The 140,112-nt window shown below is 50.0% G+C and overlaps 6 protein-coding genes and 1 long non-coding RNA gene across 10 annotated transcripts; 4 read left to right on the forward strand and 3 right to left on the reverse strand.

Moving 5' to 3' along the window:
* The first annotated feature begins 7,460 nt into the window (after positions 1-7,460).
* FCGBP (Fc gamma binding protein) lies at positions 7,461-47,580 on the forward strand. The gene is made up of 20 exons (XM_047078051.1): positions 7,461-7,515; positions 8,774-10,021; positions 12,090-12,436; positions 16,239-16,809; positions 18,900-19,504; positions 21,681-22,248; positions 26,274-26,866; positions 29,138-29,729; positions 29,870-30,069; positions 31,437-31,578; positions 32,846-33,183; positions 34,187-34,760; positions 35,120-35,736; positions 36,167-36,710; positions 37,732-38,303; positions 38,625-39,198; positions 40,154-40,353; positions 43,320-43,703; positions 46,921-47,189; positions 47,314-47,580. The coding sequence occupies exons 1-20, from the start codon at positions 7,461-7,463 to the stop codon at positions 47,321-47,323; spliced, it is 9,003 nt and encodes a 3,000-aa protein (XP_046934007.1). The 3' UTR covers positions 47,324-47,580.
* On the reverse strand, positions 47,183-51,319 carry LOC124511125 (uncharacterized). Of its 2 annotated transcripts, XR_006961827.1 has the most exons (4): positions 51,032-51,319; positions 49,935-50,080; positions 49,590-49,705; positions 47,183-47,277 (listed from the first exon to the last, which is right to left on the reverse strand). It is a non-coding gene; the product is annotated as an uncharacterized LOC124511125 (long non-coding RNA). The 2 variants fall into 2 exon arrangements; XR_006961826.1 differs by having other exon boundaries at positions 49,935-51,319.
* A 197-nt stretch (positions 51,320-51,516) lies between these two features.
* On the forward strand, positions 51,517-62,234 carry FBL (fibrillarin). The gene is made up of 9 exons (XM_047078053.1): positions 51,517-51,609; positions 56,717-56,869; positions 56,976-57,077; positions 57,166-57,260; positions 58,406-58,576; positions 59,296-59,428; positions 60,743-60,855; positions 61,875-62,020; positions 62,131-62,234. The coding sequence occupies exons 1-9, from the start codon at positions 51,600-51,602 to the stop codon at positions 62,153-62,155; spliced, it is 948 nt and encodes a 315-aa protein (XP_046934009.1). The 5' UTR covers positions 51,517-51,599; the 3' UTR covers positions 62,156-62,234.
* A 301-nt stretch (positions 62,235-62,535) lies between these two features.
* Positions 62,536-70,849, forward strand: DYRK1B (dual specificity tyrosine phosphorylation regulated kinase 1B). Of its 3 annotated transcripts, XM_047078055.1 has the most exons (12): positions 62,536-62,675; positions 64,716-64,879; positions 65,918-66,037; positions 66,125-66,313; positions 66,478-66,625; positions 67,489-67,775; positions 68,519-68,665; positions 68,752-68,892; positions 69,201-69,236; positions 69,321-69,516; positions 69,909-70,015; positions 70,110-70,849. In XM_047078055.1, the coding sequence occupies exons 2-12, from the start codon at positions 64,817-64,819 to the stop codon at positions 70,479-70,481; spliced, it is 1,806 nt and encodes a 601-aa protein (XP_046934011.1). In that variant the 5' UTR covers positions 62,536-62,675; positions 64,716-64,816; the 3' UTR covers positions 70,482-70,849. The 3 variants fall into 3 exon arrangements, with proteins under 3 accessions (XP_046934011.1, XP_046934010.1, XP_046934012.1); XM_047078054.1 differs by having other exon boundaries at positions 69,201-69,516; XM_047078056.1 differs by lacking the exon at positions 69,201-69,236.
* Positions 70,850-107,718: 36,869 nt separating this feature from the next.
* LEUTX (leucine twenty homeobox) lies at positions 107,719-125,688 on the reverse strand. Its single transcript, XM_047079106.1, has 4 exons — positions 125,680-125,688; positions 123,368-123,560; positions 108,890-109,041; positions 107,719-108,165 (listed from the first exon to the last, which is right to left on the reverse strand). The coding sequence occupies exons 1-4, from the start codon at positions 125,686-125,688 to the stop codon at positions 107,719-107,721; spliced, it is 801 nt and encodes a 266-aa protein (XP_046935062.1).
* Positions 125,689-132,007: 6,319 nt separating this feature from the next.
* LOC124510788 (ferritin light chain-like) lies at positions 132,008-132,535 on the reverse strand. Its single transcript, XM_047077433.1, has one exon. The coding sequence runs from the start codon at positions 132,533-132,535 to the stop codon at positions 132,008-132,010; it is 528 nt and encodes a 175-aa protein (XP_046933389.1).
* Positions 132,536-133,147: 612 nt separating this feature from the next.
* LOC124511584 (EP300-interacting inhibitor of differentiation 2-like) lies at positions 133,148-133,711 on the forward strand. The gene has a single exon (XM_047078932.1). It carries the CDS (start codon positions 133,148-133,150, stop codon positions 133,709-133,711), a length of 564 nt encoding a protein of 187 aa, XP_046934888.1.
* The last annotated feature ends 6,401 nt before the right edge of the window (positions 133,712-140,112 follow it).

Consider the following 140,112-nt stretch of genomic DNA (forward strand, 5'->3'; position numbering starts at 1 on the left):
CTCCCCTGTTCATGCTCTGTCTCTCTCTGTCCCAAAAATAAATAAAAACGTTGAAAAAAAAATTTTTTAAAAAAGGAAGAAAAAAAAAATTAAAAAAAAAATAAAAAATAAAAATTAGAAAAGAAAATCCTCTTGGAAACTTCCTTTATCCATTCCCACCCCCAACTTAGAAGTATATAATCCATCGTTCCTCACAACCTCAGTGCAGCTCTTTCTGCCCACGGGTCCTGTCCCTGTGCTTTAATAAAACCACCTTTTTGCACCAAAAACATCTCAAGAATTCTTTCTTGGCCGTCGGCTTTGAACCCCAAAACGGCAAACCACATCATTTTGGTGCCTGAACATGCGGCCTGAGTCTTCTCATCTGGACTCCGAGCCTCGGTGCAAACTTGGCAAGTAATTCCTCTTCTCTTTCTTTACTTTCATTTCAGAGGCTTTTTGAGGAGTATGGTCTTATTGGAACACTTTCTTGTCGATGGCTCAGGCTTCAATCCTCTAGCCTGCAGCTGCTCTATGAGGAGGAGAAAGCCTGCCTTTTGGCTGGAAGTTAGCACCCTGAGAAGAATGTTAAACAAGACCCAGAAACTTGATGCCCTCTCTTTCTTCCTGTCCTTATACAAAGTTGTCTTTCTTGGGCACAGGACAGCCACTTAGGTCACCAGGGCAGCTGCCAATCTTAAGACTCCCATGTGATGTTTCCTCCTTATTGGTCTAATGTGATCTGCTCCACATCTCTGGTCTAGCTGCTTCTGGCCCCAAGGCAGCTGAAACCAGTATCTGATTGAATTAAAATCTAACCAGGGACCATTTTTTCCTAGGGAAGTAGGCTGTAAAAACTCCATGTGCTGGAATGTCGTTTAGATCATGATGGATTTCTATCTTTACTGTTTTCCATCAATGTCCCCTATTAACTACTTAAATTACAACATTGAGTAATTTCCCCTTGTAAAAGTTTCCTAGTGTTTTCCATGGGTTAAAAATGGCGTGTTCTTCACAGCCTTCATAGCACCGGCACGAAGTCCACCGGCATCACCAGCACCTATTTGTAGCCCAGGATGATGGGGAAGCAGTGGGGTTGGGGGGGTGGATGCTGGCAGGGCAGTGATTACAGTGATTTCACTCAAGGGCCATCTCTTGGTGGCTTTGACACTAGGAGAACCTCTGACATATCCTGTGTGGGATGCCACCTGGGAGTCGGTGGTGGGGGGCGGGGAGGGTGATTTTCTTGGTAATGGACCCTCTCTACTTTTCTAGGAGCATGGGATCTTCTTCAGTTCCCAAGGACTCTCCATTGGGATGCCTTTTAACCCACTGGAAACAATTCAGGCTGCAAAATGTCAGGGGGAAAAAAAAGAGTGGTCTTCTGTAACATTGCATGATGTCAGTACTCCTTAGGAGACAAGGGAAAATGGCCCATTAATGGGACATTAAGATTCAGTAGGATCTATCAGATCTCTTCTGCAGGAAATGGGGCAAATGGACTGAGGTACCCTGTTTCCAGGTCTCCGTGGCACTAAATCAGGACCTTGACCTAAGGACCTCTTACAGACTGTGTTTGGCCACTAACCAGGCTAATAACCCCCCTCCCAACATTTTGGTTGATGATTATATAAATAGGGCTCCTCCTAATTAACCCAGGTTATTGGAGTAAACACAGGCTATAGAACTTATCAGACCCAGATTAATGGCTATGATAATTGTAATCAATTGTCTCTGGTTAGTCAACCTCAGGATGGAGCAGCTGTCAAAACTCCTTTTGTTTCAGGGAAGTTCCCGGTCTTCTCTGGCTCTACATGGACTGCCCATTTCTACTTATCGGTGAGAAAAAAACAAGCGTCTGCTCCTCTGTCCAAACTGATGAGCTTCAGAGCCAGGAGCCTCTCTCTCTGTCTTCGGGGCTTTTGCCCACCTCCAGCTGTCTGGCAGCAGCTCACCTCTTCTGCCTCCTCCTTTCCTTCCTGTTTCTGCACCACCTTGGGTGCGGCCTGCATAACTGGCTCCTGGCACCACTGTCTCCTCCTTCCACCCTCTCTGTCAGGGAGCAAAGAGCACCCCTCCGGACTTACACCACCCACTTCAGATTTCCCCACTAGTGCCCCAGCTAAAAATTTGACAATGGGGAACAAATTGGTTGTGTTTTAAGTGGACCCAGATGGAGCATATTTGGTTTTTTAATTTAATTTTATTTATTTATTTTGAGAGAGAGAGAGAGAGAGAGAGAGAGCAAGGGAGGGACAGACAGAGTGACAGAGAGAGAATCCCAAACAGACTCTGCACTGCCAGCATGGAGCCTGACATAGGGCTCAAACCCACGAGCCATGAGTTCATCCTGAGCCAAAATCAGGAGTTGGACCCTCAACCAACTGAGCCACCCAAGTGCTCCCATATTCAGTATTTAAACTAATTTAAGTTTCTTAGTTTAATTAAGATAGACATGTCTTTAGAGTTATCAGCATTAGGGGCGCCTGGGTGGCTCAGTCAGTTAAGCTGCCGACTTCGGCTCGGGTCATGATCTCGCAGTCTGTGAGTTCGAGCCCCGCGTCAGGCTCTGTGCTGACAGCTCAGAGCCTGGAGCCTGTTTCAGATTCTGTGTCTCCCTCTCTCTGACCCTCCCCCGTTCATGCTCTGTCTCTCTCTGTCTCAAAAATAAATAAACGTTAAAAAAAATTTAGAGTTATCAGCATTAATATAAAACTTTTATATACTACCAAGGATGACTAAAGGTCAAATAAGCCCGTGTTAGCAAAAAGAAGATTTCAACTGGTGGTTACTTTTGTCTGCCTCCAAGTTTTCATGGGTAATTGTTAAGATAGCTTTCAAAGTCTCTGGTAACCCGAAACTTTAAAATTTTGCTTGGAGATGGCAAATTGGATTGAATTCATTGGGCATCTAAGTATTTTCTAAATAAGGTAAGATACTGAAGCATTGATTACTGAATGTGAGGTTTATCTGCTTTTGGTTTCCTATTGCAGATAAGCTGAGGATTACTTGGGTCTTTTGGTAAATATGCTTTGCACTTTACTGAAAGAATTGAACTATGGAAAAACGTGTTTTTAAAACTGTGAAATGTATTTGGGGCACCTGGGTGGCTCAGTTGGTTAAGCATCCGACTTTGGCTCAGGTCGTGATTTCACAGTTTGTGGGTTCAAGCGCTGCATCAGGCTCTGTGCTGACAGCTCAGAGCTCGGAGCCTGCTTCAGATTCTGTGTCTGTGTCTCTCTCTCTCTGTCTGCCCCTCCCCCACTCACGCTCTGTCTCTCTCTCTCTCTCTCTCTCTCAAAAATAAACATTAATAAAATAAAATAAAATTGTGAAATGTATTTATAAATTTCAGATCTAAAGAAGTCTGATATAACAGTTCACAATTGGTTACTACTTAGTTTTCACTGGAGACTATGGTTTTTAGGAGTTAAAACTTGGCTAAATTGTAATTAAGACTGGTGGGAATAAGGGTAGCAACTCTCTATGTAGGAAAGCAGGAGATATACAAGAAAGATCTAAGGAAGGGGAATACGTTGTGTTGAGGAAAAGGAAAGTAATTTTGTCCTAAAACGAGACTGGTTGTTTGGAGAGAAAAGGCCTAAGTCAAAATCTGAATGAAAAAGTTGTGGAAGGTTTATGAAGGGAAAGCTTCCAAAAAGAATTTTATATGCAGTCAGGACTAGGATTGAAATGAATGATTTTAAAAGTACACTGGTAGGGGCACCTGGGTGGCTCAGTCAGTTGAGTGTCCATCTGACTCTTGATTTCGACTCAGGTCATGATCTCATGGTTCATGGGATTGAGTCGGGCTTCCTGCTGAGTGTGGAGCCTGCTTAAGATTCTCTCTCTCTCTGTCTCTCTCTCTCTCTCTCTCTCTCTCTCCTCTCTCTCAAAATTAAATAAATAAACATTCCTTAAAAAAGAAGCGGTGACTTCCAGTTCCAGACAAGATGGCAGAGACTTATTTCTCCATACCCCTCTCCAAGTACAAGACAACTATGGCATCGTCTGATGTGCTGTTCAATGTAGATGACAGAAGTACTTAACACAATTATATTTTTTTAAGCGAAGGAGGTAAATGGATAGACATAGAAGTAAAGTTTCAGTACTTCAGTCCAAGTGGTAAAATATTGATGCTAGACTTATGTGATACATTATGTATTCATATTGTAATTCCTAGATCAAATGGTAAGAAAACTGTCCAAAGGAATGCACTCATAAAGAATATAAATCAAAATGGAATTCTAAAAAAAAATGCTCATGTAATCCACAGGAATGTAAAAGCAAAAAGCCAGAGGGATGAGAAACAGAGGGAACAAATGGAAAATGAATAATAAGATGTCAAACTTAAGCCCAAGCATCAATAGTTACTTTAGATGTAAGTTATCCAAATTACGCAAAATCAAAAACAGAGATTGGTAGAGTGAATTTAAAAACCACGATTCAACTGTAATCTGTCCCCAAAAAACTCACTTGAAATATAACAATATTGGCAGGTTACAGGTAAAAAGGATGGGAAAAGATGTGCTGTGCAAACAAGAACTCTAAAAAGCCAAAAGTTACTACATTAAAATCAAATTAAGTAGACTTCAGAGCAAAAAAAAATTGCTAAGAACAAGGAGGGGAATTACAGGGAAGGATCGTTCCACCAAAGAGACATATGCAATTATAATAATAATTAACGTAATAAAATAACAAAATAATAAATCTGAATTTAGCTGCAGAGAGTAAATTCTCTCTAGCTGTGCCCTTTCTGTAAAGCCCAGGCAACCAGAGGGTTTCAAGGGTCTCTAGTGGTCTTATTAGTGCAAACCTGCCCCCTGAAAATCCTGGAGCAGGGAGAGGCCAGAAGGCTCAGATTCAAACACCCATTTGGGCTCTGAATGAGGATTGGGGGTGTGGGGAGGGATGGATGTGTTTCTCTGACCATAAGGAAGGGTCCCCACAAGTTATCTCCAGGGGTTTTCCAAGAATAGATAAGGGGTTCTGAGAATAGACGTGATACGGAGTAAACCACAGTTTGTGTTGTACCACACCCCCCCCCCACACACACACCCCTTGGGTCCTGAAAGAAGTGAGAAGAAGGTCCCAGTAGGTGTCAAATCCAAAATATTAAATCGTGAGGTTCCCCACTACCACCCCATTTCTAAGGGACTCTGACTATGAAGGGCAGCAATGGATTTTGAGGGGACAAAGCCTCCTCTCTGGGTCAAACTAGGGGAGACCTCAAGGCTTAGAGGAGATTGGGAGGCATGGTCACTGGTGAAATTTGAAGTGGGGTTTGCGAGCCAATGGCAAAAAAGACTTCTTGAAGACATCTTTGGTGCAAAAAGGTGATTTCATTAAAGCACGGGGACAGGACCCGTGGGCAGAAAGAGCTGCACTGGGGTTGTGAGGAGTGACTAATTATATACTTTCAAGTTTGTGGAGGGAGAGGAGGTATAGATAACATGGGTCTCCAAGGAATTTCTGGATGCTGAAAGCAGGGTCTCACAGGACCCTAAAGATTTAGCTATTGTCAAAATAAGGTTGCTTTTAGTTTTCAGGGAAGTGTAAAAACGGAGACATTAAGGCAGCCATAAACGTCTGGGGGACCGTTATACGCTGGGGGTCTCTGACACCTATCAATGGGCTGCAGGCTGAATTTTTCTTGTCTTTGTTTCCCTCATCAGTCGCCCCCAAGGCTCACCCTAATTCTCTGCTCCCTCGCCCACCCCCAGACCCCACAGGGACCCAGGCACTGCTCCCCTCAAAGCTCCTACTCCCATGAGCCCCCCGCCCCCCACCTGTTTCTTGACATCCCTGGCTCTCATCCAGTCCCCTGTTTACTCACTTCATTTTCCTGGTTGACTTTGGGTGCCGTTCAACTCCAAGCCTTTATCTCTCCCTCTGGGAACCTGCCCTTCGTGGGGAATGCCAGAGCCCTCACCCACCCTGGCCACCCAAGGCCCAGGCTTTGGTGATAAGAGAGGAGGAGTCCTGGGGGCAGCAGCTGCTGGGGTGTCGTCCGAGAGGGCTCCCAGGCCTTGCAGCTGCTGTTTCCAGGGGAGACTCCCCAGCAAACAATGAGTCTTGATGTTGGGAGGAGGGGAGCAAGACCTGGGCATGGCCAGCTCCTCCGGAGGAACAGACCCCATCTCAGAAAGCCCACACCACCTCTCAGCGGCCCCTTCTTCTGCTCCCCATGTGCAACGTAGGCCCCCATTTCCCATCCCAGGTAGATCCTGGGGTGATGGGGAGCATAGAGTTCCCCAAAGCCTGTTCAGCCAGTCCCTTCTCAGGGCAAAACGACCTCCCAGAAAACAAATAATTCTCCAGGAAGTAGAACCCAGTGTCTGCGTGGAACCAGGAAACAGAGACCTCCATCCTTCTTCACACACAGCTCCCAGCTCCCCAGTTCCCACCCCACTCTTCCCAGGGGGAACCCCACCAGAAGAACCTGCCTCCCACCCTACAGTCCTCGAGAGTGTACAGAGTGCTGTCTGGGAGATAAGCCCAGTGAGGCTAGTTTTGATGTTCCCATTTTGCAGACAATGTACCTAGGAGGCCCTGCTAACCTGGGGGTGGAGGTACCCACCAGCCTGGGTCAGGTGCCCAAATTCCTGCCCACCCCAGACACCTGTCCCCACCCCCCGAAGCACGGCCTGGATGCAGGATGTGGATGGCTGGGGCCCAGGAATCAGCTTGCGGGACTAGGGAGCAGCCAGAACCCGGATGTAGGTCCTTTGCTCTTGTTCCTGGCAGGAGGGAAAGGAAGAAATCCAACCATCGGCCCAGCAAACAAGATCAAATACCACCTTCCGCCCCTACTCCCCACCCCCCTTCCCCGGAGACCCAGGCCTTCAGCACCCTGCTCCCCAGCTGTTTCCCTCAGGGACACCACCCTTCCAGTTCTGAAGTTTCCAGCCGGTTCCCAGGCCACAGCCACCAGCTGTTCTCACACCCCTCTCAGGACCCAGGTGTCCGAGCTGGCCCTCCACCCTTTCCAGGCCTTCAGGGTCCCCATTCCACCTGGCTCTGGGATCACCAGCCTCCTCCAGGAAGTTGACACCATCTTCCTGGCAGATGGCCCAGGGTGTGGCCCAAGGAGGCAAGAAACTCTGCTATATAGCCCAGCCCAGGGGCTAGCCCCACAGCTCCAGGGACCTGCAGGTGAGATAGGCTGGGGTCCCCTTTAGAAGTGGGACATCATGTCCCCTACTCTGGCCCCTGGCTCCAGGCTTCCTCACCCCAACCCCAGACCACTGGACACCCAACTCCCCATCCTTGCCCTGTTCTGCCCTCTCCCCACCCCCAACCAGATCCACTGAACATCTGAGTCCCCTTGGACTGGCCCTTGGATCCAACCTGCCTCAGCCTTCCTGGTGCCCAGGTAGCCCCTGTCCTGAAACTGGGCCCTTCTGTCCTCTCCAGAACAGCGTCCAGCCAGTGGGGCCAGACTAGCCTCCTATGACCCCCTCTCTTTCCTCACTGCAGACATGGGGTCCCTGCTGAGCTGGTGGACGCTCTGGACCGGAGCAACCCTCCTGTGGGGTAAGTCGGGCAGAGATCCCATCGATGTCCTTGTTCTGGTCTGGGGCACGCTGCCTGCCGGGGTCAGCACCCTCCATCCGTATGCCCTCCATGAGCCTATCTCCCAATGCCACCCCAGGCTAGCCAAGATGGAGAGAGGTCCCGTGGGTTCTACAGAGAAATGTGGAATTTGCCCATTGTCTCTCTGTCCCAGAAGGAAGCAAAGAAAAAACGCGGTCCCCAAATTTAAGTATGTGAGAACTACCACTTTCTCTGTTTTCTGTAACTCAACCAACGTTTTGACTCTGAGCCTCATTCTGCGGAGGTGATGGTAATTTTTACTAAAGTCATTCTTGGAGGGCTTAGTGCCCGATTCCCCAGGGTTATGCCCAGGACCTAGAGTCTCAGGTAAAGCCAGGGTACTGGGGAAAAGATGGGAATCAGTCAGCATCTGCCTAAGTTACTTTTGAAGCCTTCATTATCCCTGATTCTCTGGCCCCGTGAGACATTGGGACATCCTTCCAGCTCTCCTTATTCAACAGACAATCCTTCTATAACCCCTATACTCTCTCCAAGACTCTGTAGATCTCCTCCCCCTCTTTCTCCCTGCTCTCCCTTCTCTTCCCAGCCCTGGAGAATCTTCCTAGTTAGGGGTGTTGGAAAGCACCCACTCCTCTCTATTTCTAGGAGACACATTGTCCTCACTTCCATAATCTTCTTCCCTTTATCCCCTTTACTCACCCCCAAGTTTTATTAAGACAGAAATCAAACAGGCACCTGAATCCAGGCAGTTTGAGCCCCACAGTACTTAAACCAATTTGAAAATTTTTCATGGAAATTCAAAGAGCCAGCTTCTCTTGAAAAAATGGTAAGATCTGGCATAAAAAGAAAAGAAAAGAAAAGCCCATAAACCATCATAATAACAGGCTGAAACCAGTAGCAACGCCGCGCTTTCCTTGGTATATGAATGCTTTGGTTTGCACACTCACCAGCCAGATTGTTTCCCACATTCACATTGTCCGCCTGGCCTCATCAGCCTTGGAGTTTGAGATCCCCTTTGAAAGTGTTCAGGCTTTTAGGAAACCAAAGCCAGAAAGGCCGGTAGGTGAATAAGGAGAAAGGAAAGAGAGAAGGCCGGGGGTGGGGGGGGGGGGGAGAGGGGGGTGGCGGTGTGGAATGCTCCAGTCACTATTTCAATATCTAGGCACAGTGCAAACGGTTACTTGTCCGCTGGGGAGGATTGGATAAGCAGACCCATAACTCATTCTCTCCCCCTCAGGGTTGACCCAGGGGGTGTCAGTGGACCCCCAGGACCCCAGGGAGGTGGAATTCCTCGCAGCCTTCCTACAGAACTATGTGCCCGGGTACAGCCGCGCCTATCTCCAACTCCTCCTCTCCAGTCTGTCGGACAGCCCTGCCTCAGTCTCCATTCTCAGTCAGGCAGACGGCACCTCCCAGAAGGTCACGGTGAAGCCCGGCCGGTCGGTCACGGTCAACATCAGCGCCAAAGCCGAGATGGTCGGCAGTAACACCTTCCAAAGCGCGGTGGTGATCCGCTCGGACCGCGCGATCTCCGCACAGGCCGTAAACACTAAGCCCAACACGGCAGAGCTGACGCGGCTGTGGCCCGTCCGCGCTCTGGGCACCGAGTATTTTGTGGTCACGCCTCCCGGCGTCTCCTCCAGGCATGTTAAGGAGTTCGCTGTGGTGGCTGGGGCAGCGGGAGCCTCGGTCAGCGTTCAGCTGGAGGGGGCAGTGACATTCCAGAGCAAGTTCTACGCAGCGGGCAGTGTCCTGAGCCTGACTCTGAAGCCCTACCAGGTGGCCCAGGTGCAGGGCACAGCTGAATTGTCGGGCTCAAAGATCACGGCCAGGAGCCCCGTGGCTGTGTTCTCTGGCCACAGCTGTGCCCAGAGACACACCAACTGCAACCACGTGGTGGAGCAGCTGCTGCCCACGTCCGCCTGGGGCACCCGCTACGTGGTGCCCACCCTGTCCTCCCAGAGCCGCTACGATCTGGTCTACGTCGTGGCCAGCCAGACCACGAGGCTGACCTACCAGCAGGGGGGCACCACTGGCTCCCGCGGGCTCCGGGCAGGTGATGTGGCCGAGTTTGAGGTCCGGCCATCCCTGCCCCTCTACCTGTCCGCAGATGTGGGCATCCAGGTCCTGCAGTTTGGCACAGGTGCCGTGAGGGATGGAGTCACCTATGACCCCCACCTGGCTTTGATCCCAGACATGGCGGCCTACTGCCCTGCCTACGTGGTGAAGAGCATGCCAGGCACTAAGGGCGTGGCAGTGGTGGTGGCCCGGACGAAGGCTGTTAACGAGCTGACCATGGAGGGACGCAGGCTGGGGGCCGATCTCTCGTGGACAGCTGTGCCAGGCAGTGAGTTCTCGTTCGCCGAAGTGGACCTCGGCACGACTGACAGGACCCACGTGATTGAGGCCACTACCGACTTTGGGCTGCTCACCTTCGGGCTGGCCCCCGCCATCAGCTACGGGACAGCAGGTGTCTGCGGTCGAAGTGAGTGATGGGAAATGAGGCTGGGGCCCCTTTGCGGGCTCTCTTACCTCCTCCCTTTTCCCACCCACCTGCTCCCCTGTGGATTCCTGGCTCCGCTGGGCTGTCCCCACCTCACCTCCATCCTCTGCCATCCTTCCCTTCCCTAAGGCTTCCCAGCTCCTCCCTCTCCTACCAGGAACTGCTAAATATTTAGCGACCAGTAAGATCCAAGGTCCCAACCAGTCAGAAGAGATGCTGGTGCCGGCCAGACCACTGCAGCAGGGTCTTAGAAGCCACCATGGTGTCCGGGGGCTTAGAGATAGGGTCCTAGGGAAGAGCCAAGGTGCCTGGAGGGAGGGATCTGTGTGTGTGTGTGGGGGGAGAGATAGAGTGCAAGAAGGGGAGGGGCAGAGAGAGAGGGAGACAGAGAATCCCAAGCAGGGTCCGCACTGTCAGCACAGAGCCCGATGCCGGGCTCGAATTCACAAACCCTGAGATCATGACCTGAGGCTGAAATCAGAAGCCCGGTACTTAACCGTCTGAGCCACCCAGGCACCCCAGAAATATTTTGATATTTTAGCAACTATACCAATTGCTAACTACACCTCCCCCACTTCCTATAGGAATGTTTATACCCCAGCTCAAGAGGTCTGGAAGTATAATAATAACAATGGCTACCGTGTTGGAGGGAGTTACCTCTCAATATACCAGAGACCATTCTAGGTGCCTTGCATGTATTAACATAGTTAATCTTTAGGACCCGGCCCTACGTGTAACCTTAGGCTCAGCGCATGGAGGAACGGCCCCCACACAGTACAGTGTGGTGTCTGAGGTCACACATGCTAAACTCAGACTTCCCAGGTTCAAATCCCACCTCTGCTTGTGTGACCTTGGGCGTGTGACCTCACCTCTGTGGGCCTCAGTTTCCACGTCTGTAAAACAGGGGTAATAACTGTCACAGGACTGTAGTGAGGGGGTTATAAGTTAACATTTGTAAAGTTCTTAGGGGGTATCTAGTAAGTTATTATGAGCGGACAGAAAACAAGAAATTTTGAAGACAGGGAGGCAGGGAAGAGCTATTTCTTCCTGTGTGGACCCCCTGCCTCAAGCTAGGACCCTGGACATTAGGATTCCCTGCACTGGCAAAAATGCCCCCTCAGACCCTGGGCACGGAAGTCCCTCAACTTTAAAGAGTCACTTTGGGCTTGAATAGTAGAAATGGGGAAGGGGTGGGTGATTAATCATAACAAGGAACACTCAGTTAACGCCGGGGCCAACCCCTACTTATGTTGTAGCTTATTTGAGCCTGGCAACACCCTCCTTCCCAAACATCCCCGTGAAGAACGTACTGTTATCATTCCCTTGTTACAAATGAGGAGCCTGAGGCACAGAGAGTTTAAAATTACTCAACCAGTGCCCGCACATATCGTTGGTGGAACCAGGATTCTAACATGGGCAGCCAGATCCCTAGTCATTTCTGTTGTGATGAACAGTCTGTCTTCCTTTAAAAAAAAAAAAAAAAACAACTCTTTAGGGGGCACCTGGACGGCTCAATCGGTTAAGCGTCCGACTTCCGCTCAGGTCATGATCTCATAGTTTGTGAGTTCGAGCTCTATGTCAGGCTCTGTGCCGACAGCCCAGAGCCTGGAGCCTGCTTTGGATTGTCTCCTGTTCTCTCTGCCCCTCCCCCGCTCACACTCTGTCTCCGTCTCTTTCTCTCAAAAATAAACATTAAAAACAATTTTTTAATTAAAAAAATAAAGATGCCTTAGCCTTCTGACCTGAGTGGGGGATGCACGGGAGGGGGAAATGGGGACAGAAAACCCACCAATTAACCTTTCCATGATGATCCTTCTCCACTACCTTCCAGTTCCTCTGGGCTGAGCTGTGTCAAACCAGGGGATCAGAATACATGGGGTTGGGTCATCCCTGGGCGCCTCTCTCCCTGTAAGATTCCAGACCTCAGTTTCCCCACTTCTAAAATGGGTAGTCGTGGGCCCACTGCCCAAACTCCCCACAGCAGGAGAGCTCCACGGTTCCCACCTGCTAGGATACTCCTGACTCTTTCTCTGCCGCCCCCCGCCCCCAGCCGTGCTGCCCCAGGAGCCCTCCTGCCAAGATGTGCAGTGCACTCCTCAGCAGCAGTGCCAGGTGGTGGACGGGCAGGCCCAGTGTGTGGCGGTCCCCACGGCCACCTGCCGCGCCCAGGGTGACCCGCACTACACCACCTTCGACGGCCGTCGCTACGACATGATGGGCACGTGCCTGTACACCATGGTGGAGCTGTGCAGCGAGGACCAGAGCCTGCCCGCTTTCAGCGTGGAAGCCAAGAACGAGCACCGAGGCAGCCGCCGCGTCTCTTATGTGGGCCTGGTCACCGTGCGCGCCTACAGCCACTCAGTGTCGGTGGTCCGCGGGGAGGTTGGCTTCGTCCGAGTGAGTACCCAGAAGCTTCAGATTGAATACCTGTGAGCCTCCAGTCAGAAGGAGGAGGCAAAGGCTGGGGCGGAGGGTGTGGAGACGGGGGGGGGGGGGGGGGGGAGTTTGAAAATCTGTGGCCGAGTGTTAAATCCCCTTTGTCCAGCAATTCTACTTGTAGAAAATTAAAGGATACTCAGAAATATGGTTTAGAAAAAAAAAAGTCTATGCCAATGTCGCTTGTAATAGCAACAGGAAAAAAAAAAAGGCTACAAAATGTCCAACAATGGGGAATTTCTTAAGCGACTAACACTAAATTTAGTGAGCACCTATTATATCCTGGATTTGTTTCTTAGTGATTTCCTTTAATGAATGCACTGAGTGCTCACAGTGATCTGTGGGGGTAGGCATTTTTTTTTGAGAGAGAGAGAGAGTGAGAGAGAGAGAGCACTCATGAGCATGAGCAGGGGAGGGGCAGAGAGAGAGAGGGAGAGGGAGAGAAAGAATCCCAAACAGGCTCCATGCCCGGCGCCGAGCCGGACCACAGGGCTCTACCCCACCATCCTGGGATCACGGCCTGAGCCAAAATCAAGAGTCAGACGCTCAACCGACTGGAGCCACCGAGATGCCCCCCACATTATTATTATTATTAACACTTCTAGACAAGGAAACTGAGGTCCAGGGAGATGACAGACTTCCCAAGGGCTCAGATGCAGTCTGGCTTCTGAGTCATTATGCTTAGCCTCTTCACCATTCTGCCTTATACAATATTTTTACACTGTTGTGTTCACTTTTGATACCAAATATGCACGTAATAAAATCCATAAATCTCAAGTCACGGAGTTTTGACAAATGTGCAATGCACACCTCCATTAACAAACAGAATATTTTCATCATTCTGGAACATTCTCTCATTCCCCTTCGCAAACAATTCAACCCACCCCCAGAGGCAACCACAGTTCTGATTTTTTCCCCCCACCATGGATTAGTTTTGCCTGTTCAAGAACTTGCGTGTGTGTGTTTAAGAAATTCACATGAATGAAATCACACAGGTAAGAAGACTTTTGTGTAAAACCTCTTTTGCTCTGCACAATATTTGCGAGTTTCTTCCATGATGCTGCGATTAATTTTTTGTTAATAGGTAAAGCATTCACGTAGCTCAGAACAAACGGCTTGTTGCGAAAGGTCTGGCTTTTTTTTTTTTAATTTTTTAATGTTTATTTACTTTTTGAGAGAGAGATAAAGAGAGACAGAGTGTGAGTGGGGGAGGGGCAGAGAGAAGGAGACAGAATCTGAAGCAGAGCCTGAGGCCGGGCTCAAACTCACAGACTGAGAGATCATGACCTGAGCTGAAGTCAGATGCTTAACTGACTGAACCATCCAGGTGCCCCAGCTCCCTTTCTTTCTTTCTTTCTTTCTTTCTTTCTTTCTTTCTTTCTTTCTTTCTTTCCTTCCTTCCTTCCTTCCTTCCTTCCTTCTTTCTTTCTTTCTTTCTTTCTTTCTTTCTTTCTTTCTTTCTATGTTTATTTATTTATTTTTGAGAGAGAGAGAGAGAGAGAGAGAGAGAGAGAATCCCAAGCAGGCTCCAGGCTGTCAGAGCAGAGCCCTACATGGGGCTCAAACCCATGAACTATGAGATCATGACCTGAGCCGAAATCAAGAGTCATCAGATGCTTAACCGACTGAGGCACCCAGGTGGCCCTAGGTCTGGCTTTCATTCCCATCTTCATCTGCTTTGCCCCTGCTCCCCATAGGTAGCTAGTTTTACTGATTTCCTGAGGGTTCACCTAGGGTTCCTTTATGACAATGCAAGCAATGTAAACAATACGTTCTTACCTTTCCCCTTTCTTAGCAAAGAACACTGTACCATCTGCTCTGTTCTGCACTTTGCTGTGCATGAGTGGTGCCTTTTAGAGCTGTTTCCATATCAGCATAAAGGGAGCCTCTGCGCTCTCTCTCTTTTACATCTGCACGGTTCTCCATTGGATGGATGCCTCCTCATTCATTCAACTCAACCCCCCACGGATGGATGCTTTTTTCACGATGGCAAACAGCACAGCACTGAATAGTCTGGTACCTCCCTCGTTTTGCGAGTGTGCCGGTGATTCTGTGAGATGAATAAGTAAGCAGATTCAAGTAGGTGTGCTCCAGATCTAGAGGGATTGAGCACAAGCGCAGAGGGAGTTCAAATTCCTGAATTTACGTGAGGAATTGTGCACATGCTGGGCAGTTTTTCAGAGAGAGAGGGCCTATTCCATTGGTCAGATCCTTACAGAGGTCAGTGACTTGACAGAAGTTTAGAGCTCCTGATAGAATCATGATAGGAGCCCTGGCGTGGCTCAGTCGGTGAAGCGTCTGACTCTGGATTTCAGCTCAGGTTATGATCTCTTGATCTTGAGATCAAGCCCCGAGTCAGGCTGCGTGCTGATCATGGAGCCTGCTTGGGATTCTCTCTCTTCTTCTCTCTCTGCCCCTCCCCTGCCCACACTCTCTCTCTCTCTCCCAAAATAACAAATTAAAAAATAAACATTAGGGGCACCTGGGTGGCTTAGTCAGTTAAGCGTCCAACTTGATCTCGGCTCAGGTCATGATCTTGCAGTTCATAGGATCAAACCCCACGTCGGGCTCACAATGTGTTATCACAATGACCGTGCAGAGCCTGCTTGCAATCCTCTCTTTCCCTCTCTCTGCCCCTTCCCTACTTGTGCTCTAAATAAATAAATAAATAAACAAACAAACTAAAAAAAAAAGGGTTTTTTTTAAGAAAAGAATCATGATAGGATGTCCCCAAAACATTGCTAGGAGAAATGAGGGCTTCATAAAATGGGGACTTCAACATGGCCTCATTATTTAAAAGGAAAAAAATTACATAAATTAAAAGGTAGAAAAAAACCCTGGCAGGCAGGTGTGTCCACAGCAATATGAGTGATTTCCCTCTCCCGATTTTTGTAAGTTTTCTGTAATGAACAAATATTACTTGTATCATTGAAAAATGGAGGTGACTAGGTTCCCTGGGCTGAGAGCTTGTAAGTGTCTCAGTCACGGCTGCGTCCACAGCACTGCCCATGGACGCAGACACACAGGAGGGCTCACGGAGGCCTTGCTGACCCACTGACCAAATGAAGATCTATCTTACCTTTGGACCTTTCTCCTGCAGTCTCCCTCTGCCTCTTATTCCTTTTTTTTTTTTTTTTTCATACCCCATCCTCCTGACTAAGACAAGCATATGGGAAGAAGGAATTAAGAAGAAACACGCAGAAAGAGGAAACTGGGCCCAAGGGACCGAGAAACACACTCCTCATCTCCTGGCCAGACTCTCTCTCCGCTTAGGATATTTGCGAAGGAATCCCCTTCCCCTTGTCTCCGTGGCTCTCCCTCACTGATCCTTTACAGCTCAGCTCAGCCCAGCCCAGCTCAGCTCAGCTGTCCCTGCCTCCCCTGACCTGCAAGATTGGGTCTGGCTCTTCTTCTAGACTCCCACAGCCTCTTGCGCGTCCACCATCCCAGTCCTGATCACCCTGATCTGTCGCTCTGATCTCGTGACAGTTCTGTCTCCCTCATTGGACTGGGAGCCCCACGAGAGCAGGCTCTGGGTTGTCTCAGTGATCTCCCGGCCAGGACCAGGCATAGAGGGAGTGCCCAGTGAATGGTCATTTAATGCAGCAGTGCCTTCACATCCCGAGCACTTGCGGTCCTACCAGGCACCGTTCTAAGCAGCAGGAGGAAGGAATCCCAGCTGGAGCAGGGGAAGCGAGAGAGAGGGTGGAAGGGGCGAGGGCCGGACCACAGGGGATCTGACCACCCACCCCTCCCCCCACAGATCGACAACCAGCGCTCACGCCTGCCCGTATCCCTGGCCGAGGGTCGCCTGCGCGTGTACCAGAGTGGGACGCGGGCCGTGGTGGAGCTGGACTTCGGGCTGGTGGTCACCTACGACTGGGACTGCCAGCTGGCCCTGAGCCTGCCAGAGCGCTTCCGAGACCAGGTGTGCGGACTGTGTGGCAACTACAACAGCGACCCCACCGATGACTTCCTCACGCCCGACTCGGAGCTGGCGCCGGACGCCGTGGAGTTCGCCAACAGCTGGAAGCTGGACGACGGGGACTACCTGTGTGACGACGGCTGCCAGAACAACTGTCCCTCGTGCACCCCGGGCCAGGCCCAGCACTACGAGGGCAACCGGCTCTGCGGCATGCTGACCCAGGCCGACGGCCCCTTTGCTGCCTGCCACAGCGCACTGCCGCCCCGGCCCTTCCTGGAGGAGTGTGTGTATGACCTGTGTGTGCTCAACGGGGACCGGTCCAGCCTGTGCCGTAGCCTCAGCGCCTACGCCCAGGCCTGTCTGGAGCACGGCATCTCTGTCGGCGACTGGAGGTCACCAGCCAACTGTCGTGAGTGATGCCCCGGGGCGGACTGGGAGCACGTGGTGGGAAGGCAGGGGTCTCTTTGCATCTGTTCAATGTCTGAGCACTTCGTGTGGTTCAGCCTGAAGCCGGACCATGCCAGGAACACAGGGATGGCCGAGATGGCCACACGGTGCCCGCGGTGAGCCCGAGGTTGGGGCAGACACATCACTAGCCGGTGACAGTCCCAAGCGGTCCCTGTTGGGCTCGGGGAGGCACAGGCAGAGTGGCCAGGGCCAGCACAGGGGAATTCCAGGGTGGGCACGGGAGACCAGGAAAGCTTCTCAACTCAGCCTGGCAGGGTCAAGGAGAATTTCCCAGAGGAAGGGATGCCTGATTGGAAGCCTGTGGGAGGAACTCAACTAGGCAGATAAAGGGGGAGCAGGAAGTGGGTTTGGGAATGAGAGAGGGGCATGTGCGGAAGTCGGCATGAGACGTAGTCCTCAGAGTCCCGAAGCAGAAATGTGAACATCTCTTCATTTGCATTCCTTTCGAGGCTCCCCGATGCCCTCTGGGTAAAGTCCGGGCGTCCATCCACTTAATGATTCATTCACTCACTCATTTACTCAACGGGCATTCCCTGAGCCCCTCTGTGGCCCCATCCCTCCTCTGGCAATGGGCACAGTGGGGGCCAGCACACACCTGTCCCTGCCCTTGGGAGGCTCCCAAGGAATTTTTCTGGAGACAGAAAGTCTAGTGTGCAGGGAAGGGGAGGTGCCCAGACCCAGGCCTAGGGCTTGAGACAGAGACTCCGAAGGAGGAGCAAGTCTGGGGGAGACACTGTGGCCATGTGGGGTTTGTCGTGGTCACTCCTATATGTCCTCACTGCCCAGTAAATGCCCACCCTCCCGAGCTCCCCAATGCCTGGTGCAGAGGAGGAACCAGTGAGTTCTTTGACCCATGCATTCATTTCTGAATGAGCGGGCATCTCCTGTGGACCAGACCCTGTCCTTTGTGCTCTGGGATTGAGGCAGATCAGATCCCTGCTCTCAGAGTTCATATTCCAGTGGGGGAGACAGACAGTAAGCAGTAAACTATGGAACGTCTTCAAAGAGCAAAAGAAATGACATTTGTGTAAGAAGAGGAAACGGGAGGCTCACGACGAGGGTGCTCAGGGAAGGCCTTTCTGAACAGGTGACATCATTGCTGAGAGCAGCAAAGGGCAATAGAGTGAGCTGAGTAACAATGATGCTGTGGGGTGTCTCTGCATAGGTTAACTTATTTACCCTTCACCACCCTGTGAGGTCGGTGCTATTATCATCTCATTTTACTGATGGGGAAACTGAGGCAGGGAGCAAATGGAGTCATTGGTCCACAATCACACAGCTTAGGAAGGGAAGACTGGGATTTGAACCCAGGCTATCCGGGCTCCAGCAGCTTTCTCTTAACCACATGCTGCACTGCCTTCGGAGGAAAGGCCAGTACAGGCATCAGAAACAGCCAGCCAGTGCAAAGGCCCTGAGGTGGGAGCGTGAAGACCTGTAAGGAAGCCTCTGTGGCTGGGACAGAATGAGCCAAAGGGAGAGGGAGAGGAGATGAGGAGGGAGGTGATGGGCGCAGGTGATGGGGAGCTTCATTGGCCAGCAGGAGGACTCTAGCCTTCCCCCTGAGATGGCACCACAAGGGGGCTCTGAGCGGGAGAGGGACGTCACAGGCATTCACAGGGTCCCTCTGGCTGTCTGTGAGAAGCAGCCTGTGGGGTAGCATGGGGGCCGGGGGAGACCAGGCAGAAGGTTGCTTGGAAGGGACTGGACCAGGGTAGGGGGTGGTGAGAGCAGGGGGCAGATTCTAGACAGATTTTTGAATATGGAGCTCACAGGACTTCCTGACAGATTGGTTGTCGGTGAATGAAGAGGGAAAAGAGTCAACTGTGTCTCTGAGGTTTGGGGTCCCAGCACCTGGAGGGATGGAAGTGCCATGCGGAGCTCTGGGGAAGGAGCAGAATGTGGGGAGGGAAGTCCCGTAGAGCGCTTTGGGCGGGGCGCCCCACCAGGAAACGAAGCCGCCAATGCATCAATGCAACACCCTTGCGCTGGCCTGACGCATCCTCCCCCGTCTCCGTCTCCGTCTCCCCGCAGCCCTGTCCTGTCCCCCCAACAGCCGCTATGAGCGGTGCGGCCCCGCCTGCCCGGCCACCTGCAACTCCGAGGCGACGCCGTCCAACTGTTCCGGGCGCCCGTGCGTGGAGGGCTGCGTGTGCCTCCCGGGCTTCGTGGCCAGCGGTGGCGGCTGCGTAGCGGCCTCCTCATGCGGCTGCATCTTCCAGGGCCGCCCGCTCGCCCCGGGCCAGCAGATATGGGCGGATGAGCTGTGCCGGCGGCGCTGTACTTGCGACGGCGCCACCCAGCAGGTGCGCTGCAGCGACACACAGGGCTGCCCGGCGGGCGAGCGCTGCCGCGTCCAGGACGGCCTCCTGGGTTGCTACCCCGACCGCTTCGGGAGCTGCCAGGCTTCCGGGGACCCGCACTACGTGAGCTTCGACGGCCGGCGCTTCGACTTCATGGGCACCTGCAACTACCTGCTGGCCGGCTCGTGCAGCCAGGCCGCGGGGCTGCCCGCCTTCCGGGTGCTGGTGGAAAACGAGCACCGGGGCAGCCAGACCGTGAGCTACACGCGTGCCGTGCGCGTGGAGGCCCGCGGAGTGAAGGTGGCGGTGCGCCGGGAGTACCCGGGGAAAGTGCTGGTGAGCGACGGGGGGGGGGGGGGGGGTCGGGGTGGTTGGGAGGCGGGCAGGAAATCCCCCTTCAGGAGTGGGGCTCTGAACCCCCGGTAGGGCTGGGGATCTGTTAAAACATCGTGTGGCCAGTGGTTAAGTCCTGGGCCCCCGAGCCAGGCGGTGCTGCCTCTCCTTGGCTGTGTGACTGTGTCTCCAAATGACTGTCTCCAGGTTTTGTCTTAGTTTTGTCTTCTGTCAGCGTGTCCACCACGCAGCAGAAGTAAGAACCAGTGATTTTCTCTTTAAAAAAAAAAAAAAAGAAGAAGATAAAAGTCGAGAGGTGGGGTTGTAAGATTCACAACTCTAGTAAATAATCATTGAACAGTTTTAGACAGTGGCCTGCGCCCTGGAGAGGAGGATGAATTGGAAATGGATGGAAAACTGAAAGAAATTTCCATGTGGCAGGCACCACCCCTAAACCCTTTATAGGCCTTAAGTCATAGTCCTCAGAACGGCCTTGCATTAAAGGAAGTTTTGCTCATAAAGCCGAGTGTTTGGCATAGAGAAACTTCTGGATAAACAAATGATTGCTATTTATGTTCCCACCTCTCTGAGTCTGGAATAATAATAGCCAATATATGACATTACCCCTAGGTGTTAAATGCTTGACATATAGTAACTCATTGAATCTCTACAACAACTCTGTGAAATAGCTGGATGAGAAAACTGAGGCACGGAAAGGCTAAGTCATCTATTCAAGGTCACAGAGCTAATAAGTCACAGCGCCACAATTTGTAACCAGGCTGTTTGGCTCCAGAGACCATACTCTTAACCACTACATCCTACTGCTGCTCTTGAGGAAAGGGATGGAACAGATAGGGACAAAAGTAGATGAAAGAGTACTCCAGGTAGAAGGAACAGTGAGTGCAAAGGCCCTGAGGCAGGAACAAACATGAGGGGTAGAGGAACAGCCTGGAGGTCCGTGGGGCTGGAATGGGGGCAGGGGGATGATGTAGGGGACAGCTGCAGTAGAGGTCTTGATTTAAAACAAAACCTGAAGGACAAGGAAGAGTGAAGAGTGGTGGTTCCGAGGAGGAGGGAGCAGCAGGTGCAAAGGTTGAGGCTGGACAGATTTTGAAGACTCAGGAGAACAGTGTGGAGCCAGTGTGGCTGCACCGGAGAGCGAGGCTGGAGAGACAGGGCAGAGAGGGTGGTAGGAGATGAGGTCAGAAAAGTGGGAACAAGCAGGGCCTGGTGGGAGAGGGGTTCTGTTTTAAGCCGAGACGTAAAGGGTGATGGGGAGGCAACCAGGCGGAGAATGGGGGCGGGCAAGAGGGTAGGAATGTCGCAAGGAGAAGGTACAGCAAAGGCCCTGAAGCTGGGCTGAGCTTGCTGACTTCAGGAGATCAAAATGGCTTCGTGGCTGCCGTCGCAGGCGTGGGGAACGGGGCAGTACTGGAGAAGAGATTGGAGAGTAGTGAGGCTCAGGTCACCTGGGGCCTTTTAAGCCACCGTAAGGGATTTGGATCAAAGCTAACACCTAACAGATGAAGTAGCGTTGGCCAAGGAAAGAGTCCTGGGGGGGGGGGTATCTAGGAGGAGGCAAGTGCGAAGGCCATGAGGTGACAGCGCACTTGATGTGTTCAGGGAGACAGCAAGGAGGCTGAGTGCGCAATGTGGTAGGTGATGCGGGTACAAAGGTGGACAGAGCCAAGGTTAAACGAGACCTTGTAGGGAAGGGGCTTGGATTTGCGCCGTCCGAAGGCTGCAGGACACGCAGCCAGGAGAGAAGTGGTCAGTGATGTTCTCTGCCAAGCGAAAAGACCCTGAAGTTGGACTAAATTGAGACAAGTGGAGGAATGGCAAGAAAGCCAGTGTGCCTGGAACATACTGAGTGGGACGGAGGGAGGGAGTAGGAGGCAGGAAGATCAGGGAGGTAATGAGGAGACAGATCCTGTAGGCTCTTGAAGGCCGTGGGTTAGGGATTTGGATTTGAGCCGATAGTTGAAGGTTGAAGAGAGGTAGATGGTGTGCCAGACCAGAGGGATAGCAAGTGCAAGGGCCCTGAGGTGGAACGAAGCAGAACGTGCTCAAGAGAACAGCAAGGAGTTGAGAGTATTTGGAGCCAAGTGAAGTGAAGTGAAGGGTGGGACACAGAACCATGAATACCCTGACCCCGTGGACCTCCTTCATCTCCACCCAGGTGGATGGCGTCCTTCAGTACTTGCCCTTCCAGGCCGCAGATGGCCAGGTGCAGGTGTTCCGCCAGGGCCAAGATGCCGTTGTGCGCACAGACTTTGGCCTGACTGTCACCTACAACTGGAACAACCGTGTGATTGCCAAGGTTCCCGGCAGCTATGCTGGGGCCCTTTGCGGGCTCTGCGGGAACTTCAACGGGAACCCAGGTGATGATCTGGCCCTGCGCGGTGGAGGCCAAGCTGCCAACGCGCTGGCCTTCGGGAACAGCTGGCAGGAGGAGACGAGGCCAGGCTGTGGGGCAACCGAGCCGGGTGACTGTCCCAAGCTGGACTCCCTAGTGGCCCAGCAGCTGCAGAGCAAGAAGGAGTGTGGGATCCTTGCCGACCCTGAGGGGCCCTTCCGGGAGTGCCACAGCAAGCTGGATCCACAGGGCACTGTGCGTGACTGCGTCTACGACCGCTGCCTGCTGCCGGGCCAGTCTGGGCCATTGTGTGATGCACTGGCCACCTATGCTGCTGCATGCCAGGCTGCCGGGGCCACCGTGCACCCCTGGAGGAGTGAGGAACTTTGCCGTGAGTACCAGGAGTGACAACTGGGGGGGCTCAGCCTTGTAAAGAGTATTGGGGGGTCTCTAGGATACCTATAGATAGGATGATCTGTAAGTATCATTAATTCACGTAACTCTGACAAAAGTATTATGAGGTGGGGACTGTGGTGATACGCATTTAACAGATGAGGAAATAGAGGCTTAGAAAGAGTTAGTTACATGCCCAGGATCACGTACAGCTGGAAAGGCGCAGTTGCAGTAAATATTTGTAAGATGACCAAAAATATCTGGTAGCCCTGCATCTAATTCCCATATGGCAGCTGTCATTCAGAGATGAGTAGCAATGCTGCCTTTAGAAGAAGCCTGGTTCTGGTCCCCTCTCCAGTTTTTCTTGGTCACCATCTGGCCTACTTCACTCATTTACAATATCTGCCTGGATGGTACACATCACATCATCTGTTGAAATACACATGATAAATACATGAATGTTACATCATTTCTTTTTCTCCTTCAACTTATATTCATTCATTCATTCATTCATTCATTCAACAAATATTTGTTGAACACCTACTATATTCCAGGAACTGAAGATATAATGGGGGAGAAAACAGGAAAAAAAATTCTTGCTCTCCCAAAGTGACCATCTAATGGTTTTTAGTTCCAGAAGAATATACCTAATGTAATATACTTATATACGTGGAAGTCTCTTTTTTAAAAAAAAATGTCTTATTAATTTTGAGAGAGAGTGTGTGCATGTGCATGAGTGGGGGGTGGGTAGAGAAAGAGAGAGAAAGAGAGAGTCCCAAGCAGGCTTAGGGCTGTCAGCATAGAGTCCGACATGGGGCTCAATCTCATGAACCATGAGATCCTAACCTAAGCCAAAATCAAGAGTTGTATGCTTAGCCAACTGAGCCACTCAGGTGCCCCAGAAAGTCTCTTTTTATTTTTTTTTTAATGTTACTTTTGAGGGAGAGAGAGAGAAAGAGTGAGAGCAGGGGAAGGGCAGAGAGAGGGAGACCCAGAATCCAAAGCAGGCTCCAGGCTCTGAGCTGTCAGCACAGAGCCTGATGTGGGACCTGAACCCACAAACCGTGAGATCATGACCTGAGCCAAAGTCAGATGCTTAACTGACTGAGCCACCCAGGTGCTCCAGAAAGTCTCTTTTTAAATCATTGCATGGGTTAGTTTTTGCTGTGTAACAAACATCCCCAAAGCTAAAAGTGGATTACAACAAATATTTATTATTTCTCATGAGTCTGTGGGCTGGGCTATTCTCCTAATCTGGGCCAGCCTAGTTTATCACTGCAGTCCTACTGACAGTTCTATGGGGGCTGGAGGGTCTACAATGGCCTGATTTTACACAGCTGGCAGTTGTTAGGCTGGTTGGTTTGGGGGACCTCATCCAGGACAGCTTACCCCTGCTCCACTTGGTTTTATCTTCCAGCCAGCTAGCACAGACTTCTTCACACAGTGGTCTCAGTGTTCCAAAGAACAGCGAGAGTGGACAAGCCCCAGTAGGCAAGCACACTTCAGGCCTCTGCTTGGCGTCACATTTGCTGTTATCCCATTGGCCAAAACCAGCACCATGGCCAAGCCAAGAAGAAGGGGTGGCTGTCATCAGTCTGTCCCAATCCCCATCATACTTCTCTGCCACAAACATATATACGTGTGAACGACATTTCATTATTTTTAGAAATTTTAAGACCATCAGACTCTAAGTGTTAAAAAAAAAAGATAGAATGAGTTATCATTGCAAATATCATTAGTACACAACTAATAAAACATATAAAACACTAATATATTAATGTCTATATAAATATATTAAAACATAAAAATATTAAACATAAAAAACAATGTATTGGAAAGGCATCTCTTAGTGAGATGGATTCAGCTTTCCACCCAATAGTTCCCTTTATTTTTTTATTTTGCTGAAATATCTTATTTATTTTTATTTTTGTATTTTAAAAATTCTAAGATTTTATTTTTTAATAAATGGAAAGACATCACATGTTCATGGATTGGAAGATTTTAAAAAAATTCTAAGATTTTATTTTTAAGCAATCTCTACACTCAGTGTGGAGTTCAAACTTAAAACACTGAGACCAAGAGTCCTATGCTCTACCAACTGAGCCAGCCAGGCACCACTTGCTGAAATATTTTAAAGCAAATTCTAGACATATGAATTTTCCCATAAATACTTCAGTAAACATCTGCAACAGATAGCACTTTTTAAGAAACATGCCACAATGCCGTTATTACCAGTAATGAAAATAACACTAATTCCTTAACATCATCTAAAATTCAGCCTAGGTTCAAATTTCCCCAATTGTCTAAATAAAAACAAAAATTGTGGGTTTTTTTTTCAGTTTATTTGAATCTGGATCCAGACCAAATCTACACACTGCATTGGGTTGGTTTTTCTTTTTTTTAAAAATTTTTTTTTCAACGTTTATTTATTTTTGGGACAGAGAGAGACAGAGCATGAATGGGGGAGGGGCAGAGAGAGAGGGAGACACAGAATCGGAAACAGGCTCCAGGCTCCGAGCCATCAGCCCAGAGCCTGACGCGGGGCTCGAACTCACGGACTGTGAGATCGTGACCTGGCTGAAGTCGGACGCTTAACCGACTGCGCCACCCAGGCGCCCCAGGGTTGGTTTTTCTTACGTGATTAAAAAAATTTTTTTTTCTAATATTTATTTTTGAGAGAGAGAGAGAGAGACAGAGAGACAGAGCATGAGTGGGGTTTGGGGGCCAGAGCCCAATGTGGGGCTTGAACCCATGAGATCATGACCTGAACCAAAGTCAGACACTCAGCTGCCTGAGCCACCCAAGCGCCCCTTTCTTAAATCATTCGTATCCTATAATAGCTCTTTTCCATTTTCTGCCTACATATTATTATGAAGTCTTTCAAACGTATAGGAAGATTGAAAGAATTTTACAGTGAATACTCATACACTTACCAGCTAGATTCTATAGTTGACCATTTTACTGTACTTGCTTTATCATATATCTGTCCCTCTATCCATTTTGTTTGTACCATTTATCTATTGGGGGAAAAAAGTCATTTGTCCTGCAGAATTTCCTATTTTCTGAATTTGGCTAGTTGCTTCTTTGTAGTGTTATTTAACTTGTCCCTCTATTCCCTGATTCTCTTATAAGCTGGTTATGAGATCTAGAACAGTGCTGTCCAATAGACCTTTGGTGATGATGGAAGTGTTCTGTCCCTGAGCTGTCCTGTATGGTTGCCACCAGTCATGTATTGAGCACTTGAACTGGGGCTAGTGTGACCAAGGAACTGAATATTTTGTTTTGTTTTGTTTTTAATTTTAGAGAGAGAGAGAGAGCTCGTGCACAAGCTTGGGAGAGAGAGAGACAGACAGACAGACAGGGAGATCCCGATGCCGGGGTCAATTCCACCACCCTGGGATCATGACCTGAGCCGAAATCAAGAGTAGGACGCTCAACTTACTGAGCCACCCAGTTGCCCCAATCTTCTATTTTTTAAATTTTAATTAACTTACACTTAAATGGCCACAAGTGACTATCATATCAACACAGAGGCTTTATTTGGCTCAGTTTTAGTTTTTTTTATTTTGTTTCAAGGAAACCACCTGTCTTATAATTTGGAGTGACTGGAGTTTGGAGATAGGACTAGGAATTATTATTCTTTTTCTCTTCAAAACACGGGCCAAATATTTTAATTTGCTACTACTATATCTCTACTAGAGAAGGAAGAAGTCAAAACCACTGCATTCACGAGTACATTGCATAGATTAAACACACACTGTACCTGCACGTATGTGTTTAAAATATGTCATTGAAGACATTACAGATAACCACAAACCACAGTTAGTTTGGAGTTGAATCTTATTTATCAGGACCAGGTTAATTGTGATATCATCTGCCCCCCCAGGAAGATCATATCATAGATTATACAGAGGGTTCCTTGCAGCTGGCCGGCTTACGTGTGAGCGCGGGAGCATGCGTGTGCCTGCGTGTGCGTCACCAGGGAGCAGGGACCCTGGATGCTCACGGCTGCTCTCCCCACAGCTCTGAGCTGCCCGCCCCACAGCCACTACGAGGCATGTTCCCGTGGCTGCCCGCTGTCCTGTGGAGACCTCCCAGTGCCTGGGGGCTGCGGCTCCGACTGCCACGAAGGCTGTGTGTGTGATGAGGGCTTCGCACTCAGTGGTGAGTCCTGCGTGCCCCTGCCCTCGTGTGGCTGCATATACCAGGGCGCCTACCACCCGCCAGGCCAGACCTTCCACCCTGGCCCGGGGTGTGATTCCCTGTGCCGCTGCCAAGAGGGCGGCCTGGTGACCTGTGAGCCCTCCACCTGTGGCCCGCATGAGGCCTGCCAGCCGTCCGGTGGCATACTGGGCTGCGTGGCCGTGGGCTCTGCCACCTGCCAAGCATCGGGAGACCCCCATTACACCACCTTCGACGGCCGCCGCTTCGACTTCATGGGCACCTGCGTGTACGTGCTGGCTCGGACCTGCGGGACCCGGCCGGGCCTGGAGTCGTTTGCCGTCCTGCAGGAGAATGTGGCCTGGGGCAATGGGAGAGTCAGCGTGACCAGGGTGATCACTGTCCAGGTGGCTAACTTCACCCTACGGCTGGAGCAAAATCAGTGGAAGGTCACGGTAAGAGCAGGGGCGGATCATGAAGGGGAGGGGTTCTGGGGTAGAGGGCGCTGGGTGGGTGGGACATGGGCAGCACTCGGTCCAGGGGCGGCGCTCACATCTGGGAGTGGATGTGGAAGGCACAGGGTTCCCGAGGAGAGGAGGTGCCGGTCAGAGCCCTGAGTGGGGAGCCAAGGAGCGAGGAGGCTTTGGGGACCTGGGACCTGCTCCCACGTGGCTCTGTTTCCCCCTCTGTCTGCTGCTTAGTCTCTCCTCTCCCTGCCTCTGACTGTCCCCTCTGAGCATCTCTCCCACCCCCTCTTCCCTTCCCCTGCACCTTCTCTGTTCCTGCCCTAGCCACCTCCCTGGTATCCTGGCCAGCGACATGATGCAATCAGAGGCTGGGCAAGTTCAGGGATGGGAAAGGTTCAAGGACACAGGACAATCTGGGGGTGACCCCCTCACCCCTCGCCAACCACCACAACAACAATAACAGTAGCTACGGTTTTTACTCCGCTGATCCCTGACTTTGTTGGCCGCTGAACACTTCACATCCACGGTGTCATTTCATCCTTGCTGCCAGAAGTACCATGATTTGCTTTATTCTTTAGAAGGGGAGGTCCCATCATTGGCCCAAAGTCCACCAGCAAAGACACAACTCGAATCCAGGACAGCACGCCAGGAGACTGCACGCTGGACCTTGGGCAACAACATGGTGCTTCTCTGACTGAGAAGCACTTGGTCTCCTATGGAAGCTGGAGGGATTCCATGCTGCCCCCCCCCCGCCCCGCTGCCCCCGAGATCTCACTAAAAGGCAGGCACATGACCCTTGTGCTCATGCAGTATGGACAATGAGGATGCTGAAAAATAGCTGACTTTTTCAGGTGCCCATATGCACTGGCCGTGCATTAGATGCTTTAATCGAGTCCCTGAGGTAGCACAGGCTCCTAGGATAGCACCTGACATATAGTTGGCTGTGAATACACATGAGTGATTGGTGTTATTTGCATCTCACTGAATCCCCCAGCTTCTCCTTGAGGTGGAAACTATTATTATACCCACTTTACAGATGAGAAAACTGAGGCACAGAATAGGTCACTTGTCCTTAACTGCTCCCTGTCCCTGCTTGGGAAGTATGGCAGGTGACTATGTTTTTGGGAGCCTCAGACAGGATTGTGTCTTCTGCCTCCTCCTCTGGTTCCTTATACTTCCAAAAGAATCCGATGCTCATCATGTCTGTATTAAGGAAGGATGAGCAAGCATGTTAATCAGGGGTGGATTTATGAGGTTCTGTTGGTGCCCAGCAGCCTTCAGTTAAAGCCACTGGTTCTTGGCTCGGGGGTCTGATGTTCATTTCCCATTAGCCTAATGTTCCACCCACTGATGCTTAAAGCAAAAAGCCTCAGCACCCACTTACTTGTCAAAATAAAATCTTCCGACCGTAGCTCGTCACAGTAGCAGATGCTCCCAGAACACCCATTCTGTGCCAGAATTTGTAAAGTACAAATATCAATTTATCTAATCCCCACAGCAACCCTCTGGACCCCACTCTGTAGATAAGGAAGCAGAAACCCAGCGAGGGGTCCTCACCTGCACAAAGTTACAGAAAGAGTAAAGGGCAGAGCTGTGTTGGAACCCAGGCCAGTGGCTCTGGAGTCCATTGCTGCGTTCTTGATCAGTAAGTGGTGAATTTAGGGGTAGCTGGTGAGCATGTTACTCCTTCAAGACCTGTACGAGCTTCCCCTGTGGCTGCTGTAACAAGTGACCACAAGCATGGTGGCTTAGAACAACGGAAATGTGTTTTCTCACTGTTGTGGAGGCCTGAAGTCCAAATTCAAGGTATTGGCAAGGCTCTAGAGGAGGATCCTTCCTTGCCTCTTCCGGCTTCTGGAGGTCCCAGGTGCTCCTTGGCTCACAGCCACCTTCCCTGTCTTTGTCTCCACGTGGCCTCTCCTCTCTATCTCCTCTTCTGGTTCTTATTATATAAGGAAACTCATCACTGGACGTAGGGCCCACCCTAATCCAGGATGATCCTGAGATCATGACCCTAAGTACATCTGCAAAGACTCTTATTCCAAATGAGGTCATATTCAGGGCTTCTGGGGGGGCATATCCTTTGGAGACCACCACTCCACCCACTACAAAGACTCGACCATGCTCCCCATTTTACAAATATGGAAACTAAGGCCCAGAGAGGTGAGGTCACACGGATCTCCAGTGTCAGGCAGGGGCTCGACGAGGGTCTGCCCTCTCAAAGTGTGCCCCTGACGCGTGGACTATCCCGCCTCCCAGGTGAACGGTGTGGACATGAGGTTTCCCGTGACGCTGGCCCAGGGCCGGGTCCGTGCCTTCCAGCACGGCTCGGACGCTGTGATTGAGACTGACTTTGGCCTGCGTGTGGCCTACGACCTCGTATACAACGTGCGGGTCACCATCCCAGGCAACTACTACCGGCAGCTGTGTGGCCTGTGTGGGGACTACAATGGTGACCCCAAGGATGACTTCCGGAAGCCAGACGGCTCACAGGCAGGCAACCCCACCGAGTTCGGCAACTCATGGGAGGAGGCGGTGCCAGGCTCTCCCTGCCTGCCGCCACCCACCTGCAAGCCCGGCGGGGACTGTAACTCGGACCTGGAGTGTAGACCTGAGCTGCAGGAGAAGTACCAGCAGGAGAAGTTCTGTGGGCTCCTCACCAGCCCCACTGGGCCGCTGGCCGCCTGCCACAAGCTGGTCGATCCCCAGGGTCCCTTGCAAGACTGCGTCTTTGACCTCTGCTTGGGCGGTGGGAACGAGAGCATTCTCTGCAGCAACATCCATGCCTACGTGAGTGCTTGCCAGGCGGCCGGAGGCCACGTTGAGTCCTGGAGGACCGAATCGTTCTGTCGTGAGTAGAGGGCAGAGAAGGGAAGAACAAGGGGCAGAGGGTGGGGAGACCGAGGCACAGAAGGGGCAGGACACTGGGCCCTGCAGCCCCTCCCTCAGAGCCCCTGGGAGGGAGCTCTGACCAGCACCCTCTGTTTGCAGCGATGAAGTGCCCCCCCAACAGCCATTATGAGCTCTGCGCAGATACCTGCTCCCTGAGCTGCTCGGCACTCAGCGCCTCCCCACTGTGCCCGGAGAGCTGTGCCGAGGGCTGCCAATGTGACTCTGGCTTCCTCAGTAACGGCCAGGCCTGCGTGCCCATCCAGCAATGTGGCTGCTATCAAAACGGCATCTACTACGAGGTAGGAAGCCGGTCATTGTGGTCAGAGCCCAGGGCCTCACGCTGGACCCCCTCCCATGGCCCGTCGCTCCACAGCCTGTCCACTCGGCCTCCTGAATGTCTCTCCCACCTGTCCCCTCCCCCCATCATGGCCCCACCGTGGTCCCGTTTGTCATCTCCCACATGCTCCCTCCATGCCCTCACTTTTGCTCCCTCTGGGTCACCTCCCTGAGGGCAGTGGGAAGACCTTTCTCAAAACAGCCATGGGTCCTGCAACTTTAAACCCTCCCCTGGCTCCCCGGGTCTAGACTGTCTCTGTGACACAGTAGGTAACTCCGTCTGCTTCCCTCTCCAACCCTCACCCAGTTACTCCTCTTTCTTTGACTTGACTGTGTGTGTGTTTGTCTGTCTGTCTCCCTCAGAAGACCACGAGCTCTGTGAGGGCAGGGCCCCTCTCTGCTGCTCTCCTCAAACAAATGGTAGTGATGATAAAAGCAAATAGGTAGATGGTGCTTCCTACATGCCGGTTACTGCTTTCAGTGCCAAATCCACAGCATATGTGCATTACACATACATATGAACTTTTTACTTATTAGGAAAATTTTCAAACATGCAAACGTTAAGAGAACAGTGTAAATCTCCATGTGCCCCTCACTCAGCTTTAGCGATAACCACATTTTCCTGATCTTGTTTTGTCTCTTATCCCCGTTTCCTCTCTAATCTGGATTATTTAAAGGAATTCCCAGGGCGACAGCGTGGCTCAGTTGGTTGAGCATCTGACTCTTGATTTCAGCCCCGGTCAGGATCTCAGGGTTGTGGTATTGAGCCCTGCGTCAGGCTCCGTGCTGAGCATGCGGCCTGCTTGAGATTCTCTCTCTTTTTCCCTCTGCCCCACTCCCCTGCTCACACACTCTCTAAGTAAAAAAAAAATAATAATAATAAAGGAACTCCCTTTTCATTTCCCCTGTACCTTATACGTATTATTAACCAAGTTATACTACCGTAGTTAGTGCTATGATTATCGACTGCTTACAGATGAAGAAACTGAGGCATAAAAGGTTAAGCAATTTGCACAGTGATACAATTTGGAAATAGCAGAATGAGGCTTCAGACCCAGGCAATTTGCTCCAGGGCCTTTGCTCTTAATTCATGTTACACCGTTTCTCATATACAGCAGACATTAAGTGGATATTTTGGAAAAACGAGTGAGTGAGTGAGTGAATGAATGAATGAATTGGACCCCAAGGCCATGCGGTGCCCTAGTTGCACAGACAAGGGGCCACTCTGCTGAAAGATGTTCCCTTGATGTCCTCTGGATCTTCTGTCCCTGGGACACTGGAGATGCCAGTTCAGCTCCCACCCTGATGGCCGTGTCCTCTGTCCTCACAGCCGAACCAGGTGGTCCTCATCGACAGGTGCCAGCAACAGTGTGTGTGCCATGCCGGAAAAGGCCTGGAATGCCAGGCCCACAGCTGCAAGCCAGGGCAGGTGTGCGAGCCTGCAGGAGGTGTCCTGAGCTGTGTCACCAAAGGTGCTGGGCTGGGGCTGGGCCCCGTGGGGCTGGGAACAGAGGATGGGGACTCTGGAGCAGCGGGAGGTGTGAACCTAGATTTTCACAGTGGGTGGCACAAAGGACTAAGGATTGAGGTCTCCAATCTGGGGGCCCCGGGGCTGGGATTCCCAGGGCTAGGGGCACAGGCCCTCCAGGCTGGGAGGTGGAGTTCTACCTTATGGTAGAATGCAGGCTTTGGGGACCCTCAGGGCTAGGTTCCCTAGGGCAGATGTCAGAGACCCTTGGCATAAGGCAAGGACAGGCAAACTTTTTCCCTAAAGGTACAGATGGTAAATATTTGAACTTGCAGGCCTTATATAGTCTCAGTCATAACTACTCAACTCTGCCACTGTGGCATGAAATCAGTCGTAGGCTATGTAAGTGAGGGGATGAGGCTCCAATAAAACCCTCTGGTATTTATAAAAACAGGCAGCTGGCTATGCCATAGTTTACTGACCACCAGTATGCAGGATTAGGCTCAGGGCTTCTAACACCATCTCCCCTTCAAGGTAGGGGAAATCGGGACCCCCAGGGACAGAGACAGAAAGCATAGTCCTGAGGTCTCAGGTAGAGACCCCATGAAGGCTGGGGTCTTAGATACAGGACCCCCCTCCAGAAGAGGATCGGGATTTATAGGGAAACAATCTCAGACATGGCCCCCCCCCCCCGATTAAGTCTAAGTCACAGAGCTGCCCCCCCCCAGGACTGGTTTCTTAGGGTGAAGGACAGAGAATAACTCCTTATAAATAGATAAATAGATAAAAATAGATAGAGAAAAGAATGGGGCCTCCAGAACTGAGACCCTTGGTGCCACTGGACAGGATAATAGGGACTCAGGTCTTGAACATGGAAAACTCTGGGGCTGTGGATGCCCTCATGGATGCCCTCAGGGCTGGCATCACAGATACTGGGACCCCTGGGGCTGGGTTCTGATGTAGGGACCCTGGAGTCTAGGTCTTGGCAGTCAGGTACTCGGGGCGTGGGTCTCAGACAGCAAACTGCAGGGCCTTGGCCTTGGATGTGAGAGCCTTTGATGGGGTCTTAGACACAGTCCACCACAGGGCCTGGATTTCAAACATGGGGGACCCCCAGGGCTTGGTCTCAGATGGGAAGCCCCTGGTGTCTGTCCTCACCTGCAGGAGCCCTTAGCCCCGGGGCGGAATCCCTGGGGCAGACCGGGGCTGAGGCTGGGGAGCAGCCGGCCTGTGCTGGGCAGCCCCACAAGTTCCTCTCTCCCTGTCTCCAGACCCGTGTCACGGTGTGACCTGTCGGCCACAGGAGACGTGCCAGGAGAAGGATGGGCAGGGTGTGTGTGTACCCAACTACGAGGCCACGTGCTGGCTGTGGGGCGACCCGCACTACCACTCCTTCGATGGCTGGGACTTCGACTTCCAGGGCACCTGCGACTATGTGCTGGCGGCCGCCGGCTGCCCGGGGGTCAGCGCCCAGGGCCTGACCCCCTTCACCGTCACCACCAAGAATGAGAACCGTGGCAACCCTGCTGTGTCCTTTGTGAGGCTCGTCACCGTGTCTGCCCTCAGCGTCAACATCTCCATCCACAAAGGCGAGATCGGCAAAGTCCGGGTAAGTCCTGCAGGATGGTCTCTTGAGCCCCCTAGTTGGGGAGAGGGGTCCTGCCAGCCACAGTTAGGAGCTGAGGGCTCTCTCTTCACCTAGGCCTGAAACAAAAGGACAGCAAAAAGCAACAATAACAACCGCAAACATCACCTCTCTGTGGGGTATTAAAGGAATCTAGCCCTTTGCTAAGGGTTTTGATGTAGGACTTCAGCGTTAGCCTTTTTAGAGACCTAGGCTTGAATCCAGTCTCCCCCTATGAGCCGTGTGATGTTGGGCAAGTGACTTTTCCTGGTGGTCCTCAGTTTCCTCACCTGTGACAGGGGGATCCAATGGCACATGATAAGTGCTCAGCTGAGGGTCTGACCCGGGTGAGAGGCCATGAATGTTTGTGAGGAGGCCCAGAGCCTCCAACGTGGAGTGAAATTCAAGGAGATGAGAGAGAGAGGGGAGGCGGTGGGGGGAGACAGGCCACCCTTCTTGCCCATGGCAATGGAATTGGAGATTAATGGCAGTTCACAGGGAGAGAGAGAGGTATGGAACAGGGTAGGCGCTCAATAAATGATGGTGAGTGTGCCAAAGAGATGTCCAGACACTCGGAGATGCACAGGAAAGAGAAAGAGTACACACACAGAGATGCAGAGAGAGTCAGTGCACGTGTGAGAGAGACACAGAGAGGGAAGGGAGATCCAGAGAGAATGAGAGATACAGAGTAAGAGAGAAACTCAGAGAAAGAGAGATCCAGAAAGAGAAATAGGTGTAGATGTAGAGAGAGGGAGAGACAACAGAGAGAGAGGAAGGGAGGGAGATGGAGATAGGGAGACCCAGAAAAAGAAGCAGAGCAGGGTTTTAGCAATGCCCACAATGTCAAGTGACCTACACCCGTGGCTCGTGAGGAAGGCCTTGGCAGCTCCCAGCCACGGCGCGGTGAGGGAGGGAGGCAGGGGGCCAGAGCTGGAGCCTCCCCGCCTCCAGTGGGCTCTGTTTGTCTCCTTCCCCCCTCAACCCCCAGGTGAACGGTGTGCTGACAGCGCTGCCTCTCTCTGTGGCCAAAGGGCGGCTCTCAGTGACCCAGGGCGCATCGAAAGCGGTGCTGGCAGCCGACTTCGGGCTTCGGGTCACCTATGACTGGGACTGGCGAGTGGAGGTGACGCTGCCTAGTAGCTATCACGGCGCCGTGTGTGGGCTCTGCGGGAACATGGACCGCAACCCCAGCAACGACCGGGTCTTCCCGAATGGCACCGTGGCCCCCTCCATACCGGTCTGGGGTGGCAGCTGGCGAGCTCCAGGCTGGGACCCGCTGTGCTGGGATGAGTGTCAGGGGTCCTGTCCAACGTGCTCTGGGGACCAGCTGGAGGAGTACAAGGGCCCTGGCTTCTGTGGGCCCCTGGCCCCTGGCGCGGGAGGCCCCTTTGCTGCCTGCCATGCCCACGTGGCTCCCGACAGCTTCTTCAAGGGCTGCATTCTGGATGTCTGTCTAGGCGGTGGGGCCCATGACATCCTCTGCCAGGCCCTGGCCGCCTATGCTGCTGCCTGCCAGGCCGCCGGGATCGTCATTAAGGACTGGAGGGAGCAGGCCGGCTGTGGTGAGTGTCCGGGGGAGCAGAGCAGGAGCTGAGGGGGGAGGGGGTCCCAGTCTTTCTGGATCTTTGTGTCTGTTTCTCTCTTTCTCTGTTTTTGCCTCAGTCTCTTGGCGCTTATCTCTGTGTCTCCCTTTGATTGTCTCTCTGTCTCTCCGTTTCTCATGCCGTCTCTCCTGGTCTCCATTTGAGTCTTCCTCTGTGTTCCTCTCTCTGTCTGTCGGTGCCTCTTGCTGTTTCTCTCAGTCCCTCCATCTGTCCCTCTTTGTCTCTCTCTGCCTCTGTCTCCTCCCCTTCCTCTGACCCCACCCCTGACAGCATTTTCTCTCTTTCTCTCCCTCCCACTCCTCCGTCCACTCCTACAGAGATGTCCTGCCCGGAGAACAGCCACTACGAGCTCTGTGGCCCACCCTGCCCAGCCAGCTGCCCGTCCCCCGCGCCCCCCACGACCCCAACGCCATGTGAGGGCCCCTGTGCCGAAGGCTGCCAGTGTGATCCAGGCTTCGTGTTGAGTGCTGACCGTTGCGTTCCCCTGGACGGTGGCTGTGGCTGCTGGGCCAACGGCACCTACCATGAAGCTGGCAGTGAGTTCTGGGCCGATGCCACCTGCTCCCAGAGGTGCCACTGCGGGCCTGGGGGTGGCTCATTGGTCTGCAAGCCTGCCAAGTGTGGGCCGGGTGAAGAATGTGCCCTGCTGCCCTCTGGCCAGCACGGCTGCCACCCTGTCAGCACAGCTGAGTGTCAGGCCTGGGGTGACCCCCATTACATCACCCTGGATGGGCACCGATTCGACTTCCAGGGCACCTGCGAGTACCTCCTGAGTGCGCCTTGCTCTGCACCACCCAAGGGTGTCGAGAACTTCACGGCCACTGTAGTCAATGAGCACCGGGGCAGCCAGGCCGTCAGCTACACTCGCAGCGTCACCCTGCACATGTACAACCACAGACTGACCCTCAGTGCCCGCTGGCCCCGACAGCTGCAGGTGAGGGGTCTGGGGCCAGAGACGAGCCCTGGGGTTGTCTGGGACAATTAGGGGTCTGCCATTCCCCTGATTACCTTTCACAGGTTAGTGGGACGTGATGGGGGGAGGGGGTTCAGAGTATAGGCCTTGGAGCAGCAGGTCTTCCCCATTTAAACTAATAAAATTAGTTTATTCTTTTAGTTTAACCTTAGTTTATTCCACTATAAAATGGGTCTAATAATAGTACCTGCCTCAGAGGGTCCTGTGAGGAGGCAGTGGCATCGTGTCTATAGAGGCTCCTCCTCCTCCTCCTCCCATCCTTATTATCACACAGTGTAGATCACATGCTCAGGGTTCCACCCCATTCCCCACCCCCCCGTAGGTAGTGGAGTCAAAATTCGAACCTGTGCCCGCGCCCTTCACGACCCCCACCCCTACCCGGTACCCACAGGTGGACGGCGAGCTCGTAGCACTGCCCTACCAGCTGGACTCGCGCCTGCGCGCTTACCTGAGTGGCGCCGACGTGGTGGTGACCGCCGCCACCGGGCTCTCTCTGGCTTTCGACGGGAACAGCTTCGTGCGCCTGCGCGTGCCGGCGGCGTACGCGGGCGCCCTTTGTGGCCTGTGCGGGAACTACAACCGGGACCCAGCCGACGACCTGCAGGCTGTGGGCGGGAACCCCGCAGGCTGGCAGGTGGGAGGTGCCGAGGGCTGCGGGGAGTGCTTGCCCGGGCCGTGCCCGCCCCAGTGCACGCCCGAGCAGCAGGAGCCCTTTGGCGGCCCGGACGCTTGCGGCGTGATCTCGGCCCCCGACGGCCCGTTGGCGCCCTGCCACCGCCTCTTGCCACCGCAGCACTACTTCAAGGCCTGCTTGCTGGATGCCTGCCAAGCCCAGGGCCATCCGGGAGGCCTCTGCCCTGCCGTGGAGGCCTACGTGGCAGCCTGCCAGGCCGCGGGGGCCACGCTCGGCGAGTGGAGGCGGCCGGATTTCTGTCGTGAGTACTGATCCATGCGTGGTCCACACAGTGGGCGTCTTCCCGCCTGCCCTCTTCACACGGCTCTCAGACAAGAGTCTTCTCCTCCGTGGGTCCTGTCAAAAGTACACCGTGGCATTTACCCACGGAAATGCACCAGGTCACATACTGCAATGGCAGACACTCAGGCACACCTGGTCAGAAACCCTAGGTGCTGGATCCTCTCCGGGATTCGTGTGCTAAGATATCCTAGTCAGATAGACTGGGGTGGTTGACCCTGTCACAGCTATTCAGCGAGGTGCCCTTGGTCAGAGAGACCTAGAGAGTTACACCTGGTCAGATGCACCTACACTGTTTCAAACACTGAAATCTGCAAGGTCAGATAGAATTGGTCTGATAACCTCAGCCAGGGACCCTTCCGGTTAGAGGCACTCGGGCAGATACTCCCAGGTAGAATCGTGACCCTGACAGAGCCCCAGGTAGATATCCACAGGCTCACGGTCAGAGAGTCCAGGGCAATTCCCCCCTCAGGCACATTTGGTCAGATTTATCCTGTCAGCTTCACCCAATCAGATATACGTGGTCAGAGTCACACTGACACCAACCTTGTCCTCTGAGACACTCCATCAGAGGCTCCAGGCCAGCCATCCACAGTGAGGTGTATTCGCACCAGAGATACGGGACACATTTGGTCCCGTAGCCCGGTCAGAGCCACCCCCCAAGATACCCACACGTTTGGTTCCAATCCCGCATATCTTGGTCAGATGTAGGTGGTCAAATTCACTTCATCTATAGAAATTTTTGATCAGGCCGACCCACGACGTGGTCAGAGAGACTTGGTCTCCACGTCCCCACACCGAATCCCCCAGTTAGATGTACTGGATCAGACACTCTGCTCAGATCCCTGGATGGATTCGTTCATGAAATATTCTCAGGCAGAACATGCAGATTCCCCTGGGCCGGTTCTCCCACTCTGTCACCCTCCCTCCCCCCCGGGCCCCTCCCTCTGCCCTCCCGGCTCATTCCCCTTTTGTCCCCACAGCCCTCCAGTGCCCTCCCCACAGCCACTACAAGCTCTGCGGTGACTCCTGCCCCGTGAGCTGCCCAAGCCTCTCTGTGCCCGACGGCTGCGTGCACACCTGCCGGGAGGGCTGCGTCTGTGATGCCGGCTTCGTGCTCAGCGGTGACACCTGTGTGCCTGTGGGCCAGTGCGGATGCCTCCACGAGGGACGCTACTACCCTCTGGGCGAGTCCTTCTACCCAGGCCCTGAGTGTGAGCGGCGCTGCGAGTGCGGGCCAGGTGGCCAAGTCACTTGCCAGCAGGGCGCGGCCTGCGGACCCTATGAGGAGTGCCGAGTGGAGGACGGTGTCCAGGCCTGTCACCCTACAGGCTGTGGCCGCTGCCTGGCCAACGGGGGCATCCACTATGTCACCCTTGATGGGCGTGTCTATGACCTTCACGGCTCCTGCTCCTACATCTTGGCCCAAGTCTGCCGCCCACAGCCTGGGGACGAGGACTTTGTCATTGTGCTTGAGAAGAACGCGGCTGGAGATCCCCAACAGCTGGTGGTTACTGTGGCTGGCCAGGTGGTGGTACTGGCACGGGGGCCGAGGGTAAGTAAGCGGACGTGGCCTTACCCTGGGGGTCTGAAGGGGACGTGGCCCCGCTCTGGGGAGGGAGGGCGGGGAGGCAGGTTCTGAGTGGGACAGGGCCCACCCTGAGGGCTTGAGGGAGATATGACCCCAGTCCAAGGGGACTAAGGGTGACACAGATCTGGAGGTCTGAAGGTGACACAGTCCCACCCTTGGGCAGTCCAAGGACATGGTACAATCCAAAGGGCCTGAGAGGGACATAGCTCCACGCCAGGAGTCTGAGGGGTCTGTCTCACTTGTGGTACTGTGAGTCCCTGACCCCTCCGTGGCCTTTCCACCCAGGTCACCGTGGATGGCGAGGCTGTGGCCCTGCCTGTGGCTGTAGGTCGTGTGCGGGTGACCGCCGAGGGCCGGAACATGGTTCTGCAGACAACCAAGGGACTGCGGCTTCTCTTTGACGGCGATGCCCATGTCCTCATATCTATCCCCAGCCCCTTCCATGGCCGGCTCTGTGGCCTCTGTGGGAACTTCAACGGCAACTGGAGCGACGACTTTGTCCTGCCCAGTGGCGCCGTGGCCCCCAGCGTGGACGCCTTTGGAGCCGGGTGGCGGGCGCCCAGCTCCTCCCAGGGCTGTGGCGAGGGCTGTGGGCCGGGCGGCTGCCCCGTGTGCTCAGCGGAGGAGACGGCGCCCTATGAGAACATCCAGGCCTGCGGTCGGGTCCGGGACCCCCAGGGCCCGTTTGCGGGCTGCCACGCGGTGCTGAACCCCTCTGAGTACTTCCGCCAGTGCGTGTACGACCTGTGTGTCCACAAAGGCAACACCACCTTCCTCTGCCGCAGCCTGGCCGCTTACATGGCAGACTGCCAGGCGTCCGGTGGGGCCGTGAAACCCTGGAGGACAGACAGCTTCTGCCGTAAGTGTCCAGGGGGGCCCCTCGGAAGACTCCAGACCAGGCTCAGGGACTCCTCCTGACCTGCTCCTGTCCTGTCTGCCTCTCAGGAGCAGTGCCTCCCTCTTGAAGCATGTCCCTCCCACACCCCCCGCCCCCAGCTTCTCCCACAGCACTCCCTGTCTGCTCCTTCCCCCCCCCCCCCCCCCCCGACTCTTTCTCAGGCTCCCTGCAGGGGCCCACGCTCCTGAAACCATAGACAGAGCTCTTTCTCAGGACTCATCCTGAACCCTTTCTGTGGGGCCCTGGGAGGGGTGGTCAGACAGACCAGTAGCTCACATAATACAGCCTGAGTCTGTGACTCACCTGGGCCCCCCAGGATGGGGGTACATTTCCTTCAAACTCCCAGGGCAGGGCTGTGTCTCCTTCATTCTCCGCAGGAAAGCACCCATATCAGGGGCTGTCATCCACCCCTGTGGCCTTAGATTTGTCCTCAGTGCTGACAGGGGACACTGTCTTCGGCCCTGACCTCTCTCCTGACTGCCAGCCTCGGGGGTCCAGTGGTTTCCTGGACACTTTCCCCTGGGTGTCCTTCGGGTCCCTCACACCTGCTGTGTTCCCATATGACATCAGCATCTCACCCCAAACCTGACCCTCCGATTCTCTGACCCCAAGTCTGCATCTCCGGACAGCCGCACCATCCATCGATTGCTCAGGCAGAGCCCAGGGGGGTCCTCACAACTCCCTGTTTTGGCCTCATCCGGGCCCTGACCTTTCTGTCCACGCCTCCCCCTGCAGCCCTGATCACACACTGCACTGGGACTATCTTTTTCACTGATATGAGCTCCATGGGGCAGGGCATGAGACCGTCTTCATAGCTGGTGTCCCCAGCATGCCAGCCCAGACCCGGTATGTGGGATGCCAAGGGCAGGGCCCGACACCCACAGGCCTGACCCTGCCCTCTCTCCTCCCTCCGCAGCGCTCCAGTGCCCTGCCCACAGCCACTACTCCACCTGCACTCGCTCCTGCCAGGGCTCCTGTGCTGCTCTCTCCGGCCTCACGGGCTGCACCAGCCGCTGCTTTGAGGGCTGCGAGTGTGACGACCGCTTCCTGCTCTCGCAGGGCACCTGCGTCCCCGTGCAGGACTGCGGCTGCACCCACGACGGCCACTACTTGCCGGTGAGCCCGGGCTGGAGGTGGGCAGGGAGGGTAGAGGAGCCCGAGGGAGACTCAGAGCTTCTCTGCCGACCGCCTCAAGGATGGGGACAGAGGAGCCACCTCCATTTCCCAGTGGGGTGACTCAATGCTGGTAAAGTGTCTTAGTTTCCTGAGGCTGCTGAGACAAAGGACCGCAAGCAACCTTGGTGGCTTCAAACCAGGGAAATTTTCTTTCTCACAGTTCTGGAGGCCAGCGTCAGAAATCAGGGTCACTGGGGCAAAATCGAGGTGCGGGCAGGACAGCACTCCCTCCAGAGGCCCCAGGAGAGAATCCACTCCTTTCCTCCCCCCATTTTTGGTGGCTGCAGGTATTTCTTGTCTTGTGGCCACCTGACCCCAATTTCTGCCTCTGTGTCCCATTTCCCCTCCTCCTTGTGTGTGTCACAAAACCTCCCTCTTATAAGGATACATGTGATTGCATTTAAGGCCCACCCAGGTAACCCAGGGCAGTCTATCCATCTCAAGATCCTTAATTTCTCACATCTGCAAACACCCCTTTTTTCACGTAAGGTAACATTGACTGGTCCCGGGAATTGAGACCTGTTATATCTGGGGGGCTGTTACCCTGCCTCCTACAGTCCCCTCATCTGAGCCTTTCTTCATCTAGAACACGGGGTTAATCATCATCCATGCACCATGGGTATCTGAGGATCCGGTGTCATTGTGCCTGAAAGGTCCCTGCCAGGCACTGGGCCTCAGCCTCCACCTTCATCATACGGTACAAATGCCAGCAACATACACATGGTGCAGCAGGTAGTGAGGCTGGCAATCGTTTCATGATAGAAGTTGAAAATTTGATTAATTTTTGTGCTTGATGTTTTCTGAGCTCTTGCTGTGCGCCAAGTTTGTAACAGATATTAATTCATTGAATGATCCTTTTTTTTTAATATTTATTTTTGAGAACAGAGAGAGCAAGCACAAGCAGGGGAAGGGCAGAGGCAGTGGGGGGGGGGGGGGTGGGCAGAGGATCCGAAGCAGACTCTGTGCTCACAGCACAGAGCCTGATACGGGGCTCAACCCACAAACCGTGAGATCATGACCTGAGCCGAAATCAGACACTTAACCAACTGAGCCCTCAGGTGCCCTGAATTCATTTAATGATCTTATGCACCAGGCACTATCGCAACAAAGAGAAGTCAGCCCAAGGCTGTCCGTTAGCAACAGGGGGTGCTGGGATTGACACCCCAGCAGCCTGGACCCACCTTCTGAACTACCAGGCACCCTGCCCCCTCACAAGCCTATTTACCAAATAAAGAAAAGATGAATGACCACATTCCATACTCCCTCATCCCCATTTTATTAATGGCGGTAAGATAGGCTAGAAGGCCTGGAAGTTCAAGCCTTCTGGGGAAGGACATGCCAAACTTCTCCTTCCTCCAGGTCTCACTGCCTCCAGGAAGCCCTCCCTGACCCCCTAGGCTGGGTTACCCCTGTGCTTCCCCCATCCCAGCCCTGACAGCTCTGCCTGTGCCAGGTTTCCTGGATTCGTGAGTCTGGCATTCACCAGAGAAGTCTGGGCTGGGGAGCCATCCGTAGAGAGATGGTATTTATCTTTTGTTACATCTGTTCTTTTAATGTTTTCAGACATTTATTTATTTATTTATTTAATTTATTTGAGAGAGTGTGCAAGTGAGCAAGGGATGGAGAGAGAGAGAAGGGAGAATCCCAGGAGGGGCAGAGAGTCGGAGAGAGAGGGAGAGAGAGAGAAAGAAAGAAAGAGAAGCCTGGCTCACCCAGGGCTCATGTTTTACCCAAAGCAGGGCTCAAGCTCACCTGAAGTGGGGCACAAGCTCACCCGATGTGAGACTCGAACTCATGAACTGTGAGATCGTGACCTGAGCCAAAGTCAGATGCTTAACGACTGAGCCACCCAGACTTTTATTTTTAAAGAATCCAAACTTAAGAACACTTGCAAGAATCATACAAAGCACTCCCAGATACCTGTCGTTTAAGTTTCTTGTTGACCTTTTGACACGTTTGCTTTCGCAACCTCTCTGTGCAAGTTTATATGCACATTTCTTCTGAAGCATTTGAGAGTATGATGCTGACCCAGTGTCCCTTCAACCCTAAGTACTTTAGCATGTACTCCCCAAGACGGAAGTTCATTTACAGGGTTATGATGGGATTAACTTCCAAATCAGGAAATGAACACTGATTCAATACTCTAAAAGATTGTATTTGAATTTTACTGGTTGTCCTCATAATGTCCTCTACAACGACTACCTGCTCCCCTGCTCCAGAGTCCGAATGAGGAACAGACGTTGCTTTTGGTTTTTATGAAATCTGATGAGGTCATCAGGTAGTGAACATAGAGAAGGTGGGTCAGCTGAGAGCCAGCTGGAGTACAGTGGCATCAGCTGGGATCATTGTCTCTCTCCCATGGGGTCTCATCTTCCAGCAGACTAGCCCATGCTTATTCCTATGGTGGCTGGGCAGGGTTCCAAGAAAGAGAAAGCTGTAAGGTCCCTGAGGTGCAAGCTTGAATTTGGTACAAGCATTGCTTCTGCTGCATTATAATAACCAAAGTATAGCTGTAAGGTGAGCCCAGATTCGTGGGGGAAGGGGAAGTAAATTTCATCTCTTGTCTTTTTTTTTAATTTTTTTTTTTTTTTTGAGTGAGAGAGAGAAAGAGAGCATGAGTGGGAGAGGGGCAGAGAGAGAGGGAGACCCAGAATCTGAAGCAGGGTCCAGGCTCTGAGCTGTCAGCACAGAGCCCGATGTGGGGCTTGAATTCACGAACTGTGAGATCATGACCTGGGCTGAAGTCAGACATTTGACCGACTGAGCCACCCAGGCACCCTGTAAATTTCATCTCTTAAAGGAAGTTGCTGCAGAATCATTCTGCGTAGGTCCAGAGGGCTGGAGGATTGTGTTGGAGGTTCCGATCCATCACACCGCGGTAACCTGGCCCCTCTCTCTGTGCACAGGTGAACTCCTCACTGCTGAGCTCAGACTGCAGCAAGCGCTGTTCCTGCTCCTCGAGCACTGGCCTGACGTGCCAGGCAGCCAGCTGCCCGCCAGGCCGCATATGTGAAGTCCAGGCTGAGGCCCGGGACTGCTGGGTCCCCCAAGGTCTCTGTTCCCTCTTGGTGGGTTCCAACCTCACCACCTTTGATGGGCTCCGCAGAGCAGTCACCTCCCCTGGCATCTATGACATGTCTTACCGCTGCCCGGGACTACAGAAAACCATCCCCTGGTACCGTGTGGTCGCTGATGTCCAGACTTGCCGTGGCGGAGTTGAAGCTGTGGGCCAGGCTCACATCTTCTTCCAGGATGGGCTCGTGACTGTGAGCCCAAAGAAGGGCGTGTGGGTAAGCCGGGGCATGAGGGGGCGGGGGACTGTCTCCCCTGGGTTTTTGTTCTTCCTGTTGCAGTGTCCCCACAGTCCTGGCTGCCCATCTGTCTTGCATTTTCTTTGTCCAGATCTCCGCAGTTTAGTCTCTGGATTTGTGTTGGTCTCGGTATTTCAAACCTAGTCCCTCTGTTCTGGCTGAGTTCTTGAGGAGCAAAAACACGCTCAAGCGAATTAGTAGTTTTGATAATAGTGTTCATTGAAACTCTATTGGTCGCAAGTAACAGAAAATGAATTCAGATTGCCTTGCGCAAAAAGGAATTTACTAGCCCACATAACTAGAAAATCCAGGGAGAGAGCCTCAGGAGTGGCTGGATCCAGGTGCCCTGGCAGTATTATCTGGATTTATGCCTCTGTCTTTTAGACTTGCTGTTCACCAAATCCATTTCATTCTCTGTGGTTCCCCACAACATACCCACAAGACAGGGACTGCTATTATCGACATTTAACACAGAGGATAAACAAGGGCCTAAGAAGGTGAAATCATTTATTTAAGTAATTCAGACAGTGCCTGGGATCCCACCACCTTTGAACCCATCAGCACCAGGCTCTGTTCCCAACGACTTTGATGGGAACAAGATGCTGGTGGTAACCGTGGCTACAAGGGACCAAGATGGTTTCCAGGTGCTCAGTGGGAACTTGCTCTGGACTCTGACAAAACTGGGCCACTGATCCTTCCCTCACCTGCCCTTCATCTTGCTCTTCGGGACCCCCTCAGGCCTGTCATTGTTTGCCTCCAGGAGTCTGCTCCAGCCCCGTTGCCCCCTCCCTTCTGCCCCTTGACTTCCTCTCACTTAGAGCTGCCTTGCATTTACCAAACTCCATAGCTCTCACGACACCAATTTCAAATTTCTGAGAGAGGATCTGTTTGGCCAAACAGAGCTGATGCCGACTCACGGTCTAATCATTCACGGCCCACGTGACAGAGACCCCGACCCAAGCACGGATGTCAGGCCACACTAAAGTCCCTAGAGGAGCACGTCCCTATTTCCATGACCTGTTTGTTGATTGCAGAGACATCCACTGGGGTTCTCTGGATTCAGGGGAGAGATACAGCCATGATCCATGCACGCCTCCCTCAGTGGATGGTCTGTGTCCTCCCACCAACACACGGAGATGGTCCAAGACTCAGCCCTGCTGGAAGCAGGGAGGCTTGAGTTCTCTCTTTAGGGTAATCAGGACCAATTATTCCTTTTCTCTGGCCATCTGCCTGATCCATAATTCAGGTTAACAGACACCTACCCTTGACCTTCCCTTGCCCCTCTATCAAGAAACAGTTCTCTATATGGCAGACAGATGCTCTAGAAATGTGAATCAGATCAGGGGTAGAACTCTACGGTGGCTTCCCAGAGCAGCATTCCAAACTCAAGCCACCTGCCTTCCTTGGCCTACAAGGCTTTGTGTGATCTGACTCCTGCTGGCCTCCAGCCCCACTTCCTGTAATTCCTTCCCTCATTAGCCATGCTAATGATTGGCCACACTGGCCTTTCTGCTATTTGTACAGCAGACCAAGCTTGTTCCCACCTTGGGACTTCACATTGGCTATTCCCGCTGCTACAGGGCTCTTTGCCCCGATTGCATGCATTGACTCCTCTCACCCTCCAGGTCTCAGTTCCAGTACTCCTTCTACAGTAAGGCCTTTTCTGACCAGCTACAGAAGCTCTCCCTCTCCATCCCAGTCTCAGTGCTATTACCCTCTTACTTCCTTCAACATACTTCTCGATATCTGAAGTTATCCATTATTTGTGTTTATTGCCTTTCTCCATCACTAGAATATAATCCACAGGTGGACAATGGTCCCATCTGTCTTGATCACCACTTTGTCCCCAGCAGATGATTCCCAGGAAAAATTTGGTTTTGTGAATACATTCATCCCTGTTCCCTCTACAACAGGCTAGGTGCCAAGTGACACGGATGTTCTTTCTTATCTTCTAGCCATCCATCCATCCATCCATCCATCCACACATCCATCCATCCATCCATCCATCCATGCATCCATCCACACATCCATCCATCCACACATCCATCCATCCATCCATCCATCCATCCATCCACACATCCATCCATCCATCCATCCATCCACACATCCATCCATCCATCCACACATCCATCCATCCATCCATCCACACATCCATCCATCCACCCACCCATCCATCCACCCACCCATCCATCCATCCACACATCCATCCATCCACACATCCACACATCCATCCATCCATCCACACATCCATCCATCCACCCACACATCCATCCATCCATCCATCCACACATCCATCCATCCATCCATCCATCTACGCATCCATCCATCCACACATCCATCCATCCATCCACACATCCATCCATCCATCCATCCATCCATCCATCCATCCATCCACACATCCATCCATCCACACATCCATCCATCCATCCATCCATCCATCCATCCATCCACACATCCATCCATCCACACATTCATCCATCCATCCATCCATCCATCCATCCATCCACACATCCATCCATCCAGGTATATCTACCTATCTTTCCAATCATCTGCCAGAGGAAGACCCAGACCCAAAACATTTAGAAAAAAAGAACTTTTCTTTCACAGAAGGTTTTCCAGAGAGTCTAACTTTATAAGGATTAACTCATCGGTGAAAAGAGACAACAGTTATTTAAAGGAAAAACTCAGATAGGGTTACCAAGGTTACTGAGTCCACAGCTTATGATAGAGAAACAGGAATTTTCTCACATAACTGTGATACTTTCCAGGTCGTTACTTGTCTTTAGACATCAGCATTGAAAAATTAAGTCATGCAATTGCTTCTGTTAGAGAACCAATAACTTACAGGACATGCTTAAAGCTTCTTTTATTTTGAAAAGTAGAACAGGATGATGCTGGGGTTTGATCATGTATTTATCTGTCTGGTATAAAGTGCTCCCCACCATCCTGGCTGCCCTTAGAATGCTTTGTGCATGACCATTTATCCACTGATGCGTCTCTTTGTCCATCTGTCCTCTGTCCTTTGAACCTCTGCCCAAATCCCCAGCTAGCTGTGTATACATCTCTCCATTCAGTGCATCCATCCACATCTTCATCGCTTTCAGCACCTGTGTCTCTTTTTTTGCTTCTTGAACTTCTTGTCTTGCTTGGAGTCTCCATCCTGGTAACACTCTGTGTTTTCCTCAACCACCACCAGGTCAACGGTCTCCAAGTGGCTCTCCCAGCTGAGGTATTAACATCTGTGTCCGTGCGTCAGAACCCCGATGGCTCTGTGCTAGTCCAGCAGAAGGCAGGGGTCCAGGTGTGGCTTGGCACCAACGGGCAGCTGGCCGTGATGGTCGGCAGTGACCATGCTGGGAAGCTGTGTGGGGCCTGCGGAAACTTTGACGGGGACCAGACCAATGATGGGCATGACTCCCAGAAGGCGACATTGGAGAGCTGGAGAGCGCAGGACTTCTCCGCATGGTGAGGGATGTAGCATGGAAGCCAGGCCGCTTGGGGCAGGGGCGCTGGGGCCCTCATGGGAAGCAGAAGGTCGGGGTAGGTGCTCAGTCTGCAAGAGGAAGTGCTAAGAGTCTGTCTTTTACAGTCACAGCTGATCAGCCATCCACCAGGAATGAGGACTTCAGGACCTGACCCTCCTGGAGACTGAAATAATTGGAGAGTGCACAGTGTCCCTGTGTGCCCCTACCCTATTCTACCCCTTTGATGAGCCACTGAGGCCGACTGTGAAAGCACTGAATAAATATCTTGGGCTAAACTGCATGCTGATGTGTGTGTCTTATGCCTTCTCCTCCATGACTCTCCTTCTTGCACAGCAGCTGTCAGATGCCTGGGGCATCTGGCACACAATGAATATTTATTGGGGGGTGAAAGGATGGGTAGATGGATGGATGGGTGGATGGGTGAAAAGGAGGGGGAAGGGAGGGAGGGAGGAAGGGGACATGAATGGGTGAATGAGGGGTGGAGAAATGGGAAGAGGAGGAAATGGATGATTAAAAGAGTGGATGAAGAGAAGATGAACAATTGGATGGAGGGAAGGGTCAAAAAGGGAAAGAGGGGCTCCTGGGAGGCTCAATCAGTTAAGCGTCCGACTTCAGCTCAGGTCATGATCTCGTGGTCTGTGAGTTCGAGCCCCGCATCAGGCTCTGTGCTGACAGCTTGGAGCCTGGAGCCTGGAGCCTGCTTTGGATTTTGTGTTTCCCTCTCTTTCTGCGCCTCCCCTGTTTGCTCTCTATCTCTCTCTGTCTCTCAAAAATATAAAACATTTAAAAAAATTTTTTAATAAAATAGGTCCACCTTGGAAAAGTGTGTCTGTTTCTTTCAAAGGTAAGCATACTCTTACAATAGGACTCAGTCACTTGACTCCTAGAACTCTTTACCAAAAAAAAAAAAAAAAAAAAACATATTTCCACACAAATATCTGTACATGAATGTACCTGGCAGCATTATTCATAATAACCAAAAACTGGAAACAACTCAAATGCCCATCATTGTGTGATTCCATCTGTAGGAAATGGGAAGACGGAAGTATTCTGAAACTAGGTCAGGTGATGGTTGTACAATTACATAAATTTCCTAAAATTCACTGAACCATACATATACTTATGGATTTTATGATATATAAATTATGCTTTGACATATCATTTAAAAATTAACATGTTGCCGATACTACTAATAGGGAAAATAAGAAAATGGGAGGGGCATCTGGGTGGCTCAGTTAGTTAAGCATCGGTCTCTATGATCTCGGCTCAGGTCGTGATCTCACGATTTGTGGGTTCCAGCCCCACGTCAGGCTGTGCCCTGACAGTGCGGAGCCTGCTTGGGATTCTCTCTGTCTTCCTCTCTCTCTGCCCTCCCCCAGTCATGCTCGCACGCTCTCGCTCTCTCCCTCAAAAACAAATAAATATTTAAAAAAAGAAAAAGAAAGAAAGAAAGAAAGAAAGAGGAAGAGAAGGAAGGAAGGAAGAAAAGAAAGAAAGAAAAAGAAAAAATGGGAGAATGAATGGATTCAGGGCATGCGGTAGGATTGGCTGGGCAGTATTAGGGCCCACTTGGGTTTGTCATCATGAATCCAAAGTGAGACCAGCCAGAGTGAGTGCGGGTTTTTCTCTATCCACATTCAGCTGCCAGGATGCAAGTGCAGAGGAGAGAGAGGGTAGACTCAGTTGGGTAAAAAAAAAAAAAAAACAAAACAAGTACAAAGAGTGAGGGTATGAGCCACGGAGCGGTAGTAAGGATGGATGAGGAATCATCCTGGGCGGTGGGAATGGTGTGATCATGAAGGGGGTGAGGGACAGGGAAGAGGTTAGTTTAACGGATTGATGGCTGAAGGGTCATTGGCACAGTAGTTTTAGAGGGCGTGAGTTGGAGAGACCTGACGCGATGGGCAGACACTGAGACGCACGGAACTAGATTCTGAAGGGGCTGCGGTTTGGGCGGGGGCATCGCTCTCTGGGGAGGGGTCTTTCTCCCCCACTGGGCTAGGACCTCTGGGCTGCCACAGTCACCACTGTGTCCCCACCCCACCTGGGGTGTGAGCATGGGAAGGAAGGGTTGGGTGGAGGACAAGATCGCTAGAGGAGAGAAGGTCAAGGCACTGAGGGGCCAGAACAGTTGAAATCACCAAGAATCACGGTAAGAGGAGCCCGATTGACAGCAGGCCCGGAGCGAAAATTATGAGGTGAGCCTCGGTGACTTCGGAGAACAGGCAACAGGAATGGGAGCCGGGGCTACAGTGTGAGTGCACAGACTTCAAAGTCAGAGGCTTAGGGAGGAAGCAGAGACGACACGGTAGGAAGATGCAGAGGAGAGTTTATTCTGGAGTTCTGGGAGCTAGGCAATGAGGAGCTAGGAGGGTCTCACCCCATCTGCAGGCCTGGTGGCTTGAGGGCTGAGTTGAAGAAAACAGCCCCTTCCTGGAAGGGCTGGACGGAAGTCATGCCTTCCGGGCAGAACTGTGTTGCCGTCAGAGCAGGAAGCTAAAAGGTAGGTTCAGAGGGAGTTGGGGACAGGAGAAAACTGGGGAAAGCCCTCGGCGCTCTCCCCTTCTCAGCCCCGGGTGTTCTGTACTGTCCCCATCCTGGCCCCGAGCACTCTGGGCTGACACTGTCAGGGCACCTGTCTGCTCCAAGAGGGCGGGGCCTGGGACTCTTTCAGCCACCATTGTGTCCCCGGCACCAGACCAGAAGGCGCCCACTGACTACTCACCGGTATTGCCAATTTCAGGTCTGCGGAGCAAGCTGGCAGGTGAAACGCCTCAGAGCCAGGAGATGGTGCCAGGATTCCAGAAAATAGGGCTGGCAACCCTAAATCTGCCCTGTCCTCTCAGTATTTTCGTACTTTAAAAAAAGATCCTGTTAATTGGAAGGGAAATAGTAAAAATCCATAAGAAGTAGGTGACATGATCCCCAGCTGGAGCCATCTGATTATTACACAGCCTCCAGAAATCCCGAATGAACTCAGCAGATTCTCCATCTTAATATTTAAACAGATTTTCATAAATGCTTCTGTGTGGCTGGAACACCCCGCACATAGAACGCAAAACAGCATGGGTTTTTTCATTCACTCGGTAACATTTACTGAGGACCTTCTCAGTGCCAGGCCCAGTTCTAGGCACAGAGCAATACAGCAATGAATGGAACAGACCGGTGCATTCTCCTGCAGGTTTTTAGTAATTTCCCATAGTAGCACTTGTTTGGCTTTGCGGGATGAATATTAACATCATTAAATTACAAAGCACAAAATTCCCCCACGCTTACGTAGACTCTGCTCACTCCTCACTCCTTCCTCTGCCTACACCCTGACCTTGTCTATCCTCATCTGCTGCCTGATCCACTGCCTTAGGCCCCTCCTTGGTCTTCCTGCTCTCATGGCTACTTCCACACTGTTTCCCACATGCACGGTGATCCCCTGTCAGATCACATCCCTTCTCTGTTCAGGAAACTTCCATAGCTCCATCTCACTCCGAGTAAAGGGCAAAGTCCTCCTCATGGCACAGAAGGCCCAGCGCAACTTCCCATGTTACCTCCCTGCTCTCCTCCTCTTCCACTCTCCCTGCTAACTCTGCCCCAATCACACCCCTCTCTGCATCTCCAACCCTCCATGCCCTTCCTGCCTCAGGGCCTTTGCACCTATAATCCTCTCTACCTAGAATTCTTTTCCTCCACGTAGGTGCATGCCTCACTCCTCACCTTTAAGCTCTTTGCTCAAATCACCTGATGCATTCCTTGACCACTGATTAAGAAATGTCACCCCCCCCCCGTTCTATTTTCCTTCCCTTCTGTTATTTTCTCCAAAGCACTTACTGCCTTCTAATAACTCCCACTAGAAGATGAACTCCAGGAGGGTGGGGATTTGTATGTCTTGTTCATTGCTGTATTCAGTGCCTAGAACAGTGCCTAAATGCTTTTACCAGTGCATGAACGGGAGCCCAGTATGGTCCCTGTTCTTAGGGGTGGATATAGGTCAGGGAAGGCTTTTGGGTGTAGAAGGATCCTTAGGGAGTTAATTGGAAATAGAGAAGAGGGACAGAGGGCAAAGCCTGGGGTGAGCCCTGATTACGGGATTGGAGGTGGGGTGAGTTAAGAAGCAAGAAGCGCATTCAAAGAAGGGATCTCTCAATAAGCAGCGCGTTAAGCCACCGACAAGGCGGGGCCCTGAGAGGCTGGCGAGGCCCCGCCCACAGCGCGCGCGCCGGCCCCGGCCCCGGCCCCGGCCCCGGCCGCGGCCCCGGCTGGGGCTCCGAGGGGCGGGGCTGCGAGGCTGCGTCACACGCCGTACGTCGCCGCGCGTGCGTTCCTTTCCACGTGCGAAAGCAGACTCGTGTAGTCTGGGACGCTGCAGAGTCCTGACCCGCCGAGCTGAGTTCTCTCCATGAAGCCAGGTGCAGGCCGGGTGTGGGGTCCGGGGTCTGGGACTGGAGCCGGCACGAATCGAAGGGCCAGACCGGAATCGGAGGGGCGGGGCCTAGGGGCAGGGGATCCGGTCTCTTGTGGGGAGGGGGATCCTAGTTCCGGTCTTCTGTGGCGAGGGGTCTTGGTTCAGCCTTGTGACCGACGCTGAGCCGGGGGGTCGGGTTCCTGGTCTGGAGATGTGTGACTGGCTTCGGAGGTCACGGTCGTGAGTCGAGGGTCCTGGGCCTGAAATGGGGGTTCCTGAACTAAGATTCATCTTACTGAGGCCATTATTAGGGGTCTTGGGAATTGGACAAGGGGTGGCAGTCGGGGGTGCTGATCCAGAGTCTGGATCCAGGCATCTGGTGTCTTGGATCTCTGGCCTTGAGATTTGGGGATAATGTCTTGGTTCAGAAGTGGAGAGTCCCGATTTGGGCTCGGGGAGAACCTCCTTAGCTTCCGTATCACCGCCGCAACGATCGTCCCCTTAGCCCCCAGCCTGGCTTCTCCGAGAGGGCCGTGGTGAATGAGGACTCCCGGCTTGATAGTTTGTGGCCTTCTCTGTCCCACTTTCCCGCTCTCTACTCTCCCGAGGGGGCGGATCCCTGAGGTTTGAGTGATCAGAATAATTCGCGGTGAGAACTTTCACAAGCCCAAGATACGATTCGTGTGGGGTGGCGGGGGAGAGATAGTCACAGGAGAGGAGTGATTTTATTCATTTGATTTTCCCCGAGACTGATGAACCCACCCCTCCTTCCCTCGTGGCAGATTGAGGAGTCCTGGCTTTGACAGCAGAAAGGTGTCAATTGAATTCAGTTCTTTGCTTCTGAAGCTACTGTGTGGCCTTGGGCAAGTGGCTTTACCTCTCTGAGTCGGTTATCTCATCAGTAAAATGGCGCCCAGTTATAATTTAGCAAGATCGTGTTAAGAGAAAACTAGCATACTGCAGTAATCATTTGCAGTGTCTAAGTGTACAGATCAACAGGTTGTACATGGTAACCTCACACGATGTTGTATGTCAATTACATCCCGGTAAAGCTGAGGAAAAATAGCACAGTGCTTGACATAATAGTATTGCCTCTCACTGTTATCTTTATGTTTCTTCTCAAGAGGAACAAAGGTTCCTCTCCCTGGTGTCTCAGATCTTCTTAAATCAGGCTGTGCCCCTCCCCCAATTTGCTCCACTAGAGTTTAGGGAAATCTTTCACTGTGACCCAGAAGGTATTTCCTAGTGCAGGTTTTCCTCGTTTGGTTTTTTTTTTTCTTTTTTTTCTTTACTCCGTGTGTGGAGAGATGGGGTCATCTGGTGGGAGGGGGGAGGGTTTGTGGATCCATGCCCCCTCCCAAGCTCCCCTTCTCTTCAGCATTTGGGGATCTCCTGATGAAATGGTGTGGAGGCTGCTGGGCTGTGTACCTCTGACCCTGTGATCCGATACACCTTCCTCCCAACCCTTCCCTCATTGTGTTAGGATTTGAAGTTGCCGAAGTTGTCTAGAGTCGGCCCTTCACTAAGGATTTGAGTCTGATTGAGAGAAGAATCCTTTGGGGGATTTTGAGCAGGGACTGGATGCAGTCTCATAGCTTTAAAAGGATCAGCTTCTGGCTTCTGTGTGTGAAGGACCTCAGGATAGCAGAAGTGGAAGCGGGCACATCAGTGGGAAGTCTGTTGCCGTGATCTAGTAGGAGATGATGGGGTGTGGCCCAGGGTGGTAGCCTGACAAATTGTCACAGTTTGGAAATCTGTTTTGAAGATGGAGCCAGCAGCTTGTATGTGGGTCTAAGAGAGGGGTCAAGGATAACTAGGGGTTTGGGCATGTGTAACTGGAAGGATGGAGTGTCCGGTTTTGAGATGGGGGAAGGTTGTGGGAGGAGAGGAGAGCAGGTTTTAAACTGGAGGTCCGTTGGACCCTCCCCCCCCCCCAAACTTCTGGGAAAGTGTGTGTGAACGTATGTTTTCCCAAGGAACCGGTACTCCGAGTACATTTCTCTAGGCTCCTGGAGCTGAAATGGATTAGGCTAGGTTTTGAGACTCCTGCCCCCTGCACCCCATGCCATGCCCACACTTCTCAGGTCTCAGTTCCATCAGGCCTGGGTTGAGTCTCTTAGGCCTGGTCATTTCTCCCCTAAGTAGGAGGAAGGGGGACTCACTGTCCCCTCACTGAATACTCAACCTGTGTGCCAGGCTGTGTATTGAGAGAAGCGATTTGTGTATATTAAGCCATTTGCTTATTCTTTACAACTCTGCGAGGCGGGCACTGTGTTACTGCTGTATCTCTGTCTTAAAGATGAGGTTTTCAAGATCCCCATGAACCTTCCGTACTCTCTAGGGCCGTGAATGGCATGGCCATCGCCCTGTAGGGGATACACGAACTGCTTGAGGGGAGGGGACCAGGGCACTCTGGTCACCATGTCATCACCCGTTTCCTGAATGAACAGAGAGGGTGCTTTTTCCTGGGGGTTTAGGAGTCTTCAGCAGACCAGACAGTTGATTAAATGCTTACCAAGCCCACCACACTTTGTGCCAAGTGTGTGCACGGTGCTGGGGGGTGCAGTGTGACCGAAACAGTTAAAACATCCCCATTCCTTTTGGCCTTGATTCTGGTGCAGGAGTCAGGCAGTAATAACGTAAAAACTGCCACGTATGATAATTGCCAGGAAGAACAAGAAAGCCAGGTCAAGGTAGGGAGCCCAAAGACCCTTCTGAGGAAGGAATGTTTCACCAGAGACCCGAGGGCAGTGAAGAAGTGGGTGAGCCCAGCAAATGTCTGCAGGAGCCAGGAAGTGGGAACAGCAAATGTTAAAGGTTTAGAAGCTGGAGGACGAGCATGAGGCCCAGCATAGAAAGAGTGAGGTCAGAAAAGTCAGCAGAGGCCGGAGCCTTGTGACAGCCGTTCTTAGTTTGGGCTGCACGTTTAGAATCTCCTGAGGAACTTTAAAAAGCCCTATGGTCAGGCCCCTACACTGGACAACTAATCAGAATCACTCTAAGTCCCAGGGATTAGCCAAAGGTGAGGCCCACTGATCTGGGGCTTTGGAAGCCAGAGAAAGGAATTTGGGTTTCATTTTCCTTTTTTTCTTTTTCTTTTCTTTTTCTCAATGTTTATTTTTGCTTTTGAGAGAAAAAGAGAGCACAAGCAGGGGAGGGGCAGAGAGAGACAGACACGGAATCTGAAGCAGGCTCAAGGCTCTGAGCTGTCAGCACAGCCTGACATGGGGTTGATGTAGGTTACTGTTAACATCCTGCTTTTCTCGGTTGGGTAGCAGATTGGCAGGATCCATTGTATTTTTTTCCCTTCCTCCCTCCCTCCCTCCCTCCCTCCCTTCCTTCCTTCCTTCCTTCCTTCCTTCCTTCCTTCCTTCCTTCCTATGTTTGTTTATTTTTGAGAGAGTGGGGGAGGGGTAGAGAGAGGGAGACAGGGTCCAAAGTGGGCTCTGCGCTGCCAGCAGTGAGCCCGATGCTGGGCTCAAACTCGCAAACTGCAAGATCATGACCTGAACCGAAGTCGGACACTTAACTGACTGAGCCACCCAGGTGCCCCTGGGTTTCATTTTCAATGGGATGGAAAACCGTTGAAGGGATTTGGGCAGGGGCATGAAGAGATCCAATCTGCAGTTTGAAAAAGGTCAGTCGCTAGCTGCCATGTGGACAGGAGACTGCAGGAGTAGAGGGAGGAAAGGTAGGCACCTCTGAGTCATGTCTGGGGAGTTCTGAGACTGTCCATTTTTAACACTTCAATCAGGAAAGGCGCTGAAAAGTTCTGCGTTTTCATCTTTAACGCCATTACGAGGCATGAAGCTTTCATAGAGGTGAATATGGTGTGCCTTTCCCAAAACCCTAGCAAGCTTACTACTGAACAGTTTTACATCAAGTGAGATTATTTTTTAAAGCATCACTAATCTTCGCACTATTATTTTATAACTTGTGTGATTGGCTGAAAGTACGGCAGAGCTTAGAGAACCGCCACAGGAAAATACTGAATCTGTTAGTACCCGAATTCCGTCCACCTTGTTTTGTGCTCAGTGAAGGGAACGAGTTTGCCCTGACCTGAGCTCGTGAAAATAAAGCCTCTCAATCTCTTTTTTCTTTCCTCCCGACTTTGCATGACGTCCATAAGCCCTACACTTCTTAGGCACTGTCGCCCATCCATAAAGGACAATTCAAGAGTTTTTCTCTTTGTTTTTTTTCCCCCAGAGCTGGGAGGGACTTCTGCAAGTTTGCAAGCAGGGGGGTCAGATAGCAGAAAGGATACATCATGCCGACCTCCCTTCTGTTTGGGGGTTGGCACTTTTCTTCCAGACGAGGGAGGGCATGGAAATGTTTCCAAGGTCTGAGGGACCTTGCTGCCACGGTGCATTCGCACAGGCGGGTATTTGCGCTTTTCCAGACTAATACTGAAAGTAGAATGGAGGAGCACCTAGTGACTTAGTCGGTTAAGTGTCTGACTTCGGCTCAGGTCGTGATCCCATGGTTCGTGAGTTCGAGCCCTGCATTGGGCTCACTGCTGGCAGCGCAGAGCCCGCTTTAAGGAAGGAAGGGAGGGAGGGAGCAAGGAAGGAAGGAAGGGAAAATACAATGGATCCTGCTGCCAATCTGCTACCCAACGGAGAAAAGCAGGATGCTAACAGTAACCTACATCTCCCCTACCCGCACCCTGTAATTTTTCTCCCTTTCGATACTCAGTATTGCATGAGTTTTGCATTTATCCCCTTGGCCTCTATTTTGGGGGGGGGAGGGGGCATGGGGCGTGCATTACCACTTATATCAACACGGCATGGCATTGTTTAATTTTAATTGTTGCTGAACTTTATAAAAGATACTATGTTGGGTGTGGTTTTCTTCAACTTGCTTTTTCACTTAACATTATGACCCTAAGATTTTCATAACCTATCTGTTGTGTGTAACTGTAGATCCCGTCATTGTTGATTATGAATGTGCCCCTGTTTTATTTGCCCATTCTGCCGATGGACATCTGGGTTGGGCCCGATTTTTTGGCTACTGTGGATATTTGTGGACACCCTCCAGTGGAATTACCAGATATAGGAATAATAACATCTCAAACTTCGTTGCCCTGATTCCTGTTTCTGTTGCCACTACAGGTTTCAGCCCCCGTGGGGGCGGCTTCGGTGGCCGAGGAGGCTTTGGTGACCGTGGTGGACGTGGTGGAGGTCGAGGAGGCTTTGGTGGGGGCAGAGGTCGTGGTGGAGGCTTCAGGGGCCGTGGCCGAGGAGGAGGAGGAGGAGGACGAGGTGGTGAGTGACCTTGTAGAGGGGATGCAGCCTGGAGGCAGTGCCTGGGCTTGGGGCTCAGGAAGGAAGAGATGGGATGTCCCTGTGTTACTGCATCTCTGCCTTGTAGGTGGAGGGTTCCAGTCTGGTGGCAACCGGGGTCGTGGCCGGGGAGGAAAAAGAGGAAACCAGTCGGGGAAGAATGTGATGGTAGAACCCCATCGGCATGAAGGTGAGTGAGGAAGGCGGGGAGCTGCTGAGGGTGGGGTGCGGTGGGGTGCAGCCCAGAGTCTTCACCCTGCACTGGTCCCCTCACTTAGGTGTCTTCATTTGTCGAGGAAAGGAAGATGCGCTTGTCACCAAGAATCTGGTCCCTGGAGAGTCAGTTTATGGAGAGAAGAGAGTCTCCATTTCGGTGAGACCAGGGCCCTAGCTGATGGGGTAGCCAGCCGTCTGGTCTCCCTCCCGCCCCACTGTGCGCCCTGTGCAGGCCAGCCACAGGGTCATCTTAATACCCGAGTCCGATCCCTGTGGCCTTCAGGTCAAAGTCCCAGGTCCTCAGTGTGGCCCAGAGGACTGTGTGCATTCCAGCTCCCCCTCCCTACTCCCTCACCTCGCATCTTCCAGCCACACGGACCTCCTTGCTCATCCCCCAGTTGTGTGTGTGGCTGGTTCCACTTTCACCCCCAGTGTCTCTGGTCGGATGTCACCTTGTCTTTCTCACAATGCCACCTTGCACCACCCAGTCTGTCAGAAGCAGTCCTCACTGCCCACCCTCTGCCCTGTTATCCCATTTTCTTAATGGCCAGGCCCACTCCTGCTCAGGGCCTTTCTGTGTCTTCTCCTACTGCCTAGAATGCACTTCTCCAGATGAGTTGCACGGTCCCTGCCTCCCTCAGGGTCTACTGCAGATGTCTCCTGGGCTCTTCCCTGGCCACCCTTTCTCGTTTTCACCTGCTCCTTAGCCCACACCCCATACTTCATGTCCTCTTGCCTGGCTTGATCTTTTCACCTTAGCACCTGTCACTGGTTCCTGTACGATATGTGTTAGTTCTGTGCATACTTAGTCCTTGAGGACAAGGGTCTTTGTCTCATTCTCTGTGCATCCCCCATGCCTGGCGTAGAGTCTGGCACACTGGGCGTGCCGGCACAGCGAATGGTTGTTGATTGATCGCACAGGTCCTGCTGTTGTCTCGTATGATCTTATCTCTGTGTTGATCGTCTATCCCTGCCCCTTCTACCTGAATCAGTAACCTCCATGAGTGGGCAGGTCCTGCATGTGTTGTGGTCATTGATGTGTACCTGTGTTCATTTCTCTCTCTCTTCTCTCTTGAGAGAGAGAGAAGCAGGGCTTGTGCTTGCCCAATGCGGGGCTTGAACTCAGGAACCGTAAGAGCATGACCTGAGCCCAAGTCAGATGTTTAACCGACTGAGCCACCCAGGTTTCCACCTGTGTTCATTTCTTGAACAATGAATGAGCGCCTGGGGCCCTGGGGATGAGGGCAGTGGGGTCTAGCACAAGAGCCCAGCGCACTTCCATCCCCATCTCTCCCGGCCCAGGAGGGAGATGACAAAATCGAGTACCGTGCCTGGAACCCCTTCCGCTCCAAGCTGGCAGCAGCAATCCTGGGCGGCGTGGACCAGATCCACATCAAGCCAGGGGTCAAGGTGCTCTACCTCGGGGCTGCGTCCGGCACCACTGTCTCCCACGTGTCTGACATCGTAGGCCCGGTGAGTGGATGGAGGGGTGAGTAAAGGCTGGTGGTGAGGTGGAAGGAAGGGAGAGGCTGCCCCTGCCAGCCTGGAGGCAGTGGCCTTGGCTGCCTCCCTGTACCGTGTAGCTTGGGGCTAGGCCCTCCGTCTTCAAAGTGCCTGTGGGTAGAAGGAGCAGCTTGAACGCCTGGTCTCCAAAGCCTCGTTCAGCCTCACTCCTGAGTTCTTAGCCTGGAGGGAAAGGAGCTGTATAATTTAGTGGTTAAAAACCCCGGGCTCTGGTGTGGCATTTAACAGTGAGGTGGCTTTCAGCAGTTAATAACTTAACCTGTCTGAGCCTCCGTTTATCCCTCTGGAAAATGGGGTTACTGTGAAGATAAACGAGTGAATTCCTGTAAAATAACAGAACGGTGCCTGGCCCATTGTAAATGTTCTTAGCTGTTAAGACTTCATCTCAGTGCCCTAGCTTCCTCGTTTTAAGACCGTATTGAAGGACTCGGCTCTCAGATGAGCAAAGCGGGATTGAATCGAGCAAAGCAGGATTGAATCACTGTTGGCCGGTGACTTCATGTCGCTGGCTCTCACTTTATTCATCTGTTAAGATGGACATAACAATAGTTGTTAAATGGTAGGGTTTTGATATGGGGATTTGCATGGCCACATGCAGTGTTTGGGCCCATAGTGGGTGTTCCATCTAAGAACCAGTATCAGTGTTTCTATTTTTTTATTTATTGTAGGACGGTCTAGTCTATGCAGTTGAGTTCTCCCACCGCTCTGGCCGTGACCTCATTAACTTGGCCAAGAAGAGGACCAACATCATTCCTGTTATTGAAGATGCTCGGCACCCACACAAATACCGCATGCTCATAGGTAGGGGTCCGGGATTGTGTAGTCCAGGCCACTCCAGGTTTCCTGGGAAAGGTGGCCAGAATCCCGATCTGAGTGGAAGCAGAGTGAATGAGCAGGCCTCCTGAGTCTGCAGGAATGAAGGGGGGGAAGGGGAGGGGGAGGCAGGTGAAGTTGTGGAATTTGGGTGTTTGGCAGGCCTGAAGGGCCAGCCTCCTTCGATCTCCTGCGCCTCTCCCTGGGCACCCCCATACTTCCTGCCTCCCTCCAGAACATGGTACTTTTCATGCTGCCCCTGGCTTATGTACAAAAGCCCCCATCCTCCTCGTTGTCTGGTGAGATCATAACCCAGAAAGCACAACCTGAGTGTGGCCTTGGCTGAGAGGGGCCCGTTGTGAATATTACTTTGTTTTAAAAAAAAAATTGGGAAGCATGATGTAAAACTGGAACTCCTTATAAACAACCCTCAGAGGTAACCGATAGGAGCAATTTAAAAAGCTGCTTTTCCCAATTTCAAAAAGTCAGTTTTCATTATACCCTCTTTTTTTTTTTCTAATCATACCAGCTTAAAAATAATACTTTGCAAAAAAAAAAAAAAAAAAAACACACACACACACACAAAACTTTGCATTTCGCTGGTTTTCTCTGGAGTTTTTTTTCCCCCATGCATTCATACAATACCTTTTGTCCTACAACTTATTTATTTATTTATTTATTTATTTAGACAATCCCGCAGGGACTCTGGCCTGTAAGTGCTTTCCTTTACTTGCCTTTTTTTTAAATGAATTTTTTTAGCATTTATTTATTTTCGAAAGAGAGCATGAGCAGGGGAGGGGCAGAGAGAGAGAGGGAGACACAGAATCTGCAGCAGGCTCCAGGCTCCAAGCTGTCAGCACAGAGCCCGACGTGGGGCTCAAACTCAGAATTTGCGAGATCATGACCTAGGCCAAAGTCGGACGCTTAACTGACTGAGCCACCCAGGCGCCCCTTTACTTGCCTTTTTGATGAGTGTCTGTTTACCCCCCATCCCAAGACCTGGGAGCATCTCGAGGACCAGGTCTGGGTCTGACTCATCTCTGTGTCCCCCACACCCGGCCCAGGGCTGGCCACAGAGTAGGTGGCAATCGTGACTTACAAGAGGAATGAATAGATGGTGTGACTGGGTTTCTTGGACCCATCCTGGGGGTACTGCAGAGGGAGGGAGATCAGTGGGGGGGATGTGAGACTGGAAGCAGGGAAGACTGCCAGGAACCTGCTGGTAACAGGGCACAGGCCTCATGGGAGGAGCCGAGAAGATTCAACAGATCTAATTTGTAACTGCCACTTCTTTCTCCCTAGCGATGGTGGATGTGATCTTTGCCGATGTGGCCCAGCCAGACCAGACCCGGATTGTAGCCCTGAATGCCCACACCTTCCTTCGTAATGGAGGACACTTTGTGATTTCCATTAAGGTACGGGGCTTGGTGGAATCTAAGGTGGGGTGGTCGTGTCTTCTCTGTAACTGCCAAGCAGTCAGTCAAAACGAGGAGGCCTCCGTTCTGGGATGCCTCATCCAGCCAGCTCTATCCCTGCCCCAGTCGTATAGCACATGATGAAAAAGGTCTGCAAAACGAAGAGGCTTTGGGTTTGGCAATAGAAGGTACTGGTCAAGTGGATAATTGTGGAGTCTGACCATTTGAGTTTGAATTCCAGCTTACTCTGTGACTTTGAGCAAGTTACCTAACCTGGGTACCTGTTTCTTCATTAGTCATATCTCTTTCAGTGTTGTCTGTAAGGATTAAATTTATCAATATATATGAAGTGTTTAGTACAGCATGGTAGAAAATAAGTTTCAGGTAAATGTTCGGTGCGTTTTCAAAAACGTTTTATTTTATTTTTTTTTTTAAATTTTTTTTTTTTTCAACGTTTTTTATTTTATTTTTGGGACAGAGAGAGACAGAGCATGAACTGGGGAGGGGCAGAGAGAGAGGGAGACACAGAATCGGAAACAGGCTCCAAGCCATCAGCCCAGAGCCTGACGCGGGGCTCGAACTCACGGACCGCGAGATCGTGACCTGGCTGAAGTCGGACGCTTAACCGACTGCGCCACCCAGGCGCCCCCAAAAACGTTTTATTTTAAAATAAAGATCCTCAGCCAGATTCACCATTTGTTGGCCTTTTGTTACATTTGTTTTTGTATTCTCAGCATTACTACTGTTAAAGAAAGAGAAAATAAAACAAAACAAAAACAACCCTGGGTATAAAATTTAAACACTAGCTTTTAGATAAATAGGTCTCTGTTAAAGTCTTCTGTTGTAAATCCAAACCAACTTGAAGAAACTTTCTGTGATGAAGTCTTTTCCCTCCACTCCCAAAACCTGAGTTTCACTGAGTTTCCAATAAAAAACAAATACCTGTGGTTTAAAGAGCAAAAGAAAAAAAAAAAAAACCCAAAGCCTTGCTGCAGACTTCCAAGTTCTCTCTTCTGCAGGCCAACTGCATTGACTCCACAGCCTCTGCTGAGGCCGTGTTTGCCTCTGAAGTGAAAAAGATGCAGCAGGAGAACATGAAGCCCCAGGAACAGTTGACCTTAGAGCCTTACGAAAGAGACCACGCTGTGGTGGTGGGCGTGTACAGGTGAGCAGGGGGCCCTGGAAGCCACCAAGACAGCCCTGCGCGTTAGCCCTTGGTAGGAGTGCCGGAAAATGGTGACAGGCTCTGAATCCCCTCTCTCCTTCCTCTTACAGGCCACCTCCCAAGGTGAAGAACTGAAGCCCAGCGCCATCTGGATTGCGAGAGATTGTGTTGCTACTGTTACACGTGTGTTTTTCTATTAAAAGACTCATCCATTGCTCCCGTCTGCTGATTGCTCAGCGACCTCCATTCAACAGAGCGCATGCTCCCTTGGTCAACTGGCGCGGTGGTGGGGGTGGACGAGCTCATCCGGTCACACGTGCGCATGTTCCTTTCTTGGCTGCCTTTTGCGCAGTCGCAACCCGGATTTCGGCGTTTGGGCGGGGTTGGTAGCTTACTGTGCGCGTCTACCGGTAAGCTCCGCTGCGCGCAGGCGCGGAGTGTTACCTTGGGTCACGTGGGTGAAGCGAATGGGGGGAGTGGGGGCGGAGCCCGAGGCGGGAGGTGGGGGCCGGTTTGTTGTGGTCGCCATTTTGCTGGTTGCATTACTGGGTAATCGGGGCCCTGGCTCGCCGCGTCCGCCGGATACTTTCAGCCAGTGGGCAGGTCTGAGCTCGGGCTTCCCGAGCAGCTTGAGTCCCCTTGCCCGCGCCCTCAGGTAACAACGCGGCTACAGGTGGGGTAGCACGAGCTCGCGGGGAGGGGGCAGTACGGACCCGCCCTGCCCGCGTCGCCGCGAGACTTAGCACGAGGCCGAGGGAGGAGGGCAGGGGGGCGGCGGGCAGGTGCAGGCCGTGCCTGGCTATTCATAGTCGGATTCTTGGAAGGGGCCGAGCCCGAGGGAGCAGTCTTGGGAGTGAGGCTGGGAGGGGGTAGCGGGGCCCCGCTCCCGCCCTTTGTTTGGGCTCGACTCCTCCGGCTGCATCGTCGTCGCCTAGCAACAGCTGTTCTGGACTGCGATTGGCTGAGCTCTTGGCAGCAGCGGCCAATGGCACGGTTGTTGCCATGGCAGGTGCGGACTGCCAAGCTCAGCTCAGTCGGCCCCGCCCGCCGGGGCTCCGCCGACCGGGGCGGGCCTCCAGGGTGGGGGGCGGGACGCCTGGGTCCCCAGGGGCGGGTGGCTGCGCGGGGCGGGGCCGGCGGGGCGAGGGTTAACCCACCCCTCCCCCGTCCACCTGCTTTCCCCTTCCCCCGCGTGCCCCGGGCTGACCCTCGTTCCCTCCTCTCCCCACCCCCGGCGGCGGCGGCTGCTGCTGTTGTCACCCACCGGGCCGCCTGTCCCGCTTGCCCTCCCCGCCGCGGGGCTTGCCGGGCCGGCCGGGCCGGGACAGGCGGCCGTCTCCTCTCTGCCACCGCCGCCGCCATGCTGGCTGCTCGCCCACCCCACTGGGGGCCCCACCGCGCCCCAGCCCCCCGTGGGCCCCGCGCCAGCCCTGACCCGGGTAGGGGGTGGGTGCTTGGAGAGAAGGTCCTGCCGTGGGAGGGCCCCGGGGAAGAGGTTGTTTCGGGCGAGGGGCGGGGGAGCTCCAAGAGAGAGGAGGGATCGTGGAGTGGCAAGGCTTGGCATAGAAGAAAGGGAGTGCCATGGGAGAAGGCCTGTGGGGAGAGGATTTTGGTGTGACAGGTACTCTGTGAGGGGAGAACTCTATGTGATATTTGGGGAATTTGGTTCTGGGGGCCTTCTAGGAATTGGCACAGTTGTGTATTGACCCTGGTGTAGAGAAGAGTAACTGGAGAAAGGGCCCTGGTAGAAATCTTGGATGGGAGGAGGAGGGGAAGATCCAGTGTAGGGGAGAGAAGGGCGAGGGAAGAGAAGCCTCCTTGCTCCCATCAGGGAAAGTGAGCCTTGCTTCTGAGGGGGACCATGAAGTAATACGGAGAAGAGCCCCGATGTGCCACGGGAGCAACTACCTGGAGCAGTGGTCCCTGGTGTGGGAGGAAATGTTATAGGGAAGAGGTCTTGGCATGATATGGGGTGGGTCCCCTGGGGGGTGGGGGCTGGTGGATGGGAATGCCATGGGGTGGGACTCTGTTGTATGGAGATAATCCTATAGAACAGGTTAATCTTGGTGTGGTCCCCAGGACCCTGATGTGCTTTTAGGGGCCTGCAGAGGACTCTGTCGTGGGTTTGGAGGGAGCCCAGAGTTGTCTCATGTGGTTGGGGGGGATCCTAGAGCTCTCTGGATTGAGGGATCTACTGGGAAGGGTAGATCTTGAAGTGGAGGGACCTTGCTGTGATACGAGGAGATCCTGATGATCAGGGAAGACTGCAGGAGGGCAAGATCTTGTGTGAGGGGGCGTCGGGGAGGGCCATAAGTAGAAATGGGAAGCGAACAGTGAATCCTACTCTCTATACTGTCTGTGGTTTCTATCTTTTTCTTTTCCTCCCCCCAATTATTGGTGTCTTTCTGTTCTTTCTTGTCATGGTCTATATCCCTGCCTGGATTGCAATCATTCCCTTTCACATGTTCCCCTCTTTGTGCCACCTACTTCATTTATTTGGCAATCATCTGTTGAGGGACTCCGCTGTGCTCCCACCCCCACCACTTCTCTCTGTCCCTTCTCATTACCACCTGTTGCTCTTTTTCTCCTCTCCCTGTGCCCTGCCTTCTTGCTGATGTCTACCTCTTTCCTGCTTCGTACTGTCCCATACATCCCCTTGTTCCATGTTGTTCCCCTGCCTCCTGCCTGCTCTCAGGTCTCAGCGGCGGTGGCAGCCGAGGTGCAGGATGCGAGAAGGCGCCCCCCGGCCGGGCTCCCGCTCCAGGCCTCGCTCCCCTGCGGCCCTCTGAGCCCACCATGGCCGTCCCACCAGGCCATGGTCCCTTCTCTGGCTTCCCAGGGCCCCAGGAGCACACGCAGGTATGCTTTCAGCTGGCTCCTTACCTGCCTGGGGTAGGGGGAGGCTGGGGACAGAAGGGTCTGGGGGGTGAAAGATAGTTTGGTTGCCCAAAACAGTTTCCTTGGGGCATGAAGGGTCCATCTGGAGTGGAAAATAATAAGAGGAGTTGCTGGCAGAATCTGTTTAGAGAGCCTGGGTTCAAATCCTGACATGGTGGTTAAATTACTTAGGTTCTCCCTGCTTCAGTTTTCTAGAATTCTGTAAAATGGAGCCAGTAATGATACCTACCTCACAGGGTTGTTGTGAGAATTAAACAAGTTAATGAAATGCACATAAAATGCTGAGAACAGTGCCTGGCACGTCAAAAACACTCAATAAATGTTCACTAAGGAAAAAAGTTCCAGAGTGAAAGATGGGGGAGGGAGGTGGGGTGAAAGTGGGTGAAGGTTGAACCCAAAGGATCCTGGAGCCAGCAGCACCTTAGGGTGCAGAGTAGAGACATTCAGGGGTAGAGACTGTTTAAGGCTCTGAAATGTAGAGCTTGAAGTGGGACAGAGTAGAAGATCAAGGGTGCTGGATCCTGAAACACTGGGCAAAAGTGGTGCAGAGTTGGGGGTGAGGGATGAGAAGACTCAACGGGACAAGGGTAAGGCAAGAAGTGAGCCCTCAAGATGGGACACCCAGAATGGAGGGTCTCTCGGCGAAGGACTGCAAAGGGCAGAGCCCACGTTTTATGTCTGATCTCTCCCACTGAGGTTCGGAAAGGAGTAAAGGTGTGGGATGGAAGGTGAGGGGTAAACAGTTCCCCATTCATTCACTCGGCAAATCTCTAATGACTGTCCGCTATGTGCCAGGTCCTGCTCTAGGCACCGGAAATGCAGCAAGAACCAGAGAGTCTCTGCCCTTGGGGAATTTCTATCCTAGTGGGGTTGTCACATGATGACCGAGTAACTATGTGCATGTGTAACCATGATGACCCAGCCACCCATACAGCTCTCCCTCTGGAGGTCAGAAGTGCACACCTGTCCTCAGTGCCCACCCCTCACCCTGCCCTGCAGGTATTGCCTGATGTGCGGCTGTTGCCACGGAGGCTGCCCTTGGCCTTTCGGGATGCGACCTCAGCCCCGCTGCGCAAGCTCTCCGTGGACCTCATTAAGACCTACAAGCACATCAATGAGGTGGGCGGGGGCCCGGCTGGGTGCTGAGGGGTCCTGGCTGCCAGCACAGGTCACTCAGCAGTCCTTATCTGCTGGCCGGCTGGGCAGGTATACTATGCGAAGAAGAAGCGGCGGGCCCAGCAGGCGCCACCTCAGGACTCGAGCACCAAGAAGGAGAAAAAGGTCCTGAACCATGGTTATGACGATGACAACCACGACTACATTGTGCGCAGTGGCGAGCGCTGGCTGGAGCGCTACGAGATTGACTCACTCATTGGCAAAGGCTCCTTCGGCCAGGTGTGGGACGCACACCCTGACCCAGGGATTGGGGGGCATGGGCACCCACTGGTATTGACCCACAGAAAAGTGGTGCTTTGTTCTGTCCCCCATCCCCCTTCCCATCTCCTCCTCCCCATCCCCCACCCCCATTTCTCACTTTGTGACATGTCCTGCCCTGGCAGGTGGTGAAAGCCTATGATCATCAGACCCAGGAGCTGGTGGCCATCAAGATCATCAAGAACAAAAAGGCCTTCCTGAACCAGGCCCAGATTGAGCTGCGGCTGCTAGAGCTGATGAACCAGCACGACACAGAGATGAAGTACTACATAGGTGAGGCCTGGGGCAGCCATACACCCAGTACAGGATGGGGCTAGTGTCTTCAGGGCAGGCTCTGGTCTGTAATTCCCTGACATCAGTGATTGTCTTGCCGCCTTCATGATTTCTGACCTATTCCCAGCATAGTGCTGACCAGAATTTATTGGGTGCTCACTAAGGGTCAGGCTTGTTGCAAGCACACGTTGAATCAACTGGTTTCAGTATGACCACAGCCCTGGGGGGAAGGGGCATCATGGCCCACAGCTGGGAGTAGAAAAGGAAGTATTCGGGCGCTATCACTTGCCAAAGGCCACCGAGTTTGTACTTAGTGGAGCTATAATGTCACCAGGCAGTGGACTCCAGGGCCTTTACTCCTGACGTCTGTGTCAGTCTTTTTCCTCTTTCCCACACTGATTCCTCTTAGAAAAAGCAAGAGTAGATTAGAGAGTGTGTTTCTTGAAATACATATGGTTACAGTAAATGGAAAGCAAGTGTCCTCTGCCACAAAAATAAACAGAACTGAGAGTAAAACAACGTTACAAAATTAAGGAAATGGCGAAGGGCATTAAAGACCCATCAACACCAAAGAGAAACGTTCTCTTTCATTTATCAGGAAGTTGGAGAGAGACTTGAAAAAAATGAACTTCTCTTAATCAAGAAAATCTTTTTCTTGACGTGAATCAAGTTACAGACCGAATGAAAACACCCTGACCAGCAGCTGCCTCCCGTGGGCACACCACTATCTGTCCGGTGCTCACACGGCAGAGTCACAGATCTGCTTGTGGCCTCTCTCCCTATTACCGTGTGTCCCCGGCTGCCACTGGCCCTCTCTGAGGCTCCGCTTCACCAGCGACCCATTTCTGCCTCCTTCCCCGCAGTGCACCTGAAGCGGCACTTCATGTTTCGGAACCACCTGTGCCTGGTGTTCGAGCTGCTTTCCTACAACCTGTACGACCTCCTGCGCAACACGCACTTCCGCGGAGTCTCGTTGAACCTGACGCGGAAGCTGGCGCAGCAGCTCTGCACAGCGCTGCTCTTCCTGGCCACGCCTGAGCTCAGCATCATTCACTGCGACCTCAAGCCCGAGAACATCCTGCTCTGCAATCCCAAGCGTAGCGCCATTAAGATCGTGGACTTCGGCAGCTCCTGCCAGCTTGGCCAGCGGGTGCGGCGCGGCACGGCCCGGCCCGGGGGCGGGGCTCGCGGCGTGGGTGTGGCAGGGGCGGGGGCACCAGTGGCTGGAGCCCGAGGGGCGGAGCTAGGCTGGGATGGGGTTGCAGGGCCCAGCCTGAAGTGGCCTGGCGGTTGCCTGAAGGGTAGTATCAGGATGAGGTGTTGGCGGTACGGAGTGTAAGGCGGGGGCGGGGGGGGGGGGGGGGGGGTTGGTGAAAAAGTGCCACAGGATGTAGTTCCCAGTAGGAAAGGAAGCGTGAGGCCTGAGTAGGCAGGGCCAGTGTTGAGGCTGCCAGATGTGGGCAGAGTGAAGTTGGGTTGGCTTTGAGCTTGGAGTGATGCTTTGCTAAGTTGTTTGCCCTGTGCCCTTAAGAGGGGACGGGTGCTTTAGTTTTACAGCTTCATGTGAGCAGACATTTGAGATGGCTTGGAAAGGGTCTGGATTGCGGGGGTGGGAAGGGCCTGGGCTTGCAGACTGCCAGCCTCTGATGACCAGGGTCAGGCTTGGGGATGGAGATCAGGGTGAGACTAGGTCAGCAGAGACTTCTGAGGCTGGTGAATAAGATGATGGTAGTGGCTCCTGGAAAGCAGGGGTGCCGGTAACATCCAAGTTTGGAACCTCCATCCCCGGTTTTGGTGAAAGGAAGCTTGTCTCAGCTTTGGGTATGGCCATGGCACCACTAGGGGAGGCTGGGACCTCTGACTGCTGCCTTCTTCCCTGCTCCGCCCCCCCAGATCTACCAGTACATCCAGAGCCGCTTCTATCGGTCGCCTGAGGTGCTTCTGGGCACACCCTACGACCTGGCCATTGATATGTGGTCCCTGGGCTGCATCCTGGTGGAGATGCACACTGGAGAGCCCCTCTTCAGTGGCTCCAATGAGGTGTGCTCCCGAGGAGGGGGTGTGCTGGAGGGGACAGAGGCCTGGTTGGCCTGATGACCCTGACTGCCCACCTGACTGCTCCACAGGTGGACCAGATGAACCGGATTGTGGAGGTGCTGGGCATCCCACCAGCCCCCATGCTGGACCAGGCACCCAAGGCTCGCAAGTACTTTGAACGGCTGCCTGGGGGTGGCTGGACCCTACGAAGGACAAAGGAACTCAGGAAGGTGCGGCCCCTGCCCCACGCCGCTCCTCCCACCCTGGTGGCCCCTCACTCTCTCACACTTGGGGCTTCCTCTCTCCCTGCTTCCTCTCCCTTGTGTCTTTCCCTTCCTTCCTCTCCCCCTTGTCTGTCCTCTCCTTCGTCCCAGCCCACCCCCCCCCTCCCCCGTCTCTCCTACCCACCCCACAACTCTCTTAGCTTCTCTCCTTCCACTTTCTCTCTTGTGCCTCTGTTTCCCCGTGTGTGTCTCCCTGCCCCTCCTGCCCACTGACGGCCACTCTCTTGCCCCCCCTCCCACCCCCTCCCTGCCAGGATTACCAGGGCCCCGGGACACGGCGGCTGCAGGAGGTGCTGGGCGTGCAGACGGGCGGGCCCGGGGGCCGGCGGGCGGGGGAGCCGGGCCACAGCCCCGCCGACTACCTCCGCTTCCAGGACCTGGTGCTGCGCATGCTGGAGTATGAGCCCGCCGCCCGCATCAGCCCACTGGGGGCTCTGCAGCACGGCTTCTTCCGCCGCACGGCTGATGAGGCCACCAACACGGGCCCGGCAGGCAGCAGTGCCTCCACCTCGCCCGCACCCCTTGATACCTGCCCCTCCTCCAGCACCGCCAGCTCCATCTCCAGCTCTGGTGGGTGCCCAGTGCCAGGTGGGCTAAACAGGAGGGTGGGCAGCATGGGTTTGGCCTGACCTGAGGGACCTTGCCACTGGGCCTTCATCTAGAGCTTTGAAATTGTGGGATCCTGGACTCCGGAACGGGTGGGGCAAGAGAGCTCTGCCTGGCTGTGACCTGATCTCTGAAATTGCGCTTGGGCTCACACCTCTGAAACTGCTTCTGACTCTGAAAGCCAAAACTGAGCTCTGATCCTTAATCTCAGAATTGGGCCCATCCTTCAGATAGGCTCTGATCCCAAAGCCCAGGCGTGGGCCTGAGTCGACAGCCAGACTCAGCCACCCGAAAACCCAGCCACCACCTCTCCTCACCCTAAGGCTTCTCCTCATTTCCTCCCCTGGCACTTCCAGGAGGCTCCAGCGGCTCCTCCAGTGACAACCGGACCTACCGATACAGCAACCGATATTGTGGGGGCCCCGGGCCCCCCATCACTGACTGTGAGATGAACAGCCCCCAGGTACTGGGGCCTTGGGGACCTGGGAGGTGGATAGTGGGTTATCTGGGCTTCAGGACCTGGGTCTCCATCACCCACTATTCCTCTGCTCCTTTAGGTCCCACCCTCCCAGCCGCTGCGCCCCTGGGCAGGGGGTGATGTGCCCCACAAGACACATCAGGCCCCTGCCTCCGCCTCGTCACTGCCAGGGGCCGGGGCCCAGTTACCCCCTCAACCCCGATGCCTTGGCCGTCCCCCATCACCAACCTCACCACCACCCCCGGAGCTGATGGATGTGAGCCTGGTGGGCGGCCCTCCGGACTGCTCCCCACCTCACCCGGCGCCTGCCCCCCAGCACCCGGCTGCCTCAGCCCTCCGGACTCGGATGACAGGAGGTCGTCCACCCCTCCCACCCCCTGATGACCCTGCCACTCTGGGGCCTCGCTTGGGCCTCCATGGTGTACCCCAGAGCACGGCAGCCAGCTCATGACCCAGCCCCCTCCCTGGGGCCCCTCCTGAAGCCATACCCCCCATCTGGGGGCCCTGGGCTCCCATCCTCATCTCTCCCCTTGACTGGAATTGCTGCTACCCAGCTGGGGTGGGTGAGGCCTGCACTGATTGGGGCCTGGGGCAGGGGGTCAAGGAGAGGGGTTTAGGCGCACCCTCCTCACTAAGGACTGGACCCTTGGCCCCCTCAACCCCCCCCCTTGTTTTCTATTTATTGTACCAAAGACAGTGGTGGTCCGGTGTCGGGGGGAGACCCCCTTCACCCTAGGGCCCTAGGAGGGGGTGGGGGCAGGTAGGGGGAGATGGCCTTGCTCCTCCTTGCTGTACCCCCCAGTAAAGAGCTTTCTCACACGCCTGCCTGAGAGTTTGCAAGGCCTCGGCTCCCCTCACCTGGCCCTCAGAGGCGTGGTGGGGAACGGTGTTCGGGAGGGGGTGCCAGAAAAGCTCTGTCATGAGGGATGCATCCCTGGGAAAGTTATGGCTATTGGCGCAGACACGGGGCTGCAGGAAGTCTGGGGCTATGGAATCCTAGACAAGAGATCCTGGATAGGATCCTAGCCCATGTTTGTCTTTTCCGTGGTAAACACAGACCCTGAACGAGTACACGCCCAGCTGTGGCCTGTCTCTGGAAAACATCAGGATCTGCCCTAATAAGCCAGGGCTTCCACAGAGTCTGCACAGGAGTGGCTCCTTACGCCAGGCAGGCATCTAGTAGGTGCCGAATGCTTGCAGCAGGCCTTATTAATGCCATCTGGGGGATGGCAGGCAGGCAGTGTAAAGTACAGACTTTACCCCACCCCCACCCCCATGTCTGGTCTTACCCTTTGGAACCGTGACGGAGCAAAGCATTTTGAGATTCTCTGGCAGAAAGAGATTCCCGGGGTTTCAGGTAAGTGGGTCTGTTTCCATAGCAATTTGGAAACTTAAGTCTCCCAACCGGCCAGTCAAGAGCCTCCTGATTCAAAGGTACCTACCGTCTCCCGCCATTGGGGCGCGGCGCTTCCTGGGAAATGGAGTTATACGTTGCAATCCCTTTTGCCGCTTTTCGTCAGGGGACTACAAAGACCAGAATTCTTTTCGCTCACGAGTTAGGGCCGGTCTCAGGCAGCCAATCGGTAGTCAGAGGCGGACGGGGCCCGGATGCTTGAGGCGGGCTGTAGAAAAGGAAAAAGCCGTGATTGGGTGGCGTTGGTCAGGCTGTTCGCCGGTGTTGAGTTCTGTCAGGCGTGCGGGAGGTGGGCCACTGTGCTGCTCCCCGAGACTGAGCAGGTTAGGCGTCCGCGGTCACAGAGCAGGAGGGAGGCGCTGAGGCCTGAAGCGGCCCCATCGCACAGAGCATCACCAGCCGCGGTGTCTGGCCCAGCTCACAGGAAGCCCCGGTCGGTAGGAGAGAAGCGTGGACGCCGTTACGGACCTGCGGGTGTTCGGGAGGGGGCGCAGTGTGGAACGCTGAGGGGACCCCAGACGAGGCACGGGTAGGGAACATTCCCGGAGGAGGAGGAGCTGTTTGAGCTGAGACCCGAAGACCGGATGTTTGGGGTGGCGGAGGTGCGGTGGTTTGCGCACAGGCAGCGACGAGAAACAGCCTGTTGTGTGAATATGAACTGCGGGTGATGTGGTGTTGGAGAGCTAATTGAAAGTTCTGTATGAATTTGATCGTGGAAGATTTTGTTGGCCTGATTAGGTAGCTTGGATTTTGTCCTAAAGACATTGAGGAGCCACGAGAGGATTTCTAGAAGGGAAGGGGCATGGCCCAGTTTGCTGCCACCTAGGAATAGATTGATGGGAACGAGACTAGAGTCTGGGAGCCCAGGGTGGTGGCTGTGGCACGTTCCGAGGAAAGAGATGTTGGGGATGAACCAGGGCAGGAGTCTTGGCTGGGAGGGGAGAAAGGATGTTGGTGGGAGAGACGTCCAGAAGGCTGAGTTGACAGAATGTATGGCTTTACGGGCGGTGTGGAAGGGGGAGGCGGAGAGGGGCAGGAAAGGGGTATCTCCAGCAGGTAGGACAGTATCTGGCATATTATAGATGCTTAATAAGAAAAAAAAAATTTAATGGACAGTTCTAGGAGGCAGAAACTATTATGATATCCATTTTGCAAACAAGAATGCTGAGCACAGAGAAGGTTAAGTAATTTAACCAAGATCACATAGTTAGCAAGTGGAAGGCCCAAGATTGTGTGTGTGTGCTCGCGCATGTGTGCGCCATTGACTTAGCAACGTGCAAGATGAGCTTCGAGACATCATCAGGATCCAGTCGTGTAGGAATTTGGGATAAGTGTGGAAATGTATATCCCACATTTCAATATCCAGCCCAGAACCTCTCCTGACCTGCTGACTGCCCACATGATACCTCCTCTCTCAAGATAGCTGTAGTCCTCTGGAGACCAAGGTATCTTGACCAAATTGAACTCTGGTCTTTTCCCCAAAACCTGTTCTTCCCACATTCTCAGTAAATGCCTCCTCCTTCATTGTCTTATATTCATGTCTGGTCCATCAGCAAATTCCTTCAAAGTGTATTCAGAACCTGATCCTTTCTTCCCACCTCCACTCTTGTCACCCTGGTCCTGTCCACTCTATACCCTGCCTAGACCATCACGGCAGCCTCCTCAGTGGTCTCTGTGCTCCCCACAGTCTTTCTCATATGCAACAGGGTGACACTGAATACCTGTATCAGGTCACATTTCTCTCTTGCTCAGTACCCTCCTGTGGCGCTCTCTCACACAGCAAATGCCAGTGTTCTTTCCATGGCCTTTGCAAGGCCCTTGATCCCTGCATGATCTGTCCCTGTTACTTCTCCACCTGGTCCTTTTACCCTGCTCACTCTGCTCCAGCTACACTAGCCTCAGGGCCTTTGCACTTCCTCTCTTTACCTGGAACACTCTTCTCCAGATGTCAAGGCTCACCTTCATCTCCTTTCGTTTTTACTCAGATATCATCTCCTCCTTGAGAACTTCTTTGGTCACCCTTCTGGAACTATACTACTAACATTCATATATTAATTTCCCTTTAACTGTTCCGTAGCATTAATCATATCACTATTTGACTCACTGTATAGGTTATCTTGTTTATTGTCTGTCTCTCCTCTGCACCCACAGCAGACCATAAACTTCATGAGGGCAGGGGCTTTTGTCTACTTCATATTTTATCTTTAACATCTAGAAGAGCTCTTGGCACATAGTAGAGGCTCAGTAACAGTTTGTTGAAGGGACGAGTCAGTGGGTGATTTCAGAATGTAGATCCTTACCCTGGCATCACAGGGACTCTGCCCATCCCTCTTCCACAGAACTTCAGAGGACTGCCTTAAAATTTTCTGAGGTCTCAGACATTCAGCAAGGATTTCATCTTGCTTCTGCTTTGTGCTCAGCATCAGGAACACAGCAGAGAACAAAACAGTTTCCCTGTTCCCCGAGAATTCACAGTGTCGGGGTAGAGGTTCAAATCGTCAGCTAATCACACAGATATGAAATTACAAAGAAATGTAGAAAGTGCCATAAGAGCACTTGGCCAGAACTCTAATCTAGATCCTAGGAAGTGGAATTGAAGTGATGAAAGTGTAGGCATTAGGCACTCCATTAAAAGGGGTGTGTGTGTGTGGTGGGTGTGGGTGTGGGTGTGCGGTGGTCGGAGCCCAGAGGCTGATGGGGAGCAAGAAGCCTGGTAATGTGGACCCTGTAAGGAGTTGGGTCCTTAACCCCATGCGTAATGGAGACTCTCAAAGAACTTTAAGCAGTGAGAGGAGGTGCCGTCAGTTCTGTATGTTACAAGATCCCTCTGGCTGTCATGTGGGGGAACTGACAATGGGGTTAAAGATTGAAGTAGTGAGACCTGTGAAAAGGCTGCTCTCCTGAGATTAAAATAGCCTCCTCTACCGAAGGCCACACATCTTTGTTTCTCCCATCAAGAGGTGGAGTCTCTCTGCCCTCTAATCTAGGCTGGCCCATGATTTGTCTTAACCAGTAGAGTGCAGTGGAAGTGATGCTGTGCTGGTCGGGGACCTTAAGAGGCCCGCAGTACTGCTTTCACTTTCTTGGGCCCTGGGCTGCTTTACAAAGAAGTCCAGCTACTCCACTGGAGAGAGATGTGTACAGAGAGAGGCCCAGCCACCCCCCAGCTGTTCCGCTATTTTAGCTGATGTGCAAGACAAGAGTGATGCCATCTTGGATGTTCTAGCCAAGTTCCCAGCTGACACCAGGTAGAATGGAGACTCACCTTGCCCTCCCCGCTTTGCTCAAATTCCAGAATCATGAGCAAATAAATGGCTGCTATTTTAAGCCACTGTGTTATGGGATGATTTGTTACTCAGCGATAGCTCACTGAAACAAGCTTCCTGATATCTTATCATTTTGTGTATTAGCTCACGTAAGCCTCACAGTCACCCTGTGTGGTAATAATTGTTATTCCCATTACACAGATGAGGAACTGAGGGCACAGAGAAGTTAATGGAGTACTGGCAAGATATCTAGCACGTAGTAAGTGCTGAGTTTGTGATAGCTATTAGTCGTTAGCATGAAAATGTTCATAATCGTTAAAGAAGGGATAGTAAGATGATACAAGCATTATTAACCCATTTACTAGTGGTATGATTTTAGGTAAGTGACTTCATCTCTCCAAGGCTCAATTTTGTCATTGTAAAATGGAGATTATAACAATATTCGTCTCAGGGTCTGACTTAGCAAGCGCCTAGCATATGGCAGGGATAATTACTATGAAGCATACAGCCAAGATTATTGTAGACAGTGACCTTAGGACCACAGGAGGAAGCCAATTTCTTGGAAGTTCTAGTGGAGAGACAGACAGGTCATTGGTGATATTGTTGAAGTGCTGCATCAGGCTTCACCTGAAGTGGGTTCCTTCTGGACTTTGTCATTAGGGAAACCAGTAAACCTGGGTATCATTTACGCCAAGTTGAACTGGCTTTCCGTTACTTGGAACCAGCATCCTAACTGATTCTAGCGTTTTATTCATTTATTTTTTGATTCATCAGCTACTGAATACCTACTGCATTCCAGGCACTGTTTCAGGTGCTGGTGTTATAATAGTAAACAAGGTCTTCCCAAGCTCTGACCTTGTTGGAACATCCATTCTCCTGGGGAAGGTGGATGGTCGGGAAATCAGTGTTGGGGATAAGAGCCTGGGAGATTGTTGGGGGGAGGGGGGCTGAGGAGAGGAGGGGTAGAGAGTGACACACAGGGGGAGGGGAGGGGGCCTAAATAAGTTTTGTGGAAATGTTAATGGAGGAAAGACCTGGCCAAAAGGGAGGAAGCCAGCTGTGCGTGTGTTTTGGGAAGGACGTTCCAAGTAAAACTAGAGAGCAAATTCAGAGGCCCCAGGTATGCGGGGATGTGTTGGAGGAGCAGGAAAGAGTGAACTGGACCAGAGTGAACCAGTGGACGGGAAGGGGATGAGGGTCTGGGCCATACGAGCTTGGTTGGCAGACTTGAATTCGATTCGATTCGCAGTGAGGGGGGCAGACACGCAGTGCGTTTGGGGCTCAAGAGCGATGCGATCTACCATCTTGGTGGGATTCCTTTGGCCACTTAGTGGGCACCAAGGTGGAAGCAGCGCAGAGGCTGCATCTCTCCAGCTGAGAGATGGTGGTGGTTTGGCCAGAGATGTGGCCGAATTTAGGACATAATTTAAAGGAAGAGTGGACAGGACTTGGGGTACAGGTGTGGGGTGAGAAAGAGGAGCCAACAGCTCGAAGTTTGGGAGGAAGTAGTACCAGGAACTGCCTGGGGGAGACCTGGAGAGGCTGCGGGTCTGTGAAATGTCCCTGTGGACTGGCCGAGCACGTGGGACGTCTGAGTCTGGCATTCAGGGCTAGATCTGAGCTAGAGATACAAACGTGGGAGTCACTGGCATTTTCACGGTTGTAAGGCCCAGGATGAGATTGCTAAGGGTGAGTGGAGGTGGAGAGCAGGGGGCCCATGAGGAGTTAGTGCAGTAATCTAGGTGAGAGATCACAGTGGCCTGCACCAGGGCAGGGGCAGGAGTGAGCAGTGCTCTGGAAACATCTGGAAGACAGAGCTCACAGTAGATTGGTCATGGGTGATGATGGAGAGAAATGGACTGGGGCCTGGTGAGGGCAGGATCAAGTCTGAACACGGGGCAGTGACTCTGCTTTCCTCTTTCCCCTGGGCCCTGTGGTCCCCACCTCCCTTTGCATTCTGCAGGCAGCTAGGCTGGCCCAGAGTAGACTCTTGCCCCGACTCTGTGTGACCTTCCAGGGCAGTGCCCTACAGCCCCTCGGGCCCCATTCCAGATTCCCCAGGTGAGAATTGAATTGGGGTCCAGTGTCCAACCCAGCTGAACCTGTTGTAGATGGAAGATTCCTTCTGGGAGGGGTGTGTACTGGGCAATCACCTTCAGTGTCCACACTCATGGAGTGTTTCTGACAGTCGGTGTATGGAAGGCCGGCATGTGGGCAAGGGGAATGATTTGGTGCTGTTTTGATAGGTGGGTGGGACAGACCATCTGTGTGGCCTCAGATGTGCCCTGCCTCGGGTGAATGGGGTCGGGGAGACCATGAAGATGGGAATCTGGCAGGCTCTGGGCTCAGAAGGGGAAGGGTCAGGTTGGGAGAAGTCATAGGGATCTGGTGCAGCTTCTGCCGCCATCAGCATTGACAGTTCCTAGTCAGGGAGACACTCATCGCTCCTGGGGAGACACACGGCCGCGGCGGCCTCCCCAGAGGAGCCCAGAGGAAGCACGTGACCTGGTCTAAGGTGTCAGGAAGGACTCCCCAGAGTAGAGAACACAGGAGGTGAGATCTGAAGAGCCAGATGTAGGGAGCGAGGGACTCTGCTGGGCCAACTCAGAGCCAAGTCCACAGCTACTTTAAAATGTTTTTATTTAATAATTTTGGGTTTACAGAAAGATTGCAAAGATAGTACAGAGACTTCCCGTACATCCTACACCCAGCTCCCCCACACGTTAACATCTTACATAACAATAGTTTTACATTTGTCAAAACCAAGACGTTAACATTGGTTAGTGTTGGATTAACAGAAGTCCGAACTTTATTCATATCCCCCCCCGTTTTTCCACTAATGTTCTTTTTCTGTTCCAGGATCCAATCCAGGATACCCCGTTGCATTTACTCGTCCTGTCTCCTTGGTCTCCAATCTGTGACAGTTTCTCAGTCTTTCCCTGTCTTTCATGATCTTGACAGTTTTGAGGCATATTGGTCTGGTATTTTGTAGACTGTCCCTCAGTCTGGTATTTTTCATGTTCTCCCGGTTAGACTATAGGCTGGGGATGAATCCCACTGAGACTCAGGTGACCTCATTTCATGAAGGTGGCATCCACCAGGTATCTTGCCCGCGGTATTACTGTTCTGCCCTTTCCTTACCATGCGTGTGTTAGGAGCAAGTCACAGCATCCAGCTTACTCTCAAAGGGAGGAGAATGAAATTCCGTTTCCTAGAGGGAAAAATGTCAGATATTGTCTTCATATATAAAAACCACCACAGTAATTAATAAATGTGGGAAGATACTTTGAGGCTGTGCAAATGTCCGGTCTCCTCAAAGTTCCTCCCCCTGATTTTGGCATCCATCAATGGATCTTGCCTGGGACAGTTAATATGGTGGTTGTCTTTTTTTTTTTTTTTTTTTAAGTAGGCTCAACGCCCAACATGGGGCTTGAACTCGTGACCCTGAGATCAAGAGCTGCACGCTCTACCGACTATGCCAGCCAGGCACCCCTACTGTGGTGTTCTAATGACGCTGCTTTTCTGTTTCCCTCAGTTCTTCCCTGTATTTTATTTGGAGTTCTTCTGTATGAAGATTTGTCCATTCCACCCCATTTATTTTATTTGTACAGTCATTGATTTATATCAGTATGGACTCACGGATATTTTTTGTATTCTTTCGGTATAACCCAATACCATCAAAATTTTTTCACTCAGATTTTTACAGGTTTGGCCTAGAGGCCCTGTCAGGTTGGCTCCTGTGTTCTTTACTCCTTTTTTTTTTTTTCTCCCTCAAGCACCTCCTTACTTTCCAGCACTGTAAGGAGCCCCAGGCTTATCTGGCACTTTCCCTGGTCCTTTTGCTGGAGAATGGTAGTAGGAACCAAGGTCTGCGCCCTGGGTGTTTTCATTGCCGGGTGTCACTGCTTCCAGTCGCTCTCAGCTGACAAAGCTAGAAGATGTATGTCTGTATACAAACCGACGTGTACATACACATCTGCAATCTCTGAGCGTGTGTGTGCAGGTGGATGTCTGTGTCAATGCTGATGAGTGCACACTGGCCAGCTCTGACTCTACTCTAGCCCTGGAAGGTCCACTCCTGCCTACCCGCCCCCCGCCCCGCCCTTGCTTTCTTTGTAACTTCTTTCTCTGACAATGAGAACCTGGCTCAGTGGGCACCTTTTAGTGCTCATCTTGTTGGCCACTGTGGCAAAAATCAGCAGTGTTGGCCATTCCTGCCTTCTCTAAGGACACTCTCCCCTTGGTTTCTGTGATGCTGCTGTCCCCTGATTTTTCTCCTCTGTCTTGTTTCTTTGCAATAAGTTCCTCTGATTTCACCAATTCCTTAAGTGTTGGGGGCTCTTCTCTCCTCCCAGCCCCTGGGCCATCTTATCCACTTTTATGGTCTGTTTCCTGTCTCTGTGCTGGTGATGCCCATTCTCTGTCCTTAGCCCCAACCTCTACCTTTAGCCCCGCACTTGGGCATCCTGCGGCTTCATAAAGGCCCCTCACCCTCAGCCCTGAGTGACCCCTGGGCCCTCAACACTCAGTGTGTCCCAAATTCCAAACCTTCTCCTTCAGGGGTGGCCCCTCCATATCCCAAGTTTCCACAAAGAACCCTGGGCCTCATCCTTGATGCTTTCCTCCCCAACACACGCACGCACGCACACGCCCAGCCCGACCCATCAGCCTCCATGGCTTGTGCACTAGGCCTCCTAGATACCTCTCCCACCTGCCCTCTTCTCCCCTTTCATGGCCCTGCCTTGGTCCAACCCCACCTCTCCCACCTCATCTCGCCTGGCCTCCTCCCTGGGCCCCTGGCCTCCTCCCTGGGCCCCTGGCCTCCTTTCTCTCACTTTCACCCACCTCCACTTGGCAGTTAGAGGGAGTTCTGTAAAACACCAATCTGATCACGTGTTCCTGCTTGAAGCCTTTCCGTGTTTCTCCAGCATCCTAAGGACAAGGTTCTAACTGATCCTGAAGGCCTGGTGTGATGTGGCCCCTGACCATCACTCTGCCTGTCTCCCCAACTGTCTAAGCTCCAGACACACAGAACGTGACGTCACCAGCTCTCTCACCTGGGCCTGTGCGTGGCCCCTCCCCCTGCCCCGCTCCCTCCAGTCTAGTCAATCCCGCCCAACCCACACTCCACCCACGGTCTTCCCACGCATAAATTTTGAAAGGATCCCAGACATCATCATCTATAAGGACGATGAACAAAATGTAACCAGTGGTCATTTCTGAGTGTCGGAAGGGGGCAAGGGCCTTTACTTTTAAGAAATTTTTTGCAGTGACTGTTTTCATTGAACACCAACATAACACCAACAGTAGTTGTGGGAGAAAAAGCTAGCAAGGGAGAAAATCCCATCATGTTTGAATTTTAAGAGGAAAAAACGTTCAGGAAGCGTCTTACAACTTTAAACATTCTGCAGCGGCAGGAAAAGCGCGGTCTTTCTCTGTGTGCACAGTAACAGTCATCAGGCCAGAATGGAATTGCAAATACCCAGCTAAGGGGATTTTTCTCCTACTGATTTTCACAGTGATTGTAAACACAACTTGTGTAACTTCTCTAAATGGTGTGATGCAAGCGTTTGGAACAACTGTCATATATAACAGGGTTTCGTAGGTGTGAAGGAAGGCAACTGAAGTATATCGACCTAGGGAGAATTCTTGTCTTTACTCTGATACCAGGGACTATTGGGACAATGAACTCCATGTAAAGGAAGTAGGAACACATCTGCGTGGAGACACCCTGTGGTTTTGAACCTGGCTGGCATGTGCTTTATCATGACAACTGCCTGCATTTACCTGGCTCCTTCTTCATGCCGGGTGCCTTCCTAAGCCCTTTCCATGCATGAATTCAGTAATCCTCAGCCCTCGGGCAGCTACTGTTGTCATCCCTGGGTTTCCATGAGGTGTGAGAGTTGACATCGGGGACTTCAGGTTCCCTAGCTAGTAAGTGACAGCACCAGGATTCGAACCCAAGAGTTGGAATCTGCCTTGACCCACCTTCCTCCCGGATTCCATTCTTAGAGGATGACCACATTTCTGATCATGCGATTTCTTCTTTTCGGAAGAAGGACTTCAGTGAGCTTCTCCATCTGCTAAAATATTTTTTTGACATCCGCAACTATTTATAAAGAACAACACGTTTTTTCGCTTTTAAGGAAAATTTCAAACAAACAGAAAAGCGGAGGGAAAGTCTAATGAATGTCCCATCTCTCAGCTTCAACAGTCATGGCCATTCTTGTTCCATCCATATCCTGCACATTTTCTCCCCTGCTCAGTTACTCTACAGTAAATACAAGTATGTTGTATTAAAAGACCTTTTTTAAAGAAAAGGTCACCTACCATTCCTTGCCTCCAGTCCTCCCCCCTGTTGGCAAATTGACCGCCTTCCCGATTCTCTGTTCCCTTTCCCCTCGTTTTCCAAATGCAGACGGATCTGTGTGTGGTGTGCCACTATCACCAGGCTCTGTCCCTGGCTCGTTTCCTGTAACCCTACCCCCCAGGCGCTTCTCGAGCCTGAGAACTATCCCTCTTAGTGACCACGGACAGGCTGGTGTTGTTTGGCCTGCCCAGCCTCTGCAATGGGACATTTAATCTGCTTGTGGCGTTTTGCCATGATAGTGGCCTCTGCCCTTATTTGGGTTATTTTCTGGATGCCCTCTCCACTCAACCCAGGTCAGGCCTCCTGAACTTGTACACAGTAACCCCACTTTAAGCACACATCCTTACCACGGTCAGAATGAAACAGGGATTTGGGTCCTTCTCTGTTAATTGCCTAGGGGCTTCATGAGGTCAGGAATCAGGTGTGTCCTTGTCCCTGCTGTGTCCCCAGCATCACCGAGCACAGGGCCTGGGATGCAGTAGGTGCTCAGGAGCGGTGATGCACTAATGAATGAATGATTGCCAAGGTCAGTAGCTGAGTGTCACGAGGGCAACAGGAAGCCACAGAAGTGTTTCAGACAGAACTGGACCCCTTCTTCTCAAAACTCAAGTGCGTATGAATCCCCTGGGATCCTGTTAAAATGGAGATCCTGAGTTAGTGGGGCTAGGGAGGGCCTGTGATTCTGTACTTCTAGCAAGCTCCCCACTGACACCAGTGCTTTGGGTAGCAAGGGTCTAGCTGTGCTGCTCAGTGCAGCACGTGGCTGTCGAGCACTTGAAATGTGGCCAGTGTGAACTGAGATGTACCCGCAGTGTAAGATGCCCGCCAGATTTCAAAGACTTAGTACAAAAAAAAGAGAATGTAAAATATCTCATTAATAATTTTTATATTGATCACATGTTAATGTGGTAATATTTTGGCTATATCAGGTTAAATAAAATAGATTATTAAAATTCATTTCAACTGTTTCTTTTTAACGTGGCTACTAAAAATGTTTTAATTATGTTGTGACTCACAGGTGGGGTTCTCATTATGTTTCTGTTGGATGGTGCTGGTCTAGAACATTCCACACTCCCTCTCACCTCTAAACATTTGCACATGCTCTTTCCACCTTTTGGAGCACCACTCTTTCTCCTGATCGCCTCTTCACAACTAACTCCATACAGCTTTTGGGTCTCGATGTCTCCTCCTCCAGAAAGCCTTCCTTGACCCCCAGGGTGGGTCAGGTGCCCCTTCTGGGGTTCTACAACTCCAGCTTTCCCCCATCTCAGCCCTGACGGTCTGTGATGTCAGCGTCTCATGTCTGCCTCCCTCTCGAGACAGATAAATCCACGAGGATGCGGACAAAGCCTGTGCTGGTCACCATTTTATCTCCAGAACCTGGCCCAGAATGACTAAATATTTGTTAACGGAATGAAGAAGTGACAAGAAGTGGGCTGTCCTCATGTTACAGCTCTGGAACCGCACTGGGAAGCCAGCTTTAGAGGTCTTGTTTCGATGTGCCCACCGCCTGCACAGCATCATCGCTGCTTTCCCGGTTTCACTGGGGGTGCGGTAGACACATGGTGGGTCTCCTCGGTCCCTCCGTAGAATTGTCCTGCTTCTGCCCCTGAGCTGCCTGGGGCTCCCGTCTTAGCGTGTGTCCTCTGCTGATGGCACAGCTCTGAATGAGGACTCCTTTGTTAAGTCACACAAGCTGTTGCTGGTACGACACAAATTTTGAGAACGATTTCCCCCGGTCTGAGATTTCTTTTTCTCTTATTTGCACAGAAACATTGCTTTTAGGGGCGCCTGGGTGGCTCAGTCGGTTAAGCTTCCGACTCTTGATTTAGGCTCAGGTCATGATCTCACGATTTGTGGGATTGAGCCCCGCCTCTCTGCAATGACAGCACAGAGCCTACTTGGGGTTCTCTCTCTCTCGCTCTCTGTCTGCCCCTCTCCTGCTCACATGCACACTTTCTTTCTCTCTCCCTCCCTCCCTCCCTCTCTCTCCCTCTCTCTCTTTCTCTCTCTCTCCCTCTCTTCCTCTCAAAATAAATAAACTTAAAAAAAAAAAAAAGAAACATTGCGTTTAAAAAGTGGTCATTAAGAAATAGTTTGTTGGTCTTCTCCTTTGAGACTCTTCTATGCTTCAGTAGTTTTGTAATTAATTTGATACAAAGAGATGCTCCACTTCATCAGTAATCAGAGGAAGACCAACAAAGATGGCACTGAGGTCATCTTCCTCCCAGTCCAGCCTGCTTGTTCATGTGTCCTCGCTGCAGGCCCCCCACTGTCAGCGTCGCCCTGGACTTGGTTGCCACACTCTCCCCGCCCCCATCCATCACATCCCTGCTTTGTCATCCCCACCCTGCCCATGTCCCTACCCATCCTAGACTCAAAAGTATAATCACTAATGGGGTGCCTAGGTGGCTCAGTCGGTTGGGCGTCCGACTTCAGCTCAGGTCATGACCCCACGGTTCACGGTTCGTGAGTTCAAGCCCCGTGTCAGGCTCTGTGCTGACGGCTCGGAGCCTGGAGCCTGCTTCAGATTCTGTGTCTCCCTCTCTCTCTGTTCCTCCCCCGCCTGCACTCTGTCTCTGTCTCTGTCTCTCTCTCAAAAACAAGTAAAGATTTTTTAAAAATTAAAATTGAAAAATTATAATCACTAAGTTCCCTTCTTCCTCTGTCTTGACCCCACCCAGCTGACCAAAGCCAGCCGGTAATTGTAGAAACACCTAGAGGGGAAAAGAGAGGGCCACACTGAGATTCTATTTTATGTCTTCAAATGAGCAAAACTTCAGATGACTGTAGGTGACAATGGGGATTAGCAGGGCACCTCATGCACTCCAGGTGAAGGAGGAAGTCAGTGCAACCATCTGGAGAATCATTTGGTATTTGAAAAGTTGAGCCATGTTGAAGCTTTGAGTCCCTTATACTCGGCATCTCCATTCCTGGATACTTAACGAGAAGAAACATGAGCATGCACGCTGGGTGAGGCGTCCCAACAATGTTTGTAGTGATTCACCAACAGCAAATTGGAAACAAACCTGACGTCCATTAAAAGGAGGATGGTTAGGGGCGCCTGGGTGGCCCAGTTGGTTAAGCGTCCGACTCTTGATTTCAGCTCAGGTCATGATCTCATGGTCGTGAGACTGAACCCCGTGTCAGACTCCACACTAAGCATGGAGCCTGCTTGAGATTCTCCCTCTCTCTCTCTCTCAGAATGAATAAATGAATAAATAATTAATAAAATGCATGAGAATGGATGAATTGTGGTATATTCGCACAGAAGAGTATAATGTAGCAGGACAGACCTACAAAGGCATGAGGATAACATTGAGTGAATAGACCCCCACCAAAGAACTTTGCTTGCTTGCTTTTTTTGTTTTTTGTTTTTTTTTTAATTTACATCCAAGTTAGTTAGCCCATAGTGCAACAATGATTTCAGGAGTAGATTCTTTAGTGCCCCTTACCCATTTAACCCATCCCTGCTCCCACAAACCCTCTGTTTGTGCTCCATATTTAAGAGTCTCTTATGTTTTGTCCCCCTCCCTGTTTTTATATTAGTTTCCCTTCCCTTATGTTCATCTGTTTTGTCTCTTAAAGTCTTCATATGAGTGAAGTCATATGATATTTGTCTTTCTCTGACTCATTTCACTTAGCATAATACCCTCCAGTTCCATCCACGTAGTTGCAAATGGCAAGATTTCATTCTTTTTGATTCCCGAGTAATACTCCATTGTGTATACATACCACATCTTCCTTATCCATTCATCCATCGATGGACATTTGGGCTCTTTTCCATACTTTGGCTATTGTTGATGGTGCTGCTATAAACATGGGGGTTCATGTGTCCCTTCGAAACAGCACACCTGCATGTATCCCTTGGATAGATACCTAATAGTGCAATTGCTGGGTCATAGGGTAGTTCTATTTTTAGTTTTTTGAGGAACCTCCATACTGTTTTCCAGAGGGGCTGCACCAGCTTGCATTCCCAAGGACTTTGCTCTCTTTGCTTTTTATCTCCAGCTTCTAGAACTGTGCCTGGCAATTAGTTGGCATTCAATAAACGTGCAATTTTAAGTAAAATTTGTATTGAAGTATAATTTAATTAAATTTGATCTTAAATGATTGAATTTCACAACCCTGGGACACCCTACCCCTGGCTTTCTTGCTCTGTGAAATAATGCATTTCCTTCTGATTCAAGCCCTTTCGATTTAGGTCCTCTTACGTGCAACCAAATGCATCATAACAGGTGACGCACATGGTGAATGAGTTACCGCTAACGTTTTAGGGGGTCCTGCTATGTGTCAGGCACTGTGTCGAGGGCTTTACCTGCATGACTTCTTTGAATTTTCACAACACCCCTGTGAGGTTAGTTTTGGGTCCTCCATTTAACTGAGTGCGTCCTAAAAGGACTGCAGATGGTCATGCTTGGTCTTGCCATCCATTGGATGCCTCCTGGGTCTAGACACACTGCTGTGCCCACCATCACCTTCAAGGAGTTCTAACATTTCAGTCACATATTTAAGATCAAAGGAAAGTTTTCTGTATTCACCTTATAAGAGCCACTGGAGGCATCCCAGTGGTTCCCGTTATCTACAACGTAACAAACCACCCCAAATCTTAGCAGCTTGAAACAATTTATTATTATGTCGCCTGCTTCTGTGGGTTGACTGGGCTCCACTGGGCAGTTCTTGCTTAAGGACACTCCTACCATTGCAGTTGGACATCAGCTGGGTCTGCAGTTACCTGAGTCCTGACTGGCTGGATGTCAAGATGGCTCGCTCACATGGCTGGCAGTTGACATTGACTGTGGCCGTGGGCTGTGGCTGGAGTGCCCATATGTGGCTCTGTGGGGCTTCTCAGCATGGTGGCTCCCAGAGGCAGCATTCCAAGAGTGAGCTTTCCAAAAGACCCAATCAGAAACTGGAAGGCTTCTTACAATCTAGCCTCAGAGGCCCAGAGGGTCATTTCCTCTGTATTCGCTTGGTAAATCAGGAAGGGCAGGCTGGATCCAGGGAGAGGGCACCTGATCATCTCTCTCTGTCTCTCTCTAAATGTTTATTCATTTTTGAGAGAGAGAGAAACAGAGGGCAAGTGGGAGAGGGTCAGAGAGAAAGGAAGACACAGAATCTGCAGCAGCCTCCAGGCTCTAAGCTGTCAGCACAGAGCCCAATGCGGGGCTCGAACTCACAAACTGTGAGATCATGACCTGAGCCAAAGTCAGACGCTTAACTGACTGAACCACCCAAGTGCACCTCTCTCTCTCTCTTTTTAAATGTTGATTTATTTTTGAGAGAGAGAGAGAGAGTAGGGGAGAGGCAGAGAGACAGAGGATCCAAAGCGGGCTCTGTGCTGATAGCAGAGCCCAATTCAGGGCTCGAACTCATGAACCACAAAATCCTGACCTGAGCCAAAGTCAGACGCTTAACTGACTGAGCCACCCAGGTACCCCCCCCCTCCGCTGCCTCCCACCAATCATCTCTTGATGGGAGAAGCAGTATGCGTGCACTCCAGGTGTCTGCTTACATTGACATTTTACAGTTTGTTATGACTCATCACCAGGAATGGCCAAGCATTGAGCCGCATCCTTTCTTCCTTCCCTCTCTCTCCATGGTGCCACTATCTCCAGGGCTCCCAGCCAGAACCTTCACCTGGCATCAGGCCTTCTGTTGGGAGGGCCAGAGGCGGTTTAAGGTTTCACTCGATCAGACTTTTCTCTGATGTCCTTCAGCTTTGAAAATTTTACCTTTTCATTGTTGAGTATTTTCTTTTTTTACTAGAGCATAATAATACATGCTATAAAGTGCACAGATCTTAAGTTTAGTGTAGGTGAATACATTTCCACATCCAGCTCCATGGCTGGGACTACTGAGGTGTGCGAGACAGATCATCACCTGTCCTTGTGACACTCACGGTCAAGTTACTGGTCTCTGAGGAGCGGTCTGGTTCTCTGGTGGTTTTCTAGACAAACCTTCTGGGTGTAGGAAAACAGAAAGCCTATTCAGAACTGCTTTTATCTCCTCCTTCAAATATTTGTATTTTAGTGCATGTCTTATATTGTACATATTAGTACAGTACAACTTGTCGATTACCCACATATAGTGGAGATGCGAACGGGAAACTTCTGGGGGGTATGGGGTCAAAAGGTCAGAGGTCTTCTGGTCTAGAGTTAGGGGGAGACACAAACGTGACAACTGAAGGTAAGGTGGTATTCTAATCGAGGCATCACTAGCCCCCATGGCATTGAAAGGACTGGGGATTGGAAGGGGTGAGGGATGGGGGATGTCGTTGGTGGTTTTCTGGAGGAGAGGACAGTAAAGCTGAGATATGAAGGATGAGAAAAGTCTCAAACTTTATGTCCAGAGACTCCAGAAATGACATTGTGGTGCAGTTAAAAAAAAAAATGCAACTTGGGGTGAGTGTCTGACTCTTGATTTCAGCTCAGGTCATGTTCTCATGGTTCGTGGGTTCAAGCCCTGCATCGGGCTCCGTGCTGGCAGTGCAGAGCCTGCTTAGGATTCTCTCTCTCTGCCCTTACCCCACTTACGTTCTCTCTCTCTCTCTCTCTCTCTCTCTCTCTCTCGTTCTCTCTCGTTCTCTCTCAACAAATAAACTTTTTTAAAAAGATATTTTAAAATATGCAACTGGTTGTAAACAGCATTCAGCGTTTTTTTTTATGTTTATTTTTGAGACAGAGAGAGACAGAGCATGAATGGGGGGAGGGTCAGAGAGAGAGGGAGACACAGAATCTAAAGCAGGCTCCAGGCTCTGAGCTGTCAGCACAGAGCCCGACGCGGGGCTCGAACTCACGGACCGCGAGATCATGGCCTGAGCCGAAGTCGGACGCTTAACCGACTGAGCCGCCCAGGCGCCCCAACAGCATCCAGATTAAGAAACAGTGTGGGTCGAGCACCTGGGTGGCTTAGTCGGTTAAGCGTCCGACTCTTGATTTGGGCTCAGGTCATGATCTCATGGTTTGTGAGTTCGAGCCCCGTCAAGCTCTGTGCTGGCAGGGAGGTGGAGCCTCCTTGGGATTCTGTCTCCCTCTCTGCCCCTCCCCCACTTGCTCTCGATCTCTCTCTCTCAAAATAAATAAAAATAAACTTAAAAAAAAAAAGAAAGAAAAGAAACAGTGTAGCTAGGTCCCAGAAGCCCCCCCAGCCTTTACCTCCCTGTGGCATATTATAGTTTCTAGAAATGTTTATACCCACGTCTCCTGCTCCACATGCTCTTTGCACAACATGCCACATGAAGAGATGACCACTCCTCTTGATCCTGGGCAGACATTTATGACCAAGAGAGTATGGCAGAAATGACACTACGTGACATCTGACGCCATAAAAAACAGCGCAGTTCCTGCCTGATTCTCTCGGAATGCTTACCTTTGGCACCCAGCCGGCATATGAGGGAGATCAGGACACATGGATGGCAAATGTGGGAGCCTTCTGGCCAATAGTCAGCATCAACTGCCAAACCTGTGAATGAGGGAGCCTTCAAGATGACCCCAGCTCTGGGGCGCCTGGGTGGCTCAGTCAGTTAAGCGTCCGACTTCAGCTCAGGTCATGATCTCACAGTTTGTGGGTTTGAGCCCTGCATCGGGCTCAGAGCTGACAGCTCAGAGCCTGGAGCCTGCTTCAGATTCTCTGTTTGCCTCTCTCTCTGCCCCTCCCCCGCTCATTCTCTCTCTCTCTCTCTCTCTCTCTCTCTCCCTCTCTCCTTCTCCTTCTCAAAAATAAATAAACTTAAAAAAAAAAAAAGAAAAGAAAAGATGACCCCAGCTCTGACCACCGTCTGACTATAACCACATGAGAAACCCCAAGCAAAAACTACTTGGCTGAGCTCAGCTAACTGCCAGAAACATGAGTAGTACCAGTGATCCATTATCATTGTTTTATGTCACTAAGTTGAGGGAAGCCTGTTATGTAGGAAAAATAACTGATACACCCCCCCTCCCCACCGATAACCACCCTGCTGATTGCTAACACCATAGGTTTTTTGTTTTTTGGTGTGGGTTGTTTTTTTTTTTTTTTTTTTTTTTGGGGGGGTTTTTTTTTGCCTGATTCTTTATATAAATGAAATAGTAAAGTACATCAACTTCTGGGTTTTCTCTTTTACCACGATCTCTGTGCTTGAGCCCATCTTAAGGGAGTTTTAAGGAGTAGGTACACATTTTGGCTTTCCGGCACCCTGTCCTTGGAGGGTGGTGTAGTAGACATTGGTTCTATTGGTCTGTCCAGCCTCCATTCCCTTTTCTGGTTACCCCGAATTCTCACACACACACACACACACACACACACACACACTGTCGGTCTATGTTTTGGATGCAGCTGAGCCCATCTCTCTGGGGACGAGCCCGTAACCCAGGCCTGATCATGAGAATCTTCCACCTCCCTGCCCACAGTGATTGTTCAGCAGTGGGTTGGTGGCCCCGGCCTGGCCGGTGAGAGCCCGGGTGGGCTGAGATAGGAAGAAAGGGGACCTCTATCTCCTTTTGTGATGTGGTTCCCTGCTGTGGAATCTAAGGCTAGAGCAGCTGGGCGCCAGTGTGAGAGGCAAGCTCGCCTGAAAATGAAGACAACACAGAAAGGCAGAGTGAGGGCTGGAGAGAGTAAGAGAGAATCCAGACCACCTACCTCCTTGGCCCCGGGTCCACGGCAAACTTAACCCGTTTCAGTCACGTGAGCCTATAAGTATCTTTCACACTTAAGCCAGTTTGAATTTGGGTTTTCTGTCATTTGTGGCCAAAGGAGTCCCGGCAAAGCGGCTGTGCACGTCATTTTCTCACGGAGCCCCGGTGGACGTTTCCATTTGCTGGACTCCGTCCTCACGTGGGAAAGGCAGTACCCTCGCTTTTCTTAGTGTGGAATCTGGACCAGGAGCCTCAGCATCGCCCAGGGCCTCGTGAGAAGTGCACATTCTTGGATCCGTCTTTAGGGAACCACCAGCTCTGGAGTGGGCTCCAGCAAGTGTCTTAGAAGCCCCCCAGGGGCCGCGTGCTGAAGAGGGTGGAGCAGAGGGCCCCCACTTGAGGTTCAAGCTGCGTCTCTACCTCTGGCTCGGAGTTTAGGTGAAATACGGCAATGATCCTGCCTCACCTTTTCCACCTGTAAAATGATGCACCTTCTATTTTTTTAATGTTTATTTTATTTTAGAGAGAGAGTGTGTGAACAGGGGAAGTATTGGGGGGGGGGGATGGGGAGGCCAGAAGATCCAAAGCCAGGCTCTGTGCTGACAGCAATGAAGCAGTGGGGCTCGAAACTCACGAGCCGTGAGATTATGACCTGAGCCGAAGTCCAGTGCTCAACCGACTGAGCCACGCAGGCACCCCAAGAAAATTCTCAGCCTCCTTTAATGATCTGGATCAGTCATTCCTAAGTGAGGATCCACCGGTCACTCTTTTTTTATTTTTTTAATATTTGTTTATTTTTGAGAGAGAGAGCACAGGCAGGGGAGGGGCGGGGAGGGCGGGGGGGTGGGGTGGGGGGCAGAGATTCCAAAGCGGGCTCTATGCTGACAGCAGCGAGCCTGACGCGCGGCTCGAACTCACCAGCCGTGAGATCACGACCTGAGCCGAAGTTGGACGCTTAACCGACTGAGCCACCCAGGCGCCCCTCCTGTTTTGTAATGCTGTTGTGTGGACCGGTGTGTTACTAGAGGTAAATCACCCGGAAGAACGCCTGGCACCGGTCCATGCTCCTTAAAGTGAGATCGGTGGTTTTCTGACTTGGTCGCGCATTAGAATCACGTTGGCGGGCTTGTTGAAACATCGATTGCTGGACCTTCCCCTCCCCTCGGAGTTTCTTGCCTCTCGTTACAGGGAGCCCGGGAATTTGCATTTTGAACGAGTTCTCAGGCCGAACTGATGCTGCCGGTCCCGGGGACCCTACTTTGAGAACCGCTGACTTAGATGTCACCGTTGCCGGTCTCCAGCTCCCTCTCTGGTGCTTCTGCAGTCACCTCAGGTGCTCTGGAATCGCTCTTTCCGCTGACTCAGGCCTCTGTCCCCCCCTCTCCCTCCCCTCTGGCACCAGTTTTGATAGTTGGATTCTCTGTGCTGGTAATTGGAGCTCCGAGCCCAGCTTTCCGCTGAGAGTGGCCCCAGGCTCCACCTGTTCAGGGCACCTGATTGATGGTTCCATCCACCACAACTGTTCCTTTTTTGGCGGCCTTCAGAACAGTCTCCAGCTTTCTTACATAAGCAGACACCTTTCCTCCCAACCCCGGGGAAGGGGCCACATCACTCCTGACATCGGCTGTCCGGCTGTCTGTCCACGCCAGCCTCGACCACCCCCACTCACCCCACCCCCATCACAGACATTTCTTTGCTTTGCCGACACAAAGGGCTTTCAAGGCAGCGCGGGGGGCGCCTGGGTGGCTCGGTCGGTTGGGCATCTGACTTCGGCTCAGGTCATGATCTCACGGTTCGTGAGTTCAAGCCCCACATGGGGCTCGCTGCTGTCAGCACGGAGCCCGCTTTGGACCCTCTCCCTCTCCCTCTCTCTCTCTGCCCCTCCCCTCGCTTGCGCTCTCTCCGCCTCTCGCAAAACTAAACATCGAAAAATAACTAAATTTTCAAAAATAAAGGCAGGGCCAGACACCCGAGACTAATGTCACATTGTGTGTCAGCTGTACTCAAATTTTTACAGAATTAAAAATTACAAAATAGGGGCGCCTGGGTGGCTCAGTCGGTTAAGCGTCCGACTTCGGCTCAGGTCACGATCTCGCGGTCCGTGAGTTCGAGCCCCGCATCGGGCTCTGGGCTGATGGCTCAGAGCCTGGAGCCTGCTTTCGATTCTGTGTCTCCCTCTCTCTCTCTGATCCTCCCCCGCTCATGCTCTGTCTCTCTCTGTCTCAAAAATAAATAAATAAATAAATAATTACAAAATAAAGACAGGACCAATCGAGCCCCCTTGGCCAAACTCCTCCGTAATGCGGCCTGCTAGCTGGAGCAAGGAGGTCAGTGCGGCTGGAGCTGAGCACGAAGGGGAGGGTGGCAGATCAGGGCAGAAAGAGACAGATCGTACAAGGCTTTATGTCATGACAAGAGCTAACAGTGGTAAAATTTTTAAATCATTTTTTAAATTGTGTATATATTGTATACATAGTACTATATATATACACTATACATATATAAACACATATACATATGTATACTATATTTATATTATATATAATACTACATAGGATATCGTATATCTTTGTACACACATATTTGCACATTTATACATAACTATATCTATATATAGTTAAAAAAATTATACAGTGAGCACACATGTAGCCACTACACAGGTAAGAAATGGGACATAGCCAGTCAAAATCATCCCTAACTTTTGTCAATCCTGGACCAAAAGTACAAATGGAGGCACATGGGTTCACACCCATCTCTTCCCATTTCTGTCCACATCCTGAATCCTTGAGGGGTCATCCATGCATTTATGTGGACACCCTCATCTCCATATGAAAATGTGGTCCATCTCCCAGATCACCTCTTGCCCACCCCTTGGATCTAGAGGCGTGCAGACCAGCATGACCTGGCCTGGGTGTTGGGGGCCAGGTGGGCTGGGAAGAGACGCATACAGGTGCTGGAAGGTTCAGGAACACTTGGCTAGGGGATTCTAGAGAATTGGGTACTCAGCATGGTCTAGAACTTCACTGTCCAAGAAGGTAGCCACTAGTCACATATGGCTATTTAGATTTAAATTAATAAAAATGAAATAAAATTTTAAAATTCAGTTCCTCAAAAAAGAAAAAGAAAAATTCAATTCCTCAGTAACACTGGCCACATTTGAAGTGCTCGGTGGCTACATTAGGCTGGTGTGTATCATACTGGACAGTGCACGTAGAGAACATGTCTATTATTGCAGAATGTTCTATGGGACAGTGCTAGTTAGGAAGGAAGCGTGGTAAGGGTTCTGTAAGACAGGGAAGTATGACCCCTAAAAAGCAGGCAACAGAAACTGCCTATGAGAATAAACAGAAGTTGGATTTAACAGACAAAGCCTTCAAAATAGCATATGTTCAAATAACCAAGAGGAATCATGATTTTAAAAGTAAAGGGAATTTAGGGGCGCCTGGGTGGCGCAGTCGGTTAAGCGTCCGACTTCAGCCAGGTCACGATCTCGCGGTCTGGGAGTTCGAGCCCCGCATCAGGCTCTGGGCTGATGGCTCAGAGCCTGGAGCCTGTTTCCGATTCTGTGTCTGCCTCTCTCTCTGCCCCTCCCCCGTTCATGCTCTGTCTCTCTCTGTCCCAAAAATAAATAAACGTTGAAAAAAAAAATTTTTTTTTAAAAGTAAAGGGAAGTTAGACAATAATGACTTACCAAATTGAAAATATCAATTAAGAGTTAGACATTACAGGGGCGCCTGGGTGGCTCAGTTAAGTGTCCAACTTCGGCTCAGGTCATGATCTCACGGTCCGTGAGTTCGAGTCCCGCATCAGGCTCTGTGCTGATAGATAGCTCAGAGCTGGGAGCCTGCTTTGGATTCTGTGTCTCCCTCTCTCTCTGCCCCTCTCCTGCTCACTCTCTCTCAAAAATAAACATTCAAAAAAAAAAAAAAAAGAGTTGGGCATTGTAAAATAGAGCCAAATGGAAAGCTGGAGCTGAAAAGTACAATAACTGAAATGAAAACTCACTAGAGGGGCTCACCAGTAGATCTGAACTGACAGAAGAAAGAATTAGCAAATGAAGATAGATATCATGCATTTCAAAGAATGGGGAGAAAAAAGAATTAAAAAAAAATGAACAGAGAGCCCCAGAAAAATGCAGGACACCATTAAGTCAAGCAATATACACATAATGGGAGCACCAAGAGGAGAGGAGAATAAAGAGAAAAATTACTCTAAGAACTATGTTAAGAAATATATTCTAGGGGCGCCTGGGTGGCTCAGTCGGTTAAGCCTCCAACTTCAGCTCTGGTCACGATCTCACGGTCCGTGAGTTCGAGCCCCGCGTCAGGCTCTGGGCTGATAGCTCAGAGCCTGGAGCCTGCTTCCGATTCTGTGTCTCCCTCTCTCTCTGCCCCTCCCCCGTTCATGCTCTGTCTCTCTCCGTCTCAAAAATAAATAAACGTTAAAAAAAATTAAAAAAAAAAAAGAAATATATTCTAGGGGCATCTGGGTGGCTCAGTTGGTTAAGCATTCGACTCTTGATTTCAGTTCAGGCCATGATCTGACAGTTCGTGAGTTCGAGCCACTTCGAGTTCTGTGGCTCCCTCTCTCTCTCTGCCCCTCCCCTGCTCATGCTCTGTCTCTCTCTCAAAAACAAATAAACATTGAAAATTTTATTAAAATTAACATAATGTAAGAGAAAGCAGTTGAGGAAGAATAGAGGAGGAAAAAGGACATGAGACACATCGAATATAAAAAGTGAGAATTACCAATCAGGGGTGAATACTTGCTTTACATTTATGTGACTAAAGAGTCATTCTCATGGGGCGCCTGGGTGGCGCAGTCGGTTAAGCGTCCGACTTCAGCCAGGTCACGATCTCGCGGTCCGTGAGTTCGAGCCCCGCGTCGGGCTCTGGGCTGATGGCTCAGAGCCTGGAGCCTGTTTCCGATTCTGTGTCTGCCTCTCTCTCTGCCCCTCCCCCGTTCATGCTCTGTCTCTCTCTGTCCCAAAAATAAATAAACGTTGAAAAAAAAAATTTAAAAAAAAAAAAGAGTCATTCTCATGACTTTTCCAGAAGACAGAAGTTCTGTTCCAAGAGAGCTGGATATTTCCACTATCCAGAAACAGAAATAGGCAGGATTTAATTTTTTTAATAAGACAAAACAAAAAAGTGGCAAAAATTTTAAGGTACTGAAGAATATAATGAAAAGCAAAACCAATGAATATATATGTATATGAATATATATGTATATTCATTCTCAATATATGTGTATATATATATACATATATGTTCATTCTCAAGTCAGTTAACATACCGTGCAGTCTTGGTTTCAGGAATAGAATCCCATGATTCATAACTGACATATGACACCCAGTGCTTATCTCAAAACCAACAATTTTTAACCTCATCTCAAGATCTGAGCCCTGGGTGTACTTGTCGCTACTGGGTTTAACATTTGTTTTGATTACAAAATAATATGCCGTATTTGATCAAACTTAAGATGCCTTGTATTATGAAATACAGCATTGCCCTATTTACCACTAGGACAGAAAAACTGCTAGCAGTTTTGCTGACACAATGTGTTGTTACCACTTACAGTATTTAGCATATATTTGCTAAAAGAGCACTTTTAGGGGCGCCTGGGTGGCGCAGTCGGTTAAGCGTCCGACTTCAGCCAGGTCACGATCTCGCGGTCCGTGAGTTCGAGCCCCGCATCAGGCTCTGGGGTGATGGCTCAGAGCCTGGAGCCTGCTTCCGATTCTGTGTCTCCCTCTCTCTCTGCCCCTCCCCCATTCATGCTCTGTCTCTCTCTGTCCCAAAAATAAATATTGAAAAAAAAAATTAAAAGAGCACTTTTAGATTTACTTAGAAAAAAAGTTTTTTTAAGATTTTACTTTTTTGGGGCGCCTGGGTGGCGCAGTCGGTTAAGCGTCCGACTTCAGCCAGGTCACGATCTCGCGGTCCGTGAGTTCGAGCCCCGCGTCAGGCTCTGGGCTGATGGCTCAGAGCCTGGAGCCTGTTTCCGATTCTGTGTCTCCCTCTCTCTCTGCCCCTCCCCCGTTCATGCTCTGTCTCTCTCTGTCCCAAAAATAAATAAACGTTGAAAAAACTTTAAAAATAAAAAATAAAAAAAAAAAAAAAAAGATTTTACTTTTTTAAGTAATCTCCACACCCAATACGGGGCTCGAACTCACCACCCCAAGATCAAAAGTCGCAAGCTCCACCGATGGAGCCAACCAGGCACCCCCTAGAAAAAGATATATATTTTTTTAATTTTTAAAAATTATTTATTTATTTTTGAGAAACAGAGTGAGACAAAGCATGAGCGGCGGAGGGGCAGAGAGAGAAGGATATACAGAATCTGAAGCAGGCTCCAGGCCCTGAGCAAGCCGTCAGCACAGAGCCTGATGCGGGGCTGGAACCCACGAACTGTGAGATCATGACCTGAGCCGAAGTCGGACGCTCAACCGACTGAGCCACCCAGGTGCCCCGAAAAAGACTTTTTTAAAACAGATCGCTCTTTGTTATCTACAATGGAAAATACAAGCATAATTAATTGGTTAAGGTATATCTACAACTTCCTCATGCTCAGAATCTGATTTCTCCATCATTTTCCCCCAAAATTTTACTGTGAAAATTGTTAAACATACAGTGAATTTGAAAGAATTTTATAGGGAACATAATATCAACCTAGATTTACCATTCATATGCGTATATATATTTTTTACACCTGATTTATACACAGCTATCCATCTATCCGTCCATCAATGCAGACATTTTGACTCATTTTCTCATCTTCTGACTTATTTTCTGACTTAAGAGTTCTTGATGTTTGGGGCGCCTGGGTGGCGCAGTCGGTTAAGCGTCCGACTTCAGCCAGGTCACGATCTCGCGGTCCGTGAGTTCGAGCCCCACGTCGGGCTCTGGGCTGATGGCTCAGAGCCTGGAGCCTGCTTCCGATTCTGTGTCTCCCTCTCTCTCTGCCCCTCCCCCGTTCATGCTCTGTCTCTCTCTGTCCCAAAAATAAATAAAAACGTTGAAAAAAAATTAAAAAAAAAAAAGAGTTCTTGATGTTTGTGCTTCCCCGTAAACATCGTCCTTGTGAAATCAAGAGTGTTGTTGATGGAGCATTTCTTAGAAAAGCGCTCAACTTTCTTCCTTTCACTGTGTCAATGACAGGGCTACTGGACAAGAACTGGGATTTGTATTCCTTTTTCAAATGGTTTTTAAGTGATTGTGCTGAAACATTACGGGGTGCATCAGGACTGCTGTCCAGTGGAGAGCAACTAACTATAAGATGCCCTCAATTACAGGATTAAACCCGATTTGTAGAGATCTTGCAAGGTGAAAAAACAGGGGCTCAGAATTAATAAAATCATGTAGACACCACTGATTGAACTCTTACCGAGTTCATCACTGATTGAACATCACTGTGATGGTTTTCAAACTTTTAATTCTTCTTAATGTTTATTTTTGAGAGAGAGAGAGAGAGAGAGAGAGAGAGAGAAAGAGAGAAACAGAACATAAGCAGGGGAGGGGCAGAGAGAGAGGGGGGAGACACAGAATCCAAAGCAGGCTCCAGGCCCTGAGCCATCAGCACAGAACTCAATGCAGGGCTCAAACTCACGAACCCATGAGATCATGACCTGAGCTGAAGTTGGATGCTTAACTGACTGAGCCACCCAGGTGCCCCACTGTGATGGTTTTCAGATGAGGAAATGTCTCTAAGGTTCTCTGCCCCTCAGTCTCCCTCCATCTAACCCTCATCTCCCCGCCCCCCCCCCGTCTCTATATTTCCCTGTCTGCCTCAATCACTTTCCCAGTGTCCCCCCACCCCCACTTCTCTCCACCTCCCTCTTTCTCTCTCTCCCTTGTCTCCCATCTCTGCAGCTCTCCCTGTTTTGCAGGCTGCCCTTAAGGTAGTTGAGGGTTCTGACTCTCCTCACTGTTCTAGCTCTTTCTTCTCCACTCTGTAAGGAATGGTGAATTTGTGCTCCGGCTTCCTGGCTGGAGGAAGCTGGAGGAAAGGCAGAGGGAGGAAGTGCTAGGATGGTGGGCTTGTCCCATGAATTTACAACATTTCTGTGCCTTTTGAGATGATCACATATTATTTCATCTTTAACCTGTGAGTGAGCTGGGACGCATGGCACATTTTGTAATGTTGAGATATTTCTGTATTTCTGACAGCATCCCTATCATTTCTTATGAATTACTGTCTTAAAACATTGCTGAGTTCAATTGGTTCATATTTGACTTGGAATTTTTCCTTCTGTTTTATGAGTGCCATTTGCCTAGTTTTTTATTGTTTTTCTAGGTTTACTAAGGGAATTGTGCCAACCATTCAAAAGATTTTTTGTAATTCTTAAAAATTTTTTTTAAATTTATTTTTGAGAGAGAGAGCAGGGGAGGGGCAGAGAGAGAGGGAGACACAGAATCCGAAGCAGGCTCCAGGCTCCAAGCTGTCAGCACAGAGCCTGACACGGGACTTGAACCCACAAACCGCAGGACCATGACCTGAGCCAAAGTTGGACGCTTAACCAACTGAGCCACCCAGGTACCCCTAAAAGATTTTTTTTAGTTTATTTATTTATTTTAAGACCGTGTGTGTGTGTGTGTGTGTGTGTGTGCGCGCGCGCGCGCGCGCGCGCGCGCGGGGAGGGGGGGGGGGGTAGGGGCGGGGAGAGGGAGAAAATCCCAAGCAGGCTCTGCACTGTCAGCACAGAGCCCATCGCGGGGCTCCATGTGACCGACCATGAGATCATGACCTAAGCAGAGATCAGTAATGGAAAGCCAACCAACTGAACCACCTGGGTGCCCCTCAAAAGATTTTGGTAGCGTTCCTTTCTTTTTCTATTCTCTGGACCACTTTCTAATCCTAGCAATTCTTTGTCTGACTATATGGTAGAACTGGCTGTAAATCATCTAATGTCAGTCTTAGAGTGTAGACCTTTTACTTCCTCTGTTACTTCTTTGGTTATTGGTAATTCAGACTTTCTACTTATTGTCATTAATATTTCCATGGAAAAACCCTATTTTCATTTGTTTGCTTGTGTATATTTTGGGGAGTATAAAATATCCTCTGCTCTGTTGGTGCCTGTAGGAGCCAGCTGTTGTCGATCCTGATTGGGCGGCAAGGATAAGGGGTGGGGTCTTAAGTCCTGATTGACATTGCTGGAAACGCTCCCGTAAACTTGGAGAGAACGTCCTCAGGCAAAGCGGGTCGCAGTGGCTAAACACACGCCCACTTGGGTTGACCAACCAGTTCGTAGACCTGGGAAGCAGCGGTCCCTGTAAATGGGGTGGAGGAGTGCTGCCCGCCCGCAGAGGGAATGGAGGACCGCACCACCACGGAGCACCATCTGGCATGTTATGTGCGTCTGGCGCCCTCTGGAGCTCAAATGTGGGTAGTGACCCTAGAGTTAGGCAACGCGGCCTCCACTCAGGCGGCGCCCAAATCTTGGCTACACCTATTATCTCAAACTCTCAGGACCTTGCTCGGTGCCCTCCAGGGTCACACTACCGAGTCAGGGCTCCACCACCAGGACCCCTGCTTGGCCGCGGTATAAGACGCAGCTTCCAATTCGTCCAAGGACAGACACCCCCGTCACACGCAGGGAATTGGTTAAAGGTCTCTCCCCACCACCACCCCCCGCCCCCACTTCTTAATGTTTTATTTTTCTTCACTGTTCTTACAGCAGAATAATAAGACGAGCACGCGTGTATCCACCACCCAGTTTAAAAAATACCTTGGGTTTTTGCTTAACCTTAAAAAATTGTTCGTGGGCGCCTGAGTGGGTTGAGCGTCCGACTGCGGCTCGGGTCATAATCTCAGGGTTGGTGAGTTCAAGCTCTGGATCGGGCTCGCCGCTGTCAGCAGGGAGCCCGCTTCGGTGTAAGTCTTTCACCTGTTTGGTTAAGTGTGTTCCTAAATGTTTTATTCTTTTGTTGCTGTTGTGAGTGGGGTTGCTTTCTTACGTTCTTTTCAGATAGTGCGCTGCCTGTGTGTAGAAACGTGACTAATTTCTGTGTGCTGATGTTCTATCCCGCAACTCGACTGAATTTGTTTATTAATTCTAAACATTTGTCGTTGGGTTATTTTCTACATAGATGATCGCGAAGAAAAACTCTTCTGTTTCTCCTCTGCTCTCAATACTCCACGTCTGACACCAGATGTATGTGGGTTTTCCCACACCGAGCTCTTCTCAGACCCCGGCGGGGTGTCCCACAATTTAACACAGTTCGGACATTATCTACCTGCCGTAGCATCAGATCCCACAGGGAAAGGTCTTGGCCCTACAAGACTGTCCCCCACGTCCAGCTCCAACTGCAAGTACAAATTGTCACCTGTGCTTCTGACCAACCAGCTAGAAGTCAGGGATTCCCAGTCTCCCTCCGTGGTTTCGATTATTTGCTAGAACTGCTCACAAAACCCAGGTCAACGGTTTACTTATTAGATTACCATTTATTAAAAAGGTTATCGGGGCCCCTGGCTGGCTTAGTCGGTAGAGCAAAAAAGGGGGAAAAAAAGAATTAAAAGGTTATTAAAGATGTGAATGAACAGTAAATGAAGAGACACATAGGGCCAAGTCCAGAAGGGTCCTGACACAGGAGCTGCTGTCCCTGTGGAGTTTGGGATGCTTCATCCTTCTGGCACACGGATGTGTTCTTGTTAACCAACCCAGAAGCTCTCCAAACCCTGTCATTTAGGATTTTTATGGCATGATTGGTGAACTCACTGACCATTAGCAATCAACTTAACCTCCAGCCCCTCTCCACCTGCTAGACGTCAAGTTGTGGGGCTGGAAATTCCAACCCTCTGATCCCAGGATTGGTTCCCTGGCAACCGTCCCTCCCCCACCCCCCAGTTTCCCAAAAGTCACCTCGTTAACATAAGCTCAGTCTGGTTGAAAAGAAAAGGGCTTTTTTAAAAAAAAATGTTTGTTTATTTTTGAGAGAGAGAGCATGCAGGGGAGGGGCAGAGAGAGAAGGGAACAGAGGGCTCTGCGCTGACAGCAGGGAGCCCCATGTGGGGCTCAAACTCACAAACCATGAGATCATGACCCGAGCCAAAGTCGGAGGCTCAACCGACTGAGCCGCTCAGGTGAAAAGGGCTTGTTTTGAACAAAACACTCATCTCACCTTCAGTGCACTGGGGCTGTATCAGGAACCAAGCACAAAATCCAAATATTAGGACAAAAGACGTGCCCCTAAGGCTCTAACCACTGGTGAAATTACAGGATTTTGAGTGCTGTGAGCCAGGAACTGAGGGGAAAAGCTAACATATACAGTTGCCCCTTGAACAACCTGGTTTTGATCTGCGTGGATCCACTTATAAGCTGATTTTTTCATAAAATATATGTCCAGTGCTGTAAATGCCTTTTCTCTTCATTATGATTTTCTCAATAACACTTTCTTTTTTTTCCAGTTTACTTTATTGTAAGAATACGGTATATTCCACATATATAGAATACGTGTTAATGAAGGGTTTATGTTACACGTAAGGCTTCCGGTCAACAGTAGGCTATTACTAGTTACATTTTGGAGGGAGTCAAAAATTATACACAGGTTTTCAACTGCGTGGGGGTTGGCACCGCTAACGCCTGTATTGTCCAGGGGTCAACTGTACTTTCTTATTGTACTTTTCACAGGTATCACAATATCACAGTCTACCCCCTGACCTTCGGATACAGATCTCTTAAAGCAAATTGATTATAAAAGTCAAAGGATACTAGCACATTACTAGGGTCCCATTTCAGCCATTAATCCAGTCGAATATATATATATATATATCATATATATATATATCATATATATATATCATATATATATACATATATACATATACATATGTATATATATATACATATATATATGATATACATACATATGATATATGTATGTATATATATATGATATACGTATATCATATATATATATGTATATATATGATATATATATAAAAGTGTATATCATATATATATACATATATACATATACATATGTATATATATACATATATATATATGATATACATACATATGATATATGTATGTATATATATATGATATACGTATATCATATATATATATGTATATATATATGATGTATATATAAAAGTGTCAGGGCACCTGGATAGCTCAGTTGGTTGAGCATCTGATTTTTGATTTTGGTTCAGGTCATGATCCCAAGGTCATGGGATCGAGCCCTGCATCGAGCCTGCTTGAGATTCTCTCTCTCTCTCTCTCTCTCTCTCTCTCTCTCTCTCTCAAAGAAAAAAAAAAAAAAGAACAGGATATATATATGAAAGTGTCTCCAGGGCAAAGCTACTCAGGTTTGAAGCTGCCATTTGATCTTGTCAAGGTTCCAAAAGCAGACATACTCTTGGCGAATGTAGCTTCACCCAGTCAGGCATCTGGTACAGTTGAGCTAAGAGACAGTATCCTCTCTCACGCTGAGCCTCTTCCAAGGTGTTAATGCAACGTTGAGTCTCTCCCTCATTGCATAACCTGTGTATTCACTCCTTTACCCTCAGCTGCTATTCCTTCTTTTTCCTTTTATGCCCAAACTTTTCCACCCTTGGAAGGCACCTTGAGTTTGGCCACCATACTGGTCTGGACTGCAGGCAGAAGAACGAGTCCCTTCCCCAAGCCCACCCCTCCAGCGGGCGGTCTCCCCCACCAGGCAATACAGTTGCGTCCACTGTTAACCCCAGTCTTGCCAGATGCCGTGAGGGCACAACCCATCTCATCAGGCCCTTGGGAATTCTGACATAAGGTTTAAAAATACAGAGGTTCTTAGCGAGGAATCATCCTCTTCCCGGCTTCTGGTGTGGTAGCCCAGGTCCTGTGACTGCGGCGTCAGATAGGGTACAAACCGTAGAGGTGATATAGAGAAGAAAGTACATCAGTCCCCTCCCCCACCCCCTTTCCCCAGACTAACAGAAAAGCGGAGGGCTCCATCCAGTGGGGATGCTCCTTTAGCCCAGCTCATGTGGAGTCTGAGAACACACTCGTGAAGGCGTGCGAACCAGTTTTTCATGCTTTTATGGAAAGCATGCACCTCCGCATTTTGGACAACCATTGTCCGAATTGCTCGCTCCAATTCTCCATCCCGCTAGTACTCTGGGGAAGAGCTCTCTCTGCACATTGACAGACACTGTGGGCTGTAGAGTGTGTCCCTCATCTGAAGAAATGACAGTCATCTGTCCACACTGGTGCAATCTTCTAGTTCTCTACGGTGCCCTGAGAGTTAGCCTGTTTCAAGTTAACGCACTCCTTGCTTGCCGACTTAAGGCCCTTGATTTGTGACAGAATTAATTTGCTTCCTTTGAGATATGCAGACCGCTGGCCTTGGGGAATAAAGGGCCAAAATGTCCCCAGGCCACAGAGGCCAAGCAAGCCGATTTGAAGTCCCCTTAGCTTTCTGATGAGCCCAGCAATCTTTTAGCAAAATGTTTTTCTTTTTCAAGGTCACACGAATGACTTTACTGACCTCCCTCTGCTCCCCTGTAGACCTTGCCCTCCTTTTCGGAAAGAGCAGAGTATTCTCGAATGACCCCCAGGTACCAAGGAACCAAACCTTCTTGCACAACCCACCCAAACTCCAGGCACCAAGGAACTTGAACTTCTTGCACAACTTCCAAGCTCCGAGATAACTCTGTAGCTGGCACCATCGAGTCTGCATGTAATCAAGAAATGTCACAGACCGCTGCACTCCCTTAACCCCTTTAAAAATCTCTGGGCCAGGTGGAAACCTGGGAGTTGGCCTTTGGACAAGAGTCTGCCTTCTCCCCAGGTGGCCAGCCTCCCGAATAAAGCTCATATTCCTTTCCAATAAAAGCGCATCTCTTGATGGGCAGCCGAACTTGGGTTTCAGGAACATGAGCGTGTCCTTCTGCCACGGGGTAGGCAAACCCGGTCCAGAGTCAGTGTCTATTCCTGTCAGATGGCATCTGTAGTCCCCCTCCCCGACCTCCTCAGGGCTCCCAGCATCAGTCTCACTTGCCAGCTACCACCAGGTCCGGACCACCAGGGAATCTGCCATATAAGTATCTGCAGGCTCTGTCTCTTGTAGGCAGATAAGACAGCCCTTATTGGCGTTTTGTGCCCAGAGGGTACGAGGGGAATGGGTCTAGATCTAGCCCACATCTGCATTGTTGTAGAAATATGCATTCATCCAGGCGCCTGGGTGGCTCGGTTGGTTGAGTGCCCAACGCTTGATTTTGGCTCAGGTCATGATCTCACAGTTTGTGGGATCAAGTCCCACGTAGAGCTCTGCGCTCACAGCAGGGAGCCTGCTTGGGCTTCTCTCTCTCCCTCTCTCTCTCTGCCCTTCCCCTGGTATCTAAATAAATAAATAAACAAATAAACATTTAAAAAGAAAAAGAAAAAAGAAATATCCACTCATTGCATGACCACTAGAAGCAAGCATACAGCAATATTCGCTTGTTGAATCCGATCACCTTCCAAATCTGGAAAGGGATTCTTCTGATGCACAACATGTCCTCCTTTTATGAACCCCTCAGATTCCCATAGTGATTTCTCTAGGGCTGTTCCCCCTATGGGCATCCCTTGATTAGGGGAGGTTTCCATTGCTCTTCTGACTGTACGGCCAAGCCATTGGCCACTGCCCATGGGCAGGGGCCTATTCTACTGTTCAAATCTTCCGTCATGCTAGGAAAACACCATGAAGTTCAGCCCACTGAGCTGACTTTTTTTTAACTTTCTTCAGTCAGAGAGGCTGTCTTCCAAACAGGATGCTCTCCACTCACCTTGGAACTTTGGTCCACAGACCTAAGCAGTACTTGGTCAATCAATTGAGAGCTGTTCATAGGGCACTGTCCAAGTGACACTAGAGTCCGGTGGCTTCTCTCATGGCTCCAAAGTCTCTCCTAGAAGAAAAGAGGCTCTCTCATGTCCCCCAGGCAGCAAGATCCCGTATAAATTATTTCCATTTTATAATGGAACTCTTGTGGGTACTGACATCCCCAGTAAAACATCTCTCCAACATCACCCAAGACATTATGGGTATTTCTGGTTTCTAGAAACCAGAAGGTCCATTAGTGAGAAGGACAGTTTCCACTGTTCCAATAGCAAACTCATAGGGATAGCAAGCTTTCTTTTCAAATGGGAATCCTCTGGTCCAGAATCCTCTGGTCCAGTTGTCATTACTGAGAGATGCTCACAGGCTTTTGCCAGGAGGTCCAGTCTACACTTCACGTAGGGCAATTGCACAGAGAATTTGTACTACCGGCACTCAGCCTTCCATTCCTCACTGTGTGGTCTCGAGCAATCTTACTGGTTCCGGATTTACCACATCCAGTTAATATTGTGGCTGGAAGGGCAGACTCACATGCTTTCTGGTTTACAGTATGAGGTAGGAGAATCATTCCCCGCTCAGACACAACGTCCACCCCATAACACAACCAGGTGAGAAACACCACTATTGTGCAGGAATCCTGTTGAAACATTTCGACGACCATAATCCCACCAACCCTTGTATCTTCATGTTCTCTCAGTCTGATTGTAGCCTGCATCGGATGGATTTTCATACCCATGTCAACGAGGTCTGGAAACTCCTCCACCCCCTAACCATTTTAACCGCTCTTGTGCAAGAGACTTTGGGCTTCCAGGAAGAGGTTGAGCCAAGAGACCTTTTGTCAATCTTCATCTTGATTAATCTGCCTAATGATTGCCTGAGGCGATTGCAAGGCAGGTTTCTCATTATCATCTTTGACTCTTGGCTTTTAAAATTTCTCCAGGGGCGCCTGGGTGGCACAGTCGGTTAAGCGTCCGACTTCAGCCAGGTCACGATCTCGCGGTCTGCGAGTTCAAGCCCCGCGTCAGGCTCTGGGCTGATGGCTCAGAGCCTGGAGCCTGTTTCCGATTCTGTGTCTCCCTCTCTCTCTGCCCCTCCCCCGTTCATGCTCTGTCTCTCTCTGTCCCCAAAATAAATAAACGTTGAAAAAAAAAATTAAAAAAAAAATAAATAAAAATAAAATTTCTCCAAACTAAGGTAAATAGAACAAACTTGTTTGAGGCTCTTTAATGTTGGGAGGCCAGTAGGGGGTCCTTTTGGCCTGCCCAATCTTGGGTAGTACTATACTAAAATCTTTGTTTGAATTCCATCAATATCCATTTTATTCATCCCATTTCTTTTTCTTTTTTTTAACGTGTCTTTATTTTTGAGAGACAGAAAGCAAGTGGGGCAGGGGCAGAGAGAGAAGGGGACAAAGGATCTGAAGCAGGCTCCATTGCTGACAACAGAGAGCCCGATGTGGGGCTCGAACTCACGATCTGTGAGATCATGACCTGAGCCAAAGTCGGACGCTCAACCGACTAAGCCACGCAGGTGCCCCTCATCGCATTTCTTAATAAGCACCTAACCAGCAAGGATGTGGGTGTTCGTGTGGTAGGTCAGGGCCAGTGTGGATGGGGCTGAAGCGTCAGCTCCTGTTCCAGGGGTTGTTGGTTGGCAAGCTACCCAGGAGCTTGCCAGATATGATTTGAAACCGGCCACCGTACAGAGGGCAAGAAGAGACAGAAGAGGCAGACTACTCCAGATTGGTGAATAGCAGGTTTAATAATGAGGGAATTTACATTGGCTGTGGGGAAAGTCAAGTGGAATGCATGTTCCAGGGACAGGGGAGGGGGTAAGGAGCCTCTGATTGTCAATGTCCAGCTCACGGGTCAACCAGCAGTCTTATCCTTTCTATAACCTCTTCCAACACGGGCTTGGGGCCACGGACTCTAGGCAACTCCATCAGCTGGGATCGGCATGGGTGAACACTGGGTGAGTCCTCAGTAGCAAAATTTGCAGGTGTCCCTGAGGGCCACACGGGCCACTTGAATCCTCGTGGTGAAAGCTGCCAGAGTCTCCCTACTCTCTTTTTCTTGAAGTGGGATGGGTGGAGAGGGTCGGGGGTAAGTGCCTCACAGCCAAGGAGATCCCTCTTTGGCAACAAACTCTGTAGAACTGGGGATGAGATGACACAGGTAAAATGCCTCCCGTGCTTTTCTATGAGGCCTCAGGTTTTATGTTCCCCTGGGTTGCTGTGCTTCTTGCTTGTACTCCAGAGCTCTCTCTGAGCTATTTTCATCAGTGAGTAGTTAGTTGTTAAATCATTGTTTTGTGGAGGCACAAGTGCTGCGACCTCCTAGTCCACCACCTTGCTAATGTCCCTGTGACTTTTTTAAAGAGATAAAGATGGCCCATGGGGAACAGGTGCAAGAGAGCTTCGTCTATATGGCATGGACTTTAGTTGGAGTGCTGTCATGGAGCTAGGTCAGTTGTGACAAGCTAGCACCCAAGGAAAACTAACTGGTTTCTACTACCATTCTAAAGGCACCTATGACTGCCCTTTATACTGAAATCTGGTTGAGACGGTACTCAGAGTACAGAAGTTACACAGGCAATGATAAGAGGTAGATTGTTGGGGCGCCTGGGTGTCTCAGTCGGTTAAGCGTCCGACTTCTGCTCAGGTCACGATCTCTCAGTTCACGAGTTTGAGCCCTGCATCAGGCTCTCTGTTGTCAGCAATGGAGCCTCAGGTTCCACTCAGCAATGGAGTATCAGGTTCTGTGCTGACAGCTCAGAGCCCGGAGCCTGCCTCAGACTCTGTATCTCCCTCTCTCTCTGCCCTTCCCCTGCTCATGCTCTGTGTCTCTCTCCCTCTCTCTCTCAGAAATAAACACTAAAAAAAATTTAAAAGGTAGATTCTTTTTTTTAAGTTGATTTATTTTGAGAAAAAGAGAGAGAGAGAGAGAGCGCGCACATGAGGGGGGAGGGGCAGAGAGAGAGAGGGGGGGAGAAAGAGAATCCCAAGCTGGCTCTGTGCTGTCAGCACAGAGTCCAATGTGGGGCTCGAACTCACGATGATGACCTGAGCCAAGATCAAGAGACACTTGACTGAGCCACCCAGGCTATCCTGGATTTCTTTCTTCTCACAGAAAAAGGCAAATTCCTGGGCTCTGGTCCATTTAAACTTCGTTGACCCATGAAAGGCCTTTGGAAACGTCTCTCAGTTGGTCAGGATTTGGATCATAGATCTTTCTCAATAAGGGTGGGTATGTCAGCCATAGCTCCTGAACTGGGACACCTGGGGGAGAGGTACTGATCTAGATCATCATCCCCAGGTAAGGCATATAGTTGTATAAGTTGATCTATGTCATAGGGAATGGAGGCCCAAGGAGGATCAGGGTCCCCCAGACATATCTGTTGGAGATCATGAGGTGGAGAATCCCAAGACGAATTCCACTTGGAGGGACCAGCACCTGCAGATTGCACGCTATCAGGAGACTGAGGTAGTTCATGGTCACAGGCATCCAAAATGCTGGGACTCCCGGGATGAGTGTTTGCTGAAGTTACAGGTAAGGGAGGTTGCTCCTCTTTGATTGAAATCGTCTGGTTTGATGATTTTAGTGACGAATTTGAATCAGTTTGTTGCTGCTCTTTCTTCCTTTTCACGCGCTGGTTCTTAAACCAAGTCTGGGGAGAGAGGAGGTGAGCAGGTTAATACGGGGGGCGGGGGGGGGGGCGGGTCTAGAGGGAAATCCTCATGTTTCTCAGGAATTAGCTTCTTTTGGCATGAGAAGGCTAGTGTCTCATCTCTTCATAGTTATCTGAACAGGGACATTCCTTCTATCCTCTGCTGTCCTGAGTTCCAGAAGGCAAAGGGAGTGTAAGATCATGACAGAGCACTCAAACCCTAGATCAGGAGGGGTTAAGGCAAGGTGCTTCTGTCTTGGTGGATGCTCAGCATTTTCAGACAGACTTCTGAAGACCAAGAATTTGGAGTGGGAGTCTAGCTTGGGGTATCTTCGGGATTCATTCGGGGGTTCTCATACCCCGAATACTCTGTGGCAACTTAGTTGCAAGGCATCTAAATGACGGAATGGTCTGATTAGGGAGAATCTAGATATAAACAGGAGCTGACTCCAATGGGCTTATCTGAGATCCATCGCTGTGTAGCATTATGGGTCTGGAGTCAGAAAGGTCTGGGTTCAAATTCTAGCTCTTATGTTTATAATCCTTGGAGGATTCTCTGCGAGCTTAGTGTTCCCTAATAAAATGGACGGTCATAAGAATAAAACTATAAGACATCTGTCTGCGCACACACCAGTTGTTCAATAAATAGGAATTACATGATGACTAAAGTGTATATGAAGCTCTGGGTTAGGTGTGCTGTGTAGACACACACTCAGGGACATACCTTTATCACGGATTCGTCTAGCTGAGTAGATGAAATAAGTTCCATCATGGTAACCCAGTCTGGGTACATGGTCTCTTCGAACACTTGTTTCAGTGCTTGAAGCTGTTCTGCACTAAAGTGTGTGCGCCTCCGGCGAGCATACCTTTGCTCTTCTGCAAAAGGAATAGACACAAGGCTTTCATTAAAAAAAAAAAAAAAAAAAAAATTCAAAGATAAACTTCTTACCTGAGCCTGACCCGAGAGCCAAGAGCTTGGTCTTAAAAGTTGACTCAAATGGATAAAGAAGATGTGGTTTATACATACAATGAAATACTACTTGGCAATGAGAAAGAATGAAATCTGGCCATTTGTAGCAACGGGGATGGAACGGGAGAGTGTTATGCTAAGTGAAATAAGTCAGGCAGAGAAAGACAGATACCAGATGTTTTCACTCATATGTGGATCCTGGGAAACTTAACAGAAGACCATGGGGGAAGGGAAGGGGGAAAAAAAGACACAAACAGAGAGGGAGGGAGGAAAACCATAAGAGACTCTTAAATACAGAGAACAAACTGAGGGTTGATGGGGGACAGGGGGAGAGGGGAAAGTGGGTGATGGGCATTGAAGAGGGCACCTGTTGGGATGACCACTGGGTGTTATATGGAAACCAATCTGACAATAAATTTCATTTAAAAAATTCAAGAGGTAAAAATATAGGGAAAACTCCAATTAATTAATTATTTAAAAGTTGACTCATGGAACCCACTCTTCACCATCTTGCTGGGATTGCTCTGCACCACTGAAATTCTGTTTCCCCTATGCGAAAATGGTTCAAGCCTGGTTTAAGAGCAAGTAACTGTCCTAACTGTCCACTTGTTCTAGAGGAATATACTAGTTCTGGAAAGCAGTGTGGAGGTTCCCCAAAAAATTAAAAATAGAACTACCCTACAAGCCAGCAATTGTACTACTAGGTATTTACCCAAGGGATACAGGTGTGCTGTTTCGAAGGGACACATGCACCCCCATGTTTATAGCAGCACTATCAACAATAGCCAAAGTATGGAAAGAGCTCAAATGTCCATCTAAGGATGAATGGATGAAGGAGATGTGGTATATATACACAATGGAGTATTACTCGGGAATCAAAAAGAATGAAATCTTGCCCTTTGCAACTGCATAGATGGAACTAGAGGCTGTTATGCTAAGTGAAATTAGTCAGTCGGAGAAAGACAAATATCCTATGACTTTACTCATACGAGGAATTTAAGATACAAAACAAATGAACATATGGAAGGGAAGCAAAAATAATATAAAAACAAGGAGGGGGACAAAACATAAGAGACTCTTAAACATAGAGAACAAACAGACGGTTGCTGGAGGGGTTGTGGGAGGGGGGATGGTCTAAATGGGTAAAGGGCATTAAGGTATCTACTCCTGAAATCATTGTTGCACCATATGCTAACTAACTTGGATGTAAATTAAACAATAAATAACAATGAATAAATAAAAACAGTAAATAAATTAAAATGAATAAATAAACCTACGCTAAAAAAAAAAAAAAAAAAGAATATACTAGCAACTCATAGCCAAGAAAAATGAACCAGACTAGTGGGAGAAAATATATCTTTCCTCGGGGCGCCTGGCTGGCTCAGTTGGTTGAGCTTCGGCTCAACTTCAGCTCAGGTCATGATCTCACAGTTTGTGAGTTCAAGCCCTGCGTCGGGCTCTGTGCTGACAGCTCAGAGCCTGGAGCCTGTTTCGGATTCTGTCTCCTTCTGTCTCTGCCCCTCCCCACTTGTGCTCTGTCTCTCTGTCTCTCAAAAATAAATAAATGTAAAAAAATAAAAAAAAGAAAATATACCTGTGAGGACAGTTGGAATAACATAGGGTAGTGACATGATTATCGACGTTAGGTTCATTTGACATTTGAGTTCATATGATTCAGAGTATTTGAGACTCTGTTGCCCTAATCAGCCATAGACTCAGGGTCACTGCCATCTACACTGGTCGGCATGTGAGATCTTGAAGCTGATTTGGCCATTTATCAATGAGGCCAGTGAGAGGAGCAGGTATGGAGCTTAGTGACCTGAGAATGAATGTTGATTCTCCCATTTATTAGCTCTCTCTGGGAGTATCACTACACTTATATTATTTGCCCCTTTTCTCTACCAGTAAAATGGTCCCATAGTTCACTTGCTTTGGGGAAGAACTGAGTATCCAGAAAGCAAGTCTGTTAATTACAGCCTCTGTGTATAATAGGTGCAGAGTGGGAGTTGTTTTATTGTTTAAAATATAAATGTAAAACCATGGCATCTAGCAATATTCGATCCATTTTCCATAGGAGATTCTGTTTATGTAGGGGGCCCTTATTCTTTATATATATATATATATATCTTCATACATTAAAAAAAATTAAGGGGCGCCTGGGTGGCGCAGTCGGTTAAGCGTCCGACTTCAGCCAGGTCATGATCTCGCGGTCCGTGAGTTCGAGCCCCGCGTCAGGCTCTGGGCTGATGGCTCGGAGCCTGGAGCCTGTTTCCGATTCTGTGTCTCCCTCTCTCTCTGCCCCTCCCCCGTTCATGCTCTGTCTCTCTCTGTCCCAAAAATAAATAAATGTTGAAAAAAAAATTAAAAAAAAAATTAATAAAATAGAGCAAAGAGTCTCAATTTCACTAGGTAATAAAGAAATGGAATATGGATCAAATATTAAGTACTACCTTGTTTCCACTGCTGAAAATAGGACAGTGGGGGTGTACCTGGGTGGCTCAGTTGGTTAAGCATCCAACTTCGGCTCAAGTCATCAACTCACATTTCATGAGTTTGAGCCCCACGTCAGGCTCTGTGCAGACAGCTCATTGCCTGGGGCCTCCTTCGGATTCTCTGTCTCCCTCTCTCTCTGCCCCTGCCCCCCTTGTGCTCTATCTCTGTCTCTCTCTCTCTCTCAAAAATAAACACTTAAAAATTTTTTTTTAAAAAGAACATGGAAAAACAAAAACTCACGGTACACAGTAATGGTGGAGTCCAGTTACAAAATGTGTTCCAATGCTTCCTATTGGTATAACCCAGTGGTTCCCAAAACTGACCACTTGGTGTTGGCAAGATGCTACCACAAAGTCTCACCATCTTGCCTCGGCCTGTCCACAGCCCAACTGCTCAACCTCTAGCACTGCAAGCATTTGTTGCCCTTGCCCCAGCTTACCTGCCATAATATCCTTTTGAAATGCAAGGACTCCTTCTGTCGTGTGTTTGCTGAACTCCTGAATTCAGTCTATGTATCTGCTGGGTTTGAGGACTCCCATTTATACAAAATTTTGACGTAGTATAGTCCCTGCCCTACCCCGCCCTAATGTCACACCCTCTGGTAATCCATTCAACACGTGCTCCTTGAGAACCTGTTCTGTGCCCCATGCTGTGCAGGGCCCTGGGATAAAGCGGTGATTCCAGACCTCATCTCTGACCTCAAATGGTGGAGGAAAACAAATGGAAGTCAAAATGGATAAAATGTTCAAAAATTTCACTCTGGGAAAAAGAGAAAACACGCAGGATACAGAGAGAAACAGTAAACTGGGAAGGCAATTGAGTCCAGAAGGTGAAGGATGGGCTCTGTGCATTGGGCAACTACTGGTGAGACCTCGCAGGGTGGGGATGAGGTTCCGGGGATGGAAGGTGCATGGGGAAGCCCCTCAAACAAAGCAGCAGCAGGCAAGGGTCAAGATCTTGGCAGAGCCTAAATGGTAGACATTCTTGTAACTTCTGTTAGAGTTTGGATTTGGGATGGTTGAAAGCCCAGGGAGAATTCTGAGCAAGGGAACTTAACTGATACATTGCATTTTAAAAAACTTATGCCTCCTGGGGTGCCTAGATGGCTCAGTTGGCTAAGCATCTGACTCTTGATTTGGGCTCAGGTCATAATCTCACAGTCCATGGGTTTGAGCCCGCATCCATCAGTGCAGTTGAAGCTGTTAGCGCAGAGCCTGCTTGGGATTCTCTCTCCCCTGCCCCACCCTCTCTCTCTGCCCCTCCCTGATCTCTATCTCTCTCTAAAAACAAATAAACTTTAAAAATATCATGCCTCCCTCTTGCCTCTTACCTTCCCTTTCCCTGTTTCTCGGTTCTGCATTTTCTTCACCTCTCAGGTGACCTATTTGCCACTTATTTATTCCTCCCCATGGTGTTCTTCTCCAAGACAGGCCATTTTCATAGGGGGGTCTCACTTGATAGGAGAATTGGCTCTAGTTCCTAGTCATCCGCCCTGGAGGCCCCGCACCCGTTGTGGACCCAACATCTCTGAAGTGGAGCTGGGACTCTGGCCCTGGCCCATCTCACCTGCCCCCCACTCCACCCTCATCCCTCATCTCCACATGCTCATCAGCCTGGCTTGGAGAGGTCTTGAGAGAGCTCAAGAACTCTGACTCTGGAAACATTGTCAGTAGCCCAAAACGATTGAAGCACCCAACTGTGTCTCATACAAGAAGAAAATTCAGGGAACCTTTTTGCACTGATCAATGGTAGAAACACCTTCCAAATATCTATTCAAAAGGGTAAAAGCAGGCCTTGAATTTTCCATGTAAATTTTAGAATTGATCCCCAGAATCTCCTTGAGAAGCCAATGAGGATAAAAGAGCGTGATGTATTCAAAGGGTATGAATGTCAAAATAGCAGAGGATTTTGCAGGTATTGATGTTTAAAAACAGGAGTGCCTAGACGGCTCAGTCAGTTGGGCATCCGACTTCGGCTCAGGTCATGATCTTGAGGTCCATAAGTTTGAGCCCCGCATTGGGCTCTGTGCTGCCAGCTCAGAGCCTGGAGCCCGCTTCGGATTCTGTGTCTCCCTCTCTCTCCCCCTTCCTGTCTTTCTCTCTCTCTCAAAAATAAATAAACATTAAACATTAAAAATAAATAAATAGTAAAAACAGGGGCGCCTGGGTGACTCAGTTGGTTAGGCGTCCAACTCTTGATTTCGGCTCAGGTCATGGTCTCACAGTTTGTGAGTTGAAGCCCCATATCAGGCTCCATGCTGACAGCGCAGAGCCTGCTTGGATCCTATCTCTCTGACCCTCCTGTGCTCTCTCTCTCTCTCTCTGTCTCAAAATAAGTAAAATAGGGGGCGCCTGGGTGGCGCAGTCGGTTAAGCGTCCGACTTCAGCCAGGTCACGATCTCGCGGTCTGTGAGTTCGAGCCCCGCGTCAGGCTCTGGGCTGATGGCTCAGAGCCTGGAGCCTGTTTCCGATTCTGTGTCTCCTTCTCTCTCTGCCCCTCCCCCGTTCATGCTCTGTCTCTCTCTGTCCCAAAAATAAATAAACGTTGAAAAAAAAATAAGTAAAATAAGCTTTCAAAAAATAAAAAATAAAATCCTGCCCCTGCTTTATTTGTTTACCTAATAGTTATTCAAGTGACTACTCTGCCATGTCTTGTTCTCGTGAATAGAAAAATCAGGATTTGGAGAAATAGAGCTTGTCCTGCCCTCAAAGCACTGGCACCCTAGGGAGGGAAGCAGAAAATAAATGAGCAAACAAACCAATAAATAGTTTCTGGTCGTGATAGGTACTGGTATTATGGAGGCCACCAGCGGCACTGGTTAGAGCACATGAGATTGGCGACCCAAGCAAGACAGCTCTGATGAAGTGTCTTTTTTACTGAAGGATAAGGAAGAGAATTCTAAGCAAATGGAACAGCAAACTTGAAGGCTCAGACACATGGAAAACCTGTTGATGTCTGGGGGGGGGGGGGTGGGCAGAAGGGCGCTGTGGAGACAGGGGTCATGGGAGAAGATGAAGCTGGAGAGGCAGACCAAGGCCAGGTCACGGTGAAGGAGTCTGGACTTTATTCCAGGAAGTAGAACACCATTTAAGGGGCCTCTGGAGATCGAGAAGACACCAGTCCATGCTCTTACCATGAGGTACTTGAGAAGTGAGAGACAAAGTAACCTCAATTTGACAGGGCTACACAGGTGCCAGGGGTTCACCTGATAGGCTGGGTCCAGTTGGAGCTGGAAAGAGTTTGAAGTTCACGTCCCTCCCTCAAGATGTTCTCTTCGTGTTCCATCTGCTTTGAGCATCAGCTCCCCTGGCCCCGTTCACTACTTTCTCATAAATCCCTCTCTGACCCCCCGGGCCAGGTCAGGACCTCTGTTTTATGCTGCCAACATTCTTGTTCTTCATTATAAACTTGATGGGTTGATTTGCATGGGTTCTGATAACTCCTTCTCTCCCCAGAGATCCTCAAAGCCCTGCAGAGGACCCAGCCCATGGTCAGCACGAAGTCAGGCACTTAACAGACTAAGCCACCCAGGTGCCTCTAATTTAATTTTTAAATTTTATTTATTTAAGTAATCCCTACACCCAATATAGGGCTTGAACTCACAACCCGAAGATCAAGAGTTGCAGCTCTTCTGACTAAGCCAGCCAGGTGCCCCTAGATTTAATTTCATTTTAAAATTTTTTTATTTTATTTTAGAGAGAGAGAGAGAGACAGTGAGAGCAGGGAGGGGCAGAGAGAGATGGAGACAGAATCCAAAGCAGGCTCCAGGCTCTGAGCTGTCAGAACAGAGCCTGACGTGGGGCTCAAACTCACTAACTGTGAGATCATGACCTAAGCCAAAGTCAGACACCCAACCGACTGAGCCACCCAGGCACCCCTAGATTTAATTTAATTTTTAATGTTTTCTGAAATTGTGTTCTTTCCATAATTTGGAGAGAATTTGGTTTAATAGAGGTCATTTATAATCCTGTAAAAATTACAGATGAGTCACACCACGGGAGAGGATAGCTAGATCTTCACCCATCATATTTACTCTTTCCCAAGCATGTAGAAAAACTACATGGGCATGGGGGGACTCGTGGCTGGCTCAGTCAGTAAAGCCTGCAACTCTTGATCTTGGGGTTGTGAGTTCAAGCCCTGTTGGGTATAGGGATTACTTAAAAGATAAAATCTGTGGGGAATTAAGCTTAGGAATTCCCTGAGCCTGCACTGATGGGTTAACAAGGCATAAAGAATCACAAAGCCATAGAATGCTCATACCCAAGTTTGGGTAAACAAGTATAGATAAATAGGTGGGGGAAGGGGGGAGGGGGGAGGGCAAAGGCCCCCAAGATGGAGGGGGTACAAAGGCCTCCAGGATAGAGAGGGTGGGGCAAAGGCCCCAGCACAAAGGTATATGAGGTAAATAAGATTAGGTATTCAGGGCACATACACCCCCCAACTTAGTACTATAGTAGAAAGCTGTTTTCACAGGAAGGAAGGACCAAATTAGATAAACAGGCAAATAGGGCTATAGACCAATGCGGGTGAAGCTGCCCAGAGTGGAGCTAATTAGCAAAAGAAAGGTGCCTTGTTAATCCTGACATTACATGCTCTATCTGTCTTATCCCCTAGGCTGACTAAGATAAACAGACATGGCCATTAACATCCATCTACCCAGTGCCAGGATTTTGGTTTATATTGACCCAAACCCCTAACACCATATATCTTCAAACCCCCTTTCCCTCATGCCCATGAGTTCATGTTCACAGATTCATTGTCTCTTTGTGCACGTCCATCACGTTTGTAAGCCTTCTGATCTTAATAAATACAGAGCAAGGATCCTTATACGGGGCTCTTATCTTTTCCCGGACATTAGCCATCTCTCACATTTTAATCCTGCGTCTGCTTTTTTGCTGGACAAGAAAGAACTTTAGACCCAGAGTCTATGACAAAAATCTAGAAAGAAAGAAAGAAAGAAAGAAAGAAAGAACACATGGGAATACTGATCTATACCTTTCCTTTTTTGTGATATCTTTATCTGGCTTTGGTAGCAGGGTCATGGCCTGAAAAAAATGTTTTGTAGAATTCAGCAACAAAGCCATCTGGTCTAGGGTTTTTCCTTGTTGGGAGACGACTGATTCAATCTCTTTACTTTTATGGGTTTATTCATATTTTATATTTCTTCTTGAGCCTGTTTTGGTAATTTGTACATTTCTAGGAAGTATACATTTCCCCTGGCTTATCTAATATAGCCATATAATTGTTTATAATATTCTGGTATAACCTTACTTATTTTGTTAAAGCTGGTAGTAATGTCACCATTTTTATTTCTGATCTTAGAAATTTGAGTCTTTATTCAAAGTTGGTCCAGCCAACAGTTGGTCAATTTTGTCAATTTTTTTTAAATGTTTACTTATTTTTGAGAGAGAGAGTGCATGCAGAGGGAGGAGCAGAGAGAGGGGGACAGAGGATCCTAAATAGGTTCTGCGCTGACAGCGGCGAACCCAATGCGGGGCTGGAACTCACAAACCATGAGATCATGACCTGAGCCGAAGTAAGACGCTCAACTGCCTGAGCCACACAGGTGCCCCTGTCAATCTTATTAAAGAACGAACTTTTGGTTTCATTGACGCTATTCTTTTTTGTTGTCTCTATTTCATTGATCTCTGCTCTAATCTTGTCTCCTTCCTTCTGCTAGCTTTGGGTTTAGTGTGCTCTTCTTTTTCTATTTCCCCTTAGCATAAAGCAAGGTTATTGATTTGAGTCAATAAACACAGATAAGAATGCTTAGGGGGCATCTGGGTGGCTCACTCGGTTGAGCGTTCAACTTTGGCTCAGGTCACAATCTTGAGGGTTTGTGAGTTCGAGCCCCGCGTCGAGGTCTCTGATGTCAGGGCGGAGTCTGCTTCAGATCCTCTTGTCCTCTTTGCTCTCTGTTCCTCTAGCGCTCGTGCTGTCTCTCAAAACTAAACATAAAAAAAAAAATGCTTACTAATGTGATGCTATGTCATGGGTTTTCACTACCTCACTTACCACTAGCAATGGGTCTTTATTGTGACCAGAGCAATAAAATTTCCCATAATAAGGGTCCAGCTGCCTTTTAGGATTTTTCCAGCATCCGCTTGGTTTCCACCCTTCCCTCTTAGCTGTGCAGTGTTTCTTCATACTCTCTGCCTAGGAAAGAAAAGAAAGTATTTTTTCATCTTCTCTCATCCCTCATGTTAAGAAGCCACCCTCTTGGGGTGCCTGGGTGATTCAGTCTGTTAAGCGTGTCAGCTAAGTCTGTCAGCTCAGGTCATGATCTCACAGTTTGTGGGTTCGAGCCCCACCTAGGGCTCTGCACTGACAGCTTGGAGCCTGCCTGGGATTCTCTCTCTCCCTGTCTCTCTGCCCCTCCCCCACATGTTCTCTCTCTCTCTCTCTCTCTCTCTCAAAAATAAATAAATAAACTTAAAAAAAAAAGCCACCCTCTTGGCATTAATTTCCCTGCAGTGAGGGTTTGCGAGTGTATGGGTGCTGAGAGGGCTTCGCAGGGGTGTTGGGCCAAAAGTCAAAGACGCCCAGTGGCAGGCAGAGAAAGGTCCTGAGGAAAGGGCTGTCAGCTCACACCCACTTGAAGCCAGCAGGAAATCTGTGCGGCCCTGGTCGCCTCAGTAAAGCAGTAACTGGTGCTGTAAAGGTGAGCCTGAGGTTATAAAGGGATGCAGATAAAGCCTGATATACTGGCTTCCTTTCAGTTTGTAGTCACACCAAGCTCATTCCTGTGCTTGGAGCCTTTCACATGACAACTGTCCTGGAAACTTCCCAAAATGACATTAACAAGGCAGGGAGAATGTTCTAGATTAAAAGAGACTAAAGAGAACAACCCTACGGAATGCCCGGCACTTGATTGGATTCTGGGTTTTAAAACTGCTATAAAAGGGGGCTCCTGGGTGGCTCAGTTAAGCATCTGACTCCGGGTTTCAGCTCAGGTCATGATCTCATGCTTCGTGGAATCCAGCCCCAAATAGGCTCCATGTGCCGACAGCGTGGAGCCTGGTTGGGATTCCCTCTCTCTCCCTTGATCTCTGCCACTCCCCTGCTCATGTTCAAGCACTTGCTCCCTTGCTCTCTCTCTCCCTTAAATAAACTTTAAAATTTTTTTAAAAATAAAACTGCTATAAAGGACATGCTTTTGGATGATTGGAGACATTAAAAAAATTTTTTTTAATGTTTATTTATTTTTAACAGAGAGACAGAGCACGAGTGGGGGGAGGGGCAGAGAGAGAAGGAGACACAGAATCCAAAGCAGGCTCCAGGCTTCCAGCCGTCAGCACAGAGCCCGACGAGGGGCTCAAACTCACAGACCTCGAGGTCATGACCTGAGCCAAAGTCGGAAGCTCAACCAACCGAGCCACCCAGGTGCTGACAATTGGAGACATTTAAGTGCAGACTGTGTATTCCTCTCTAATTCTTTAGCAGCCTCAGAGCAGAAGGGCTACAATGGGAGCTTAGTGCCCGCCAAGGGGAGGGGATCTGGTTAACACCTTCAGCTAAAGTCGGAGCCCCAGAGGGATACACCCTAGGGGAAGGGGTGTACCAATCAGCTCTCAAAGCAACCAAAGACTGAGCCTGATCAGCTCAGACAACATTTGGATTAAAAGAATCTGCCTCCCCCACCCCCACCGCCCCATTCTCACTGTGTGAGAACCTGATCCACTTGAGACAAAGCTAATACCTTTTCAAGGTGGAACTATGCGTGCAGCTCCGTGACAAGAGTTAACACCCATTGGGTATTTACTTCATGCCAGATATGGTTCTAAGGTGCTTTCGTATATTATTTCCTTTAATCACCACAGAAACCCTGTAATGCAGGTCTGGCACTGGTTTTACAGATGACGACCATAAGGGACAGACGTCTCAAGGAACTGGTTCCTACCCCTGAGCTAACAAGTGGCGTAATCAGGTTCTGAATCCAGCCGATCCGGGTCCAACATTTCCTGCCTTAATTGCAATGCTATTCATTGTTATCAGCCTCTCATCTGATCTCGAGGCTTGTGCATCTCGACTTCTGATCTCATCGTGACTATCTCAAAGGATCACTAAATCTCCAAAGTCAAAGTCCCACTTGCTCGGGGAACCAGTCCCCTTCCCTCCAGGTAGGTCAGGCGTGGCCTTTTCCCCATCTCTGTCAGATCCTAGACCCAGTTCTCAACGTCTCCCAGTGGCGGGAGCCAGGACTCAGTGCCCTGCCCCCCAACACCCCATTCTCCAGGATGTAGTAAGAGGTTTTCTTTCAAATGCACATCGAAGCATGTCACACCCTCTCATCACACGCCAGTGTGATATTTCCTTGCTTTATCAGCTCAGAGGACCTAAAAGTAGCAACACTCCAGTAGTAAGGGTCACACCCACCACCCAGATCAGACACAAGGAGTGAGTGACAGGGTCACATCTTAAAAGACATTTGTAACAATATCCTTACATAGTACTTACTACATGGCCAAAATCCTTTCCCAATTTCAGACAGCTAAACCAAAGATGTCAGGTATCTGTCAACTGCCGCAGAATTATAATGGTGGCTGTGGGGGGCGGGGAGGGGGGGAGGGAGGGAGGGTTACTTTGTAATTTGAGGAACGTCAGGTGAAAAGTTGCCCTCAAAGAATGCCTTTTCCTTCCCGTAGGCAAAGATTTATTTGCAAGACTTTTCCAGTTTCTGTGGGCAGACACAAGTTTGGAAATGAATTGTCAGGGTTTTAGACCAAGGAGGATAGCATTTGTTAGAACAAGCAATTCATACACATGGATAACAGTGACCAGACTCCTTGTCTTGCTGTTGTTCGAGATAACAAAATAGCAAAGCGTTACCAAATGTATTGGCTTCAAACAGTAATGTATGATTCCCTCGTCCAGTTTTGCAGGTGTAATATGCCCATGGGTCGTGCACCGTGTGGTTTTTATCATCACAGTGGGGACTCAAGTTTTCAGAAGGATACACCAGACTGGGCTTCCACATGGATGTGTTTGCTCACGTCTCACACTTCACTTGGTATGGCTAGAACACGGCTATCTTAGACTTCCTCAAATCCCAAGGATCTCATGGTTTCTGGACTTAATGGTGACTGGCTTCTACCATAGTGAGCCTATATGCTATCCAGTCTCCTCCATTTTTCTTGCTTCTTCCAGCTGACTAACCCCCACAGGGAAGTGGGGTTAACACAACTGAAATGTCTGGGTTTTTGTTTTTTTTTTTTTTGAATGGTGCTTTTGTGAATGATCACAGCTTCTTTCTTGAAACTTGAAACACCTGGAAATAAAGGAACAGTATATTCCGCAGGGGTTCCCAGTAATACAGTGCCACCATCGACAAAGTACAGCAATCCAGGCACATTAGTTGCTAAACGTCTTCATATTTTCCCAGGACACAAATACAGAGAGAAATGGACAAATCCACCATCACTGTGAACAATTTTAACACATCTCTCTTATAAATTGATAGCTCAAACATGTAAAAATATAAAATGATTAAGCAAAAAAATTAAGGAAATTGGCCTAAGAAAGTTACACAGAATACTCTTCTATCCAACCAGTCTACAGAGAGAAGATAGAATATGTATTATTTTCAGACATACACAGAATAGTCACAAAAATTGGCCATATGCTATATGCTATATAGCATATGCTATATGCTATAAAGCATATATATGCTTTGCTATATGCTATAAATAATATATATGATATATGCTATATGCTATAAAGCATATATCAACAAATTTCAAAGTAACAAAATGATTTAGAGTCTAAATTTTTATTTTTTTAATATTTATTTATTTATTTATTTATTTATTTATGAGAGAGAGAGAGAACACAAGCGTGGCAGGGGCAAAGAGAGAGGGAGACACAGGATCTGAAGCAGGCTCCAGGCTCTGTGCTGTCAGCAGAAAGCCCGACGTGGGGCTCAAACTCACCATCTCAAGAACTAGGAGATCGTGATCTGAGCCAAAGTCGGATGCTTAACCAACTGAGCCACCCAGGCGCCCCTAGAGTCTAAATTTTTAGAGCATACTCTCTCCCCCCAAATGTAGAAATAATGCATGAGTTAGGGAAGAAACATACATTGAAATTAGAAAATAGTTTTAATCAAACTACAAAAATTCTACGTATCAAAACTTGTGGGGTGCCAAAAAAGGATTCGTGTGTAGGATATTTTTTTATAACTCCTACAAATCAATAATAAAGTCAGACCACCCCATAAAAATTGAGAAAAGACTGAAGCAAACATTTCACAAAAAAATATATCAAAAAACACTGTTCAACCTTAGTAATCCTTGAAATAGAAGTTAAAATGCAACGACATAATATTACACCCCACAACTAGAAAAAAATTAAACTCAGGAAACAAATTGTTGGCACGTGAAGAAATGAAACACTCTAGAGGGGGTGTAAGTGGATACAACTACTTTAGAAAACTTTGACATTAGCTAGTAAAGTTGAAGGTATGTATTCCTTTTGACCCCCAAATTCCATCCTTAGATATATATCCCTAGGGAATTTTTTAACATGTTCATACAAATATCATTCATAATGGCCCGAAACTAGAAATAACCCAAATCTCAAAAATAAGTGTCACTCCCCATTGCCTCCCACTTACTGACCTTCCCAAGCAAACTACACCCTGAATTTATCAGGATATTTTTATTTAGAGTGTTCCTACCTATGTCTGCAAAACAATGATAAAGAAAATTATAAAACTCATGTAATAGAAGACCTGAATAAGTGGACACACATAGCACATTAGGGGAGGAGAAGAATCCGTTTTAAAGATGCCAGTTCTCCCCCTAAATTCATCCAAGAATATGCATTTCTAAGCAAAATCCCAATAGGATTTTTATGGAAATTCTCAAACTGACTCAAAAATTCACACACAGTATGAAAGGCCAGGAACAGTTAAGACCATCTGGAAGAAGAACGAGGGAAAAGGACTCAGCCTTCTCAGATGTCAACAAAGCATATGTGTATAAGTGCCTGATATAATTATAGTAAGATCATTTGCATTGGGGTAGATAAGCAAATACATTAATACAAGAGAACACAGGGTCCGAAATAGACCAAGCAGAGGGGTGGCATTACAAATGGGCCTGGAAGACAGATCCCCTAGAAGCAGCCGGGGCTGGAACTTTGCGGGGGGGGGGGGGTTACAACAGGAGGGTAGGCAGAGAAGTCTGCTAGAGATTTAGAGTTAAGAAGGAGGGCAAGGGAAGGACGAGATAGATAAAAGAAAGGAGGGAGGCTGGGAGAAGAAGAGAGGATGAACAGAGGGGCAGAGAGGGAGAGGAGGAGGTGGAGGAGGTTGGAGGAGGGGATGCTAGGGGAGAGGAAGGATCAGGGAAAGAGGGTGGAAGGGAAGGAGGGAAGGGAAAGAGAAAAGCAGGAGGAGAACAGGAAAAAGGGGAGAGCATGTCACACAACAGTAGCCGTGGAGGGACACTTTTAGGTTTCCAGCATGGAAAGTTACAGAGCTTTCTACACCAAGCTAGGGACTGAGATCCAATCGATCGATCGATCGTGTAGGTGTGTCTTACAAAGAATTAACTTGGCTAGGTTTTAAAATACGAAGCGACTTTTGTCCTTCCTTGGGGGTTGGGGACAACTAGAGCCTGGCCGCAATGTTGTCCACGTGCGGATTCGTCTCCCAGGCACGGTCTCCACGAGGGCGCAAGGGTTAAACACGCACGCGCACGCAGGCGCACAGGCACGCGCTAACGTGTTCCCACGCACCATGGCGCTGTGGCGTTTTTCTGGTCTTCCCGGGAGCTGCCCAGCGGACCCAGCCGCCTGAGGTGCCCCGGCTGCCCTCGGACAACAGTGTCCCGCGGACCGATGCAGCAAATGATGACCGCGACGTCCTGCAGGCAGAGGTCCCGATCTGGCTCTGCTGCACTCTCGGGAGACCCCCAGGCAAGCGCAGCCTCTGGGGGAAAGACGCCCAACACCCGCGGCAACCAGTTAAGAGGGTTTGGCCAACCCCGCTGAGTGTTCCTGGGTGTGTGCAGAGAAAGGAAGCAGCCCAGGATGCCAGCTGGCGAACGCGTTTTCCCAGCATCTATCTGGATTATTTTACATTTATCGACGGTCTCTTTGCATCTGTGGCTTAGTTTCTGGCTGCGGAACTCGGCTTGTGATAGGCTCAAAGATAGGGAATAGTCACATGCGGGGCCCTTTACATCACCAGGGAAGGAAGCTACCTTCCGGGAACCGTGCCATTTTCTTTTAGATTCAAGACCATCTCTCTCTCTCTTTTTTTAAATGTTTGTTTATTTTTGAGAGACAGAGCGTGAGTGGGGGAGGGGCAGAGAGAGGGGGAGACAGAATCCGAAGCAGGCTCCAGGCTCCGAGCTGTCAGCACAGAGCCCCACGCGGGGCTTGACCCCACAGACTGCAGATCATGACCCCAGCCGAAGTGGGTCGCCCAACCCACTGAGCCACCCAGGTGCCCCCGGCTTTTGCCAGGGGCTCCTGGCGGGCTCAGTCAGTTGAGCACCCAACTCTTGATCTTGGGGTCATGAGTTCAAGCCCCATGTTGGAGATAGAACTTACTTGAAAAAGAAAAAGAAAAAGATAGTTGCTTGCCAGTCCTACAACTAGAACGTTTTTATTGGGCGGGGGGGGGGGGGGGGGGGGGCTGGGGGATATTTTCGATTAAGGGAGAACAATTTTTACACAACTGAAGAAGAGTAGCATCAGAAACGACAGAAAACAGTGGAATGCTCGTGGGTCTTTTGAAGCCTGTTTTCAGAAAAATCCTGAGTGATGCAGATTCTTTGCATTGCAGGAAGTATCTTTCCTGTTTGCCTCCCTGCAAAGCAGCTTGGCTTTGTGAGAATAAAACTTGACTCAACAACTTGCCATGTGATATTAACCAAGATGAGGAACGAAGTGACTACAAGCCCCAACTTTCTAAACTTTTATCTGGAAAATGAGGACTGGAAGACTTTTGAGAAACCTCCGAAATTTCAGAATTTGTAATCTCTTCGTGTCATACTCAACAAAGACAATTGCTTAGTGGAAGATTAATTTGATGTTTTCGAGGTATTTAAGACGACAGGTAAAAGAAAAATACAACAAAGCATGTATCACATATATTATGTGTTAGTGTTTTCAGGAACATGAAATATGGGAAGGACGTGTTTTTGTTTAACTTTTTTTTTTTAAGATTTTATTTTTGGCGGGTGCCTGGGTGGCTCAGTGGGTTGAGTGTCTGACTTCAGCTCAGGTCATGATGTCACCGTTCGTGAGTTCGAGCCCCGCGTCGGGCTCTGTGCTGACGGCTCAGAGCCTAGAGCCTGCTTCCGATTCTATGTCTCCCTCTCTCTCTGCCCTTCCCCCACTCACGCTCTGTCTCTCTCTCTCTCTGTCTCTCTCAAAAATCAATAAACATTAAAAAAATTTTAAGAAAAAATTAATGTTCCATTAATTAATTAATTAATGGATTAATTAATCAATTAATGTTCCATTAATTAATTAATGGATTAATTAATCAATTAATGTTCCATTAATTTTTTAATGCTCTGAAACAGCTTAAAATGCATTGGGGAGGCAAGTTATATTATGGGTCCCAAGAGAGGAATAGACTTGCCATCCACTGACCTCAGGCTTCGCCAGTTTGACTTAATTTGACCAGTGAAGTGTGAGCACTAATGATGAATGTCACTTCTGAACAGAAGTTTGGGGGCACCTGGGTGGCTCAGTCGGTTGAGCGACCGACTTCGGCTCAGGTCGTGACCTCGAGGTTCGTGGGTTTGAGCCCCGCATCAGGCTCTGTGCTGACAGCTCGGAGCCACAGCAGGCCCAGGGCAAGTGTGCCCTAAACTTCCTAAACCGGCCTAAACGATTGAGCTTGTGGTAATGTATATTATCGGCAAAAGCTGATGGACGGAGAGAGACAAAGTCCTTTTTGGGGGACTTAGTAGGATTTCCCTTTGGAACCATTTGGAATGGTTCTTTTGGAAGGTGAGCTCTTTGCTTCGGGAAAAATATTTACACGCTGATTGAGAACATCGCACTGTCTGAATTGTTGATCTCGAACTTACTCGTTCCATGCCTGTCTCACAGCCTTAGGGTAGCAGCAGGCTTTGCTAACCTAGCTGAATCATCAGGTAACGTGTAGATTTTTTTTTTTTAATTTTTTTTTTCAACGTTTTTATTTTATTTTTGGGACAGAGAGAGACAGAGCATGAACAGGGGAGGGGCAGAGAGAGAGGGAGACACAGAATCGGAAGCAGGCTCCAGGCTCCGAGCCATCAGCCCAGAGCCCGACGCGGGGCTCGAACTCCCGGACCGCGAGATCCTGACCTGGCTGAAGTCGGACGCTTAACCGACTGCGCCACCCAGGCGCCCCTAGATTTTTTTTTTTAATGTTTGTTTATTTTTGAGACAGAGAGAGACAGAGTTCAAGTGGGGGAGGGGCAGAGAGAGAGGGAGACACAGAATCTGAAACAGGCTCCAGGCTCCGAGCTGTCAGCACAGAGCCCGACGCGGGGCTCGAGCCCACAAACTGTGAGATCATGACCCGAGCCGAAGTCGGACGTTTAACCGACTGAGCCACCCAGGCGCCCCTTAATTTTATTTTTAATGGGTAATGTGTAGATCTTAACGTTACATGCGTTTTTAAAATGTATTTGTTTTGGGCGCCTGGGTGGCTCAGTCGGTTAAGCGGCCGACTTCAGCTCAGGTCATGATCTCGCAGTCCGTGAGTTCGAGCCCCGCGTCGGGCTCTGTGCTGACAGCTCGGAGCCTGGAGCCTGTTTCAGATTCTGTGTCTCCCTCTCTCTGACCCTCTCCTGTTCATGCTGTCTCTCTCTGTCTCAAAAATAAATAAACGTTAAAAAAATTTTTTTAAATAAAAAAAATGTATTTATTTTGAGAGTGAGAGAGAGAGAACGAGTTGCGGAGGGGCAGAGAGAGAGAGGGAGAGAGAGAATCCTAAGCAAGCTCCAAGCTGTCAGCGCAGAGCCCGACTCGGGGCTCAAACTCGTGAACCTTTAGATCATGACCTGAGCTGAAATCAAGGGTTGGACGCTCAACCGGCCGAACCACCCGGTGCCCCTGTGTTAAAAGCATTTGAGCAGTCGCTCCCGTTAAGTTCAATTTGCACTTCACCGTTTCCTGCTCCGACAGCGCAGGTGGACTTCTAAAGGTTCGTGGCGTTTCCTTGAATTTCCTCAGATTTCAGAAACCTGCCGGGAATCTTCCTTCACCAGGGCTGCCGAGGGACCCCAGGAGCCACGTGTACTGGAGAGGCCTATCTGCCCCCTAGTGAGGGGGCCAAGCTGGAGAAGGAGGTCCTGGCTGCCCAACAACCAGGATGGTGAGAATTTGATGCCCCCAGCTCGTCCACAGCTTAGTCACTCCCTGGGTCACGTGAATTGCTTGCTCAGGAGGGACTAGAAGTGAGTGTGAAGTCGTCCCGGGTCTGTCTGACTGCTCTCTGCACTGTCCTCCGTAGCATGCCGTCCTCGGGTGGCATCAGCCTTCGAGAGGACAAAGCAGTCAAGCCAAGGGCACAGAGTAGAGCAGAGGGGTCAAGGGCACGGCCTCTAGAGTCCGATTGCGTGGGCTCACACCCTGATGCTGACATTGGCAAAAGCATGAGCCTGGCCATATTTCTGGCCCCTTGGGTGCCTCACAGGTGTATCCTACACCCTCTCTCCATTTTTTTTTTCTCTCCTCTGCTTTATCACCGATGCAGGATTAGATGGGGGCTGGCCGGGGGTGGGGGTGGCGGGTACAGGCCTTTGAGATCCATGAGAGAAGGAACGAAAGAACCCGGGGCTCCTAGACTCACACACGGGTTCAGGGAATTCATGCCAACAGGAAGGTTCTCAGCTCCCCTGGTGGTGATGGTGACTGTCCACTCACATCTGAGCTCCGGGCTCAGCGGATTTTGGAGAGATGCCCAGCCCCGCCCCGCACAGAGGCCCGTGCAGGAGAAGCACTTCCGTGGAGAAGGCAGCCGACAGCCAGCTCCAGACGGGACCGACAGGAGACACACTAGGGAAAGGGAAGAGTAGACGGAAAAGAGAGAAAAGGATGTTCTTTCATCCCCTTGGCTAATAAAAAAATTAGCTAAAAGGTTCTCATTTCCTCCCACATCTCCGGCAAGAAAAACAACACAGGCCTCCACCTCTCCTGGAATGGGTAGGTCTCGGGGCATTGACTACAGGAAAAGGGGAAACATCCCCAGGGAAAAACGCTGTTGTTGTTGTTGCTGTTGTCTTTAAATAGTCTTATTCTTTTTCTTAATGGTTATTTATCTGTTTGGGGGGGGGGGATGGTGCAGAGAGAGAGGGAGAGAGAGAATCCCCAGCAGGCTCCACACTATGAGTGCACAGGCAGATGCGGGACTCAGTCTCCTGAGCTGTGGGATCCCGACCTGAGCCAAAATCAAGAGTCAGACGCTTAACCGACTGAGTCACCCAGGCGCCCCCAACCCAGTTTTGAAACAAGAGAATGTCCTGATTTTTAAAAAGACGGTAGCCCCCCAACTTATCTGCGAGGAAATACGTTCCAAGACCTGCTCCCCACCATCCCCCCCCCGTGGATGCCTGAAACAGTGAATACCAAACCCAACATGTACGCTGTATTTTTTCCTATGTATGCATACCTCCGAGAAAAATCTGTAAATTAGGCACGGAGACAACAGCATATAATAAAAAAGGACAGGGGTGCCTGGGTGGCTCAGTTAAGCATCCGACTTCGGCTCGGGTCACGATCTCAGGGTCCGTGAGGTCGAGCCCCGTGTCAGGCTCTGTGCCGACTGCTCAGAGCCTGGAGCCTGCTTCGGATTCTGTGTCTCCCTCTCTCTCTCTCCGCCCCTCCCCCCCTCCCGCACTGTCTCCCTCTGTCTCAAAATCAACATTAAAAAAAATTACAGTACGAAAAAAACTTTTTTTAATACTTGAAAACTAAATAATTAAAAACGAATTACTCTCCTGCAATTTTAATGCGACACAAAATTTCACAGCCCGGTATCGTGCCCTTGGGTATTTTCTACATGATTTGTAATCACTGCAAACAAGCACCCGTCATTTAGATGAACTATGACCAATTTATCCAAGCCCCTGTGTGAGGCATTTTTGTTGAACGGGCCCCAAAAGAGGATGATACAGTAGACAGCTGTCTTAGGCCATCCAGCCGCATTCCAGAAAGCTGTAGCTTCGGGTCAGTTGGAGCCGTGCGGGTATTCTTAGACTAAGGATGAAGAAAATGAGGCTCCCGAGAAAGTCTTCGGTTACAGAGGGGAAAGGCTCCGAAAACAGAGCAAGTGTCTGGGGCGGTCGCATGAAAACCCCCCACTAGATACCCCCTTGAAAAAGTGTCTCCTCATGGGGTGCCTGCGGGGCTCAGTCGGTTAGGCATCTGACTCTTGGTTTGGGCTCAGGTCGTGACCTCATGGTTTGTGAAATCGAGCCCTGCATCGGGCTCTGTGCCGACAGCACGGAGCCTGCTTGGGATTCGCTGTCTCCCTCTCTCTTTGCCCCTCCCCTGCCCCTGTTCCCTCTCTCTCAACATAAACATTTTTACATTTGTTTCTGTAGGGGCGTCTGGGTGGCTCAGTCAGTTAAGCACCTGACCTCTGGTTTCGGCTCAGGTCATGACCTCACCATTTGCGAGTTTGAGCCCCACATTGGGCTCCACACCACTGACAGTACAAAGCTCTCTCTCTGCCCCTTCCCTGCTCGTGCGTGTCCTCTCTCACTCTCTCTCTCTCTCTCAGTATAAATAAACTTAAAAATGTGTTTTTAATTTTTAAATCTCCTTTAAAAAACATTCTCTTTATTTTTGTCCTGTAAAAAAACAAAAAACAAAAAAACAAAAAACAAAACTGTGAATCCCCTAATATGAGTTCCTTTAATTGTTTAGTCTGTGGCATGATTGACACTGTCCTCAAATGATCCAGAAATAGTGGCAGCAAGTCAGAGACAAAGATGCTTCAGCCACTGGAAGTACAGTCTTGGGAGCACTAGCCAACCCGGAATCTATCTCAAAGTTTTGCTTTTATCTCTCCACGTGAGCACTTCTGTTTAAGACACTATAATTTTGTTTCTAGCCATTCTTGTGCCCAGATAATAGGAAGGATTTTCAACTTCTGCTGTAAGGTCATTTGGGGCCTCAGAGGGCAGGATTATACGTGCCTCCATAGGATTATAGCAAAATTACTACAATTTCTAGTTCCTCCCCTAATAATATATGTTGTTACCTACATCTGGGAACTCTTTTGTTAAGTATTTGTGATTTTCTGGGCAGCCTGAGAGTGGGAGCACGGACCTGTGGGTCTCCAGCCCAGCCTGGGAGCTGCCTTGAAGGAGCCCCACATGGGGTGTCTGTCTGGCTAGGTCACTGGAGCACACAAGTCTTGATCTCAAGGTTGTAGGTTCAAGCCCCACACTGGGTGTAGAGGTTACTTAAAAACAAAATCTTAAAAAAAAAAACAACAAAAAAGAGCCACACCTAGAGTGATGGCAGAGATTCTGGTGAAGAGCTGTGTTTGAAGCAGCAAGGAGGCTGAATGTTGTGTTTTATAAATGCGATGCTCGGACCAGGAAAATCTAGGATATCTTTTAAGTTTCATTTGTTTAAGAAATCTCTACACCCAACGTGGGGCTCGAACTCATGACCCAGAGATCAAGAGTCACATACTCTCCTGACTGAGCCAGTCAAGTGCCCCCAGAACATCTACTCCTGATAGGGCAGAGAGCATTGAGTCATTAACGTTACTTGCTGATGCCCGGGAATCACAGCCATCATGATGGGAGTCACCACCAGCAAAATCAAAGATAGAATTTCCTGGGGCGCCTGAGTGGCACAGTAGGTTAAGGGTCCGACTTTGGCTCAGGTCATGATCTCAAGGTTCATGAGTTCAAGTCCTGCACTGGGCTCTGTGCTGACAGCTCAGAGCCTGGAGCCTGCTTCAGATTCTGTCTCTCCCTCTCTCCTCTGACCCTGTTACCCTCTGTCTCTCTCTCTCAAAAATAAACATTAAAAAAATAAATTGAAAAAAAGAATTTCCCTCTCTGAAGTCTTTCCATTAATTAGAATAAAGAGAACGTAATTGGAGAACCAATATTTAAGATGTTGTAATATTATGAGACACATAACAAAAATAGCAATGACTATGTACCTATCAAGAAAATGAACTACTGGGGTGCCTCACTGGCTCAGTCCACCGAGCATGTGTCTCTTGATCTCCACTTGGTGAGTTCGAGCCCACATTGGGCTTAGGGTTTACTTAAAATTTTTAAAAATGTTTAAAGAAAATTAACTGTAACCACAATGGAAAACATGGGTGAATCTCATAAAAATAGTGCGTGAAAGAAACCAGACACAAGCGTATACAATTTCAAAAAGTAAGCGACACTGGCAGGTCTGGGTGGCTCAGTCAGTTAATTCACTGGATTTCTGCTCAGGTCGTGAGTTCTAATTCCTCATCGGGGCTCTGCACTGAGGGGGCAAGCCTGGTTGGGATTCTCTATCTCAAAAATAAACTTAAAAATTTTTTTTAATAAGCAAAACTAAAATACAGGAATGCACCCCCAGGAATAGAACAAAAAGCAAAGCAAGTAAACAATGACCATAAATACCAGGCTAGCAGTTACCTCCCGGTAGAAAGGAGATTCTTGTGAAGGGGGAAGGGTTCGGGAATATGGGGAGTCAATTTCCAGTGGTGGTTACATGGCTGTTCACTTTCTGATAAATCATTCCGCTGTATACTTTTGTATACTTTTCTGCATATAGGTTATGTCGCACAAATAAGATTTAGAAGAACATAACCGTCCAAGAGTAGCTAAAGAAGTTTTAAAGATAAGGGGTTATTATTATAAAGCTTTAATTGTTAAGAGGATTGTTATGGGTGGGAGGGGGGGGCACCTGGGTGGCTCAGTCCCTTAAGTCTCCGACTTCACAGTTCCTGGGCCCCATGTCCGGCTCTGTGCTGACAGCTCAGAGCCTGGAGCCTGCTTGGGATTTTGTGTCTCCCTGTCTCTTTGCCCCTCCCCCACTCGTGCGCGCGCTCTCTCTCCTTCAAAAATAAACATTAAAACTGTAAAAAAAAAAAAAAAAGAGAGAGGATTGCTATGGGGAAGACAGGCAAATGAATAAATGGAAAATAATAAAGAACATCCTCCCCACCCACCCACCCCCAAAACAAACAAAAAACCAACAATCTAGGATATCTTGGTGTATAATACAGGCAGCGTTTCTGTTTTTCATTGCAAAAAGCTTTATTGTTTCCATTGGGTCGACAGTTTGGGAGAGGGCTCCGTCGTCGTTAAAAAGCTGCTCAGACAAGCCCAGGCAGAAGCCCTGGCACTAAGGGGATGCCAGAGGGGCCCCTCCAGGGTTGCTGGGCTCCAGAGGCTGCTATTCGAGCTTGAAGGTGAGCCTTTCGAAGAGATACTCGCCCAGCGCGGCCTGAGGGCCGGCCAGCCTGCGGAGGTTAGTCAGGTGGCTGCCCATCTGCTTGATGAGTTTCACCTCCTCGCCCAGGAAGTGGTTCTCCAGGAAGTCACAGAGATAAGCGTCGGCACGGGCAGAACCCAGGGCATGCAGATCCAAAATTGCCTCGTTCAGGTTCTTCTCCAGGACTAGAGCCGTTTCCATGGCGTCCAGGGCTTTACCCCACTCGTCGTGCGACGGCTTCTGCACGTCCTGGAACAGCGCGCTGCCGCTCCGCTGGTTTTGCAACTTCAAGAGCCGCTGGGCACCCTCGCGCTTCTTCAGGGCTAACTCGCGGAAGAAGTGGCCCAAGCCCTGCAGAGCCACATCGCTGCTGTCGAAATAGAAGCCCAGAGAGAGGTAGGTGTTGGAGGCCCGCAGATGCATGTTGACCAGGCAGTTGACGGAGGCCTCCACCTCGGGGGAATAATTCTGACGACCCTGAGAGCTCATGATTGGTCGGCAACAAGCCGCTAAGCTCAAAAAACGGTGTTGGTTGGCCCCAGAGGCAGAGGGTGGCTGAGAAGGTGGTTCCGGGGGTTGAGACTGTAAAGGCGGCTGGAGGGTGGTCTGAGGCTGGAATAAGGGGTGTCCCTGGGTCTGGTCAGTCCAAGCTCTGTTGAAGCACGAGGCAGATCCAGCAGACCGCCGGGCGCACTGCAGATGTGGCATTATAATCACCGGAGAACAAGAAGCGTAGAGAGGAGCATGTTGGGTGGAACCTGGGGAAAGCCAACAAGAAGCAACCTTGTAAGACTCTCCTGGGGTAAACGTTAAACTGACTCAAACGGAAAATAGGGACGCGCCCTTCGACGTGCCGTTGCCCGCTCGGGGCCGTTTCGGCTGTGATGACGCTCCTGGCCGCGAGGTGGCGCCTGGCGGGGCACGGGCGCCGGGAATGACGCGTGCGCAGCGCTCCTAGGTGTATCCGTAGGATAAACGCACGCGCCGCGTTCACCGGTGCGCACAGCGCTCGCGCACACGCACTTACGCGCCCGCCCGTAGTCGCGACGTCCCGTTTTTCCAATTTTTCTGGGAGCGGCCGAGCTGCCCCCGGGGTCCGAGATGTCCGAGCTGCCCCCCGACAGCGGTGTCCGGCAGACGGACGCGGCGAATGGCCACCGCGACGCCCCGCGGGTGGAGGTAGGCGGCGGGAGGCTGGAGCCGGCCCCGGCGGGGCCTGCGGAGCCCGGGGAAGGTCCGGTGGCGGCGCCCGGGGAGGCCCGCGACGCACAGGTAGCCCGAGTGTTGGCGGAGCCAGCGGAGGAAGAGGGTGCGCAGGCCAGACCCCGATCCCGGCCCGGGAACGGCCCGGGGCTGGCTGCGTTGCCGTACCTCCGCCTCCGTCACCCACTTAGCGTTTTAGGAATCAATTACCAGCAGTTCCTGCGCCACTACCTGGAACACTACCCGATCGCTCCGGGCAGAATTCAGGAGCTGGGAGAACGCCGCAGGAGGTTTGTGGAGGCCTGCAGAGCCCGGGAAGCAGCGTTTGATGCCGAGTACCAGCGGAATCCCCAGAGGATGGACTTTGACATTTTGACATTTACGGTAGCCCTCACTGCGTCCGAGGTCATCAATCCTCTGATAGAGGAACTTGGTTGTGACAAGTACATAAGTAGAGAATAGTCTGGTGGCGAAACCACTGCAGAGGGGAGCCTCTGTTTTCAAGTCTCACGCCAGTCCTGTCCCTCGATTTTAGGTCAAAGTGTATGAGATAAGGCGAGGCATAGTTGCGGGGGGGAAGGGCGTTTATCGCGACAAAGCCTCAGAAAAATTCAAAGCCTTGTGACTCCTGTAACTGTTGAGTTTGGGGTTGATACAGAGCCTTCTCCCTGTGTTGTGGAAATGACTTTCAAAATTGCTTCACTGAAAAGTGAAGGATAGTTTTCAGGACATTGAGACCCGATGAAGAACTGTGGCCAGCATCGGAGCCCATGATGACGAAAGAAACTCTCAAATCGTGATGGGGAGGAATAAGGAGCCACGGCGGAGTTATCCCGTGGAGAGACTGGAAGCCTATGGCGAGAACTTGACATTGCCCGAATATGTGCTCTGTTCACGTCAGGTTCAACAGAAGGTTTTAGCACAAGATCGACTTTGTGTTTTGTGAAGCATTTCAAACGGCAAGCAGTGTAACTTGTATATATTACCTGATAAACCTTGTATTCGAGAATATCTGAAGATTCTGGAATTTTTTTTCTTTCATTTTTAATGTGTTTAAGCTTTTTTTTTTTTTTTTTGGTAAATCTATTCAGAAAACCCCCAAAATGTGAAATATACACCGAAAGTTCTTCCATCCCTGTCCCCTCCATCCAGTCCCCGCCACAACCCACGTCTGCAAGGTGCCTCTCCTGTCGTTGCTTTGTGTACACACAAGCAAATGCAAATTTGGGGGTTTTTTTTCATTTCTTCACAAAAGTGGGCATACTTACTGATTTACACGTTGCTTATTCAGTAAGAATGTACCTTGAAGATCCTTCCAAACCACGGCATTGCCTCCTTCTTTGTTCTTTTTCAGAGCTGCGTTCTGTTTCATTCTGTGGTTGATTATGTTGTAATTTACTTATCCAGGAACATATCGATGGGCATTCACGTTCTCCATCTTTGTCTTTAGATTTTTTTATGTCAGAAATTCATCATTTATTTTAGAAGATAATTCTCAGTAAAATCTAATTTTTGATCCGACAAATTTTCCTTTTTTTTTTTAACCTTTTATCGCTTCACCCATTTTCTGTTGGCAAAAAAAAAAAAAAAAAAAAATGGCTGTGAAAGGTAACCTTGTATGCATATCACAGGGCCTGTGCGAAAATGCTTTGATGGAAATGACCTTGTCGCGTTTTGCCATCTGTGCAATGGGGCATAGCGTAACCTTTGATGGTGTAATACGGCATTTTTCCTCGGGGCATCTTCTAATCAGCAGCTTCTTAGATTCTTTGTTATGTGTAACATCCATAGTGTGAATTTCCAGAAGTGAGAATTCTGGGCCAGGGTACTCATTGGAAATTGTATGTATATTCCCTTTTCTGCAAACCCTGTGTTCGTATCTTTTATCCATTTCTCTCCTGAAGAATTGGTGTTCTTTGTTGATTCCAGTAGCTGGCGGTGTAATATGTGAGATAGGATAATAGCTTGTAATGTGAGTTATGGATATCTTTCCCCAGTTAGTCACTTGTGTCTGGTTTTCTTGAAAGCCTTTGGGCAGGCAGGTTTTGCTTTGGTTTTTGTTTGCTGTTTTCTTTTAAACCAGTAAGGTATCGAATCTCAAGATTTTCTTGGGGGGTGTGTGTGCCTGTGTGTAGTTTCTTTGTGCATATTTGAGTCTCTGAACACTTGGAATTTATCCTGATGTACAGTAAGAATTCAAAACTTATTTTTCAGGGGCTACTGGTTGCCCCAGCACCAGTTACCAACTAGTCCTTCTTTTCCCTGCTCACTTTGTTTAAAGATGCCTCTTCGTCATATACTAAGCTGTGTTTTCGATTTTCTGACTACGTAGTTTTAAATCTGGTAGTTTTTAACGTTTATTTGTTTTTGAGAAAGCGCGCGAGCAGGGGAGGGGCAGAGAGAGAGGGAGGCCCAAAATCTGAAACAGACTCCAGGCTCTGAGCTGTCAGCACAGAGCCCCATGCGCGGCTCGAGCTCACAAACTGTGAAATCATGACCTGAGCTGAAGTCAGATACTTAACCGACTGAGCCCCCCAGGCTCCTCTCAAGCAAAGCTTTTTTTTTTTTTTTTTTTTAGAATCGCATGACAGTTAATTTATCATTAAGATACTGAGTCTTCCTATCCCAATGGTCTATTTTCCCTTTAAAAAAAAAAATTTTTTTTAAGTAATCTCTACACCCAACGTGGGGCTCAAACTCCTAACCCTGAGATCAAGAGTCACGTGCTCTGCAGACTGAGCCAGCCAGGCACCCCTATTTTCCCATTTTTTAAAAGACTTCCTCCCAAAAAATGCAGCACCCAGGTGGCTCAGTCGAGCACCTGACTCTTGATTTAGGCTCAGGTGGTGATCCCAGGGTCCTGGGATGAAGCCTCATGAGCCTGCTTGAGATATTCTCTCTCTCTCTCTCTCTCTCTCTCTCTCTCTCTCTCTCAATTAAAAGAACAAACAAACTTCCTTTGTGTTCTTCAGTGTTAGGAGCGCCTGGGTGGCTCAGTTGGTTCAGCGTCCCAACTTCAGCTCAGGTTATAATCTCGCGGTTCGTGAGTTCAAGCCCACGCGGTTCGTGAGTTCAAGCCCACATCGGGCTGGTGGCTGTCAGCACGGAGCCTGCTTCAGATCTGTCCCTTTCTCTCTCTCTGCTCCTTCCCTGCTGGTTCTCTCTCTCTCAAAACAAATAAGTAAACTTTAAAAACATAACCCTAGGATCACTGAAGATTCCGCAAAGGCCTTTGACAAAATTCAGTAATCATTCTTGATCAAACACCCACCGAGCAACAGACACATATGTGAAGAACTTCCACAAAATCAGGAACAAGACAAGGGTGCTTGACTATCATTCACATTGTTTTACAGGAGACAGAAGGCACCGGCCCAGGAATTAATAAGGAGAAAGAAATTCAAGGTAGAAAAGTTGTAAAGAGGCATTACTTTCACTGTTGAATATGACCTGTTCTTCAACCTAAGAACCACAGGAAAAACTACCATAAACAAGAGAATTCGGTGTGTTAACAGGCTATCAAATAAATATGGAGACATTACATTTTTTTGAAATCAATTATCCTCTTTCTATTTGAGAGAGAGCGAGAGAGTGCTAGCAGGGGAGAGGGGCAGCGGGAGAAAGAGAATCCCAAGCAGGCTCCACGCTCGGCGCTGAGCCCGATCCCGCAACCCTGGGATCACCACCTGAGCCGATGTCAAGAGTTGGACGCTCAACCGACTGAGCTCCCCGGGTGCCCGGAAATGCATTATTTTCAAACACACAGGCAAACTTTTAGAAAAAATGTAACAAAGAATCCTCATTTATGTAGAAAAAACAGGAAAGATAAAGTAGCTAGGAATAAATAGATCTGCCAGAGATCTACTTTCGGAACATTCATTTAGGGGCAAACAATATTCTTTTGGTTTAAACATTTATTTTTTTGAGGGCGAGCACGCGCGAGCCAGCGTGAGCAGGGGAGGGGCCGAAGAGGGGGGTGGAGGTTTTGAAGTGGGCTCTGTGCTGACGCCAGATCAGGACCTGAGCGGAAGTTGGACCTTAACCCACTGAGCCACCCCGACGCCCTCCTACGGTTATTTTTATAGTCCCCACCATGATGAAGTAGTTACTGATGATGCACGATCTTCCTGTGCCTCGAGTGATCCTTATTTACAAATGAGGTATAAGCCTTTTGATGTGCTTCTGGATGTCTTTTTTGTTTTTTCTTTCAGTAGGCGTCCCGCCCAGGACAGAGCCCACCTGAGCTGAGGAGTGACCGGGTGGCTCGATCAGTGTCCCAACTCCTGATTTCAGATCAGGTCATGATCCCAGGGTTGTGGGATCGAGCCCCACATCGGGCTCTGAGCTGAGCAAGGAATCTGCTTGGGATTTTCTCTCTCTCTTCCCGCCTCCACCCCCTCCTCAGCCTCTCACCCTCTTCAAAACAAATAAACAAACTTAAAAAAAAAAAAAAAAAAAAGGCCTGAGCTGAGACCAAGAGTCTGACACTTAACTGACTGAACCACTCAGGCGCCGCAGGCGCCGCGCCACCCCCCCCCCCCCCCCGGCTTTTATTTAAGGATGTTCGTATAAGTGTTCCCTAAGTGTCATTTTCTTGTGCACTATTTGTTAGTTTTAGAGTTTAAATTTTTTTTCTTTATGTTTATTTTTGAGAGAGAGACAGAGCGTGAGCAGGGGAGGGGCAGAGAGAGGGAGACACAGAATCCAAAGTAGGCTCCAGGCTCTGAGCTGTCAGAGCCCAACTCGGGACTTGAACTCACGAACTGGGAGATCATGACCTGAGCCAAAGTCGGACGCTTAACCGACTGCGCCACCCAGGCGGCCCTGTTACTTTTAAATTTTAATGTTATTATAACATCATTTAAGGGGCGCCTGGGTGGCGCAGTCGGTTAAGCGTCCGACTTCAGCCAGGTCACGATCTCGCGGTCCGGGAGTTCGAGCCCCGCGTCAGGCTCTGGGCTGATGGCTCAGAGCCTGGAGCCTGTTTCCGATTCTGTGTCTCCCTCTCTCTCTGCCCCTCCCCCGTTCATGCTCTGTCTCTCTCTGTCCCAAAAATAAATAAACGTTGAAAAAAAAAATTTAAAAAAAAAAAAATAAAAAAAAAATAACATCATTTAAATAATTTGGAAGTTTTTCCTTTCCTAAGTTCTGGAACACCTTAAAATCCACTGGAATTGTCCTGGTAAGGTTTGATAGCATTTCCTTTGGGACTGTCCAGGCTGGTATTGGGGACAGTGAGGGTGAGAGTCCTGATGTCCCTTTCCCTACTTTCGATGGTAAGAGCTGTAGATTTTGAGGTACTTAAAATTACAAAAGTGTCCACACTGAGTCAGAATGTAGCATTTTTCCTGACTTTATTTTAATGTAAGTTTTTTTTTCTTTTTTTTAATGTTCATTTGTTTATTTTGAGAGAGGGCACGTGCCAGGGGAGGGGCAGAGAGAATCCCAAGCAGGCTCCACGCCATCAGCGCAGGGCCCAACAAGGGGCTCGATCCCACGAATGGTGAGATCATGACCTGAGCCAAAACCAAGAGTCGGATGCTTAACCGACTAAGCCACCAGGGGCCCCTTTCCTGACCTTCTTGATTAAATGCCTTTCTTTACACTCAGTGGTAACAGAGGGGAGTTGCTGAACTTGGAGAGTGTTATGCAATAAATAGGAGCAGGTGACCTGTAAAACTGCAAAATAGTCTTCGAGAAGCATGTGGTGGGATCGCAAGGTCGGAACCGTCTCTCTGGGTTCAGGAAGTCAGCCTGGAGTTTCTGCTTATCAGGTTACCCACAGAGGCTGCTTATTCTCCCGAGTTCTTCCAGGATCTGGCCTGAGACAGAAATTGCAGGTCTCTGCCCCGCAGGGAAGCTGAACTGGGGTTTAGAGAAAAACGAGGTTTGTTGCCCACACACTAAGCATTGTGATAACTCAGGTTTCCACAGTTCTAAGCTGCTTAGTCAAACGTTGTGTCCCTTAGTTTGCCCAGAAAAGGACGCTGAGGCTTAGAAGGTCAAATTGTTTTTCCGGATCCGTCTGACTCCAAATCGCACCAAGGGGCAGTGACCTAACCGGGTGTTAGCCTCTCAGGAGGGAGAGTGGGACCGGGGGCAGGAGGGTGAACATGAAGAGCATCACTCGTGGTGCCAGGTGTCTTGGGATCAAATTCCGATCTTGACATCCATCTGTGAGGCCCCAGGCTTATTACTCAATGCCCGGTTTCCCATAAGTTTATGCCACCCTGCTCCTTCTACATCTTTCTGACTGATGGAATCTTATAATAGAGGTGAAATATACAAGCTTTTGGAATTTCTGAGGAGGGGAACACAAGAATCTAGAGTCCTAGACCAACGCACATCCTTAGAATATGTAAATATTGTCATGGAAACCAAATTAAGATTTTTTTAAGGAAAATCTGAATACATGGGGTGCCTGGCTGGGTCAGTCGGAACAGCATGGGACTCTTGATCTCAGGGTCATGAGTTCAAGCCCCACGTTGGGTGTAGAGATCACTAAAAAGAAATAAACTTAAAGAGGCGCCTGGGTGGCTCAGTCGGTTCAGCAACTGACTTGGGCTCAGGTCATGATCTCGCGGTCCGTGAGTTCAAGCCCCGCGTCGGGCTCTGTGCTGAGAGCTTGGATCCTGGAGCCTGGAACCTGCTTCGGATTCTGTGTCCCCCTCTCTCTCTGCCCCTCCCCAGCACTCTCTTTCTCTCTCTCTTTCTCAAAGGTAAATAAACATTAAAAAATTTTGAATTAAAAAAAAAAAAAGCTTAGAACTTTCAGCCCCACCCCCAACCTCTGGGGAAGAGGGACGGGCTGGAGGGTGTTAATCACCCGTGGCAGGCGATTTGATCAGTCACGTCTACATAAT

Source organism: Lynx rufus, unplaced genomic scaffold (genome assembly GCF_022079265.1).
Source record: "Lynx rufus isolate CCGP_SWC_20201006 ecotype Redwood Valley unplaced genomic scaffold, mLynRuf1.p SCAF_16, whole genome shotgun sequence".
NCBI classification, from domain to species: Eukaryota; Metazoa; Chordata; class Mammalia; order Carnivora; family Felidae; genus Lynx; species Lynx rufus.

What these genes read in the sequence shown, in the direction of transcription:
- FBL (XM_047078053.1), top strand. An exon ending in AGAACCCCATCGGCATGAAG is followed by an intron (nt 57,078 to 57,165) that starts GTGAGTGAGGAA and finishes CCCCTCACTTAG; the next exon opens with GTGTCTTCATTTGTCGAGGA. An exon ending in GTGGTGGTGGGCGTGTACAG is followed by an intron (nt 62,021 to 62,130) that starts GTGAGCAGGGGG and finishes TTCCTCTTACAG; the next exon opens with GCCACCTCCCAAGGTGAAGA.
- LEUTX (XM_047079106.1), bottom strand. An exon ending in AAAAACGCCACAGCGCCATG is followed by an intron (nt 109,042 to 123,367) that starts GTGCGTGGGAAC and finishes TTCCTTTTGCAG; the next exon opens with AAGAGCAAAGGTATGCTCGC. An exon ending in TAGACGAATCCGTGATAAAG is followed by an intron (nt 108,166 to 108,889) that starts GTATGTCCCTGA and finishes CTCTCTCCCCAG; the next exon opens with ACTTGGTTTAAGAACCAGCG.
- DYRK1B (XM_047078054.1), top strand. Translation starts at nt 64,817, where the DNA reads ATGGCCGTCCCACCAGGCCATGGTCCCTTCTCTGGCTTCCCAGGGCCC. An exon ending in CCTGCCAGCTTGGCCAGCGG is followed by an intron (nt 67,776 to 68,518) that starts GTGCGGCGCGGC and finishes CCGCCCCCCCAG; the next exon opens with ATCTACCAGTACATCCAGAG. An exon ending in GTGAGATGAACAGCCCCCAG is followed by an intron (nt 70,016 to 70,109) that starts GTACTGGGGCCT and finishes CTGCTCCTTTAG; the next exon opens with GTCCCACCCTCCCAGCCGCT.
- LOC124510788 (XM_047077433.1), bottom strand. Translation starts at nt 132,535, where the DNA reads ATGAGCTCTCAGGGTCGTCAGAATTATTCCCCCGAGGTGGAGGCCTCC.
- FCGBP (XM_047078051.1), top strand. Translation starts at nt 7,461, where the DNA reads ATGGGGTCCCTGCTGAGCTGGTGGACGCTCTGGACCGGAGCAACCCTC. An exon ending in GAGGTCACCAGCCAACTGTC is followed by an intron (nt 16,810 to 18,899) that starts GTGAGTGATGCC and finishes GTCTCCCCGCAG; the next exon opens with CCCTGTCCTGTCCCCCCAAC. An exon ending in GAGGCGGCCGGATTTCTGTC is followed by an intron (nt 36,711 to 37,731) that starts GTGAGTACTGAT and finishes TTGTCCCCACAG; the next exon opens with CCCTCCAGTGCCCTCCCCAC.
- LOC124511584 (XM_047078932.1), top strand. Translation starts at nt 133,148, where the DNA reads ATGTCCGAGCTGCCCCCCGACAGCGGTGTCCGGCAGACGGACGCGGCG.